This window comes from Populus nigra, chromosome 2 (assembly GCF_951802175.1).
Source record: "Populus nigra chromosome 2, ddPopNigr1.1, whole genome shotgun sequence".
NCBI classification, from domain to species: Eukaryota; Viridiplantae; Streptophyta; class Magnoliopsida; order Malpighiales; family Salicaceae; genus Populus; species Populus nigra.
Window position 1 is genome coordinate 38,037,937 of NC_084853.1, and position 125,071 is coordinate 38,163,007.

Consider the following 125,071-nt stretch of genomic DNA (forward strand, 5'->3'; position numbering starts at 1 on the left):
CTGTACTTTATATTTTATTAGTCAATTTGATATTGATGAATGATTCAAAACTATCTTGAACTATTAGTCGACAATGACTTAATTTCTCACATTTGAAATTTCTTATTTTGGCCCTTAATTTAATTTTTGATCCAAAAAAAACTCATCTATCTAAATTACGTAATATCTCAAAACCGATAAATTTATTATAAACATACATAATTGTACATTTATAAATTTGGATATATTTTGATTTACAAGATCAATTAATTCATCAAGATAAAGAAAAATAGAGCAAATGATATTAGCAAATAATTGTATTTTAGTAGATAATTATTGTACAAATTAAGAGTGGAAGTAAGATATTAAGAATGAGGGTGCCAAAATGAAATTTATAATTGTTTTTTTCTTTGTTCTCTTTTGAAAATGTAGATATTTTATGAAGTAAACCTAAAATTTAAGGGTATATTTAAAAAGTTTAGAAAAATTAGGACTAATATGAAACTTTTAAGAGAGCCACAGCCCGAATAGGCATAACATGGTTCTTCCCCTTTTCCCGAGGCCTTCTTTCTTTACCGGCAAGAACTAACATGGTCAGATTCGGATTATTAGATTAATGGGTCAAACTTTTTAAAACAAAATCGATCCTGAAAATTCATTCTTTGGTATTTTTAACTAGAGTTTATATATATATATATATATATATATATAGAGAGAGAGAGAGAGAGAGAGAGAGAGAATAAATATGATATTTATATAAATATGTTGAGAATCACAGTAAAACATTGCAAATACATTTATACAAGGGTTTTTAGAGCACCCAACAAAATTTGACAGCATTCCAACTTAGTTTATTATTCTTACAATTTTATGAATATTAATGTTTAATAAATAAATAAATAAAACTTCTTAAACCTGGAAATTTTTTAAATTATTTTAAAATAGTTAAAAAAATTATTAATATTGGTGAAAACCTGTAGCTTAAAATATGAAAGTTTTATGGTAAAAATGTGTTTTTTTTAAAATAAGTTCTTTTATGTTTTGTATTATTTTGATGTTCTGATATCAAAAATAAATTTTAAAAAATAATAAAAATACTATTTTAAAATATTTTGAAGTAAAAAAATATTTTTTAAAATAACTACTATCACAATACCAAACACTATAAACATTTACAAGTTAATTGTAGTTCCTAGCTCTTACCATGTATCAAGATAATTTCACTTTAAATTATAAATATTTTTATTTAGTATATTATGTATTGATATATTATGTGGATGAGTTAATAAATGTTTTTATAGACCAGTAAAATAAATTTAAAATTAAAGAAAGTTATAGAACAGTTACACTAGGTTTGCTTTTTAAAACTATAATAATTAGGTTTGCTTTTTAAAACTATAATAATAAAAAATTAAATTGAAATTAAATTTTTACATATAATTTTACAAGTAGTTTTTACTAAATCAACCATTGCATCGCAAAATGAATCGATAGATTTTTCAAAATTGTATTTTAAGCCTTGTTGCTCTTATTTCTGTTAATTTAATTATTTTCTTGTTTTTTTTAGATTCTATATTTTAATTCTATTTTTTTTTGTTTATTTACTTTATGTTTTTCAGATTCATAGCTAGTTGTTTCCTATTAAAGCTAGGGTTTTATAGCTTATTTAAGGACATTGTAAACCTTTCAAGAAGATAATTATTTAATATATATATTTTTTCCAAATAATAAAATTGTGAATTCAAGATTCACACCTATAATTTTCTTTCTAATTAAACTTTCTGTTTTTTTTTTAATTTTTTATGTTATCATTATTCTAGTTAGCTTTTGCTTGCATGGGTATAGAAAAAACATGATAAGAAATTCAATATTGAGTCAAATTATCAAAAACTTGCAATCGTTCAATATCAACTTAATAAATTTCATATTTCATTTGCACAAAAAAAAACCAATAAATCTATGCAACATGTGGGTAAACTATAGTTTTAAGACCTGACTCGGTTCAAAGCCCGGGTTTCAGGTTTTGACAGGGTCACCGGGTCGTTTAAATTAATTTTTTTAAATCAAAATGATGTTGTTTTAGTAAAAAAAAAAACAAAAGTCAACGGGTTGAAATCAGGATTTTGCAGAGTTAACCCGTCGGGTCACACCGAGTTTTTTCTTTCCTTGTTTTTTTTAACCCGGCTTAGTTCCAGTCCCGAATCGGTTGGGTTTCAGATCGACTTATCAGGTCGGGCCGGATTTTAAAACTATAGGATAAACAACTTAGTTAATTAATAGATGTATACCTGAAGGCATGAGGCTTGACCCATTGATGGACGCTTGACCAAGAGCACAAAACATAAAGCCAAAATAGCTGATTTGCATGTTGTGGATAGAGGAATCCCATATTTTCCTTTTGCAAACAGCCCTTTCAGAAATGGCCAGAAGCATAGGACCACCATTATGCTACACATGCAATATCCCTCCCAGCCCCGAGCCATCGTTCAGCATTCCTCGGAAGCCCATGATCAATGCCGTGAGTTGCAGCAGCAGAACGGCTGTCCCAGGCACAAAAATCAGTGAAGCATCGAAGGTGAACCTGCCTTCATCGCCATCATTATTTGAAGATTGGTCTTTCAGTACTGTAACTTTAAAAACTGTATCTGCTATTCTTAAAACCTTCAAGATTACACTTGCGACTCCAAATAACCATGCATTCATTGCATTTATTCTTGCCATCCTTTGGTTATTCCACCATGCATGGATTGACAATCCAGTTTCGAGGTACTCTATTAGAGTGTAGATGACATAACACAGGAAAAGGGCCACATAAACGTATATGGCAGGCTCATGGACCTGCATTCATCCATTTTCAAGTTTGGAAAAAGAACAAAGAATGAACATGCCAATCTATATATACACACGTGCGTAAAAACTTAAAAGAGTAATGATTTTTTTTGTTTGAGAATTCGGTAGATTTTAACTTGATAGATTGTACTTGAATAAAAAAAAGATTTAGTTTTATGTGCAAGCGAGATAAAATTATTGTAATCTTTTATTTTTTAATACATTTCATTGGATTTTTCTCTCATATCCGTTTCCGTCTATGCTCTCTCTCTTAATTGCTTCTTTGTTAACTTCTCTGCTTCTGATGTAACATATATAATCCCTCGAACCACAAATTAATTTTAAAGCACGTCCAGCAGTTGAACCAGCACAGACCAAGAACCCAAATAAATGAAACAAAGGCTCACTATTACTAGCCAAAACTATCCCTAAAATTAACCGCAGGCAAAGGTGCACAATAAACCTCAGCAGATTCTTTGTTGCATGTTATCAAGAAGGCAAAAATAGCAGTAAAAAATGGTGTGGTTGCCCCAATAACTTGATTAAAAAGACACAGACAAGTACCTTAATGAAGTATGTCAAGAACTTGGTCATTGGTGGTGGTTGACACGGGTGCCATCCATTATTCTTAGGTTGCTGATTCTCCTTGTTGCCCATGTTCGTGCCTCCACCATCCTCCTAGGCTTCAAGTGCAAAATGAGTTTTCACAAAAACTTCAATGATCCAGCTTGGTTGTTGGTGCGGTATCAGAGACCCATCAACCAGAGCATCACTGTTGAATCTTCTCAAGAGGTACAACTGTGTTGTTGCTATTTCTAGCTAATATTTACTTTATAAAGAGATCAAATATTCTGCAACAGAGAAGAAGAAGACAAGGAAGAAGAAGAAGAAGAGAGCATCGTTTTTCTTGAAGCAGATTGTGAAGTGAAAATGGGGATTTATCTAGCAAGGCATAAACAAGCGGAGGATTAACATACACTTGAATTTTCATCTTTTATTTAATTTGAATGACACAAAACAATAATAAAACATTCATGACTCTATATTTCATAGAGCATGAATGTATAGGGGTGACTTCTTCAATGACTTGAAAAATCCTAAGGGATATGTAGTTTGTTGCCATAAACGTTAAATATATGTCCACCAATTGACAGTGATCAACTGATCGTGCAAGAAAGAACAACTGTAAGAGTGAATTATTGAGAGAAGAAATCCGAAGAGCACGTAAAGGGACCATTTAGGTCTTTTAGCTCACCTTGGGCAGGAAACTCGAGCTGGTAATGATACAATAAGCTGGCAACACTGCGTAGCAAATCTCTGGAACAGAGCGTATCCCCAAGTAAAGATAAGATATACGTAACTTTGAAGGGTGTATTTTAACTAGTTAAATTTTAAATTTATTAATTAAAGTATTATAAATTTCAGAACCACTAAAAATTTATCTAATTATTAATTTTAGAATTTCAAGAGATTATTTATATGCATCCATAATTACAAAAAAAGAAGAAAAAAGAAAAATCTTATCTTAATATAGTTGCGAGTGAAATTGAGAAGATAAAAGAAAAAACAAATTCATAAAGTATGTTAATTAAAAAAAATAAGAAGAGAAAAGAAGAAAAGATAAAAAGACATACCTGAACGTGGAGGAAAAAAGAAGGAGTTGAGGAGATAAGAGAAGAGAAAGAAAGAAAGGGATGTTGGTGTTTTTTACATAAGGGGAAGAAGAAGAAGAGGCACGTCTGTTGTGAAATGATGAATTCTAGTCTTTTTATTGGGGTATTTTACCGACAGTTTTAGCTATGGATAATTAAATTTTAATATTTTTAATTATTATATTGGTGATTCCATCAGTAATATTTAATTTAAAATTTTAATTTAATAAAAATCATCAAATATCACTGATGACTTTTCATTCTGTTGGTAATTCTGTTTGTAATATTTAATTTAAATTTTCAATTTAATCAAAAATTTTTAGAAACCTGCCAAATAATATCGATGATTTTTCAATCCGTCGATGATTTTATCTGTAAAGAATAATAATTAACCGTGCAATTGAGAAGTGAACAGTTCCAGAGCTCTCTGAAAAATACCAATGAAATTAATTCATCGATGATTCCCTTTGTAATAGACATGATGAACAGTGTCAGGAAAAAGTGAACAATTTACCAACAAGTTCACGGACGGATTTTACCAACAATATTAATATTGTTGCTATAAATGACATGTCATTATACTTTTTGGCTTTGTTTTAATTTTTTCTTTTCCCACTGTAATTCCTTGGTATATTCCCTTGATATATACCGAGAGAATATTGTCGTTAGTATATATCGAGGGAAAATTGATGTCGGTAAAATTCACTGCAATTTATCAACAAAAATATTCTGTCAATGTTTTTGTTTGTATTTGTTAATTTTTTGATAGTGAGTTCCTTCGTTCTTTATCGAGCACTAGTCTCATTATCAGGAAGCTAATTCCTTCTTTTCAATTTATCCGAATGAATTAAAATTCTACATTGATAATTGTTTTACTTTTAAAAACATGATAAATAAAATAATTAAGGTGTTAAAAATCTATCTAATGTCAAAAATCTTATTGTGTCCCCCTGCTGCCGCATAGCTCCCAAGTCCTTTTATGTAGCAACAAGTATAAATGATTGTATTTCATTTCACCCTTACCAACTTAACAATTTAGTTTTTACATTACAAAAACCCTTAAGCAAAAATAAAAGTTAGTCAACCCTAATCAATCTATCTTGACCATTAAAAATATAGTTTCTTAATATAATTGTAACTAAAATTATAAAAATTCAGTTTTGGATATGACTTGTTTCTTATGAAAGCTAAGACTCCAAACTATATTTTTATTGAAGAAGAGAAAGCCTAGTTTGCCATTAACATGCCGAAACTACCCGTTATCATAATTTGTTGAAACTATTCATTATAATTTTTAGCTTAACTCATCTCAAATTTTGATCCATATATGGAGTTTTATAGCTTCAAATCAAGTAAGGTCAGTCTTGTTGAAAAGCTAACACCTCAGACTATAACTTCTATGAAGAAACCTATCCCAAGTGTTATCATTTTCATGCCCTAATATCCTTTGAATTTTAGTAGACGAGACTGTCTAGTTTATCTTTCTATGGCTTTACGATAAACCGAACATTCTTATTCAATTTCTCACCTTTCAAAACAATCCTTAGCATGCCATTTACATTATAACATCATTAAATACAACTTTATAAAACTTATCAACTTGACTCTCATTTATTTAAAATAATCAAAACTATTTCAAGAAAAAACAAGTTCATTATAGGAATTCATACCATGTTTACATTCCATGATATTAGCATAGTCATATATACTTTGAATTCATCAAAACAAATTATCATAATTCACACTAATAATAGTTTAATAAGATAAAAATGTATATTTTCCATTAATTTTCCTCTTATATATAAAATCAACCAATCACAATAATTCTCATCTCTAAGTTCTACGATCATTCTCAAGGTTTTGATTTACAAAGACATAATTGATTCAATTCATATTATATAATGTAACTAAACTTACCTAAAATCATCTTACACATAAAATTATGGATTGATAAATTACAATTCACTAAAAAAAACACATTTCCATCATACATCAATTAGCACCATTTGGCCAACCATGAATGCCTTTAGGATTACCATGTTTCTTCATTAATTCTCACTAATTTAACTCCCATTACAAATTATTCTAACCCAATTGAGTCCATTTATCATCAATTTATATTTTCCTCAAATTTCTACCATAAACCCTAACGTTAATTCTAAGATTTCTACCTTAATTGTTATTATTTTCGTATGAAATTGCTAAATTGGATTTAGAACACCTCACTGAAGGTTAATCTAATCTTCAAATCCTAACCTGTCAAGATTCCAAATTCCTCATTGCCGTGATAACCCTTCTAGTTTCTTTTCTTTTCCACCACTTTTCTCTTTTAATAAAGTGTTTGAAGGGTGGTAATTCACAATCCCACTATAATTTTGTTGGTTTTCTAATGGTTTTTACCTAAGAATTCTCTTTAATTTTGTTTGTTTTTCTCTCTTCTTTTTTCTTACTTCTAGCCTGCCATTAAAGAGTGTGAGAGAATTTTTTATAGTCAATTCCTTGACTTATTACACATTAACCCCATCTTTTCATTTAATTCTCATTTTGTCGCTATAAGTTTCTAATTGATTTCTCCTCTTATCATTTCATTTTAATTTTATCTTTGACATTAAGTTTTAATTCCATCAATTTTAATTTAACTCATTTTGTTTTCAAGTTAAAATTTTTAATATTTCATGAAGAATTTAGTCTGGACCTTACATAATGACTCCAATGAGGACATTTACATAATGACTCCAATGAGGACATTTTCTTATGTGGATCCATATTGCAAACACACCTGAGATAAAACTCGCCTTAATCAACATATATTATGGGGAGAGAAAAAAAAACTTCTCAAAGAATGAATAATTATTATTATGCATAAACTAGGAAATGGTGTTTACTATAGGAATGGTATAATCATTCATTTTTATAACTTTTTACTATAGTGATGAAAAATATTTATTTTTTTATAGAAAAAAGTTGATATATTTATCATTTTACACTTGATCTATTTATCACCATTGTTTTTTTATCTTTATTTTTTGTAATATTTTTTTAGTTTTTCCTTTTCTTTCTTTACACTTTTCTTTTGGGCAAAAAAATTATTATTTTTTTTTTGGAATATTTATCACTTTACACTTGATTTATTTATACTATTCTTTTTATTCTTATCTTAATTTTTTCTTTGCACGTTTTCTTTTGAAAACAATTATACAAAGACTACGAAAATGGTGTTTCACTGAAGTAATGACAATATTGTTATATTTTTCTACTACATTAAAAATTAGTTTGAGGTCTTACATGTTTTTATTAACGCATATAATCTTTATTTTATTTTATTATATGTAAGCATCAAATTTTTTATTCATAATTATATTTTTTTCGATGACAAAAAACACGTTAATAAAACCTATACATTAATTCTTTTATCTTAGAAAAAACATTATTTATCCTGTAACAAGGCAAGTTGAATAAACGCGTTAAGTTTTTTTTTGTATTTATTAGCATAAATAATTTTTTATCTATTTAATTAAATGCATTCATATAGTTTTTTATTTATTATTAGGATTTTTTTGTGTTAAAAAACACATTTGAAAAACTAGCATATTTATTTGTTTTGACAAAAACAATTATTTAACCCACAACGAAGCGCTAGTCAAATAGCTAGAACATATACTAAAAGGAAATTCATTTTCACTTTATAAATGACATGATTGAAAACTTTTCTAATTTTTTTACTATAGTGATGGTAAATCTGTAATTTTTTAGAAATGTTTTTTTCTAGATTTGTTTTACTTTTTTTTATACTTGGTTTATTTATCACCATTTTTTTTCATATCTTCATTCTTTTTTAATATTTTGTTTTAGTTTTTCCTTTTTTTCTTTACACTTTTTTTGAAAAAAATATTATTTTTTATTCTTTATATTTTGAATATTTATTACTCTACACTTGTCATATTTATACTATTTTTTGTTCTTATCTTTATTCTTTTTGTAATTTCTCTATTTTTTTCTTTACTCTATTTTTTTTGAAAAATTATTATATAAAACTAAAAGTAAAAGGTGTTTCATTGCAACTATCTTACACGTCTTTATTAAAATATATGATTTTCAATTTATTTTATTATACATAAGTATTGAATTTTTTATTCATAATTGTATTTTTTACTCGATGTAAAAAAAACAGTAAAAAAAACACGTTTATAATACATACACATTTATTTTTTTATTAACAATTCAAGTAGAAGCGTTGATACTTTTTTTTTCTATTTATGGGCACAGAAGGTTTTTGATTTAATTAAATGCATATGTGGACATTTTGATTTGTAATTAGGATTCTTTTTGTGAAAAAAATGCATTAAAAAGCTAGCATATTTATTTATTTGAAAACAAATTATCAAGTAAAATACATAGTATTATATATTTAGCAATTAAACCCTTCAATTTTTGTTCCCACTAACCTCTGTGCCCCAGCTAGTATCGATCGTCCTCGTAGCCACAAGCAGCAACTTGGGGTGCTGCCTCAAGTAAGTTTGGAAGATTTTTAGGACCAATATTTTCTGATAAAACTCCTTTGAATCGCCGAATATTCTTATTTGCTCCTTGTATGATAAACCACCTTGTTCATCAAAGAAGAAGAAAGGGTGTGATCGATCGATGATGGTTGCAAGAGAAGAGAAGGAACTGCTATATAATAAGGATTACCATGAACTGGAGTGAGACGTTTTGCTTGATTTCCGGTCATCGGGACATGAACCATAAATGGCTTTTCTTCTGTGAAAAACATCCTGTTCCTCCATAAAAAGGTCCTCGACAGAGTTTAACATGTTACTAGAAGTCAAGACAATGGCTAAGTAAGAGATAACATTTGTAAGATCGATAATTGCGGTTTCTAATTTTTATTTATTATAGAAAAGACATGATAAGAAAATTCATTTAAAAAGATGTTGAGTCAAATTATCACAAACTTGCAATCCTTCGACACCTTCCACTTGAGGTTGTTTGGTAATGTGGTTGCGGGTAAAATTCGTCTGTATCCATACATATCATTGTTTGGTTAAGAAAAAAAAAGTGATTTATAATAGTGGAGGATTCATCAATTTTACAGCTATACTGCAGGTTTTGTAGAAGCAGCATTTTGCTGCTTCTCGTGAGGGAGAATCACTGAACAGTGGAGCCATACTTCTCTGTCGCACTGTTCATTAAAGTAAATAGTTTTTTGTCTTAAAAAACCAGTGCAGTTAACTGATTTCACTCGCATTATTCACGTGAACGTCAACATCAAATTTTTTTTGTTTTTTTAAATTAGTTTAAGGTGAATTAAATTTAATTGTACTATAATTTCAATTTTATTCTTGATAATATTTTATCTAATTTTATTGCACGCTCAAAAAATCATGAAAACTGTAGTTCTTATCGGATATATTTCATATGTAATGGAATTATAGATAGTTTAATGGAACAATAAAAAATATTTTATATAAAGTATTATTTATTTCATGATATAATAACAATAATTAAATCTACAATATTTAAATTAAAAACTATTAATATTAATATATATTTTTTAAAATTATTTTATAACCTCAATTTCAAAAGCATTATTAATCAAATACATTAAAACTATTTTTTGCTTAACCTTAATTTCAACCACAGTTTTAACCAAACATATATTTTTCAGATCAATCTAATATTTTTTATAAAATAACTTTTTTTAAATCACAATCACAACATCAATCAGAGTAGCCAACACTTTTAATAAGTTCCACATTTCCTCCGCACATAAATCGATGCATCATGTGGGTAAACATCAGGCTTGACCCATTGATCATGCACGCTTGGCCAAGAGCACAAAACATAATGCCAGAAAAGCTGATTTGAATATTGTGGATAGAGGAATCCCATATTTTCCTTTTGCAAACAGGCCTTTCAGAAATGGCCAGAAGCATATGACCACCATTATGCTACACAATCTCTCTCCCAGCCCTGAGCCATCGTTAACTGATAGTTGCATGCCTCGGAATCCCATGATCAATGCCGTGAGTTGCAGCAGCAGAACGGTTGTCCCAGGCACAAAAATCAGCGAAGCATCGAAGGTGAACCTGCCTTCATCGCCATCATTACTTGAAGATTGGTCTTTTTGTGTAACTTCAAAAACTGTATCTGATATTCTTAAAACCTTCAAGATTACACTTATGAATCCAAATAACCATGCATTCATTGCATTTATTCTTGCCATCCTTTGGTTATTCCACCATGCACGGATTGACAATCCAGTTTCAAGGTACTCTATTAGAGTGTAGATGACGTAACTCAGGAAAAGGGCCATGTAAATATATATGGCTGGCTCATGCACCTGCATTCACCCATTTTCAAGTTTTAGAAGGAGTAATGCTAAATTGACATGTATATGAACTAAATATTAAAGTGGGAAAAGGGAACAAAGAATGAGGATAGCTATCTTTCTCTATATGTAGAACTTAAAAAGAATAATGATTTTGACGTCGTCATTGCTAGCCTCATTTTTTAACATGAAATTGTAGGGTGTTTTTTTTAAATATTTTTTAAATTAAAAATATATTGAAATAATATTTGAAATGCAAAATAATCCGAAAATATTTTAAAAAATTAATTTAAAGATATAAAATAAAATAAAAATTAACTTTTTTAAACAATATTTTTTTATTAGAGAATAATATAAATCATATCTTCAACCTTACCTAACAGTTTAAGCTATTGGGTTGAGTTGGTTCCTTGACTTAGTATTAGAGCCTTAATGACCAAGTAATTACGAATTTGAATCTCACCACCTTTATTTATTTGATAAAAATTAAGCTCAAGGTAATGTAAGTTTGTGTAAGTTTCAAGCCTGAAAGACTTTTACTTGAGGAAGTATATTAGAAAATAATATAAATCATATCTTAAATCTTATCTAACATTTTAAATTATTAGATTGAATTAATTTTTTAATATTTTTAAAACGTAAAATTATTAAACAGTGTCACTTATAATTGGCAAAGGAGGTAAAAATATTTATCTCGGTTGCTAATCTCAAATTTGGATATGACACCATGATCACCATCTATTTTTTATATGGTTAAGAATTTGTTTGGTATTATGATAATTATTATTTTTTAAAATTTATTTTATTTAAAAGTATATTAAAATAATATTTTTTAATTTTTTAAAAAATATATATTAAAATAAAATAGCTAAACATTAATTTAAAAACAAATATATTTTTTAAAATCATTTTTACAGGACAAACGATTACAAGCGATCGTACATTAGCTGTAAAAGATAGCGGTGACTACTTTAATGACATGAAAAGTCCTTGTTGCCATGTGCATACATGTCCATAAATTGACAGGTGTCAACCGAGAGTGCAAGAAAGAACAGCTGTAAAGTGATCACTTATGTTTTTTTGCTCACCTCGGGCAGGAAACTCGAGTCGGTGATGGTACAATAAGCTGGCAACACCGCGGAGCAAAGCTCAGGAATAGAGCGTAGCCCCCAAGTAAGCAACGAGAGATACGCCAAACACTGTCTAAACTGGAGTTTGGCAGTAAGTGTGGCAATAATGGGGCTTCTTCTGCTGATCAATATTTCAAGAAAACCTGTTGCCCACCTCTTTTGCTGGGTCATCAAGATCGGTCCGCCACGAGGGGCACACCCCAAAAAGGCACGAGGATCCGGCGTGCAAAGAAGGGACCTCCAGCCCCTAGCATGGATCATCAATCCAGTGAGGACGTCTTCTGTTGCGGATCCATATTGCCAACCCACATGAGATAAAACTTGCCACCAATACCAGTCAATCAATATAAATTAATGACCAATATTACTCTTCTTCGTAAAGTTGAGAGAGAGTTTTTGCAAATTTTTATGTATAGATACGATTTTGGACGCACTTACTTTGTGCCCAACCACGAACTGGTTCCCAAATGGATCATCCTTTAGTCCACCATAGAAATATTGTGGACACTGAACAAACCCGCTTTCCCTTTCATTCTTGGAACCAAGTAACAGACACATTGCCTGGAGAAAAATCTGTGGATTGTTGACGAACATATCGCAGTCCACGTTCAACATGAATGGAGCATTTGTTATCAATCCAGAGACTCTGGTCTGTTTATCATGAAAAAACAAACAAATAAATCCTGACCATAACGGCGAGTTAATTAACAATTATAGGCTGGGATTTAAATGTAAGATGTGGACTGCCAGTACACTGAATGCAAAAACTGTGATTTTTTTTAAAGAAAAAACTTACCAATACGTTCATGGCACCTGCTTTATAGCGATGTGGATGCTTTGGCCTCTTCTCTCTTGATATGTAAATTAAATGCGGCAACGCATCTGAAAGTCCAGCCTCATTCTCCCTTATAACCTACAAAAAATTTGTCAAAAATTAGCAAGGATTGCACGTTCAAGATTTGTGAAATTTAGAATAAAAACAAAAATCATCATCAACATATGCCTCGTAATGCGTCAACCTTGATTATAGTCGGGTGGTTTTTGCGCTCTATATTCGAGAAGATGGCAAAACCACCGATTTGATCCCACTCCATGGATTTTTCGACTGCATCTTTGATTTTGGAGGCAAGCTCCTCATACTCATCCTACCAAGCATGAAAACAAAACATTTTTGTACCATTTGTAGTTAGTCCAACCACTTACATTTTGTTCTATTATCTTATCGCCACTACACACACACACACACATATAAAAACACTATTTACACCCACAAGAATTTCTAAATGGCATTCCTAGGTGCAATGCATATTAAAATTAAGCTATATACAGAAATTGATTATTGATATAATTATTGTATTTATTTTTATATACACGACATTTTTATTCCCTAAAACATTCATGTCATCTATACTTCAGTACACTTTTCAATTTGTAAATGAAGCTCAATTAATGAAGTAGATAAAGTTATGCTGGGTGGTGGGTACTCTAGCAAAAAGAGAAACAAATACTGAGAGATGAGATTAATTAATTCCCAAGTTGAAAATTACCTTCATCTTGTTGTATTCTTGCTGGAATTCCAAGGAATTACAACTGCTGGTTAAAATGAGCTCACTGGAAAAGTATCTGAAAGGAGCTCTAGTTTGAATGTTGTACTTCTTGCAAAATGGAACCCAAATCTTAGCAAACTTGGATGCTTCAACAAGAGAATAGTAGGGTATAGGGGAGCAACCATCATCCGATACATAGCAAGCTAGTTTATCTGCTGGATAGTCAACTGCCAATAAGGATATGACTGTGTTTACAGTGAGTATTGACGGTTCTAGCACCGGGTCTGCACTTGTCACAAACATATCCACAGGAGGAAGATCTTGTGCCCTAGTAAATTTTCAAAGAGAAACAAAATGACAGCAATATAGTTTAGAACCTAAGGTTTTATATTATATGCGTATGCTTGAAAGAAAGGAGTAATTAGCATGGCATGATTATAATTATATATAAATGGCATGTTGCTATGAAAAAGAGTGTTACTTTTGTGAAAGTCGTTCTGGGTATGTTTTGTATTCCACTGGATTCCATTTGCAACTGACAGTGACAACCCAGATGAACGTAAAGCATGACTCACATAGGAGAGCGAGAACCCAAGCAAATCCATGGTTGCTGAGATAGAGAAGACGATAAACGAGGAGAGATAGGAGAAGGAAGAAGATGGTAATGTCGAAGGCTCTGTGTATAGGGTATTTAAGAACAACTTTCTGGAATAATTTTGGCGGAGAGATTGCATTGGCCATTGAAGATGGAACTGGAGTTGGGATTATGGACTTGTTACACTGTGGTTTGATGAACACAGTTACACGCACATAGAATCATTCACTTCTTGATTTGGGATAAACTTATATAGATAGGATTCAGCGCTATACTGCATCAATTTTATTTTTTTAATATAAAGCAAATATTTAGCAATTACAGTGTTTTTAAAAAGATAAAGAAAATTTTAAGTGATGGACAATGTAGGTGTGTTTATAACAATCTTTTCTTCCTGGATAGTGGCTAATTTGTTTTGATAGATGGTTGCCAGGTGTTTTTTTTTATGGTTTATTTGTTATTATTATCTATAATTTTAAAAAAATTATTAGATTATTTAATTTTGAATCATGTATTAGATTTTCTTTGTTTTTTTTAAAAAAATTATTATCATCTAAATATCTTTTTTTTTTTGCTCAAAAAAATTTAATTAGTCCACATTGTAGTGCATATTAGCAATCTAGTATGCTCTATTTCTCAACTTTCTAGGTTTAAACTTTAAAAGTCTATTTAATTTTGTATTTTAAAATCATTTTTGAAAAAAAAAATTATTTTGTTTTAAAATTATTTTTTTAATATTTTCAGATTATTTTAATTTGTTAATGTCAAAAATAATTTTTAAAAAATAAAAAAAATATTATTTTAATACTTTTATAAAAAAAACACTTTAAAAAATAATCATTATCAAATTTTCAAACAACCACTCAAATGACACCATTTAAATTTGTCCCACAAGCACATTAAATATTTGGGTAAGGATTTAAATTTTTTTCTGAGTAAAATAATTCAATTATTTGGTAATCTATTTCTGTATTGTTTGAACTAAAAATATTATTAAAAATATAAATTCAAGGTTTTGATTAAAAATTAAGATTAATTACCTGAAAACATGTAAAATACTTTGATAGTTAAAATCAAAACTCATGAGTAAAATAAGTAAAAAAAATGAGAGCCAAAATATTATATAATATTTTTAATTAATAGTAAAAGAGATTATATATTAAGATAAAACAGTAACATTGGTACTTTTATGATTTGGAACTATTTAATGTAATTTTTTAATTTTAAATGAAATAAGTAACCTTCTGCTTTGAAAAACAAATCACCTTTTGAAGTAAAAGTTAATATATCTTCGAAATTATCTATAAAAATGGTCTTTCACTTTTTAAATTTAAGTGTTTTTTAAAATTCTTATAAGATATTTTTTTGACATTTTGAATTACTGTACTTTAAAACCACAACTAAAGTGTTTTTTTTTTAATTTATTATTTTAAATCACAACTACAAAAAATATTATATTATCAAACATATTCTAAAACACAAATTATTTAAAAATACATTTTATTATCAAAATAAAAAATAAAAATAAAAATATTTGTCATGATTTTTTTTTTTAAAAAATCATGTGTCAGGCAAACACATCAATCTCATAATGTTGAAAGTGCAATAATTGATGGAGTGCTTTGCTTTAGTATATGTGTGAGGCAAACCACAAACTATTTAAATTTATTTTTTAAATTGAAATAAAAAAATATTTTTTTTAAATTACAACTACAAAAATTATTATAATATTAAACATATACTAAAACACAACTATTTAAAAATACCTTTTATTATCAAATTAAAAAATAAAAATAAAAATGATTGTCATGATTTTTTTTTTTTAAAAAAAAAAACGAAGAAGAATCATGTGTCAGGCAAACACATGTATCTCATACTGTTTAAAGTGCAATAATTGATCGAGTGCCCGTGCTAAAGCAAAGTGGGTGGCAGTGATACAGAAACAATGGACATGGCTTCTGAGTTCCGAGGTAGTATTTGTACCATGATAGTGTTTTTTTTTTAAATATTTATTATAATAATATTTTTATTTACTTTATGTTAGTATATTAAAATAATATAAAAACAGGACACACTTTTATAAGTTTTTCTTGTTTTTAGTTATTTTTTAAAAGTATTTTTGGTTTTAAAAATATTAAATTAATATAGCTTAAATTTTTTAATAGTTTTAATGTGCTGATATTTAAAATAAAAAAATCTAAAATAATTTATTTTAATATATTTTCAAAATAAAAAACTATTTAAAAAAAGACTATCTAAAATTTTAGCATTATCTTCATCACTTACTATTAAAAAAAAAGATCGTGTGACTTGTTCTGTCCCCGTCCCGGGTTCGACCCTCTATGTGTATGCCTGTCATCCCCGCGGTGCCTTACCTGCTTCTGGGCTTGCAGGATGTCTAGCGGGCCGTGGGGAATAGTCGTGGTGCGCGCAAACTGTCCCAGACACCCCACGTAAATAAAAAAAAAAAAAAAAAAGAAACCATTTTGCCATGATTAACTGGGAAAAAAAATATTTAAAAGGAGAAAATCTCTGCTATATTCATTATCATGTCTCTTGACTCTTGGCTACATTGCAACTGACTCCTTACCTCTCCATTTGAAAAAAAAAGAAAAGAAACAGGAATGATTTTCCTTACTTTTAGCAAACCGACACCGTCTTTAACACAGAAAAAAGGTCAGATTCATTAAAAAAAAAAAAAACCCAGCGGAGTGGAGAGTAATGATAAGAGGAGAGAATAATAATAAAGATTAAAGAGTATGTTATTGTTCACAGGCAGAGTGATCTCAGACTCATCATCATCAGCTTCCAGAATCTTCGCCGCCGCCAGTAGAAATCCCTTCTCCATCTCCGGTTCACGCTTTCAAGTTCGTGCAATGGCCGGATCTGCGTCTCAACCTTTCAAGAAAATCCAAATCCAGAGAGACGATACAGTCAGTTAGTCAGTCTTTGTTTTTTTTTTTTTAAATATAGATTTTGGCTGTCAATCTGTTATTTCATTACAAAATGGTTGGTATTTATTGTTTGATTGGGTGATCAGACATTTGATGCATATGTTGTCGGGAAAGAAGATGCTCCTGGTATTGTTGTACTTCAAGAGTGGTGGGGTGTCGATTTCGAGATCAAGAACCATGCTGTCAAAATCTCCCAACTTGGCCCTGGATTCAAGGCCCTTATTCCAGAGTATGTACCCATAGATAAATCTCTCTCTCTCTCTCTCTCTCTCTCGCTTTACAAATGCTAGTTGAATTCAAGGGATATATTATTTGTTCAGTTTGTATCGAGGAAAGGTCGGTTTGGACGTTGCTGAAGCTCAGCATTTGATGGATGGTCTTGATTGGCAAGGTGCTGTCATGGATATCCAGGCTTCGGTTAATTGGCTCAAGACAAATGGTTCAAGCAAGGTATTAATATCGTCGTCGTCGTCGTCGTCGTCTTCCTCCCAATTCCACTTCTTGCTACAACTTATCAAAACTGCCCTTTTGGATCATTCCTTCTTTTTTTACTCTGTACTAAAAAATTAGTGACTTGGTTAATGCCCATAAAATGTTTGGTTGAAATTTTTGTCAAATTGTTGGATATAGGGTAACGTGGTCTTTCAAAAGTACGCCTAAGCGTTATGTGGTCTTGTTCACTAGTGCTATTCATGGAATTAGGATTTGTGGGCAGCGTATGTTACCTGATGGTGTGGAGAGTCATTTTGTAAACCAGTGAAGCAGCTTGTGTTACTGATATGTCTGCATGTCTAATTGAGATGGAGGTGGTATTTATACAGGAAATGAATAGATGGGTGTGTGTATGTGTGTATAATTAGGAAACAAGTAGTTGCGACTTCTTTCTTTTATGAGTACAGCGTCGGTTGATTTTTACAGAAAGTTGGCTGTTTGAACATGCCATCAAAGCTCTTCATGGATTGACGGTTATGGAAATTTGCAGTTGGAATGAATGATTTTTTTCTTTTGCTAATAATTGTAGATAGAAACAAGCTCCAGACATGTTTGAGAGGATGAAAGAGGAAGGTGTGTGTCCACATGACATTACTTTTGTTGCTCTACTTGCCTTTTGTGTTCTCAACATGGTAGTAGAGATTGGTTTGGAGTTGTTTCAGTTAAATGTTGAGTGAGTTTGGGGTGATAGTAATATTGGAGGAATTATGGGGGCTATTGATCACTTGGCAGGACAGGATTACTGGTAGAAGTAAGTGAAATTACAAAAAGAATGCCTTTTGAGCCTGCCTGGGTTTTGTGGGTACTTTTAGGCGTTTGTAAGATTTATGGAGCAGTTGAGATGGGGAATGAAGTGGGGAGGAGGCTACTTCAATTGTAGCCACACCATTGTTCGGGATGCATGGTGTTATCAAATAGTAATGCGGGTGTGGGGAAATGGGGTCTTGGTGATCGTGTGAGGAAATTAATGGTAGAGGATGGATTAGGAAACCCCCTGCCAATGGTTTGATTAATTTTGCATGGAGATGTAAGTTTAATTTTGCATTTCAGTTTATATGTTGATAGATTTTAATGATGGCATGTTGGGAGATCAGTGATCAATGATGGCAAAGTTGAAAACATAAATTGCTGATCTTGACTCTCATTTAGTATCATAGTGTTTGACAGAGAATTTGGCCCAAAACATAACAGTATGGAGGCATATAACAATAGCACATTTAGCTTAGGATTGAGGGTATGTTGAGTTGAGTCCCTATATAGTAAGTGATCCCATGATTTAATAGTTTCTGCAATAGGTTTGTTCAAGGAAATAATACACGAACTCAGGTTGGTGTCTTGGTGGGCCTTTAAACTTTGGAGGGATACTGGGGGATTTGACTTGCTCCTTCAGCTGCTCCTGTAGACTATAGCTAGAGTGGCCTAGAGAATTGAAACTGTTACTTGCACTTAGAAGAAGCTGAAACCATCAATTTTGTATGTGGAATTGTTAACCATGTTGTCATGCTTCTTTAAGCCTGCCATCTAGTGGTTTGGTTCTTTCTCAAATCTATTCTACCTTGTATAGCTAAAGTATGAGAAAAGTTAATTGGTTTAGCAAGTTCTGAAGATTGAATTAAGATGCTTAATAATCTTGTGATTCTACAATAGGCTGGAGTAACTGGATTTTGCATGGGGGGTGCTCTCTCTATTGCAAGTTCTGTTCTGGTTCCTGAGGTTGATGCTGCTGTTGCATTCTATGGTGTTCCTTCATTGCAGCTCGCTGACCCTGCTCAGGCTAAGGCACCTGTTCAGGCTCATTTTGGAGAGCTTGATAATTTTGTTGGCTTTTCAGATGTTACGGTATGCCAATTTCTTTTGAGTTTGTCAATGCTAACTAATATCTGCTTCAGTTTTCCTTTAGAGTTATCAACTTGTCCTTGCCTGTGATGTTCTTGGGTAAAACTGCTCATGGTACTTGTTGTATTCCTCTTTGGATTTATAGATTTTCAGCTTTAAATTCCTCCATGAATGAGAGTTTACTTACAGGTTCTACGTGTGGGTTGTAATCACATTCTCAAACTGCAGCGCTTGAAGGTGCACTTCAAGTAGTTGAACACGTTTAAAAGTGGGAATTGTGTCTCGGATTATTAATATTAGTACGTTTGAACTGATACCTTCAACGAATTAGCTGTTATTAATCTTCATTCTTTAAATTTGAAGAGGAAAACAGAGACTCTTCTTCAAAATAAAATATGAGGAGATACACATTTACTGAGATAAATACAACATACGAACAATGAAAGCTTGCATCTGACTCCCTCGTAATTATAATAAAGTTTGCATCTGAAAGAGGGAGCTATATCTTGTCTTTCCCAATTTTTTTCCTTTGTATTCTTTTCCTCAAGAGTGCAGTCAGGCCAAGACAATATGTTGCCTTAAATCTTATTCAGGCAATTAACAAAATTTACAAGTCAACTGAAAAAGGAAATCTATAAGCAATGGACCTTGGTTGTGTGCCCATTTTGTTGCTTGCAGTTTGTCATTGTACTTAAAATAAAATCTGTCTGACACATCTGAAGTTATCTCCTGAGAAAATCTTAAAGCATGGCCTCTGCTCTTTTTTCTTGATTTGTTTCTCTTTCATTCCTTTCATTTTTTGTTTTTGGAAAACTCTATATGCGCATCTTACAAAATGGATCACAAAGTTATGAACTACCTTGTTTAATTATTTATTAGGTTCTTAGCTTGGAAAAAAAAAACTGTCTGAGATTTAGCCATATGTTCTTCTAATATCCCCACTGAGCTCAGAGGTTAGATATGTATATATGTGTAGTAGTATAGAAATGGTTTACTGCTGAATTTACATTGTTTACAGAGCTATTTTCCTTGAAACACTCTGTTAGCCTATGGATATTGCATGCAAGATGATAGATAGATCATTGATGTATATAAATTATTACACTGATTTTTAGAGCTACATTTGATCCAGGGTACCTCCAAGAATAAAATATAAATCTACTCATGCTGTTATTAATTTTGATATTTTAGGCTGCCAAGGCTCTGGAGGAAAAGCTGAAAGCATCAGGAATTCCATATGAGGTGCACATTTATCCAGGCAATGCACATGCTTTCATGAACAGGTCTCCAGAAGGTGTGAAGAGGAGGAAGGGCATGGGGCTGCCTGATGAGGATGAAGCTTCTGCTGAGTTGGCTTGGTCCCGATTCACAACATGGATGACTCGTTACTTATCTGCATAAGTGAGTGGTGGGTTTGATATATCCATCTTGCCTGCTTGCTATCTAGCGTAAATAGCAGCTTTGTATGTTACCTAGATGTAAGTTGGAAGGTCTGGGATAAATTATGTGTGCTCCCCTCCTGTGCAAGTCTGATAATGGCACAAGTGATGTTTGTAAAGTGATTGAGTTTGTTTTTAACAGCTGCTGTTGTGATTTGGCATGACATCTTTCGCTTTCCTGTTACCCTCGTTGTTTCTTGCCTGGAATTTAAGTTTTATGGATTTCTATGTCTCTAGATCTTTTTCTCTGAACTGGACTCCCAGTATGCTCCATGCAGCAATCCTGCTTAAATCTCTTTCCGTAAGCACTGTCTCCATAAAATCCCAGAGAACACGCGGTCTATAAATTTGGTTTGTCTGTTGGTTGATTGTCATCATCCCGCACAGATACATAGATTGCCTGGACGAATAATAAAGAGTGAAACATAATGATCTGAATGGTTCTTTTTCTTCTTATTGTTCATTTTCATCGAACACGAGCTTTCTGGGTGAGTAAAATAGAAAACTGTTTCATTTTATATCTTTTATAATAAAATCGTGGATTTTCTTAAAAAAAATTATGCCAATAACACTTTTGAAGAACTCTGAAGTTGTTTCTTTCTACTTTTTTGTCAAACGCAGAAAAAGAATTCTTCGACTCTTGAATAGAGTATTCAGGAGCAGCACAGAATAAACTTGAGCTCTTGGATGGACAAGCTCTTGGAAGAGTGGGTGAAGTTTTTTATGATATTAGATATTATATAAGTAGCTGACGTGTTTGGATGGTTGAAAACTTGAAAATACTTTAAAGGCAAGATGTGTTAAACGCAGAGAAACTTATTTTTTATATTAACATGTTAAAATGATATAAAAATATTTAAAAAAAAAAAAAATATTTCAAAATAATATAAAAATATTTTAAATAATAAAAAATAAAATTTAACCCACCACTACAATTTGAGAGTATTTAGCTCTGCGGTAGCTTTTTTATTTTCAAACTCAATAATATAGTGATTGGTTATAAGTAACAGCTGTGGTTTGGCTCATGGGACCAACTAAAATAAGATTTAACTACAGGTTTTGGTGAAGCAATTTTTTCATGTTTCTCATCCTATTGTGTTTTTGTTTAGTGGAGAGTGAAATTGCACTGTTCACGTGAATAGTGAAGTCACTTTCCACTGTTCCGGCCGGACCGGGTCCGATTCAAAGCTAAATGCATTGAACCGGGTCCAACCTAGTTAAAAAAATTAATTTTTATTTTTTTAATTGTGTTTTATTTGAAAAATTAGAATGAGATTGCTTGATGACATAACATTTACAGAATTTGATCGCAATTCCAATTTTGTTTTTGTCGGGTCCGACCCAGTTAAAAAAATACAATTTTTATTTTTTTAAAATTATGTTTTATTCAAAAAATTAGAAGGAGATCGCTTGATGACGTAGCATTTGCAGAATTTGATTGCAATCCCACTTTTGTTCTTACTGGGTCCGACCCAGTTAAAAAAAATTCAATTTTTATTTTTATTTTTAATTGTGTTTTATTCGAAAAACAAGAAGGAGATCGCTTGATGACGTAGCATTTGCAGACTTTGATCGCAATCCCAATTTTGTTCTTGATAATATTTTGCATGATGTTATTGCGCGTTTAAGAAACCATGAAAAATATAGTCATTGTTGGATAGATTTCGTACGTGATGAAATTTCACATAGTTTAATAGAACAATAAAAAATATTTGATATCAATATTATTTATTTCATGATGTAATAACAGTAGTTAAATCTACAATATTTTAATTAAAAACTATCAATATATATATATATATATATATATATATTATTTTATAACCTTAATTTGAAACATATTCTTTTAACTAAACATATTAAACTACTTTTTATTTAACTTTTTTAACGATAGTTTTAATCAAACATATATTTTTTCAAACCAATCTTAACTAAAAATACTTTTTATAAAATAATTTTTTACAAACTACAACCATAACAGCTATCACAATTCTGTACGTGTACACGCAAGGCTGCAGTGCAGTTACAAATAAAGGCTTATTTGAAACTCGCAGCACTCTTTCTGTTTTTTTGCTTTTGGAAACGGAAGCGCTTTTAATAATTAAAACAACGAAGAGGCTGGATTTGTGTGCTGCCTAACATTCTTAGAGCTAAAAAAAGTTTATGTCCTAAACCCCAGCTGGTAATTATAAATGCCAGGCAGGCAGATAGGCTTCAAGAAAGGGATGGATGTTGTAGAAGCGGAGAAATCTTCCACTGGACAGCATGCTAACTTTATCAAAAATGGTCCAGGCTCGACGTATTCTTCAAATCCAAACAAAATGGACCGCGTCTTTAGAAGAAGATCTAGCAAAGTTCCTCCATCTTGCTAGTAGCTTCCTAGCTAGCTAGCTAGCTAGGATACAAGAACGATCAAGGTGGGGCAAAACGAAAAGATACAAGTGCAGAATCTCCCTCTTTCACATGTCTCCTGTCCTGTTAGCTCCTTGTCAAAGAGACGAAGATATTGGAACCCAATCCTTTTGGGCTAAATATGCATTCACAATGACTGCTTTCAACTAGTCTGGTTTCACACGTAGATTGAAATAGATCTTTGGTGTGATAATTACTTGCTTTATTGCTTGTTGGTTACACCTATTTTTTTTTTTTTGGTATGTAAGAAAATCTTAGTGATCTTTTACTGCGTTGTGTTGTGTTGTGTTGTGATGTATAGTAGTTTATATTTTTTAAAAAAATCTTAGAGCCGGTTTTAATTTGAATTTTAAATTAAATTATGTAGAAATTATATCATCATGACTTTATCAATTTGGTAGGTCTCAAAAAAAGATTAATCTAAGCCGAGCTGTTTAGACATAACCCATAATCAAGCTGAAAAATACAGAAATCTTTTAACACTAGATTGATGGCTAGTCCTGTTTGTTTTTACATTCTAAAAATGCTTTCAAAAATAATTAATTTTTTTATTTTTTTATTTATTTCAAATTAATATTTTTTTGGTGTTTTCAGATCATTTTGATGCGCTGATATTAAAAATAGTTTTTTAAAAATAAAAAAATTATTATTTTGATATATTTCTAAATAAAAAATACTTTAAAAAACAACCCCAACCATAACCACAATTCTAAACACTCGTACCATTAACAATGGACTGCGATTAACTATTCATGTAAACAAAAAACTTTATTAAGTTCTTTTTAGTTTTGATACCCCTTTTTATTTTGTAATGATATAAAATATGCAATGAGTGTTTTATAATAAAAGTAATTCTCATTCAAAAAATATCAAATTAATATTTTATCCATTCAAACACACTCGTGATCAAACAGTGCTTAAATACATTATGGTGCCATGGAAAGCATGTGTGTGAAAAACCCTCTCTCGTTGCTTGCTGTGGGTCATATTTTACAGCTAACAATTAATAATACACTTTCTTTTCTTGTTGAATTTATATATGATTAAAAATAACTATACATTATGTATGATTAAAGTATTCTCTTTATATATATATATATTTCCGTAATAGTTTTTTTTTTAATTTCAATCAAGACAAGCACCCCTATGTTACCTCTGTTGTGAAGGATAATAATAATAACAAAGAAATTTATTATAAATCCACTCTGTTCTTAGGTGAAATTTCAATTTTTCAGAAGCACAACACCCGATTTTATAACTTTGTTTTTATCAATATTATTTTTAATGCATCACAACACAATATCCCCGTGAAAAGGAGTTGCCGACGCTTTTATTTTTATTTTTTGGGTTCTTTTAAATAAAATAACAAACAAGTAGGTGACTCCAGCAATGGATATTCTTAGAAATAATTAATATCAGATTAATTATGTTTAACGTGTTAATGGACCAGTTAATTAATTCTTAAAACTAGAGCTAGAGACTATTTAATTTACTCTTTATAAAACTAGAGAGATTAATTTATAGTTGGCTCAAAAAACAAAGATTGAAAGCATTTATATATTACTTTTTTTTTTAGATTAATGTGGGTATCCGAGCCAGTTTACACGCACCTCGACTAATCTTACGGGTCCTAAAGTTAACGAACATATAAGCCTCCAGTGGTCATCATCATATGAGCAATCACATTGTTCGAACCTGAAATCACATAGAAAACAAACCTCTTAATTCCAAGTTATTACTATTAGACCCCCTCGGTTATTTATATATTACTCTTGATCAAGAGGCTGCTGGCTTGCCGGTGCCTCTATGGACGCCCTCGATTTATCTCTGGCGGTCAGGCATGCCTCCATCATTTTGAACGATGAAGAAAAGGAGGGAGACGAGGGACAATGGCTACTAGGTTTAGGTTTCCTTCTCCTTCTTGTTCTTGTTTTGTAACCAAAGAAGAACTGTGAGAACAACAAAGATTTCTGCTAAATTGGGAAACATGTTTTTCATTTTATTTTCATACTTTCTTCTTTAATGTTCTTAAATTATTACATGCTCATCTGATCAGTAGCTTTCGTTTGAATCTTCAAGGAAACCAGTTTGAACTTTGACAACGAAAGGATCATTCATTATTGTTGACTCCCCTTTCTTAAAATACGGCATACTATACAATATAATTTATTTCTTTTAATTTCTCAATAATTTTTTTTTATTATTATTAAAACAGAAGGAGTGTTGAAGCTTGAAGGTTGGTTCCTCGTTTAGAACATGAGATTAAATGTGTGAAAAGCATCTTTGTCATCTCAGGCAGATCAATTACTCTGATCTAGCTAGGGCATCATTTAAATTTTAGTTCCAAGTTCAATGGTCTGCACAGCTCATATCCAGTGACGTCTTCTTTGGTTGTTATTGTTAATATTTAATTATCATGATTTTGTGTTTTCAAACTGAAGAGTTTTATTTAATCTTCTGAAAGATGATGAAAAGTGTTAATTATGGATTGATAAAAAAAATCTAAATTTTAACATTTTCTTAGATAGAAAAATATTCAAACGAACCTTTAAAATATCATTTCTAACCATAAAATATATTTTAATCAACTAAAAACTTAAAATCAAATTAAATAACAATAATTGTTATTGGTGGCCTATTGTCAATCTAGAGTTATTTTCTTCTTTTTCAAGTGACTTTTTCTTCTTCTTTTAGAAACAATTAGGGAATGAAATACAAAATAAATGAAGTTTCATGATTGAAATGTAAAAGTAATAAAGGATCATATATATATGCGCAAGTGTATGAAACTTAAGGGACCAAATTGAACTTTCCCATGTCTTTTGATTCTTCGAACAATGTAAGTGGGAAAGGTTTTTTAATATAATTTTTGGTCCTTGATGTTTCAATTTTCATTTTGAAAACAACATAAAATTGGTGTTTAATCTGACACTGAAATATCCAACAACACGACGTCGTGCACGCGAGAGCATGGAAACCAAAACAGACTCCAAGACATGAACCATGTTATTAACATGAAGGATGAAGTAAATAAATAATTAATGACCAAAAGATTATATATATATATATATATATATTCTTTTCAAAACAAAAATGATATTGCAAAGATATTTGAAATTATAGAGACATATGTGGGAAACAAAATGCACATAAAGTAAAATGATAGCAAATGTGTTGTATCGATATTGCTGACTTGTACATCCCATCCAATTAAAATCATACACATAAACTATTTAGATGGTGGTCAGTGGTAAGAGTTTAGGACCAAAAAGTTTGCTCCTTCTGTGGTCTTAGATTCGAGCTCTGTGATTGCTCATATGATGACCACTGGAGGCTTACATGGTTGTTAACTTCAGGGCCCGTGGAATTAATCGAGGTGCACACAAACTGGCCCGCACACCCACATTAAACTAAAAAATAAATTCTTACACATAAGATTAAAATAAATAGCAAGAATTATAGTTAAAACATTTTTTTATTTTGAAAAATAAATTCACATTTCTTATATAAATATAATTTTCCCTATATATTTATTTATAAATAATAATTAAATATTTTATAGTTTGAAGTAAAAATAAAAATTGTATAGGAGAGATATACACATGCAATTTAAAATTTTCATTAAAATTTCTACAGAGATTTATTTGGATTGGACTCCTAATAAATAAAGTATATTCATTTTGGTAAGATACATAAAACAATGTGTGTGATTTTTCAAAAGGATGACCAAAGGAATTAAAAAAGTAATTCATGAAAGGGACAAGATGAAGCGTGAGCATGGACGTCATGCAAAATGTGTGCCCCATTTGTTAAAATCATCAGCACGAGCAACATTTTCTAAGTCCTATCTCCAAACCCACCTATTCTTATTGGAATAAGTTATAACAATGTAATAACTCTATTAAGAAATTAAAAAAAAATATAAAGTTTTATTTTTAGTTAATTTAATATTAAAGCATCAAATAGAAAAATTAAAAAAAAATTAAAAAACAATCCTAATCAACTCGGGCTAACCTATCAAACCTGAGTCAAGACATCGAGATAACTCCATAGAAAGAAAATTAAAAAATATTTTAAAGTTTAATTCGCAATCAACACAATGTTGAAGGATGAAATTGAAAAAAAATCAATGAAAAAAGAACAAAAAAATACCCGAGTCAACATGATTAACTCGCAAAACTCGGTCGTCGAGTGATGGGAACATGAAAACCCCATTTAAAGTAAATAAACAAAAAAAACTATGATGAAGCTCAATTCTCAAACAACTTAGAGTTAAAGGATGAAGTCAAGAAATAATTAATTAAAAAAATGACAAAAAAATAACTCGAGTCAACTCAGGTTATGAGACCGAGAAACTCCATAGAAAGCAAACTGAAACAAATTATGAAGTTTAGTACCCATTAAACTTAATGTTGAAGGATAAAATTGAAAATAAAAAACTAAGTTTGAAATAATAAAAAAAGGACTTGGCTTTTCATTGCTATATGTTAGTATGCATGAGATCTTTGTTTATTCAAATACAACTTTAAATATTCTTTTATTTACTTGGTATGCATACAAGGTTTTTGTTTTTTTTTTTTAACTCTTTTGTAAGTTTATGCTATCTTACCTTCTTATAAAATTGCATGTAATCTACACTGAATCATTGCTACCACTAAAATATCACCAATAATCTTAAAACTAAAACTCGTTTTTTCATTTGCTTATGTTTTTTTTTTCATTTTTATTTGTCATATCAAAATATAATATCTAATTGTTTATCTAGTCTATTAGTTGATTTCTTATTTATCTTTTTACATATTGCATTTTTAAAAGCCAAGTTTTAATATATGAAATGTTTATCCTACCCTTAATATATATTACTATTAAACTTACATATTTAAAAAACTAATTAGATAGTATTATTTTTACTTGAATTTATATTGAGTGTTGAAAGTAATAATAATATAACAACTTTAGTTATGAACTTACATCTGTCTAATGTGTCGACAAAGACTTAACTGTCCCTAGGATTTGGCCTACTCGATACCTAAACTGGTTCTAGTTTAAAAAATAATATAGAAAATATTAATGCGACCTAACTCAATAAAAAACTCAGGTCAACCTGTAATATAGTCAATCCAATGTAAAAAAAGGTTTATATGCATATTGAATGAGGTGGAAGTTCAAAACCTTTTGCCTTGTGTTTCATAGGTGTTTTTATACGCATGAAACACACCAACTTTTTAGAACCCACGACATATACCTCTGATGACTATAAATATAGAATAGAGAAAAGGATATCTTACCGGTCCATTTAATTTTTTTTCAGATTAATATTTAAGAATATCGATCTTCTAGCTAGCTTATACGTTAACTTAGCCTAATTAAGCACTCTGAACTAGAAGGAACTAAGTGAAATCAAAACTTATCACAGCAGGTAGGTTTCTTTTGGATTGAAATTATACCCACTAAATTGAATCATGTTTTTTTTTTAACATGGGTGTTCAGATCAGCTTGCACGTATCTCGACTAATCCCACGAGCCCTGAAGTTAACGACCATGTAAGTCTCCAGTGGCCATCATATGAGTAACCACAGAGCTCGAAACTGGAACCACAGAAAAAACAAATTTCTTAGTTTCAAGCTTTTATCACTAGGACAACAATTAAATAGTTGAATCACGTTTTAATTAGTCCCGTTAATTAAGCACTATGAATCACAGCAGGTAGGTTTCTTGTGGATTGAAATTATACCCAATAAATTGAATCACGTTTTAATTAGTCCTGTTAATGTTCATGCTCTGAACGTTACTACTTCATGAATCTTTCCTCACATCCTTTTCACTGTATAATATTTATTTAATAATTTGATTATTTTGGACTTCACTCATGCATGCATATGCAGAAGCTCGCACCTTTTTCTTTGGACCCGATCGAGCTGTCTGTATCAAATTCTTGCCCCCTTCCCTCTCCACAACCTTCTTCCACGTCCAAACACGAAACAGGCAGACAGATTCATGAACATAAATCATCATTAACAGAAAGTCATGATAATTAATATGATGTTCAAAGAAAACAAGTGAGGACTTGTCGGTCACGTGTAAATTAACTAAACTAATTCATCTTGTCTTTGATTTGTTCTTTTGGGCTTAAAAGAGTTCAAAATGAAAGTGTTTGATTTTGAAAAAAACCATGCATCACAATCATAGTAGTTGACTCCTCAATCCTCATCTCTGTTTGTTTTAATTAATTACCTAACACACATTAAATGAGACAAGAACCCTAATAAAGGAAAGAAGCTGCCATTTCTTGATTTCTATGGCTATTAGGGATTCATGCCATGTCACCCGACTCACGTCTAGGGAGAGACCGCGTATGGACGTAACTAGAAAAAGAGATGGGCTTTGGGAGCTAGAAATAACATAAACTATAAGCGGGGGTCAAAAAAATTTTTTTTTTTGATAAAAAAAATTATTTACACATATTTTTTCAATTTATTTTTATAATTAAAAAATTAAAAGTAAAAATAAAAAAAATTAGGCATACATACAATCAAATAAATTGAGAACTATGTGTGTTATAAATAAAAAGAAAAATCATAAATAATAACTAAAATTAAATTTTAAAAAGTTAAGAGACAAGTGTAAATCAAGATATTTAATCTCGCAAGAAGAGATATTTACCCGGTTGTGTTTGCTAAATCTGTTCATTAAAATAATTTTTTTATTCAATCAAATGATAGTAGAAACACAAGCACATTAAATTGATTGAATAAAATAAAATGAAAAAAAATATTATGCAAACCTATACATATTAGAAATATTATATGAAAATAAAAACTTGTTATTTTAAAAAATAAAATTTATCTATATAAAAAATAAAAAAAATAAAGATGAATCAGAAAAATCTCTTTAAAAATTAAATAAATATAAAATAACTAAAAAATAATCGTCATTTAAAAAAGGATATATAAACGAAATAAAAAGAGAATGAGTATTAGTTTAAAAATAAAAAAATATTTTAAAAAAAACATAAAAAAAAGCATTAATTAAAACAAAATTAAAAAAAAAGGTCATTCGTTGTTGGGCTTGGTGAGCCAACCAGCTGTCTGACCCATTTTGTTAGGATCCACACTAAAGGTGAGCAAAACAAAAAATGAAAAATTGATTAAACAAAAAAATAAATAATTAAAAAAATTAAATCATAAAAAAAATTGATTAAAAAATTTTAAAAAATTTATGATTAAGTTTTGGTTCTATAGGATTGAAAAAAAAACACCATCCAAACTAATCCAGTAGGGGTACTAGAAATAGAAACAATATGCTAATCTAACCCTAGCTCCTGTTCATAGCTGCCGCCCACTCTCATAGCACTCCTAAGTCCCAACCTCCCACACACTATACCCAGAGGCCAGATCGTCATCTTCTTCAGGATTACCTGAGAAGTAGAGGAAAGTTTGTGAGAATAAAAACCTAGTTCTTTCTCTGGCATTGTTTTTGTTGTTGTTACTAAACTAATGATACTCCATAAAATCACATACTAATAACAAATAATTTCATTTACCAGTGAGGTTTATGACTTTATTGAGTTACAAGAATGAGATTTATTAATTTATTTTGAATGCAGAAGATGTCAAAATGTTGTCTCTTTTTATTCCTTGCTTGGCGATGTATACTTGTTGAAGAATAAACTATGCTGATATAGTGTAGCTTAGATTGATAAATTAGAACTGAAAATAAAAAAAATATTTAAATACAAATAAAAGAGGCTTTTCCTTTCTTTTTAAATTTTAGAACAAAAAAAAGCATTTCTATCGTTTTAAAAATGTTTTAATGAGAAAATCCTTGAAAATATGATTTGATTCCAATGTTGAATAATACCCAATGTTGAATTGAATAGTCGGTGGTGGTTGTGTGGTCGATTTTCTTTTATGCCTAGTAGTCAATCTGATATTATATTGGCTTCTTTCTTTTAATTTCTAATTCATGATGTAACTGAGATGTTTTGTTAATTTAAACTTCTTGCCGGTATCAAATTGTATTTTTAGATGAGAAATTATCATGAGAATTGTGATAAAATATAACAAAAATAAATTTTTATATCAAAATTAAATTAAAAAAATATTGAAGGGCCAAATATTTATAATTTTTATAGTGCGAGGACTAAATTAAATATTTTATATGAACTTTGAAGCCTTCATCTATTTATAATGTCACTCTTACTTTGGTTCCATATCTTTTAATTTTGTTCTTAATCAATAAATATAATTTAATTGCCATTGAATTTGATAATAAAAAAATACAGATGCGCGAGAAAAGAAGAAGACCGAGGACCAAAATCTTAAACAGTAAATCCATAATAAAAACAGGAGAGAAGAGAATGAACAGCAGGGAGTTCAACGCTTGCAGGGTGAAGAATTCCGAATTCCGAATTCCGAATTCCAAATTCCCAATTCCTCTTTTTTGACTCTCTCGTCAAATAATGCAGCCCACTTCACTGGCTCTTTATTTCCACTGTTTATTCCTGTGGCAAAGTCCAAATTACTAGCAGTCTTATTAATTATAAAATGCGCAAAAAGTTCGTTCCCTAGCAATCCTGGTTAGGAATTTTCCATTTTTCTATCTCTGCATTTTAGGTTTGTATCTTTGAATGTATGTCTATCACTCTTATGATGTTTTATTTGTTTACTAGACTTGTAAAATATTCAATAAATTTAAAATTAATCGTGGTATGTGTAAGATGATCCAGACACCTCAAGTTATATATAAAAAAAATTTATAAAATGGACCCTTTTTTTGGACATGCTAATGCAAGTGTTTTCTGGTCAGCAATCCAAATTAAGATGTGGGTTTTATTATTATTACTACTAGGTGGAGTCAGTCAATATTTAATAATGTATGGACAGTCTATAGCATAAAGTATAAGGGATTCGGTCTATTGGAGGAAGACGTGGTCAACCCGGTGGATCAATGGCCGGTTCGAACCGATCCATTCCCAGTGATAAATTGTTGACTAAGGCAACCCTTTTTCACAGGAGCAAGAGGCGCCGGGCCAATAGGGGCGGTGAATTCTTGGAACGCGTCAATCTCCTCTTCTAAACTCTAAAGTCCCACGCCTTTGACGAAACCCTAAAAGAAAAACACAAGATAAAAAAAAAAAAAAAAGCGCTCCAAATCGAAAAAAGAAAAGAAAATAGAGAGAACTTTTCTTCCACTGGTCCCACATTTTAGTCACGTGGGTCCCGCTTTCAGATGGTCCCACTGACACTTGTCTCTCTGACCAAAGCCATGACTTCACCGCTCGAGGGGAGGTTATTATCTGGTGTGGGCAAATCTCATATGACCCTACCCTTTCCTCCTCTCGTCACCACCAAAACATGTGACATATCATAAATAACAACATATTTTTCTTTTCTTTTCTTTTTTTCTTTTGGAGATACAGGGTATTTATACATAGTAAATACAATCCTTGCACCTAGAATAAAACTTGCGAAATAGAAGTTATTTCTTGCGGTCCATGAATATCAATATTAATTAATATTAGTGAAATTAAAGACTACATATAAAACATGCATATAAAATATATCTTTTGATTTTATTTACTTTACCAACTTCTAATGTGTTTGAAAGTGTGATTGCGGATGTTTTTCAATATACTTTTCATTTAAAAATATATTAAAATAATATATTTTTTTAAAAAAATTATTTTTGACATCAACGTATTAAAATGATCTAAAAATACCAAAAAAATATTAATTTGAAATAAAAAATAAAAAAATTTAAAATTTTTAAAAAACACTTTTAAAATCCAGAAACAAAAATAACTTCAGTTTCGACTGTGAACCCTTTTATCACCATTCTTTTTTATTATTATTTAAATTTAGTATTCTTCATTTATTATTTTCCTGATTATTCCACAACCAACAACTTGATTGCAATATTGCATATACAAACAAAATATATAAGAGTTTCATATAAATCACACATTCGATAAGATAAGATTTATAAATATTAAATTATGATTAAAAGCTACGAAGAATGAAGGTGCATGCATATCAATTCGTATGAAAATTTAACACAGATGGATTTTATACTTGCCAAGATCCAAATCTAAAAGGCAAACATTTAACACAAGAACCACACACTTAACTGCTACTGAACACTTGTATTCGGTCTTCTTCTAAAGTCTCTAACTCCCCCCCTTTTATTGCCGAGTCCATTGCAGCGTTTAGAGACTTACACACCCTCCTCTTTCTCTCCAGGGCATTCTCTCTCTTGATTTATGGCCAAAGGAAGGGGTGTGCTCTCCATTGATTCAGATCTAATAAGCACTACTAGTGCCTTCTTTCTACACAACCCAACTGTGCTCAATTCTTTCCCTGATCAAGAGAACATCGTGAATCCCAAGTGGAAACAACTTGCTACTACTGGTAGACAAACCATGGATGCCACATCTGCTAGGTCTCCTCCTACTACTATCCAATTCCCTGTCAAACTTATAAACACCAATGACGCCCGTGATGATGATGAAGATGATGATGATGATGATTCCTCTTTGCCATCTGATAATAGACGACGGACGGTCATCGACGAGATGGACTTTTTTGCTCGCAAGAAACATGATGATGGTTATCCCATCACCAACAATAGCACTGATGATTTGAAAGACTCTGGAAGTCCTACTGGATTGGAGCTAAACGTCAACGTACGTTACTTGTACCAGAGTTTATGTCTTTAACGTTTTCTCTTTTTGCCCCCTCTAACTGCATTTATCTTGGGTTATACAGACAGGTTTGAATCTTCTTACTACTAATACTAGCAGTGACCAGTCGATGGTGGATGATGGGATATCGTCGAACATGGAAGATAAAAGAGCTAAGAGTGAGGTAAGCCAACCCCATTAAATGATGTAAAAAATGAAACTTTATACATGAAAAGCTTTGAATTTTCTTTTTTGGGTATTTCTGGTGTTGAATGTTACTGTGTTGTTGATATTTGCAGCTAGCAGTTCTCCAAGCTGAGGTAGAACGAATGAAAGTGGAGAATCTACGGTTGAAAGACATGTTAAATCAGGTTACTAGTAATTACAATGCATTGCAGATGCATTTAGTAACACTTACGCAGGACCAAAAGTCTCATCACAAGAATGAAAAACATGATGGCAAAAATAAAAATAATGGGATGGTTCCAAGGCAGTTTATGGATCTTGGTCTAGTTGCTGCTGCTGCTGCTGCTGCTGGTGACACCGATGACCTTTCTCTATCTACATCAGAAGGAGGAAGGAGCCGTGATCGATCGAGATCACCTGGAAATAATGTAGAGAATAATAATGAAGATGGGGCACTAGTGTTTGATCAAGATAAGAAGGGGTTTGCTAGGGGAGCTGATCATAGAGAGGATAGCCCAGGTCAAGGCTGGGCCTCTAATAAGGTTGCTAGACTTAACTCGGCGAAAACTATTGATCAAACGGAGGCTACAATAAGGAAGGCCCGTGTGTCTGTTCGAGCTAGATCTGAGGATGCCATGGTACAGCCGATTTGATTCAATTAGTTGCAATATTTGTTGAATTTTGATTGGATTTTGTTTAATTCAATGGAAACTTGTGGTTTGTTTAGATATCGGATGGATGTCAATGGCGGAAGTATGGACAGAAGCTGGCAAAAGGAAATCCATGTCCTCGAGCTTATTATCGGTGCACCATGGCCGCTGGTTGCCCAGTTCGAAAACAGGCATGTTTCCTGTTGTTTTCCTTAATTATATTCGGTATAATGTTGTGTTTTTATTTTTCAGAGGATTTCTGCTGCATATATAGAAGCTAGAAGAGTTTGATTAGGCAATTTTGGAAAAACACTGCCACTAAATTACAAAAGTTGTTGTTTTGATCTAAGACTTTGATCAGATTATTGAATCTTGATTCTCATATCACTCGGTCATTTTCCTTTTCCTGGTATATGTTAATCTGAACTGGGACGCTTGAACAGGTACAAAGATGTGCAGAAGATCGAACCATCCTCATAACTACATACGAGGGCAATCACAACCACCCTTTGCCTCCGGCCGCTATGGCAATGGCATCAACCACATCATCAGCCGCAAGAATGTTGTTGTCAGGCTCCATGTCAAGTGCTGATGGACTATTGGACTCAAATTTCCTTACCAGAACTCTTCTCCCATGCTCCTCTAATCTTGCTACTATATCAGCTTCAGCCCCATTCCCTACAGTTACATTGGACCTAACCCAAAATCCCAACCCTCTACAGCTCCCAAAGCAACCAACTCAATTTCAATTCCCATTTCCAAACGCACCTCAAGATCCTGCCAATGCTTCAGCTACTGCATTGCTGCCTCAGATTTTTGGACAAGCACTTTACAATCAATCAAAGTTCTCCGGCCTACAAATGTCTCAAGACATGGAACCTAATCGATTGGGCCAACAATCACAACCTGCATCCCAGCAAAATCCATTGGCTGACAGTTTGGCCGCAGCAACTGCTGCCATTGCTGCTGATCCTAACTTCACAGCAGCGCTAGCAGCAGCAATTACCTCAATAATTGGTGGTGCTCACCAAAACAACGTTAATAGTACTAATAACGCTCAGACAACAACCAGCAACAGCAACGGCAACATAACTATCAGCAACAGCAATAGCTATGGGCACAATAAAACTAGCAATTCAAGTTTTCCTGGCAATTAAAATAAAGTCTTCTTCTTCTTCTTCTTCTTTCCATTTAATTTTCTTCACCGGACGAACACAATCGATTTTTTCATATTATCGTGCACAGGCTTTGGTATTCTTTCTTATTTGAATAATAATTTGTTTCAAACATTTTCCAATTGTATGTCAATACAAAGTAAGGAGAGAGAGAGGGAGAAAAGATATTATTCAAATAATATTAAATTATCTTCATATGGTTCCCGAAACAAAAGGAGCTGGTTTTGCTTCAATCTCTGGACTCTACTAGTCAAAGTGAAGCCAAACCCAGAAAGAGAGGAGATAAGGTTAGGTATTCATTCTTTCTTGAAGTTACCTGTCCAGATATGGCAGTCACGAAAGGGCAAAGAAAAGCGTCTCGTAGTGGCTGTAAAAGGATCTGCTTGACACGAAAAGGCAGGGAATAGAGAGGGACCTCTCCTTGTCACACATGAACTTACTAATCGTCTCTTCGCCATTGTAGCCCCACTTGACAAGGAGTTTGAAAGTAAAATATTAAATTAATATTTTTTTAATAATCTTACTCAGTTAATATGAAGAATAAAAATATCTAAAAAAATATCTTAATATATGTTAAAATATCAATCGTAGTACCAAGAACACACGTGATGGCAAAACAAGCAGGAGGGTGGATTGATAGGCTTTCTAGCAACTACGTTCATTCACGTCCAATCAATCTTCAACTTTCAAAGCTTCTTAGTTTGTATTTTGGTGAAATGTCAGCGTGCTGTGATAGTCTAGGCTAGTCGGAATATTTCTGAGAAACACAGTTAATATCGTGTTTTTTAAAAATAGTTATTTTTTTATTTTTTTATTTTTGAATTGTTGAATATAATAATATTAAAAATAATTCTAAAAAATTAAAAATTTATTTTAATATATTTTTTTAAAAAAATATTTTAAAAATCACTACGTGTATCACCTTTTTAATTGCTTTTTTCTTAGCTGCCATTCATGACAACTGTCCATGCATGCATGTGATGACAAAAAAGAAGAATAGATGGGCCAGCAGCAGCCCATTTAGATTTTACACATCAGTGCATGCGTTAGCCATCGTTTCTTTCCGTAGTTGATCCGTGTTTTTTTTTAAAAAAACAATTATTTTAATATATTATAATTATGTGGCTGAGCCTGCTTGTGTGCAGCGTGCCTTGCAATAACCTGTTTTTGAGGGATTTTCTAAATCCCAGGGATTAGCCACGACTTGGCTTCTTGTCGATGGGACCATTGTTCCATTCTGGTTGGGTGGAGGCAGCTCTTTATACGGGTCCAGGGCCTAATATTTGGGCCACTGAAAGGCCCATTACTTCCATTTCACACTTTCAAGTTTCCATCAAAAGTGTATGGGTATAGTTAGATATGTTATATAATTGTTTTTAAAATATTTTTATTTTTAAGATTTATTTTTAATATTAATATATTTAAACGATTTAAAAATAAATAATTTCTTTTAAAATACAAAAATTAAAATACAAAAATAAACACAGAAACACAACCAACTAGGCTTTCAATCTTGTTTATATTTTGGATGAACTTCTTTTCTACCCTACATATATATAAATATCTGGCTTCTGCTCCTTTATTTTAAAATATACCAATTTTACCCTTTTAATTTTCAAAAAGTGTTAATATTAGCCTAACCATTAAAAATTCAATTTTTATGATTTTATTTTGTGTGTGTGTGTGTGGATTTAAAAGGAAAATGAGAGAAAATAAAGAGTTAGGTTCTGTTCTGTATGATTTTCAAACTTTGATTTAATTTTTTTAACTTTTAACTCATAAAAAAGTTATAAATATGCTTGGTTAAAAATAAATTTTGATTTATATCAAAGATTAAAATTGTGTCAAGATTTTACTTTAATAAAAAGTTAAGATTTTTAATTTTTAAGTTATGAATTCTAACTTATACAACTTCCATTCCTCAAAACAATTATTTGAAATTATTTTTACCAAACAGCCTCAAACCCAAAAACTTAAATAATCATCCCTACTTACTCATAATCTCTTGTTTCTCTGTTTGAGCATACCTTTCTCTAACTCACAGTTTGATATGGGAGACGTATTGATTGGCACTGAAACAACCGGTAATTATACAGAGCTTCTTGCGTATGCTTATCATCTAGACTCGGGGGACATTTGCTTATTTTTACAGATTTGGCGTACGTGCTTGTACTGCCTGTGAGATGATGATTGTAGGGATGGAAAACCTCGGCTCAGGCGTAATGAGACTGGATAACATTCTGAATTACGTGAATGAGGGAAGTTTGCTTCATCTTCTTTTAGTTCTGTGGGGGAATGTGGCCTTGTGACAACTCATGCCAACGATTGCAATTGCAGCTCTGTGGCCGGCTGCCCAGTCCAAATGCAGAATCGGCAGTTGAATGTAGCAGCCTATCCTCCATGCCCAGTGTCTCATCTGAAAGTGGTGGTAAATTATCTGAACTGTCACCTGAGCAGGAATGGCAATTTTGTGTAGTATATTTATTATGTTCCAGCCATTGCTTTCAAAAAATTTCATATTTCATCTCATTTTACCTTAATTAGCTTAAAGGTAGTCAGTTAATTGCAAGTGTTGATTTGTCTGTCGAAACTTTTCTTGTCTCCGTCCTCCCTATTGAAATGTCTGTCAACCTACCTTGAGGAAATATACTGCCATGCATGTACATGATCTCTGGTTTCTGTAACAGTTCTGGATTTACATCGCCCTTGAATGGTTCAGAGTCCACTTTCCCCGGCATATGCATAGCAGGGAATACCTCCGGGTTTTGTCCTAAATGTGTCGGGGCTGTGACCTCAGGCACTTGTATGAGTATCGTGGCAACAACAATCAGATGCCATCGCACAGCTAAACGCACATTCTATGGCCAATTAAGCGGTTCTGTCAAATTACGACTATGGGATCAATCAATGACAGAGCTTGAATCACAGAGCATAGTTTATGCATAGCGCTAATGTTCCTATCATGGTTTTTGCATTTCTAAAATAAATATTTGATAAAACATAATTTTCATGTGATTTATTGTTATATAATTAAATAAAAATTAATTTTTAAGATAAAAAATTTATTGAATCTGCTAACATACATAACTTACGTCATGAGTTTGTTAACTCCGAGTTCATTTAGTTTTTTTTTTTATAAATAAATACTATTTTTTTATCAATTATGTACTTCAATATTGAATTAATTTAAAATTGAGTTTTTTAATTTTTTTTTAAGATTATCCTCTTAAATTTCACAGGTCAACTCAGGTAGATCAGATATCTTTCCTTATCAATATTAGATAAAAAAATCATTTAATCCATAATTAAAATTTATTTTTTTAAAAGACACTTCACCAATATTTAAATGTTTTTTTATGCTATAAATGTTTTTTGCTCTGACTTGAGGTGTTGCGCAAGCCAATAAACTAGTTACTTATAAGATTCTTCAATGTGTCCATTTAAATATTTATTCGATAAATACTTGACTCCATGCCTCCTAATGCATTTTCAAACATAAACCAAATTTTAATAATTTTGTTATAGAGAAAAATATTAATTTTTCAATAATTTGTGCATACATATATATAATTATATATAAAAAAAGTGATATGATTTATGATAACATTTGATGAAAATATAAAACTAATGCTATATTTTAATTAGTTTTATTGATTTTTAGAAATTATTTTGAGTTACTTATATGCATGTTAAAAAAAAACAGTAATAAAATATATTCTTCCAAACTTATAGTTCTATGAATCTATCAAGAGATGAACTTAGATGGTTAAAATAAATGCTCTCTCTTTTAACTTTTTATGTTTAAATTTTGTAGTCAATATTTAATAAAATTTATAAAGTTATTTATATAAGGTTAATATTTAGTAAAATCTTCTAGAAAAAATTATAGTCAGGATTGATATATAAATTAATTCAAATATATTTTTTTATTAATGAATAAAAATAAAAACATATTCTTCTCTGTGCCAAATCAATCGGGGGTGCAGGGGTCCTATAAACTAAAGTATATCCTAAAGAAATCTTAATAATAGACGTTCTTATAATCGCGTTCGACTGTTGCATCCCTGCGCGTATTTTTTGGATTGGCGTGGAGAACAACCGTGTTCGAGTGTGTACGGCGGAGAGAAGGGCGGCACCTTTAGTAGTTTCAAGTGATATCCCCACCGACCGCACGTTAGAGCGACCAAGGAGGTTATTTATTTATTATTAATATGAGTAGTCAGATGAATTTATATATATATATATGTTTTGAATAATTTTATAAAATCCTGAAATTAATAAGTTCTGAAATTAATAATTATATAAATCTTTAGTGATCAAAACTTAAAATTATAACTATTGAAAAGCAAATATAAATCTTGTTCAGTTAAATTACTGTATATATTCAACAAAGAAGGTCTTTTATTATTATTATTATTATTATTATTAATGTGGATGTTCGGGTTAATTTGTATGTATTTCGACTAATTTTATGATTCTAAAGCTAATAACCATGTAAGTTTCTAGTAATTTTAAAATTTATGAGATCCGAACTGATAATTTAAAAAAAACAAAACTAAAACTTAATCGGTTAAACTATACTTTTAAATTTTTTTTAAAAACAAAAAATTCTTAAAATGCTGGCTAATAAGAGCAACAACTTTTTCATGGGAGACATTTATTTACGTCACAGGAAAGGTTGTCAAATAATCCGGTGAATGAAGCCCTCTTAATTTGGACCACTCTACATTTCGGTGTGTACTTATATATTTATTTATTGGGCTAGCCTGAGTCGTGTCGACTTGGAGCATTTCTTACCATTGGTCCGGTAGGTAGAGTTGTCTTCAATTTATTTATTTAACCTCCATTTGTACATACCACGTCATAGACTCTCAATTCACAAATAATATATATATATATATATATATATATATATATATATATATATATATATATATATATATATATTAACAACTTGGTGATAAATGAAGATCTTTTCATGCTCACTTTAAAACATAATTTCCGGAGGACACATTTCTCACATGCATTTCAATGCACATAATTCTTAGATTTGTTAAATTTAAATCATTAAGTTCAAATTAAACATACACGATTCACCTGATTGAGATCATTGAATTCTTAAGCAATCATTAGATTTAGAACATGATTTGATCATGCTCTTGAGAAAACATATAATATCCAAATCCGAGATTTTAGATTTAAATTTTATTAATATTTTCTTATTAATACAATATATTTTTGTTTCACTAATTAATCTTATCCCATTAGGTATCTTAAATTATTATTTCTGTACAAATACAATAAAACTTAACAGTGCACTTATTCAAGATCTAAAGGTGTATTTCATTAATTAGTGCACAAGAGAGTTATGATAATATAATTGTTATTCATGAAATAAATTTAAAGGTATTATTGAAGTTGAAAAGAGATTTACTAATTTTAGGTTCAAATTTGTAACGTCGACGAAACCAATAGCGAGTTTAGATGGATGAAAGAATAAAAAAAAAATCAAAATAAATATGTTTTGAAATAAGAAAATGGTTCCAAAGATTTAGTGAAATGATTAATACCATCAATGCAAGGATTGAACAAGAAAAATTGGATTTTTTAGCGTAAAATCACCAACTCCCTAGTTTTACGCTATCGTGCATAACTCTCAATACGATTATTAAATCGGGCTGAAATTTTATGATGAGCTTCTTGATACATTATTCTATTTTAGGTTAGAAATTTAAGGAAGGTTGTACAAGAATGTCAAAAGTCGGACATAAAATGATACATAAGACTTATTAATGGCATTTTTTTGTAAATAAATGGATAAATTGGAAATTTCAGCTCCCTCTTCTCCTTATAACAATTGGTTTTGCCGTAAGGAAAACAAAGAGGAGACTTTCTTTCTTTCTTGTAATCTTTACACCAAAGACTCGAGAGAATTCAAAGTTTAAGGCTATAATAAGAGAGAGATATAAGTGCTTGAACCTATAAACCACAAGAATCAAGAGAAGTCAAGTGAGAGAAAAAGAGAATCCTAAAAAGAGAGAGAGGCACGTCAAGTTGGAGGGAAAAGGAATAGGAGTAGAAAATTTTCAATTGGTTAGCATTCGAAGCTCATTTTATTGTCGGGTATGAAGTTCTAAGCTTAAATATAAAAACTTATATGAAGACAAATATAATTGATACTTAAACTGATGAATTTTAGGTTAAGATTTTTTAAGAGATTTGAGGAAAATGCAAATCGAATGTTATTTGGGTCAATTGGGTTAGGGTAAATGGTAGTGGATGCAAAATTATGGCAGGAATTAAAATAAAACTTCGTATCAAAGAGATACTAAGAACCGACCACAATGATGGAAATTAGGAAAATTTATGGATTTTTATATGTGCATGTTTAATTGTGTTAAATTAATACTTGATGATGTACTAATGATGATTTAGAAGAAAAATCATACTGCTTTGTTATGTGTGCTTCGACCAACATTGGAAAAAAGAAATTAAATTGTTCTTCTAAATTGACATGAGAATTGTGTTAGGTTGTATTGTAAAAAACTTCTTGAGATTGATATGAATTGTACTTACATGCAAAATTCTAAAAACAAAACTATGGTTGATTAATGAAAATCTTGATCAAATAAGGAATTTTTGGGGAACTAATTAAAGGAGTATGAAAACTTGTTAAAAAGATGATTTTTATATAATTTTGCAATGCTATGGAATGAAGTTTAACAAAGAATCAAAAGAAAACATAGTGTTACTAATATAATTAGTGTCGGCCATTAAGGAAAAGAAGTTGGAAATCTAGAGATTTCATGAATTGCTTGTTTAATTATAAGTAAGTAGTATGTGTGGATGTATTAATGATGATTTAGAATTGAAAGAAACTCTAGCATTTGATTATGGTGGGGATTTTTGCTTGTCTTAGACTTTGACACCTTGGGATTAGAGTGAAAGTTAGGAGATAAAATGTGTTGTTTTAGATAAATATGTGTGATATATATTGACGAATAAATTAGGTAAAGATTTAGAAAGATGAACATAAGAAGAAAAAGCTTTGGGTTAGCATGCATAAATCTTTAGAAAAGTTAGATGATTGATGATAAATGTGTAGTTTTTTCTTAGATATGACTTTCAAAGTATAAGGGTAACTTTTGAATGAGAAATATGGAATAAATACCATAAAAGAATTAAACGAGTAATTTTGGGTTAAGAATAAATAAACGAGTTCAAACTAGTGTTGGATGTTTTCTTTTGATATGTCTGGGTTATGTTTGTGTCTTGATAAGACAATAATAAGTTGAAAATCCTGTTGACGCAAGAGAGATCATTGGAATTGGATAACAAGCAGGAGGCGATGGTCATACTCAGACAATAGGCAAGTATCCAACACTTTGACTCTCGAAAATTTTAAATATCATTTGAGTAGTTATTATTTCTTGTAGGATTATTTTTTGAATATTGAAATAATCATATTGTGAAAAGAATAAATTAATGAATTTTGAAAAATACATAGTGCATTGGTTGTGATATAAGATATTTGAATACAATACTTGCATATGTGTTTAATGTGAAAAGTCAGAACATGATGATAAATATTATAACTTAAAGGGTATAGATAAGGTATGTTAATGGAAAAGAAAAAGGTATCGATTTATATAATAAAAAATGTGTGCATACCTAATGAAGTGAGATTGTGTATTTGTAATATGGACATTGGATTTCAGGAGTGAAACTTTACACTTGGTAGTAAACCATTAGGCATTTCAAATGATTAGTATTACACTTGATTGTAGAAGTGAGTATACAGAGAATAATAGTTGTGTAGGGTATTCAAAATAGATAATAAAAATACAATATCATGCTTTATGTCTGTATTCAAAATAGATGAATTGTATAAGTTTAAATTACAAGGAGGTATTGAGTAAGGAATAGGGTGAGAATGTTAGGTTTTAGGGTAGGGTAACCTAGTGAAATCTGTAAGGTGTTAAGATGAATAAGAATTCGATCGAAATGAAATAATGTGTTAGGTATATTATCAAGAAGTGTGGAGAACTTGATATGGGAGGTTTTAAACGAAAGTTTGATTAGTTGGGCACTATGTAAAGACTAATGGCATCAATTGTTACTAATAACCAATATTGCTTGATTAGTCTACCATTGTATATAGACCAATGACATCGTTAATTGGTTACTGATGACCAATATTATTTGATAAGCTTGCCACTATATAAAGACTAATGGCATCAATGGTTATTGATGACTATTATATTTGATTAGTCTATCACTGTATGAAAACTAATGGTAACAATGGTTACTGTTTATTATCATTGTTTAATTAGTCTGTTACTGTATGAACAGTAATTGTATAAGTGATTATTGATGACCGATATATTTGATTAGTTTGTCATAGTGTGAAAACTAATGATAAATATTACCTAACATTGTTTGATTTAATTAACCATATGACTAAATGTAGATACGACGGGCTAATATTGGAGATTGTGAGCTCACAGGAACAAACGTGTGTCTAAAATGTATGAGTTGCCTCTACGTTTTGGTGACTTGTCCAAAAACTTTATTATTTGTAAATGATTTAAATATAAGATTTTAGATTAAAATTTTCTTGGTAATATAACATATTTTCATTTCTTTAATTCACCTAACTCAATTAGGTATCTTAAATCTTGGTTAGGATATAAATGCAATAAAAATTAACCGTGCACCTATCCATGCACTAAAAGTATATCTAGTTAATTAGCTCACGCGGGAGCTATAATAATATAGTTGTGATTCATTAAACAATTAATGCTATTGAATTGGAACCATCCTCGAGGAGTACATTAATATATATAAAACTAGCTCCTGTTTTTAAATAAAAAAAAAAACATGTTTTCTCATTAATTTTAACACACGTGCTGAGCAAACATCTTGCAGATACACATGGCTTATTTAATGCCCATATTGAATTAGAATAGACAAGCTTTGAAGTATTAAAATGGTTGTCAAGAAGATACACTTCTTTTATTAAATTTTAAAACTAATATTTAATAAATTTATAAGTACTATACTAGACTCATATAGAGGGTGTATTTTTAGGATCCTTTACTAAAAAATATATATTAAATCAACACAAAAATACCCCCCCCCCTCTCTCTCTCTCTCTCTCTCTCTCTCTCTCTCTATATATATATATATATATATATATATATATATATATATATCATGAAAAAAAGAATAATAATAAAAAGAAAAGCCTCTTCGTGAGTTGCTTGTGAGAAGAGCATCTTCGTGCGTGATCATGATATATATATATCTTAGAAGCCACGCATAAAATCAAGGATCCCAAGCCATATCCATCTACTGATTAGAAGCTAGCTACCGTTAAGTTGGTCCAACTAACAGAGTTAGTATTGACAAGAATCGGCTGGTGGGCATGGACAGTTAAGGGTGCGAGAGCGTGAGATGACAAACGATTATTGCCTATAATGCTGAGTTTGTTGGTAATGGCTGTCACTTTCGGAATATATATTAGTTGCCGTGTCCATTGCATTTTTGGTCAGCTCCCCGCCCCAGCTTGGTTAGTTAACCTCCTCCTCCTCCTCCTCCTCCTACTTTTAATGTGAAATATGATTACCAAAACTTGCTTATATATATGCTTATGTCATAATCATATCATATGATATGATGAGTAGCATACTTTCTACTTTTCTTTCTATATGCTAAATACTAATACGAAGAAGAAGTATAACACGTTGCAAATCCATATTTAGGTCCCGTGGATGATTAATTAGCACTTGTCAACGTCACTTCAAGTTGGACTAGCACGTTTTAACGCTATTGATTATTTTTTTCTATACTTTAAAAAGTATTAAGATAATAAAAATTTCTTTTAATAATATGATCAAATCCCATCTAGCAGTTTTATCTTAAAATTTATTAACTTGGTTTTGGTTTTTTATCAATATAACTCGAGTTTTAAATTATATTGCATGGAAACTATTCTAAGATGAATTATTTAATTTAATAGGTTCAATAAAAACAAGTTGGAAAATTAATAAAAATATAACATAACTTTTTAAAAAAACTTTTCAAGTTAAAATAAATTTATGAGTTGCATTCGATATTTAACTTAAAATAAATTTGGATGATCAATACAGTTTTATGATCACAATATTGACATCAAATACCATTATTTTCATGATTTGGTGAAAGGTAATTGAGTTTTGATCATCTAGATATTAATTTGTTGATATTTTCATAAAATCTTTTTAATTTGTTTCAAGCATGGAAAGGCATTCATTATATTGTAATCCTCATGATTTTCAAGTCATGGAAAGTTTTTAATTTTACAAATTTCTTTTCTGGGTTTTATGATTAATTTCGTTAAACCTCGTCAACAAGATGGAAGGTTTGACATCACGTCAAGAAAAGATGGGCGAAGCCGAATATTATTATTTGACTAATGATTCAAGTGCAAAAATAAACATATGTCTAGTTTCTAGCTAGAAATAAGCGTTTGACTTCTTACAAAACACAACTTAACTATCCATAGAATTGTACCTTTTCACACCCCCATTTGATAGAGTTCAACTTGGACACACCGATTAGTTGGATATACACTCAAAACACATCGAAAGGATTCCAAAATTCAACCATTTTGTGGGTGGTTCAACCCACCCCCTCCCCCCTTGCCATTTGCCAAGTCATCGCCGTCTAGGCGGCCAAAGCTGTCAACCCCGCAACTATTTTGACACGTTGTGCTCTCTTCTCGTTAAAGGGATTGTCCCAACTAACCTATGAAGCTACCCTTCAAATATCCATCCACCTCCTGTATATAAAGGGCACGCTGCTAGTTTGTGATCCCCTCAAAGAAGAAGGGGGGGAAATCATAGGCAAAGTGTCATTTAATTCTCAGCTTTGCGAGATGGACTGGACTAGAGGGCACACCATAGGCCGCGGCTCCACGGCTACAGTTTCCGTCGCCACCTCCATTCAATCTGGTGATGTTTTCGCGGTGAAGTCCGTCGAGCTATCTCAGTCTGGATTCTTGCAAAGGGAGCAAAAGATCCTCTCTTCTATAATCTCTCCTTTTATAGTTAGCTACAAGGGGTGCGACGTTACTAGAAAGAACAACAAAGTCATGTACAATCTCTTCTTGGAGTACATGCCCAACGGCTCGCTTAGCAGTGCGATTCATGCTCATGATGGAGGTCGGCTCGACGAATCATTGATCAGGATTTTCACGTATCAAATCTTGCAAGGTCTAGATTACTTACACTTGAACGGTTTGGTGCATTGTGACATTAAGAGCAGCAACATTTTAGTAGCTCAAAGTGGTGCCAAGATTGCGGACTTCGGGTGTGCAAAGCGTGTGGAACAACAGGGAACGATCGCTGGCACGCCAATGTTTATGGCACCGGAGGTGGCGCGTGGAGAGGAGCAGGGGTTTGCTGGCGATATATGGGCTTTAGGATGCACAATTATTGAAATGGCTAGCGGCGGTACACCTTGGCATAACGTCAGCGACCCGGTCTCCATCATTTACCGGGCAGGGTATTCGGGTCACTTGCCAGAGTTCCCCTGTTGTCTGTCGGAACAAGCAAGGGATTTCTTGGACAAGTGTCTAAGGAGGGACCCAAAAGAGAGGTGGACCGCTAGCCAACTTCTTGAGCATCCGTTTTTGGTTGGAGAATTTAACAAGCAAATTGAAGAATCTAATCCAAGCTCGACTTCTCCTACAAGCATTCTTGATCAAGGGATTTGGAATTCACTGGATGAATCAGAAAGTCTGGAGAGCCTGGTCTTGGTCCCTTCAGGTAGTGAAAGTTCAGCCGGTGAGAGGATCAGAGGGCTGTCCCTGCTTTCAGGGGCACCTAGTTGGGACTGTGATGATCAGAACTGGATCACGGCCAGGGAGGATGGCTGTGAGGAAGGTGATACAGTGACGGATGACATTGAATACAAAGATTAAATAGCTGGTTGGTAGCGAGGAGTTGTTAAATTTGTTAGATAGCAATAGAATTACTGATGATTTTTAGGTTCTTGTACATACAGGGAAGTCAGTTTTGTAAAACCTTATATGTCAAGATTAATTTTCTTTTTTTTCTCGAACTCTTGGACAGTCGGGTTTCATTTCCATTTTTCATTTTATTTTCTGGTACAGTAAGGAAAATAAAGAAAACTAGACCACTCTAGGGAAAGACGGCGTTCGAACCTCGATTTCTTATGAAAAAATGGGTGCACGAGTGGTCTAATTAAACTACAAAGCTCATTGGCGACGGTCAAGTTTTGTTGAACATGAAGAAGTCGGTGTGGAATTTGGGAGGTCAAACCCGATTCTGGGACTTTTTCCAAATGCCAGAACCAAATCTTATCTTCTGTTTCTGGGTTGATGAGTTCACATGGCATTAATGGCCAAAAGAAGCTGCCATATAGCGGATTTTGAAGGTGTTTTAGGATAGTGGTAGGTGGTGGTTGTTTTTTAACGTATTATTTTTGTTTGAAAATATATTATAATAATAATATTTTATTTTTTAAAATTTATTGTTAATATCAACAAATTAAAACGATCAAAAATAATTTAAAGCAAAAATAAATTTAAAATTGAATGAAAAGCACGTGGAAAAGGTTTTCTATTAATATTATTAAGATATTCTAGTTTTTTATTTAAAATGAATAATTTTTTTATAAAATAGTAGTTGAATTTTTAAAAAAATTTATATGAAAAATTGTAATAACGCTTGGTAAGTGAATAAAAAATAAATATTTGAGAAGCATTTCTATTCTATAATTATAGCGGTCTTGATCTTGAATGATTTTAATCTATAACAAACCCGTCGTCTTTCTCCGCCGGCAACGGCACGCTTCCATCGATACAAAGTCACCGAAGCCTCTCGCCCGTTTCTCTAAGTGGTAGATTATTATTTTGACCGACCCAGCAAAACAAGGTGCCAATTGGGCCACCTCCACTATAATTAAGGGCCAGCAGCACAGCACTGTCCCCTGCTTCAATGGGGTTTTAGGTCAAAAATACTTAATTCCTCTAACACTGTTGGCTGTCTATCTGGCCTCTTCCCACTGATCCGCCATGCCATCGGTCTCTGTTCTTTGTAAGTAAGCTTGGATTATAATAATGTCAGACGAGGTCTCTTAGAAAAGTCACCATTTTTGTTAGATGGATTTTGCTCACGTTGATTCAATTGCATCACATAGATTTCATTCGTCACTAATGATGCATGTTTGTTCTATCAATCAATCAATCCAACATTTTCAATCCTCATGATAGAATCTCGTCGGTGTATTTTTCTTAAATTTCTTTTTTAAATTCAATATGGTTGTATTTGTTTTAGCTTTTGTAATCAATATTAAGTACAATTTAATTATACATAAAGTTTGATCATAAAAATTAGTTTTTTTTTTATTTTATTTTTTCTAGTTCTTTTAGTGGTTTCATACATAAAACTGAACCACGAAAGCTAATTTTTTTTTTGTTTTTTTCTAGTTTTTTTTGGTGAATTCTATACACAAAACTTAATCTCGACTTTCAAAACCAACACAAGTTTCAATGTTGTCGATCGTTGTAGTTGTTTTTTAAAATATTTTTTATTTAAAAATTAAATAAAAATGATATATTTTTTTTATTTTTTTTAAATTTATTTTTGACATTAGTATATTAAAATAATAACAATATAAAAATTTAAAAAACATTATATTTTAAAATTCTTTTAAAATATATAAACAAAGGGAAGATGCGTGACACTTCCTTTGCCATGAAGATATTTCCATATTTACAACTTCTTACACGTAATAACAACATCATTAACTGATATATTGTATCACTGTTTTTTTTTATTATTATTTACTTGTACTTTTCTAATTATTTGTACTTTACGTAATGAGCTTTAACTGGAGGTATTATAGATAAACACATGACTTAATGTTCTTACCACACAATCATTTTAATTTAGACAAAAATAGAAAGTTAGAAAATCTCCGTGGAACGAGTAAATAATTTATTTATTTTTATCCAGATATTCTCGTATAATTTTTTAAAAAACAAGATTAGTTTTATTTAAAATTCATAACTATCCTTTATAATAAGTATATTTTTTAAAAATCAAATTTGTGTTATCATCTTTACAGGATTATATGACAGTGTTTTAACTACTAGATCAACATTTCATTGGTGAATGAGTGCATATTTAATACTAGTGTTATATATTTTAAGGTTAATAATTATTTATTAAAATTAACTAAATTATCAAATTACTAAGAAAAAGTTTAAAAAATCAAAATGATGAAGAGTTAAATAATGAGAAATATTATATTTACAAATGTTCGAAATGGAGTTGATAGAGACCTTAGTTTAAAAACTTGATAAATAAATTCGCTATTATATTTGACTCCAATTAATTGGAAATGGGTCTCTACCTTGCCTAGCTTGGGTTGCCCAAGCCGAGCATCAACACAATGAGTTCAGATTTTCCCTTTAACTAAAATTCAATACACAAACCTTAGGTTTTGAACTCAATAAGTTTGCTAATATCATTAGAAAATATTTGAGTAAAATTGGTTTTAATAAATGGAATTTTTTTTAATTTTAATTAATATAAATATCCGAAACAGCTTTCAATAAATAAAATGTTGAGCTTGAAAGAAAGGGTGCTTACTTTTTCTTCTTTATTTTCTTAAGAGATGTTTTTGGATAATCTTGATTCTTCTTTAACAAAATCAGCTCTTTTGTCTAATTCTTTGTAGACAGGCACAATTTAAGTACACCGAGAGGTGAAGGCCTGGTGCATGGGGCTCATCACCATCCCTGGGCTCAAATAGTATTACTTAGGGTACTTCCCATGAGGATTGGAACAAAATAATTTTCATTTTAAAAAATAATTTTTAGATACTAATTTTTTTTTTTGATATTGTTATTAAATTCAGTATAATAAGTCAAATTTAAAAATTTTTAACCTAGCATTTTGTTTAGTTTGAATTTTAAATTAAATCATGTAAGAATTGTCCTCACGTGATCTATTTCTTTTATTTATTGTTTTTTAACGAGTTTCTCTCCTCCTGCGAGCATTAAAAAAATAAAAAAGTTTTAAACCTAAAACAAAAAATAACAAGCTGCAAGGATAAAAAATAAAATATGTCAAACTTTGAAGGCAAAAAAATACCAAAAGGTGGTTTTCTTTGCCTCATTCTTAAGTTTGGTATTGAATTTTATTTTTTCTCAATCACTAAAATCAAAATATTTTTTAATAAAATTAAATATTAATTCAATATAGAAAGATTTCATGATATTATATAACCACATCTAAAATAAATTATAAAATTTAATATTCAATACCAAAATAATGTAGAATAAACACCATTACAATCCACCATTCACGTTAAAAACCCCTCACCTTTTTAGATTTCTTTTTAATTTTAATTTTAATATCCGTATTGTATTAAAGCTAATTTCTGATTCGGATATGTCCAAGTTTCATGGATGAAATTAAAGAAAATCATAATAATTTTTTATTAGAACACGATATGTGTAAAAATAAAAGCAAATTTTCGTTGTCCACCCATTTCTGCTTTGAAATATTTCTTGAGCACCACAATTCCAATTCCAATTCCTGCTTCCAAATGATAAATAGTTTTTTTTATAACGACAACAAACACACAGTTACTCTGGCTAGAGTAGCCACTTCTTCATCTTCAAAACTAAGAACAATGCCCCTTGAAGCCCTTACATCGACCGCCCCTTCCTTTCCCAGTTTTCGCCGCCAAAACCCCACCACTCTTTCCTGCCATGTTTCTTTTGACGGTGAGTCCAGAAGCCTTTGACCCATGTTTCTTCCAAAATTTTTGTTAATTTGTTATATGCAGTTTCAGGATTGAATACGAGGAGGAATCGGACGACGAAGGTTACGGCTGGTTCTAAAGTCGAGAGCTCGAGCTTCCCTTTGGAGAAAAAGAGGTTCTTGCTTTCCGGGTCTCTTTAAACTCCCGGGTTTTGATTTCCGGGTCTCTTTAAACGCATGGTTTTATTTGTTCTTTGCAGAAAAGTTGTGGAACACGTGTGTCTGCTCAAAGCAAAGAAGTTTTTGTCTGATGAGGATGAGAAAGATATGCTGGATTATCTGTATACTTCCCAATATCAAATGCGTGGAATTGTTGCAGTTTCTTTGGGTCATTTCCTTTTCATTATCCAATTGCAAATGTGCATTCTTTGTTTGAAAATTGAAACTTTGGCATACATTTCTTGTAACATCTTCTCTTACATATAATCATGTCGTGAATTTTCTTCTTATATAGGACGAATCTCCAACGACAATGTGGAGAATTATACTCATGCTGTTTTCATGCGTTTCCAAACAAAGGAAGATGTTACAAGGTTCTATGAGAACCCTTTCTATTTGAAAGTTTTGAAGGAGCATGTAATGCCTTATTGCCATGTACGACCTTGACATGTAAACACCATAACTCTTATTTTCTTTAAAATTCAGTAGTATTTCCTTTAACTGCTGGCTGATTCTGCCTAATTATAATCTTACTAGGTGTTTTTTATTGGACTTAATTTTGCTGCTTTTTTGCAGGATTTAGTTAATGTGGATTATGAATCGGAAGTTGAAGATGATATGATTCCTATATTTCGTAAAGGAGAGGTAACCCACATACTTGCAAACGTTTCTTGCGATTCTTATGAATTCCTTTGAGATTTATGTTCTTTTAATGAATAGAAAACCTGTTGGTGCTATCGTCAGCTGGCTTTGCATGCTGGTTTAGTATAAAAAAACCCGTATAAATGCTATAAAATTCTTATATATTGGGAAATGTTTCTCTTTGCCTGTTGGCATTTTAACTGTGCCTTGTCTGTCCATATGGAAGAGGCGCTCTCTTTTATTTTTTTTTGTTTCTGGTGTTGCAAATGGTTCTGTGGCTGGTTGCTGGCTTAAGCTGATAATTATTCCAGAAATGAAGTTGAAATATATCTCGCTGACAGGAGTTCAACTATGGTGTGGAGTTTGTGCATCTATTAGCATTTGATGACAGCGCATTAGGTGCACCTGTGGAAGATGCATTGGCATCTCTTGAAAAGTTGAAAAAAGAGTTTCCGTCCTTAATTGTCCAATCTACTCAAGGTGCGTTTGAAATGAGAATTGCATTTTAGGGTTTTGAAGTCAGTAATAAGCATGCTGTCTTGTTATCTTTCCTAAGCTTTGCGGTGGCTGATTAGGGAGTCAGTTGGACTAGTGATTCAGCTATGAATTAAATTCATTTTCAGTTAACCTTTCTACATGATACATTTTCTTGTAATATGGCTTAAAGGTTGTAAGTTTGTAATATTTCCTACTTGTGTATTTTCAGGTTCAAATTTTAATCTCAGCAGCAAAGAATATACACATGCTGTAGTGACAAGATTTCGATCATGTAGGTCCCTTTTCAAATTCCGTAATATCTGATTCTTTCCCACTTCCCCTTTTATGACTGCTGCTTGTTGGTATATTTTGCAGCTGAGGCCTTTGAGATATTCGTGGGTAGCACTGAATACAGAGATGTAAGAAGGCTACTCATACGTGCTGCATATTTTTATGTCTTCAGTTCACCTCTTAAAGTATAGCTATCAAATGGCTATGGATGCTTTTTTGTCCTATCTTGAATATTGGACTCTGAAATTTATACTTCAATTGTTTTCAATATCCTGCAGCTTTTTTTTTCCATAAAAAAAATCTCTTTTTTCTGATGTTATAGTTGAAGTTTTCAAAATGAAGTTTTGCAAACTGTTACTCCCGCTACCAAATATTGTTTGAACATGTAGATGCATGTTAATAATAGGATTTAATTTTAGAGCTTCTAAATTTGAATTGGCTTGAATATTACAATGGACATTTCTTGTCTTCATTCACTCAACATCTTTCAATTAGTCTCTATCTGTTGCACATATCTTTTGATGAAGAAATCAAACAGAAATAGACTGAACTTGGAAAGCAGGTGTGGAGGTCGAAATTCGAGCTGATCACCCGGAAAACACTTCCCATTCATTTCTCTGTTGATCCAGTGGGCAAGGAGGTTATGTAGTGTAGATCACTGTTTCTGTGATTTGTTTTCTTGCTCATAGATGCTGAGACATGAATGAAAGGGCATTTGTATATTGTATATAATTCTTGCAGAGGTCTAAAAGGGCTTTCCTACTCACTGTTTTGGTTTCTAGGAACAAGTATTCAGGTGATCCTTCTCATCATCATGATTTCACTTAACTTGTGCTTACTCGTTGCTCTTTCTGATTTCTTTTGATTATTCAGATTTTTATCAGCAGTCGCTTTAATTTCCCCGTCTCTGTTACTTCTAGTTAGTCGAAATATGGAACATTTATGTTTCTTATTTAGCAACTTAAATCTAATTAGGACTAGGAATGACTCAAGCCTATAATATATATATACGCTGGCAGTCTCAATTTCATGGTGTAGTAATTATTCAAGTAGTGTTTCCTTAAATCTACGAGTGTGAGGCTCGTAGTTTCTAACTTTCTTTATTTTCTCATACTTTTAGATCTGTTTTCAGTTTCGAAGTCCCTGAATTACCATGTTCAGCAGCCCAAACCCTGTAAACAACCATCTATAAGCTTTCCTTTGACTTGTCCTGCATCGTGTAACTTTTGGGCTAGAAATGTGATGGTTTGGATAAAGAGACTGGCTTCCTTGCCCCAGTCAAAATGTTGAATTTCTATATCTAGTGGCGGTTTCAGGCTGTCAAAATTCGTTTTCAGAGAGCAACACACCTGCGACCACTCAATCTTGGTCCGTCTGATAGGGTTGATGCCTCTCCGTTTTTCTCTGTTTTCATGTCATGCAGCAGTGAGTGATTGGCTTCACCTGTCTTCCTGTGGGTGCATGTCATCTGTCCAACTGTAGTATTAGACTTGTGCCCGCGAGCTGCTGCGGGTGATTTCTAGAATCTGTTTTTATTTAATTCTAAAATAATGAAAAATTATATTTTAAGGAATTTCAATGATCTTGTCAAATAATTATTTTGCCCACAATAAATATTTGTTAAAACTCCAATGATCTAGATTTTGAGAAAAAAAGTATTTCTCATATCTATCTTTTATGGCAGTGCGTGGTGACTATGTAGCTGCGACCCATTCTTCTTCTTCTTCTTCTCTTCTCTTTTTGTTTTTTTCTATCTCCTCTCAATGGTTTTCATGCCAAATTTCTTCTTCTCTTCCCTCCAAGCGCAGGATAGCACAAAAGGGTGTCATTTTTTTTTTAATGTCAAAGTTTAATCTCGTTATTTCAAACCATAATTGTAGTTTCTTTTCACTAAAAAATTATTCATAAAACATGATATGCCGCGGGCTGGAATATTTTTTTAACTGGTTAAAAAGAGATGCGCTGGCAATGCAAACATGTTTTAAAAAGCTTAAAAAAAAAAATACAACTTGGGGGCACAAACTTGATCGAGTAAAAAAGTAGGTGTAATTTGATCAGATAATAAAAAAACAAATAACAACAGTTGTTGCAACCTCACTCTTTACCTTATTTTTGAAAATCATTTCAAAAACCAAAAAAAAAATGTTTTTGATGTATTTACAATATTTCAACGTCTTTTCTTAGAATTTAAAATAAAAAACAGAGAGAAAAAAATAATATGTTTAGTAATTTAATTGTAATTGTGAAAGGAAAATAATCGATTTGAAAATGAGAGATTTTTTCACCAAACAATCTAATTTTTAATTAAACGATCCAGGATTAATTCTCTTAATGCAAGGATCAATTTTTCTTTGTTTTGTCTCCAAGTTATCAAATGAATGGTAAAGATTTATTCTTGAAATTTATTGGTTAGTTGAAGTGCGCATAAGTTGACCCGGACACTCACAGTTAAAAAAAAAAAAGAAGCTAGCCCAGCTACCACACCATCCAAGCTCGCCATCACTTATTCCTCATCAGCAGCTAACAACAAAAACAAAGTGTAGCTTAATTGGTCAGACCCTGAGTTTGTTCCCTAGAGGTCACTAGTTCGAGTGCGACAAACCTCAAGGCCATTGAAGGATTACCTGGTCGTTAACTTTAGGGTCTCGGGAGATTAGTCGAAGTGCACGTAAGCTGACCCGGACACCCATGGTTACCAAAAAAAAAGAAGTTAGCCCAGCCACCACACCATCCAAACTCGCCATCACTTATTCCTCACCAACAACTAACAACAAAACCAAACTCATGACTCATAGAGCCTCCTTTCTCATCATCTTTCCCAGCATTTAATCCAAAAATAAAGAAAAATAGAAGGACCCAACAGTTCTTTACCCTTTCGATCTCAACCTTCAACTAGCTACCAATCAATCTTTATTGCCCCCCTCCTCTCTCATCATCTTTCTCGGCATTTAATCCAAAAATAAAGAAAAATAGAAGGACCCAGTAGCTCTTTACCCTTTTGATCTCAGCCTTCAACCAGCCACCAACCAATCTTCATTCCCCCCCTACACACAAACCGAAATACACCCTTACACAGCTCCTTCTCTCTTTCAAACACCAAAACCAGCCTAGCTCTACCATATGAGTATTTTATATGAAGAGATTACATGTGTCTATGAAAAGACTCATGTGACAGTTGTGTAAGTGATTCTTATATTTGATAAGTTATCTTTATATAAAAAATGTTATGCTTTGATCCTAACTACACGTTATTCTAATCAAGGGTAACAAACAGGTAAATATTAGGTATAATATGAATTATATAAAGGTATTTAAGTGATTAAAAGAGAATTCATCACCCTAAGTAAATAAGAGAAAATATTCTACATGTTCTAAAATAGTATTGATTGTGAAATCATTGTGCAAGATAAAATAAAATTTAAAAAGAGTTTCAAGTCTTATTCAAACGATTAATGATTATAATGTTAAGAACAAACATGATTTGACATATCTAAATCGGAACATTCTTGATAAAATAATAATAATTACACTAAGAAGTTATTCAGTATAAGATTACGTCAAACCACTTATGACTTTTTTAATATTTAGGGAATCATGACATGTTTGTTAGAAGATGCACTTGAACTTCAAATACATCATTTCATTTTTTTAATCCTATTTAATTGAGGATTATGTTTTATATTTGTGTAATGTTATTAGAAAACCGATGAATCACGCACATTAAGAACCATTGGTCGGAAATTAAACTGGTATAATTAATCAAGTGTGACTTAATTTTAAATAAGTTTTAGAAATTAAGGACTATAATGTAATTTATACATGGAATTACAATTCTAGACCTAGAAAAATCAAATAAGAACTTGATTGCATAAATTTCTAAAACTATCCTGAAATAATATATGTAATATAGGGATATTAGGTTTTTCCTGTAAATAAAATGTTATACCTCATATTTTGTAATGAGAGTTGTATAGATGTTACATAACATACGTACAGAGATTTGAAACACAAAAAGAAAGAGTTAACACTCAAATGCATAAAAATTCATCTCTTCTTAGGAGATTTCTCACATATGATTCATATGAATTACAATTAGAGATTAAATACTTAAATGACTTATGTTTTCCAAGAACTCAGCCTTGAAGAAATTGATCAAACCTCAAAAGACGATATGATCTTCAAGTAATTTTCTATTGAAACGCTAAACAACCCTTGATTTTCTAACAGGATTCTTTGTTACTTTTAAAAAAAAATAAAATTTATCATTTAGACTCCGTGTATGTATTTCGAGAAACTCAAAAATCAAATCATCTTAATAACTAGAATGAAAATAATACATATATATATATATATATATATATATATATATATATAATTTCTCAAATAAGAATAATAATAATAATAATAACTAATGAATTGGACCTGTCTTTATACCGTACGATTCCTCAAGAATAGTATGAAAACACATGATGATAGTGAGACTTAAACTGTTAAGAGATTCTACATTGCCATTGTTATCAGTGTTATTAAACCCGGCCCGGCAGGTCGACTCGGGACCCGGTCGACCCGGTGGCTGGACCGGTCCGGGTTTACTAAAAGACCGGCTGGGGCAACAACTCGGTCAAACCCAGGCAACCTGGCGGGTCAACCCATGACCCGGGCGACCTGGTCGAACCCGGACGAGACCCTATTTTTTTTTTTTCAAATGTGGGATTTGAAACTCATTAGTATATAACTATATATACTCTATGTTCTCAAGAAAAAAAATCATGTTTTTTCAATGTGGGATAAAAAACCTTTTGGTTTAAATACTTCAACTTAAAAGGATAACATAGTATCTTTTCAATGTGGGATTTGAAGCCCTTTCATATATACACTCTATGTTTTCATGAAAAAAATTATGTTTTTTCAATGTGGGATTTGAAACCCATTAGTATATATACTCTATGTTTCCTTGAAAAAAATCATATTTTTTCAATGTGGGATAAAAAACCTTTTGGTTTAAATACTTCAACTTAAAAGGATAACAAGTATCTTTTCAATGTGGGATTTGAAGCCCTTTCGTATATATACTCTATGTTCCCATGAAAAAAGTTATGTTTTTTCAATGTGGAATTTGAAACTCATTAGTATATATACTCTATGTTTCCAAGAAAAAAATCATGTTTTTTCAATGTGGGATAAAAAAACCTTTTGGTTTAAATATTTCAACTTAAAAAGATAACATAGTATCTTTTCAATGTGGGATTTGAAGCCCTTTCATATATACACTCTATGTTTCCATGAAAAAAATTATGTTTTTTCAATGTGGGATTTGAAACCCATTAGTATATATACTCTATGTTTCCTTGAAAAAAATCATATTTTTTCAATGTGGGATAAAAAAACCTTTTGGTTTAAATACTTCAACTTAAAAGGATAACAAGTATCTTTTCAATGTGGGATTTGAAGCCCTTTCGTATATATACTCTATGTTCCCATGAAAAAAGTTATGTTTTTTCAATGTGGAATTTGAAACTCATTAGTATATATACTCTATGTTTCCAAGAAAAAAATCATGTTTTTTCAATGTGGGATAAAAAAACCTTTTGGTTTAAATATTTCAACTTAAAAAGATAACATAGTATCTTTTCAATGTGGGATTTGAAGCCCTTTCATATATACACTCTATGTTTCCATGAAAAAAATTATGTTTTTTCAATGTGGGATTTGAAACCCATTAGTATATATACTCTATGTTTCCTTGAAAAAAATCATATTTTTTCAATGTGGGATAAAAAACCTTTTAGTTTAAATACTTCAACTTAAAAGGATAACAAGTATCTTTTCAATGTGGGATTTGAAGCCCTTTCGTATATATACTCTATGTTCCCATGAAAAAAGTTATGTTTTTTCAATGTGGAATTTGAAACCCATTAGTATATATACTCTATGTTTCCAAGAAAAAAATCATATTTTTTCAATGTGGGATAAAAAACTTTTTGGTTTAAATACTTCAACTTAAAAGAATAATATAGTATCTTCTCAATGTGAGATTTGAAGTCCTTTCGTATATATACTCTATATTTCCATGAAAGAAGTTATGTTTTTTCAATGTGGAATTTGAAACCTATTAATATATATACTCTATGTTCTCATGAAAGAAGTTATGTTTTTTCGATGTGGGATAAAAAACTTTTTTTGTTTAAATACTTCAACTTAAAAACTTAACATAATATCTTTTTAATATGGGATAAAAGAAAATTTTTAAAATATTCTTTTAAACTTCATTGTTTACAATATATATAACCTATATTTACATGGATTTTTTCATATGAAATATTAAAATTTTAATTTTTTTAAAAATTTTCCGGGTTGATCCAAGTTGACCCATGAAACCCGAGACCCGGCTCCTTGGCCGGGTCAACCCTCACACCGGGTTTAATAACTATGATTGTTATTGCGGAGAGTTTTTAATTACTGTCCCATTTTGATTTTGTCAATAGCAACATAAAAAAATTTAATGCCCTAAGATTAAATTGGTTTCTAAAATTAATTAACGTATCATTATATAAGAATCCTAGAGCGTTTTGAGTGCACAAAAGTCAAAGTTATCGAAACAAATTGACAATAAAAAGCCCTAAAAGATGAAAAAATGCAAGTATTTGAAGGAGAAAAATGGCTTTTTCACACTCACGAGGCTGGAAATGAACTTCTTGAATGCAAAAACAATATGATCCACAATAGTTTTATCACTAGAGAAGATTTTAAAGAGTTAAAGCAAGTAAATTCTTTTTGTTGCCAAAAACAATGTCTTTCTGCATCTTTTCAATACTGTTTCAATCTTTTGTTGTTGCTGTTTAGAGTAGGATTATAGCATGTTCGAGACTATAATAAATGTTGTGTTAAAATATTTTTTTCTTGTAAATATATTAAAATAATAATTTTTAGTGTCTTTTTAAATACTTTGATGTATTAATATTAAAATTAAATTTTAAAAATTAAAAATATATTATTTCAATATATTTTTAAATAATTTTTTTAAAAAAACAAGCACCGCATAATATCAAATAAGCATAAATTAATTGTTGATAAGGATTGCTTAACTCTCTTGACACCAAACTATGCTTCCACCTACCATGGCAGGGGCTAGTAAGTGGCTGAAAGGGCCTTGATAGGCAACTTGATTTTGTCTCATGTGTGTGTTGTACACGTACATACATCTCCAGTATTCCATCCGGTCAAGCTACTCAAATATTTCAAAGCTCCTTAGGCAGTCGCCCACACTAGGCCAAGGCACCTACAAGTCACAGCAGGTTGTGCTGAGTAACCAAGTTCAGCAATCAATGGTGTTAACTGTTCAAGCCAGCGTATATGAATTAGCAAATGAGTTTAACACCAAACTATGCTTCCACAAATTAGCAAAACCCTTTCGGGCACTGCTAGTTTACAAAATTCAGAGCATTTTCTGCGATGTCTGTTCAGGAAAACTCAGTTTGAATTGTTACCATCAACAATTGTAACAAGTTTCCAGCTAAATGTAATGTTGTCATATAAAATGCAAGAATAGCAAGACTAATGATAATGGAGTGCAAAATTACCATATAAAGTTTTCTTCAGTACATCCAAGAAAATAAATGTTAAAGAAACTGGAGCAAGTACGAAAAATAAAGCAGCCATACCTACCACAGGCTCGTCTTTCTCCATCTTCTCCATGGCTACCACAAGAAACCGATTCCCAACGCCCACCTACTAGTCTCCCATTACTGATGGTTGTACTACAGCTTCTAAATCACCACATATCTCAAGTCAAGATCTCTCTCCCCTTTAATTTTTTTTTAAAAACAAAAGGTCTCTCCTTTACATCCCACAACCAAGAAAAACAGCAGAAACCCGCAGAAAGATACTGCTGCATCATAAATATTTTTATTCTAAGCAGTTGATACAGTCTACTTCACCATCGAAATGTTGCAAGTTGAGTCAGTAAAAGTAAATCAAGCATCTCAGATAATAGCGAATCGAGTCGGCAGAAGTAAATCAAGCATCCCAGATAGTTCACATACTTAAGTATAAATTTAAAACGGATTTTGGCATTCGACAGCACAGTCACACCTGCTTCACCATTCAAGCGCTGAATCAAGATTAGTACAAGCAAGGATCTCAGATATTTCAAATATTACAACTATAAATTAAAAACAGATTCTGGAACTCGACAGCACAGCTGCACAGGGAATGTTACACTCCAATGGAAATCAAGTTTAACCATATGGTGTAACATATGATAGTTTTCAAAAGTTTTTATATAAACCAACAACATACACAAGCTGAATATTTCCCTGCTTTCTAAACTGGATGAGATGTTATTTTAAACACCACCGACCACCACCTCCTCTCTAGATCTCCACTCTTTCTAAACCCAAGTCTAGAACAACCTTCACAGGCATTTAAAAGAAGGGAAATTTGCACCAGATGATTACTGCCTTACATATTCTTCTTGCCATCAGATGGTGACGAAGTTTGGTCTATTGAATCCAACTGGTTCCGCAGGCTTTGATTATCCTCAAGCAAGTGATCGTACTGTAGAAGTGACCCTTCAGATTGTTTTCTGAGAGCCTCTGCCTTGGCTTCCGCAGCCTCTGCCTCCTTTACTTTAGCCTCATATTCAGATTCTAGCCTTTTGACCTTACTCCTCAAAGTCTCAACCTCTTCTCCCAGACCTTTGCCCTCTCCATTTTTTCCATCTTCAAAACTTCGGTTTTGTTTCTTAGCAGCCTCCATTGCCTTCCTGAGTAAACGAAGTTCTCTAATGTAATGGTGTAACCTGTCTATCATCAATGCGAGGAATAGCAAGAAGCCTGCATGGAAATAACAATCATGTCAAAATCAAATTCTAACCTTTAACAATAATACCAGTCTGCACTTACTGAGAATCAGGCAAGCCAGCACTAAGGTTCTGAGCTTTATTAAGAGACCGGATCGGTTAAATATCACACCATTCCAACAAGATATAAGATTGTGGAAATAGCTTGCTATTGCACAGAACTCACAAGCAAATACTAACTCACACATGTACCATTTTCAGGACAAGCGAAATATCACACCATCCCAATAACATCTAAGATTGTAGAATAACTTGCCATTAAACTCACAAATTTACACTTTTTGGCGACTTGCATATATTATCAAGAAACATATTCTCTCTTCCAACAAAACTAACCTTCTTCTAGACTGTAACGAAGAGTGCAGTTACAACATTTACGCCACCTAATCAAAATAGAACCCACCACAACTGACTTTGCACATAAGTAGCTTGTAGTTGGCTTTGTCTAATTGCGGCCAAACTGAATTCCTACCGACACTGTAACACCTGATCCCAATGCCCAAAATACTGCAATGGATGATAAGGAAAGAGATAGTTGCTTCTCTGTTATCCAAACTCAATCTCATCACAATAACAAAGTAAAATTACTCAAGACTCTCTCATTCAATTGCTTCCCAAAAAAATCACCAAAAAAAAAACCCAAAATCCTCACTCCAAAAAAAAAGAAAATCTTAGTTTAGGTAAACTTGCATAGAGTACAAAATAACATTATCTTAGCACCCCATTTTACCAGAAATCAAATAGCCCTCTTTCTTTTCTTCCTTTCCAAGAAGTGAATAAGAAGAAAAAAAAAGACACGATACAAGCAAATCAAAGAAAAGGAAAGAAGAAAGGAAGAATACCCAGAAGAGAGGCTTGGAGCAATTGCATGGCCATGAGAACCTCCTCAGTTGGATTAAGAGCGCCGGCTTCCATCTTACGGTTCTGCATATTCCCAATAGAGTAAACATTAGACAAGAGAAGAACTACGATTGTCCCAGCAACAGTCTTGACGACGACGGGTCCCCTCCCTCGCTTGACTCGATCCAAACCCATGATCACGAACTTTCTTAACGGATTTCTGAATATCAGAGTTAAAATCACTCCCATCTCGGAAAAAATTGCGATGTACAACGGCTGAATCATCTTTCCCTGTCTTGCTCTGCTCCAGTCCACTGGGCTAGCAAAGAGTTTTAGCTGAGTCAGAGAGAGAGAGTGAAGGGGAAATGGTTGTTTTGAGTTTGCCCTTTTTTCTATCTTTGGGGGTCTTCTACGATGTGCTACTTTCTGCCTGCCAACTGCTGCCTTCTATTGACGTGTTTGATTTTGTATTTCAAAAGATATTTTTAAAAAAAATTAATTTTTTTTTAAATTAATATATTTATATTTCTAAATTGGTTTGATGTAAATAAATTTTAAAAATAAAAAAAAATTAATATATTTTTTCAGAATTTAATAAATTAAATTAGGTTATGCCCATCCATGCTCAAAAATCCAAATTCATTAATTTGGATCTTATGAGCTTAATCCATTAATTAATCCTGTGATTTTGTTAATAAGTTTTTGGTCAGATCCACCGTAAATTCTAATTATTTCAAGTGTAGTTAAAAAGATTAATATTTTTATTTTATTTTTTATTTTTGATATACTTCGGTTTTTATTAAAAAAAATAATCAAATCGATTTAAAAAAACCAAAACCGGTTCAAACCGACCAGTTTTGGTTCGATTTATTTTTTTGAACAAAAACCAGTTCAAACCGGTTTGACTTGATTTTTTCCGGTTTGGCTCGGTTTGGCTCTTTTTTTCTGGTTTTTTTCAATTTCGGTTTGTTTTTTTCAATTTCAATCTTATAAAACCGAAACAAAACCGGTTGGTTTTTTTAAAATTTTAATCGGTTTTTTTTCACGGTTCGGTTTTTTCGGTTATTTTTTTTCTAGTTTAATCGGTTTTTTAGTTTTTTTTCTCACTCCTATTTCTTTTTTCAAGAAAAAATGGTTACCAATCAAGTTTGTAGTTTTTCCCCTTTTAATTTATGTTGTTTAGGCATTAAATTTATTGATTTCAGCAATATTAACCTATTTCTATGTCTAACACAATTTTTAAAAAAAATAACCAGTTTTTTAATGAGTTTCTAAAGACTCTCTTGCTTGAAACCTTATTTATTTAATTTTATCAAAAAGTAAAATTGTTCGAATTTTAAAGTTAAATTTGGGTACCATGATGAAATTAGTTTTGGTAGTCTCGAAGGAAGGCATGGTGTGCTCTTTATACGATCTATAGCGTGATTTAATGCATATTTAAACTGAAAATGTTGGGTGTTCATACTCCATATGGAAAAAAGGGAGCACCATATAAATCAAGAAAAAAAAAAAAGTGTGTGATTGTGTTCAGCTAAAAAGAAAGAAAAGAGACGTTGGATGTATTTTTAGGGTTTGTGGCCACAAAAAACCAAAATACAAGAGGGAGAAAAAATCATGTGAAAAAAATAAAAAAAAAAAGGCAACTTGAACAATCTTCATTTAAGTTTTGATAAACAATTAATTTATCATTAGATGAAGCTAAAAATTTTATAACAAATTATTAACACATATATTCTCATTTTATATAATTTGATTGAAGATTAGAGATATTTGAATCAATTTATTCATCACAAAAACGTGATTTTTTATTTTAAGATTCTTTTCTATTCTTTCTCTTTAGTGATTATGTATTCCAATAATATGTTATTATTGATGATGCATGTTGTGTCTTTTAGTCTAAACTAAGAAATAACACTTATGTACCTATTATTGTTATTAATATTAGTTTTTAGATAAATTACGGTCGTGTAATTTTTTTCCACGTCAGGTTTTTCCATGTAAAATATCGATGTTGAGCTATTGTGATTTTTCACATGGTTTGTTAATTAGAAAAGATTATATTTGATTGTTTTGGTGTTTTTTATGCTTTCTTACTCCCAACAAGTGGTATCAAAACTTTAAATTAATTTGAGTTTGTTATCTTATGTAATTGATGGAGACTAATAAAAATAGATCGATTAATTTAAATGGTTTTAATTATTATATATGAAAGGTGAAAATGAAAGACCTTTTATAAGGCTATCAATGAATCGATATTTTTTTCTCAGTAAATCTAAAGGTAAAACTATATGCATCTTAATCCTTCTTAGATTTACATGTGTAAAATATGCAATCAATACTATCTATATATTCATTTTAGTAAACAATATTTTTTGAAAACAAAACTAATTTACTTTGCTAAATAATATTCCATTTGAATATCAATTTTAAGAAGGCATTACAAAAAAAACTTAGATTATATTTTCTAGTCAGGCCAAGATTATACAATGATAATAATATAATAAAAACGAAAGGTATTAGCTGTTAAGTTTGATTTGAAATTTGAAGTTAAGTTTCATTTTAAATTATTTTTTAAATTAATTCATATAAATTTGGATGACCTTTACCCTTACAAGTTAATATTATAAAAAAAAGCTAAATGGCAGGGTTTTTCACTTTAGCTCTAGATACAAATTAGTGAAATTTACATGAGTATGGTTTCTAATTAAAAAGATCATGGGGTGTTTTAGTATTTTCCTGTTGTCTTTTTTACTTTATTTTTTTGAAAAGTTGTTGGCGCGTGTTCCACACGTCATAGCAAGTGGATGGCGCCCGCGCTATTAAAGAGGTACATGAGACGCTTCCTAACGGACAAATATGGCCACTCGTTGTCTAGATAAATGCGTAGACGTGCCATCTTTCATATGGTGTGACGTTTGTAGATAGATCATCATGGTTGAATTGTCGCTGATAATCGATTGTTTGTGTTTTTTTCTCTTTCCTGACAATTAAAGTGCATAATTATTCTCTGTTTCTTTATTGTTTGCTTGGGTTTGGCAATTATGCTTGGTGTCAGACCCAGACGCGGGCTGATAGCCATGTTTGGTGCTAGACCTAGGCACGAGTTTGCCAACGTTTCAAAACCAAGCACGGGATTAGCATGGCCCCAGATCCAAAGTTTTAGGGTTTGGTATGGTTGTTAGATCCAGACCCGGGTCTGTCAAGGTTACTAAATCCAGACACGGGTCTGATATGACCCTAAACTCAAGTTTTAGATCTGACATGAACACCAGACCTAAAATTCTTGCATTTAGCATCACTGCAAAACCTAAAACAATTAAATATAAAAAGCTTAACATATTTTATATACTTTTTATATTTTTTAATATTTTTTAATTAACTCATTACCAGAAGAGGTGACCAATATACTAGTATAACTCTAAAGAAAACTAAAAAAAAATAAAAAATAAAAAATAAAGGAGTTCTAGCCGACACCCACGCTAATCGAGGTGCTCCTATCACAAAATTGATGACTCACCTCTCTTCTTTTATTTATGCTATATTTTAATATTCAAGTAAGAGCCAGTGCCGGTGGCTTCCAAAACATTCGATTCGATTAGGCTATAACTGTCCTTAACAGTACCAAAATGCCCTCGTTTATTTGATGGTTGCTATTGAAAGACAAATTTTCATTTGGAAACCGGTGTTTCATGAGATTTTTTTTTTAATTTATTATTTTTAATTATTTTAATATATTAATATTAAAAATTATTTTTAAAAATAAAAAATACTTTACAAAAGAATCTCTACAATATTTTTAAACACCGGGTCTATAGTTAAAATATTATTTTAATTTTTTTTAGTATTTTTAATTGTTTTAATATTAAAAATAAATTTTAAAAATAAAAAATATATATATTATTTTAATGTATTTAAAAAATATATATTTTAAAATACAAATTTAAAACCTCTTTCCGTTTCTTCACTTCACTGAGTTCACTCCTTTAATTCTTCTTCTCCTCCTCTCTCCCAGCAGCTTCTATATAGTATTTCTGCTCTAATTGCTTAATTTGTGTCTGTCTCTAATCCTATCACAAGGTAACGCTTAAAAAACAAAATTAAAATCATTCATGATTCTGCTGATTACTTATATTTAGCTGATTTCTTTAATTTTCATAGAGAAAGATAAAAGTGATTGGTTTGAGGCGTCGTTGTTGAAATGATCTGGGGAATTATTCGACGCAAACTCGCTTCGGTATTTATTAATTACTGCACTATTTTTTTAAAATTCTTTAATTTTATTTTAAACTAATCTCCTCAGTGTAAACAGTCTCAGTCAGTCTCGCGAATTAAGCATCCGGCGATAAGGCCGAGAGGTTACGGCCAAAACGAGGTACCTCTGCCTGCCTTTCTTTGAATAATCAATCCTCATTTTCCAATTACAAGTGAATTTGGGACATTGTTGGGTAAGAAATGTGGAGATTTAGTAATTTACATACGTACGTAAGTAATGAAGTAGAAGAATCTATCTGTGCAGCTTCTGAGCAATGGTAAGGGGTGTCGGCGTGCCGTCGGCAGCCTTAGTTATTGCACTACCTTAGGTAATATTGTTCTTATTATTATTTTTAACTTGCTTCTATTCTTTGCTTGATATTTTACAAGTTTTTATAACTTCACCTAAGCCCCTTTATTTCCTTATATTTTTTCTTTTAGGGAGCCAATGTTGTCGTGCATATTCGAATAAGCAGAGGAGGTTAGTGAGCTGACTGACTCTTTTATATCTGTGCTATTCCTGTTGGTATATTGGTTATATTTGGTTTCAGTTCTGAATTAATACAGGGAAATTACTGCAATGCTTCGACCAGAATATTTTATTCCATTGAGGAGTAGATCATTTTCTTCAGATACTGGTAATTTATAAGTTCATTTTTGTTTATTTATATTTAGAGTTTATGCTTCTGAATGGTGTTAATTGTTTTTCCCCTGATTGTGGGTTTGTAGGAGATCTGGTTGATGCAGTTGTCCCTTTCATGGGTGAATCTATTACTGATGGCACCTTGGCGAAATTCTTGAAAAGTATGCTTTTTTAACTTGTCATCCAACTGTTTGCATTTCAACAAATACTCAAAATAAATATGGCAATTGACATATTATGAGCAGATCCTGGTGACAGGGTTGAAGTTGATGAGCCCATTGCTCAGATTGAAACTGACAAGGTAATCCTTGAAAGATAGTAAGTGACTCTGAAGAATGTATATTGGTTGTTTCTGAAACTGGGTATGATTAACATGATTGAATTGTTTAATTACCACCAGGTGACAATTGATGTGGCTAGTCCTGAAGCCGGCACCATTCAAAAGGTGATATTTATGAACTATAGCAATATCAAACTTGTGACGTCTGATAATTTTTGTCTCATCTGTTCACAGTTATCAATGGATACGTGCTGCTGTTTTGACGCCCCCTTTATATTTAATTGCTAGTAGCTTGTAGCCAAGGAAGGTGAAACTGTGGAACCGGGTACCAAAATTGCTGTTATTTCAAAATCAGGTGAATGTGTACCACAAGCTGCTCCGCCCTCACAAGAAAAGACTGCTTCTCAGCCCCCGCCCCCAGCAGAAAAAGAGAGTGTAGGAAAAGGAACGACTAAGACTGAAACTTCCTCCCTCAAAGGAAAGGAAAAAACACTGTTTCCACCACAACCTGCAGCCAGAGCTCCTTCATCACCTCCTAAACCTTCAGAACCGCAACTTCCACCTAAGGAAAGAGAAAGAAGAGTGAGTTTTATGATGGTCTATTCATTTTTGTGTGAAAATGCATGATTACGTTTATTTTACTTTCTGCCATATTGGTAATGAATTTCTCTATCAAGTGTTTTCATACTTTCTCACTCTAGGTTCCCATGACAAGGCTGAGGAAACGGGTTGCAACACGGTTGAAAGATTCGCAAAATACATTTGCAATGCTGACCACATTCAATGAGGTTGATATGTGAGTTGAAATTCATCTTTTCTTTTTCCATCATCAATGGTTGAAAGCTGAAACATGTCTGTTTAAATGGATTTCATGTCTGAACTAAATACCCCAATTTTTTTTTCATGTTTTGATGAATTTCATTCTGCAATTGGTGTCTTTTCCATGTTTGATATATTGTTTCTACTGGAGAAAAAGGAAAGAAAGAGTCACTGGAATTATTATGCCTTTTGGACCGCAACTTAATTTTATCTTCATTTTTTGTCATTCCTTGGATGGCTAGCAAAGTGCAATTCCAACTCAGTTTATTTAACATGGTTTGCTGTGTAACGCAGGACTAATTTGATGAAGCTTCGTTCAGATTATAAGGATGCATTTGTTGAAAAACATGGAGTGAAGTTTGGATTTATGTCAGGATTTGTCAAGGTACATAAAATGCCAATTGTATAAAATACCAAATTCATGTATATTATGATGGATTGATGATGTTAGACTGCTACTGTATGATGTGTTTCTGACCGTTACTTTTACAGGCTGCTGTTAGTGCACTTCAGTATCAGCCAGTTGTCAATGCTGTAATTGATGGAGATGATATCATATACAGAGACTACATTGATATAAGCATTGCCGTTGGCACTCCGAAGGTACATAAATATTCGTTTGATCTATATTCAGTTATTGACTTTTGTTTATTTTATGTGGGCTTTTGATGGGGAAATAATCTGCTAAACCACGAGCTCATTAGCATTTTGTATGTTGCTGAAAGATGGGAAAAAAATTGAATGGTAAGTATCAACCTCTTCTATCAATGGTATTCCAGAGGTGACACCCTGTTTGCTCGGGTTTGGATTTCCAACTTGGAGGTCCAGGTTCAAATCTAACCCTCATTTGTGTAGCTCAAAATCTAACATACCTTCTAATGTACCAATAAAAAGCCCTATGATGCTTTCGATTTCTCAATTATACTGGTGGTTTTTGTTATTTCATTTTATATACTCGTTATCACTGTCAGAATCTAATGAATTCATCCTGGAATAGTTTAGGAATTTTATAGGTAATTGGATATGCAGATGATAGAAATGCTTTATAGGTAGCAATCTTAATATCATTTCAGCGATGGTAGGCAATAGGTAAGACTGTTGAAAATTTAAGACACTTTCAGATTTAGCAATTTGTCAACTTTGGAAAACTGAAAGAGGCCTGTCCTTGTGGCCATTAGACCTCGTATCTAATGCTGCCTTGCTGCGAGACAACAAAATAGTTTGATTGTTTTCTTAGATCTGTTGGAAATACATGCTGCTTTAGTTCTTGCTCTGCTTCTTCCATTGACTTAAATGTTGTGTTTTCTACTGCCTGGATTTAATGCATATATATCACGGCATCAATTTATTTGGTGATATCATTTGACAGGTGCACTTATTTTGTATAGAGCTTGACTGGATTGGATTATGACTTCATAGCTCTAAATAAAATTGTTAGAGAAGAAAAGTTCAAAATGAATTGATTAAAACATTAAAAAGAAGTGATTCAGGGTATTGAAATGCCAAGTTCTCACTGTTCTGGTTGAGTTTTTTTTTCTATTTTTTTTTTCAATGAGACTTGATAAGTTGTGTAGGCAAGTCCATTGCACAAGGCTTGCTCTTCTACCCATTAACAGCTTGCACCCATAATAAAGTTTTGCATCATTTAGTGAGATGAAATGGTCTCTTCAAATAATACAAATTAAGCATTATTATCTTGATTGATCACCTGCTTCGGGACAGCAGAAAATGAAAGAAACACCTAACCATATCTCACCTCCTCCCAAATGAAGGGCCTTGTTGTTCCTGTTATCCGCAATTCTGATCAAATGAACTTTGCTGAGATAGAGAAGAACATCAACACTCTAGCTAAGAAAGCAACTGCTGGTACCATATCAATTGACGAGATGGCTGGAGGTACTTTCACAATATCTAATGGCGGGGTTTATGGAAGCCTTTTGAGCATGCCAATTATCAACCCTCCTCAGGTATTGCTCCATACAAAGTACAAACAACACCTTTTGGTTTTGTTCCTTGATGGGGAAAAAAAATCCTCTTTAACTTGATTTCCCTCCTCCATGCAGTCTGCTATTTTGGGCATGCACTCCATAGTCACCCGGCCAATGGTTGTTGGGGGCAACATAGTCCCAAGGCCAATGATGTACATTGCATTGACATATGATCATCGACTGATAGATGGAAGGGAGGCTGTTTATTTCTTACGCCGCATCAAAGATGTTGTGGAGGACCCTCGTAGGCTTCTTCTTGATGTATGAGAAGCCGCATTTGGTATAGTTTTATTTTTTATATACGAATAAGTTTCTAAGATGGAACTTTATAGGGAGTCTACGGATCTGTCACTTCTGCAAGTTCTTTCTTTGTTTTTTGGTTTTTTGGCGTTACGCAAGTTCTTCAATTGCTGGATCCATACTGTGTCCCAACAAGAGGCCTTACTGCATTTACTTTTATTGGTGTGCGTGGTGGATAAATGCTACGTTGCTGGGAACTTTCTTCAGTATCTTGTGAAGCCTTTGAATTTTATAATTTATTGTAGAGATTGTTCTATAAATTTCGCGCGAACAGACACACTGAGGAGGAAAACACCCAATAAGGCATCTTATAATCTTTCCAGACCAGGTAGAATTTAGCCAAGAGCAGCTCAGTCTGCAGTATGCTTATCTAAAATTTTCACAATTCAAACCTCGTATACTGGAACAGTCAGCACTTGCTATAGATACCGCTCCGTGTTTTTGTAAAACTTCGATTTTTTTTCTTCGAATTAGTCTTTTTTTCTGTTCATCTTCCTGTGAAAGCAATTGTTTTGGAAACATTTATCATTCTATACCTGATATTTGTACATATTCTTTTATTATTATTATTGAAAATGGACATTCTGAACCCTTTAACTTTCGATATCATGAATTATAGCTCAACATTCTGAAACAGAAGCTGTTGAAGAGCTGTTATCCCATTAAAAGGGTTTCATACATCTGTCTTCTAAATCACAGCTGAACGTTCTGAAACATAAGCTGTTTGCTTGAACGGTGATTTTTTGTGGAAGCTCTAGCATAAATTCCTTGTACTCGGTGATTCTTGTGGATGATCTCTGGATCGTGAAATTTTGTTTTTTGGCGGTTTAGTGAGATCTAGGTGAGCTAGCGGCTTGGAGAGGTTCATCATCTTATGAACTCAGGCCTGGAGTTTATGAAACAGGAGACCAGGGAAGCAATCGTGCTTCATTTCGCTTGTGAACGCTGCTACAGTTAAATTTGTCAAATCGTTCAAAAACTGATCTAATTGTTCAACAAAAAAGAGAGAACAAGAAGTTCATCATCACCAGATCATGTGATTGTATAAAGGTTCTTCATGAGGACATTATACCTCTGTTGAATGCGCAGACAATAAAGACACAACGAGTTACAAATCAAGCCGGAAAGAAGGGGAGAATTCAATGCTACTAGTTTGATAATTTTGGTTTCAACTGTGTGGTTTGATTGTCAAGATTCAAACTCAAAATGGTTGTGAGTTATATTATGAGATGGATTGCCCATAGAAGGAGCATCTAAAGGTCATTTTGATGGGTGATGGTGTTGAAGAAGAAGAAATTGCACATGTTAGACCAATGCACATCTTGAATCGCTAAGTCGAGGGAAAAACCTAGCCTTACTGAAGAGAATTTGGTATGGCTTGAACCCTTGGAAGAACGTAGAATTGGGTGCTTTAAACACCATGACATGTCGAATATGAAAAGACTAGGGTATAGAGAAACAGAGATGAAAGACTAATATTGACGAATTGATAACATTAATAGTCTTGTCGGGTTGAGAAATCATACAAGTAATAACCCAAGAAATTCAGATCACTTACAATGGGGTTAGAAAGGAAAGCTTCATGACCAAGCAGAAGATGAAAGAACTGTTAAGGAAACTTGCAACATAGCTAGCAAGCTAGTGGTAGGGAGAGTCAGGTTCTATATCTTCAAGGATCTAACATAGACGTGATTTCTCTAAAGATACTTAGATTTAAGTAACTATAATTTTTTAATAGTAGAACCAAGTATGTTCTTAGAAAAGGTAAGAGTAATATACAAATAAAAAGAAGATTAGCACTCTATTTTTACTTAAAAATACATATAGGAGGAGGAGTTATCAAATATGACTGAGCAATATGGAAACTAGAGAACATATATTGTATAATGAACATATGAAAAATCGACAGGAGTACCTATAAGATTCAATGAAGTACTAACACATGAAGAATAAGATAAGAGGTGTGCCATAAGGTTGTTTGACATGACAAATACAATTAGAAAATTTGTTCACAATGATGCTCGTAGCAAAGATTGTTAAAGATATGTATAACTTGAAGTCTCTTATTATAATAACTCTAATTTTTACTCTTTTTTTTCACGATACATTAAAAATTTTCAGGTAAATTTTTTTTATATAAGTTCCACCAAAACCAAATTCTGATTGGGATGAGATTTTTAACAAAAATAGGAAAACATATTAATAGATTTCATGCAAAATTACATCCTGATTCGATGATTGAACTGAGAGCTCTGCTTTCTAATGTAAAATTGGTTAGTTCATGAATTTTCGTCAACAATCCAGATTTTTTTTTCAATCTTCACATAAAATCATATCAATTATTCTTCTAAACCTTTAAAGTCTTTTTATTATTTTGGAATATATTCATTTTAAAATTTTCATCATTATTTATTTATCGGACTTATTACCGTTTCAAAGTAACATCACTGATTTTTAATCGGTGCTTGCACCTTCGGTCCTGCCCTTTTCATTACACTATTTTTTATTACAATTTATTCTTTTTTACCTCACTTATTCCTTAGAAACATCTTATCATTTTCCTCATTATTTTATCCATCAAAACATATCACTAGTTTCTCTGTTCTTATGAATTCTAAATCAAAATTCATTTTATGAAGACTATTTCTTTCATTATATATCATTATTTATCTTTTATTTTTTATCTTGGTTTCTATCACTCATTAAAATCATACCACTTTCAGTCTTATGTTTCAATAAAAGTTTATATAACCGTATATTTAAATTATAGATTTCTTAAGTTTCACACTTATGCTCTCAATGAAGAAAATAGTGAAGATCTTTCCAATGTATTTAAGGATATAAAGATGATCTATTTCACAAAGACTTGGTTGAGGAGGTATGATCGCCTAGTAAAAAAAGATGAAAAAGACTTGCCCAAGATATGAGAAAAGAGGAGGAGCATGCAACGCCGTCATTGTCAACGAACAACGGTAAGAACAGAAGGATTTAGGTTTCAGATCCTATCCTAGTAAATATAATAGAGAGTCCGGGTTCAAAATTCAAAAAATAGAACATTTGAAGCAGAATTTGTATATAATGGCTTTGCCTTTTCTTTTGGAACCACCTCTTTTCAGCTTCTGTTAGTTTTCCCACAGCCTTTCAAGATTTGAATGCAGTTCTATCCTTAGGTGGCGAACAAAAATCGCAAATCTGCCTCCGTTAATTTTCCCAGGGCCTCTGAAGAACCTCCCACGGTCCTGCAAAAGGCATCATAAAGAAGATTTAGCTGCACAACAGGTGGAAACCTGTCAATTAGAGGGGGGATACAAGACAAATCAAACTCACCCTTCAAACACTAGCTCCTTCTTTTCTTGCAGCTGCAAAATCCTCTCCTCAACGGTATTCTCGATGACAAATCTCACAATCCTACAAGTGCAAAGACAATGTAAGCCCAATTAAGGGGAAATTATACAGATCAGTCGCCAGGTTCAGCTTAACCAACAACCTAAACTAGGGACAGGGTCATTCAGACATCAATTCGAAAAGATGATCAAAGGTTTAACTTCTACGTCACAATTGCGCCCCGATGGACTACCAATTTAATTATGGAACCTTCACATTCTACAAGATTATAGTTTCGTCAACCCAAAGTTAGTTAGAGACTCACTCCCACTAAAGATTTTTAGCACACAGTTGCGTCAAGCTCAACTACGTGTATTCTTTTTTGAGACTTGAACTGAACAAAAGGATCACCTAGAGTATAAAGTCCCCGCCATTTACCTTTAGCAGCTCACAACTTTGGCTTTGCAGTTCTTGTGGCAAAATTCATCGAGGTCAGAAGTGCTATCAAACATAGCCAAGTCAAGGAAAACATTACCCTACTAGGAAAGTCAGTCAATTCTTGACATACCACTTCGGGTATGGAAAAGATTTGTATACAAACATATTCTACAAAACTGATTGCAAAAAAATGTGAAAAGCATCTACAGAAACATTAATTGAATGGACTGGCCTGAGAGAACACTATCATTAGTTAATAGAAATTTTGTACATATCCAACTCATGGACTTGTAGCATTCTTGTGCCAGCTACCTTTTAAAAGAAGTGTCAGTGAGAAAGAGTCTGTTTGGCATGATTTGTGAAAAATAATTTCATGACATAATTGAAAAGTTGTTTTCATAAATTACTAGTGGCAAAATAAGTCAAGTTAAAAGTATGTTAGATAAAAAGTTAAAAATCTTGTCTCGATTAAAACAAAATCTTGTCTCGATTTTGTGAGAAAAAAATTACGAGTCAAAAGTTAAAAATAACTTATTTATGACTTTTCTTTGAGTATTATTTTTATATATATAAAAAAAAACTAAAATCAATTTGTAAAATCATACCAAACAGTACCTAAATACAATCTAATTTCCCCCCCACCAATAAGCCCGCTTTGACAAATAATTGCAGAGCCTGTTTTTGGCAACACATGAAAAAAATTACCCCGTCAGTTACTCTAAACAATTATGAATGTTATTGAAAGATAGAAAGATGAAACCCTAATGCATCCGCCCGAAGAGTTCGGAAAAACAAAAGAAAGAAGGCCATATAAATAGGGAACCTATAGATTTCAGCCCTTGAGTCTAATTTTTTCTGTTTAGAAAAAAACCCAGAAGCCTGAACTGGTTAGATGGCCAGTTCATTGTTACAACTAACCAACCTGACTGTTATAGCAATGATCTAGCATCTTATTATAGGATCTCAGAATAGTGGGTTAAAGTAGGACCTTATTGGTTTATACTGCCCAATACGATGGATTCTATCTTGTGCTTGCCGCTCCACTGCTGGGTTCCACCAAGGATCCATCAAGAAAACCTATACATTCCACCACGTGTAGGTATTGATCAATATATAAACAGACTAAACAAGAAGGTACATGCATTGAAAAAGGAATCAAATATATGCTGCCACAATAAAAATTGGAACAAGAAATAAAACTAAAAGACAAGGCTCGTGTGACAAGGACTTGCATTGACATGTAACAAAATTCTATCACAAACCTTAAGCATCTACTGCAAACCAAATACATCTGACTAAATTTTAGCCGCTAAGAAAGGCATGAACGAAATCACAAGTCACACCTTTCACATGCCTTGTGTTTTTATAAATTAGGTAACAAGCATCAGAGGAAATGGAATAACAAGAGAAAAGAGGAGAATCACTCACATGTGATGCAACTGTCAGATTGAGGGCAACACCTCCAGCTTTCAAACTCATCAAGAAAATCTTGCAATCAGGATCCTCCGCAAATCTTTTAATAGCAGCATCTCTGGCAGCCAAAGACATGCTTCCCACCAACTGAACACAGCTAATGCCAGACTGCATTAAGTTTGTCTCATTAAATAGTCCTTCTCTTTTCAAGTATAACTGAAGATAGAATTAAAAATCTTAATTTACCTTATGGAGAGAGTAATGTATGAGATCCAAAAACGAAGTGAACTGGCTGAAAACAATTCCTTTTGCAGAACCATCTCTTTCAGCCATAAATCTAATTTCTTCCCTCTATAACCATACAAACTACTCAGTATGACCAAACATATATTGGATAATTGCAGACAATAATCACATAAAATGTTAAAACATGCAAACAAAAACAAGCACACTTGGAGAGCTCAGTACAACTGACACAAAATTTAACCTACAAAATACTTTTTTTGTTTCCTGGATTAGGGAGCCTAACCAGCACATTAACTCTTATATAAAGATTTTTAACTCGATAATAGTTTTCTTCATTAGCCATTTTATTCTAGAAGTGTATCATAAATATATATAAATCCTTTCAAGCCATGGTGAATGGAGATATAATCCCCACACTAAAAAGCAGGTTCATCTATGATTATAAAGGATAGAAATAAATGTAGCAATTCCATAAGCACGTACCAAAGCTTCTATCTTTGTGCTTGTCTGAAAATCATCCAACTGTACTCTGTTCAGAATACTACCAGATCTAAACCCCTTAATGGTTGTTTTAGCAGTCTGATCTCCAGCATCCACATTTCCAGTGAAATCAACAGTGAGTGATTTGGAACAGACAGGGCAAGAGACTTCTCCAAAGGAAGCAGAGAAATCAAGCAAACAAGTCTTACAAAAACCATGGGCACATGAGGTAACCTGAAATGATAAGGATAACGTTACAGAAAGAAATTCAATTGAAGACCATATTGCAGATTCTATTTGTTAGATTCAGGCAAAACCAAGTGTTGCATAGATGCTATGAAGGTGTGGTCTTCTAGGAAACAAATGCATTTAAAAGGAGACTTGAATATGAAATCACCTTTTCTCCTTTACTGTATTGAGAATCAAAGAACAATATTTACCATTTTAAATGATCAACCTATTAACCATTAGCGGAGATCATCGAATGTTGGAAGCACAATGGAACTGGTAATTAATTCTTGAATGAGTAGGTAACTGAGGTGAACTATAGAAAATTGTCGAGGAAGTAAATATGAAGATTTAACAATCAAGCAGAGCAGAAATCCAGAGTGTAGGGATCATGAACAGCATATTCCAAATTCTACATTAAATTTTACATTCTCATGCATGTTAAATTTTCTTATATTCTAAATGACCAAGGACATGTCTATCATTTTAATATCTAGGTATCAGATCCATATAAAAAAACAAAAAACAAAAAAAAAAAACAAGGGAAGATTGACAATTGTTAACTCATAAATATTTAATTAATTTACCACCAAGAATGAATTTTATACATGTCATCAATATAGCATAAATAACAGGGAAATAGCTATTTCAGGGGGCCCTCACTTCATGATGGCAGGATCTTGTGCAAATAATACCAGTTCATGTTTTGCAGATGTGGGAAAATAGTTGCCGTGCTCTGCCTGAATGTTACTAGTGTTCTAAACTTGCAGAGGATTTCATATATTTGGCTTTTTAGGACAGTTCAAACTTATTATATATAGATGTTAATTTAGATCACACCAGCAAAAATTTGAGTTGACATAAACTACTAATGCACAAAACTGAAATGCATTTCTTTGCACTTTTAGAAAAGATAAATATCTGAAGAAAAGATGAGCACAAGAACAGAAAAGATAACTGACCACAGGATCTTCTGCTGGTTCATGACAAATACCACAAGCATTTTTGGCAGAATCAAGATCAACCATGTTTCCACCTTTTAGTGCTGAAGTTTTAGAATATACCACAAGGTAAGGATGATCAACTGCCTGTAATTTTGCAGACAAGAAACAAGAAAATCAGCAAAAAGAGTTTTCCTTCAGGGCTAACCGATCAGAAGACACAAGTTTTTATTTGTTAAAACCTAAAACAAGAATAACAGCAAGCAGAACGCATTTTTTGGATTTAATTCCTTGGTAAAACTGTCAGGAACTCTAAATATATAACTCAATATTGAATAACCAAATGAGAAAAATGATACCTCTGGAAATGTACTTCCAATACATAGTTTTAGAACTTCTAAAATCAAAAGCTAATCTTCTACAAGCAATGGAAAATGTAGAAGAAATCCAATGAATATATTAATCAAATTTGAATTAATAATTAAAAAATCCCATTCACAACACTCTTGACATGAAGGGTGAAAGTTCATCTATATGTTCTTTCAATACAATACAAATGATCGATATAACTCCTTGCAAGCACCCATTAGTTTAATATTTCAGCCATGCTGAGATAAAATCAAAATTCGAAAATGAAACTTCACGGGCTAAAATTAAGGTTTCTCTCTCTTTATATAAAACTGAGATTCGGAGAAATAAAATCCACTTTTCAAGCTGTAACTTAATACTTGTTTCATAACAGAAAGTAACTAGTTATGTTACTGCAGAGCATCGTTGAAACTCAAAATGACTGCTCGCAAGCACAAGTATTTCCAATATCCATTAAATAATATACTTGTACCATCTCATGAACAATTCAAAAAACTTTCACATAATATTTTAATTGCAGCAAACAATTCACAGGTAAATAGCACTTCATCACAGAAAGCCACGATACTGCAGTCAATGGATAAAATTTTCACAATGGTTAATGATTTTTTTACCTGCCGCAAGCGTGTCAGGAGGTCAAATATATGGGCATAATTATTCATCAGAGTTCCCGCCTCAACATATCTGTGAAGAACAGGAAAGGGGAAGTCGCATTGTGTAAGTATCTGTGATAACATATACACATTACATTTACATGTAATTCTATTAGCAACAGACAATTAAAAAAACCAAATAACTCAAAAGTAGTTGGGTAATGATATGAGGAGCATTCTAGAAGAAATTGCATTGATCATACAAAAATGAAAGCAGAAAAGGAAGAAGTCAACATACGTATTAAATTGTGCCTGACTTTCATTATACAATGATTCATAATAATCTTCTTCTCTAACATCCAGGATATCTCGCCTCAATATAACCTGGAGAAGAGAGGAAGCTAAGATTAATATCAAAGGTTTTTGATCAGTTAATAAAGTTGCTGTCTAGCAGTGTAGAAGGAAAACTCACAATTCTAGGAGGAAGAGCAAGATCAGAAGCCCTCCCTTTTTTTGTGCGTCTTAGCACTATGTTCTTCAAGACTTTGTGTTTGAGCAATATCATCGCTCTTCGTCCATAATCAGCATTTCCATGCTTTTGTATTGGGTTAGAAACATACTAAGAAAGAAAAGAAGTATATAAGAATAAAAAATTGCTTCAGTAATAGATACCCACAAAATATTATAATAAAAAAATTGACAAGTGATAGTCTGCAACACTCACTTTATTCCACCAACAAAAATGCCTCACAGAACTATGAGGGCAACTAGAACATTGTGTCGATGACCTACAAAGTGGTATTGGGTTTAGCAAAAAAAAAAAAAAACAATTAAGTGTCTCTAAATATTAATTACCCCAGAAAGGCTATAGATAGAAAAAATGTAAAAGTAAAATAGTGAGAGAACCTTGAATTGGTACAAGCAACTAACTTCACAACCAGTAATTCTAAGTAGAAATTTGTTGTCAAACAGAGAACAAAGAAGAGAAAAATATACATTGAGAAAAAAACACCTCTCCAGAAAGGCTTAAGAAGTTCTAGTACTAATTTTGCATTATCCATAAAAATAAATGATTAAAAAAAACTTAGGTTGCTCAATAGAAAGGAATACACCAAAAACTTATTTACCTTAATCATAAATAAGGTCAGTTAGATAACAAAAAAAACAAGCTTGAATCTTAAACCATACCCATAATCAAGAGTTCTGCAATCACAATCCTTACACAAGTAATATGAGTATGGAACTATTTGCAGGAAGCGTACCTGCAATGACAGAACTCCAAACGCATAAGATGACACAATTCTACATGATTAGAGTTATTTGGTTTGAAGTGCACGGTGAACTTACCAGAGAGTAAAGTTCACCAACGCGGTTTTGGAGGGGAGTGCCACTCAGAGCCCATTTGTATGAAGAGTCTAAGGCAAAAACAGCTTTTGCTGTATTACAACGTCTATCTTTTATAAAATGGGCCTATGTTGGGCATGAAGGGGAAAAGGTATGCTTCAGAAAGTAATAAGCGCACAAATGATGGAAATGAAAAACAAAATATTTAGAGAAAAACAAAAGTTGGTGAGGGCTGAGACATAGAAAGCATGTACTTTTTTTATTATTTCACAATAAAAATAATGAGACAATGCACATAAGAATGGAATTTATGGGAACAGCAAAGCAGAAAATAATGGGAAAGCGACATTTCATGCACTAAGGATAATTAAAAGTTTGTTGATTGTTTCACTCGAAGTAAAAGAACAAATTGTCATAGAAAGGGGGCTAAGGATAATTAACTTGTTGGGTAAGAAAAGATTTTCTTAGCAAAGTTTCAAATGAAATTCAAGAATCTACTTGAAACCCATAACAAACTGAAAACTCCTAAAGAAGCTTGAGGTCGTTAGTTTGGTACCCAAATTTGTTAAGAGAATGGCTCCAAAAGTAAAGGAAACTTAAATGGTTACCATCACACAAAGGAGAGATGAACAAGGACAAAGAAAGCTATGGAAAATGTCATAAAACCTGGTACAAATTGTCTGTCTCCCATGTTATTTTGGTCTTGAATTTACAATGCATCAAAGGGGGGCAAATTTATAAGGAAGCAGACATAATTACCCCCAGGCACATTTATGCACGCCAACTCACCTCATCCAAAATGATGCGCTCCCACTTCAACGAGTGCAAAAGTGATTTCTCTTTTTGCAATCCTAGTTCAACTTCTGAAAGCTCCATAGGATGACTCTTATCTTTATCAGATTCTGTTTTCTGCTTTGATGCTGATGGTACAGTTTTCAGCTTTTTCTTAGCTTGCTTAGATTGCTTTGCTGTTCTATTAGCATCAGGCCCACAAAAATATTTTAGGTGAACTGTAAGCTTCTTTTCATAAAAGGAGTTCCCACAATACACACATTTCTTCTTGGGAGGCATCATGTATTTTCTGAATTCAGACTCAATAATAGAGTATGTTGTTATGACAAAATCGTAATCATGGAACAGTTTAGAACTCTTTTCTCTATTAGCCCCATGATAAACCAGAACCTTGGTGCTTCCTTTTGTAGTATACCGGTCGATCTCATTTACCCACTGAGTTACAGCAACCACCGGACAGACTACAAGGGTGGCTTTGATTCCAGCCAAATCACTGGATGAGCCTGAAGATGGTGATGGACCATTGAATTCAAATAAATTTTGATGGAGTTCCCGTTTGGCAAGGACAAGAGCGATTGCTTGAATCGTCTTCCCCATTCCCATCTCATCTGCAAGAATTCCCCCTCTGGTGGACGACTCTTCCTGTTCCAAAGCCCAGGCTAACCATTCCTTTTGGAATCTTAACAGAGGCATAATCAAGTCAGATGGTGCCTCAGCAGTTTTAGCTTCCAATCCACGATTATGATCAAAATCAACATCTTCAGTCAAGTTCTCATTAATCCATTTGTCGTGACCTTCTTCCCAAACTTCCCACATCAACAATTCCCCTGACCTCTTTTTGCGCCTCTTGTTTGTCTTATAGTATTTCTTTTTTTGAGATGCTGTTGATTGCTCAGCTGGTTGTTGCTCATTAATGGGACCTGTTTCCATAGTACCCCTCTTAGCAGAAGGCAGTACATAATAAGGCACGGGAACACTACTAGCATTAATAAAAAAGAATAAAAAATGACTCTACCTTGCCAATCATGGACACCAATCGTAGCCTTTGCCTGATGATTTAAGAGCAAATCCCCCATGTCTTCAGTCATTTCACCTATTCATTCGCTGGGATGTCAGTGATGCAATCCAATCTCAACTTGTAAGCTTTGATTTCACATGCTTCATTCATTTCAAAGAAACATATAAGCTCCTTAAAAGAATTTTGCAGACTTTTTTTATTTTATAAGCATAAAATTTTTTTATGTATCAAAAATCCTAACCATCTCAATCAATTGTGGGAAATATCTTCCATTGAAACATATGAAAAAAAATATATAATTCACATTTTTTTCAAACAAGTACAAAACTTCAACTAGAGAACCTCAATAAGAAAATGAAAAAAAAAATCGAAAAAAGAAAAGACAAAAGATTGAAGAAGCAAGAGTTCTTTTTATACAGGAAAGTAAATTCATTACCAAAGCTATTATCATCAGAATCTGAAGATAGTACATAGAATTCGTCATCAGAACCATCACCGCCACCGCCACCGCCACCCCCTATGTAATTGTTTCCGTCTTCTTCGTTACAAGAACCGCTTTCCCCATGCTCACCATCGCCTGCATAAAACAAAAGTCATTAATTTTACAATCCTGGTAAAAATAACTCACCAACATTTAATTTATTCCTTAACAACAATCTAGAAATATTTTTTTCCAAAAAAGAAAACAAAAGAAAAACCACAAATCAAGGACTTCCTAAACACTAGCAACTTTCAAATTAAATGAAAATCAAAATCAAATCGAAACCTAATTGTCAAAATCTAGAAGAAATTTCCTTAAGTATCACTATCACGGTTAAAATGAAAAAAAAAAAGCACAAAACTTTAGAAAACCTAAAATTTATCAGTCGCTTCATTTCATCTTAGTCTATACCAAACAGCACCTCTAATCCTCATCATATACAGAAATTAAGAGCAGATGAAAAAAAAGATTAAGAAAACAACCGTTGATTGAGAGCCCGGAGAGCCTTCTACGAGAACGAAGCTCCATTGATTTTGGAATAGAGATGATGAGACGAAATGAAAAAGAAAGCGAGAGGTCTTTTCTTTTTACCCAAAAAGAAAGAAGGCGTTAAATGGAGTGTGGAGTGGGATATGTGACCATTGGGCGGCGGGAAATGCTATATATATAAAGGCCTAATCGGCGGGAAACAGAGTTAGTTACTGTGGTCTACCTACCTTCCTCACTCTTTCCTTCATCGTCCGTCTGAGCAAGACAATGTCCTATAAAATTTCTTGCGGTGATATGAAAAATAAATTAATTAATATCTATAAATAACATGAGTGTATTTGTCAAAGTATTAAAGAAGAAAAAGATAAAAAAAAAAATACACTCTAACTAATTTCTATTATTTTTATCTTATTTGTAAATATTAATTGATTGACTATATAATATAGCAATTCAAGACATATTATTTTGGCCCGTGCTGTTTTTTATTTTGTTTCTATAAACAATCTATTTATTAATGTAGTAACAATGTTTTTTAAAATATTTTTGCAAATTAATATAATAAAGTTAGTCATTCAAATCCTTGTACCTTGAAAATATATATATTCTTCGACAAAGTTAACAAAATTCTAGATGGCGTGCACAAGAAGTCCAACATGCAGGCACTTTGTTTAATTAATTAGTGGGAGTTTCTCGTCTGTCCACGAAGTCATTAGAGGGAGTTTCTCGTCTGTTGACAAAGTCTACCTGAGCTTCTCCAAAAATACTATCTTCTTTGCCTTTTAAAAGTAATTTTAAAAAAATTTAAAAATATATTTTTTATTTACTTTAAATTAGTATTTTTTTATATTTTTAAATCATTTTAATATGCTGATATCAAAAATAATTTTTAAAAAATATAAAAATATTATTTTAATACATTTTTAAGTGAAAAACACTTTAAAAAGCAATCACAATCACAATCACACTTCCAATCAAGCTAATATATATAAAACATAGTGTTAACAACATAATCACGCACAGTAATTTTGATAATGTTTGGTATTGTGATAATAATTATTTTTTAAAATATTTTTTTATTTAAAAATTTATTAAAATAATATTTTTGATATCGGCATATCGAACCGATCCGAAAATATAAAAAAATTAATTTAAAAAAAATATTTTTTAATTTTTTTTAAATTATAGTGCCACCACAAAGATAAACTCTATCCAATATATGTATGAGTACTGAGGTAAATTTAGATTTTTATAGAAGTAGAACTCATTTAAGCATAATTCACATTTCACATAAAACTAGAAATACATGTTTTTTTATTTTTTTTTATGGAAACCAGTAAAAAAAACATAAACTCACCTCATCACACTCTTAAATACACATTATGTAATTCATAGACCAGTCCCTAACTTTTCGAAAGTGTGCAAAAGTTTGCTCAACATGTGTAAATTGAGATTATGGTTTAATTTATATTAATTATAATATTAGCGCTATGTTATGGGCATATCAAGTTAATCGAAACATTAAAATAACACGAGGAAGTTATTTAATTTTTTATTGTGATAAAAAATCTCAAATGCACATTCAAAGCTTGGTCAATATTTAACAAAACAAGTTAATTATTATATGTATTAATAAATAAAAAAACAAAATTGTTAACAATAAACAAAGAATAAAAAAAAGAATTGTGACATGTCATGCTATTTAATATCTTTATTTAATCATGTGTCACTATCTTTTCAAAAAAAAAAATTGAAAAAAAAAAACTTGTTAGCACAATTCATGTGTTTTTTATTTATCCAAATTTACACCATGTTGTGATCCCTTGCAGGGTCAAGATTCCAACCTCGACTATGTTGAAGTTGGTTTTGGCATGGCCCGTGTTATAAGAAAGATAAAAAATGATTTAGTTGTTTTGTTCAAAACATAATTTGGGTCATAAAAAAAATTCAGTATGCTATTATTTTAACCATTATCCAACTAGATCAAACTCAACTATGAAACAATTAAACACTAAGAGGATTAAAAAACAAAAAGCCTATGAAATGAAATAAAGAGATGATGTCATATTGAATCAACCTCAGTCTATGTTAACATATAAGATTTCTAGTCTAGATCATGACATAATCAAAATGAGCTAGTCTAATATGTCGATCCATCTCATTTATTTGTGTCTCATTCTCTACCTAATTAAGTTTTATTAGGCTCGTGTAGGATGAAATTTTAGATTAATTTGAAAAGTCATCTAAGAAGGGGTTAATAAAATAAAAATAAAAATTTATGAAAGAATCAGAGACAAATAAAAAAAACTGGTTGATCATGGATCAAATTGAAAAAGTACCCCTGTCATATTCAATCAATGTGTTTCATCGGTGAGTTGACTATTAGTTGTCAATTTTTTGTTTTTCTTCTTTTTTTATTTTTTTTATCTCATCTTTTTTTCTCTCATTTGCTCTCTCGTAACATTTGCTAAGAAAATAAAAATAAAAATAAAAATAAAAATATGTTTGGTTAAAAAAACATAAATATAAAAATAAATTTGTTTTTAGAATAGATTTAGAGTGAAATTATATACTTTCAAAACAGGAGGTGCAAAGAAGAACATATTTTCAAAGATAATATTTTTATTTTTTATTTTTAAAATATCCTAAAATAAATTTATTATTTCATTGAAGATCAGATTATTATTCAAATACTTTTCAAGAAATATCAAAGTTTTTCTCTATTTCTTTACAGTTTTAGGCCGCATCAACAAATTATTTAAAAATGGCATTTTCTATTTTGAAGTATTTAATAAAGGGCATGTTTAACATATCAAATTTAACAAGTGATTTTATTTTCTGGTCCCAATTGAAAAATGATTATAATAAATTATTTCGATGAAAATAACGTAGACATATTCTATTTTATTAATATAAGATATTTATTTATCTTTAACAAATGTTTTTCCTTTTTCAATGTCTATTAAGAAATGAAAACGTGAAATTAGTGATGAAAAATATTAATGTGTTTGGGAATACAATGAAAACTATATTTTAAAAAATTTAAAAATATTTTTTTATTTAAAATTAAATTTTTATTTATGTTTTTAGAACATTTTAATTTACTGATACCATTAAACATTTTATTTTATGTATATTTAATTTTTTTATTATGTTTATTTTTAATGATGAGTCTTGTCACTAGAAATAAAAAACATAATAGTAAAAATATAAATTTATTATTTTTATTTTTATATTTTTAATATAATAAGTTATATTTATAAGAAACACATAAACAAAAGTAAAAACAAACACGGTAGAATTCTTCATGCACACAAGAAAAGACGGTAATTGTTATGGGCCAGGACAGAATTGAATTCCCTTAGATAATCGAAGGTGAAGCCTCTTCCATGGGAGAATCAACCGTGTACGTGAATATATTTGTTCAAATTGAGATTTTGGGCACGTAGTGAAAGTGAATTATTAACAAAATACTAAACGATTGGGCTAAATTAATATAGTTACATGAAAAATAAAAATAAAAACTGTTATTTATTAGAATAATATTTATGTTTTTTGCTTATTTTTTTCAACTTTATTCATGATCTATTCTTTTTTTTTATCATTTAATATTAAATTATTTTGAGAATTGTGATTCTTTTATTTTGTTATATATTATTTTTATGGATTTAAGATTTTTTTTTCTTTTAATTTCAATTTTTAATATTAGATTTGTTATTAGTGGGGTATTTTTTTAATTTTTTTATGAATTTATATTGATTTAATAACTCAAATAGCAGGTTTAACAGGTTAACTTGTGTTGACTCATGATTATTTTTTTGGGTTGTTTTTTCTATTTTTTTTTATTTTATCATTTAATGTTGGGTTAGTTGAAAATTGAGTTTTATAATTTTTTGTATTTGTTTTTTATAAGGCTATCCTGATCTTATAACATGGATCATGAGTTTGTTAGATTGTTCTAAATTGACTATGTTTATTTTTTGGTATTTTTTTAATAGAGCTTTATGATTTTTTTATTTATTTTCTATAAAGTTATTCATATTTCATGACTCAGGTCGCGAGCTAGTTTGACAAGTTGATATTGGTTGACTCGGTTTATTTTTTTGGATTTTTTTAATTGAATTTTTTTTCAATCTCACTATCCAATAACTTAATATTTTTTTTATTTATTTTATTACAATAGTAAGTTGTCTGGGAATCTTATGTCATATACATTCCATTCAGATTCAAGCTAATGAAGCTAGAAATGTTGATTCTTGTCATTGGACGTTGACTTATGCATGGTTAATATTGTGCTAATCATGTAAGAAAGCCATCAATTCTATTGTCCTCCTAGTGCCAAACCAAAAGCTTATCACAACAGCTGTGCTAGCTAGATTGCTGGCACGAAAAGTTGGGATTTGCCATCCAAATTGCTATGCTGCATTCTAGTTCACTACTGATCATGTTTTTTAAACCTGATATTATAAGTTTGATTGTTCTTCATTCATATGATCATATGCCTTCTGTTGTTTATAAATCTCACTGGCACGCTCAGAGCGAAACGCAATGTCTGGTATGCTCAGCTTAGTGTTTGAGCGCTGCTTCTTTCCAAGACTCCTCTGCTAACAATATATATTGCTCATAACGTGTCTTTCGGGTGCTAATTATTGTCATTTTTTATATTTTTTCTACTAAATCAAACCATCCTGCTCCTGATGAGAAGAGCAAGTGCAGATTCGTAGAAAATGAATCCTTTCAACTGTGCAGTTGCATGTTCATCAGTGGGCTGTTTTCTCTCTATTGGCATTATATTTCCAGATGTCAAAAAGCTTGGGTAGCCCTTTCAAGATCCACGGCACTCTGTAGCAAAAATTCAATGTAATCTTCAGATGCCTAGAGTGGGTCACCGCTTACAAGAGAGGACCTTTTCCAGGATAATGATGCTGCATGCCTGCTCGACTTGCTACCGAGACAAGTTACAATTATGTAATTATCGCCGGTGATTTTAAACGTGGTTTATATTAAAAACATGATCATTCAGGTCAGTGTTTTTTTAAAACCCGTGATTCTGAACGGAAATTAATAAAAAAACATTCTGAATGGTAATTTATATTAAAATTATTTTTTTAAAATTATTTTTAACATTAACGTATTAAAATGATTTAAAAATATAAAAAAAATAAATTTTAAATAAAAAAATTTAAATTTTAAAAAAAACACAGTTTTGTAACTAGTCAACTGTGGCAACCATACTTGAACGATGCATGCTCACTACCCTTCTCTACTTGAATTAACTGAGCATGGAGCATTTATCATCTGCACCAGTTAATTCTGAATTTGAGTGTGTAAAAATTCCACTGACTACAATAAATCATGTAACACCGAACTGGATTAAGCAATTCTTTGTCTGATACTACATCAGTACTGTCTAAAATGGAAAGGTCTTTGAAATATAATTCAAGGATCAATAAGATTAATTTTCACAGTTTAAGCCTAGTTAATGCACCTTCATTAAATTCAAATGAATGGAGATTGGGATCTCCTTATTTCTCACTCGATGAAATCTTTTTATATGCTTCAAACTTTATTCTTCCCCGACATAGACAAAAAACAGGGAGAAGGATTAATCTCTGAAGAAGCAAATTAGTACAGTCAATGTGTTCTGTTAAATCAACACTCAATGCATTAAGGTTGTAACCAAACAGAGGACCTGGCATATGCTTCCAGTTGCTGAAGCATGTGAAATGGATAGCAGGTCAATGGTCTTTGGGAAGGAAGTTAATGTCTGAACCATAAATGCATGCATTACAGCAGATATCTTACTTATTACCAGACAGGGCGATTGAAAGTTCAAAACCAGAGTTATGATCAGCAGTTCAACCTTTAGAAATTTCCATAACCAAGACAACCACTCAGGTTTCCCACATACAGTGAGGAAAGCTGATGAAGGGAAAGGAAATATCATACACTCATATTTATATATCTATAGAATGAACTCCAGGTTCTAATAGTGATTGAATCCAATGAAATTAAGTTAGGGATAAGTGACAATAAGAACAACAACATTAGGTAAAATTGGCTTAGGTGAAGCCTTTTGCATAACTCGTGGGAATCTGCTATCCTAGGAACAACAACATGAGGTAAAATTGGCTCGAGTCAAGCCTTTCGCATAACTCGTGATCTGCTATCCTAGATTAAATCTGACCTTGTCAGCCCTTTGTGACAAGTCTCTGCCAATCATGGTGCTCTATACAAGCCGAGTTCAAAGTCCTGCTGCCCGACCACAAAGAAGAGCATTTGTGGGGATTGGATATTCATCTCTCCACGAATTTGCTAGGGAATAGACTCGAAGATAGAATTGCTGTCCTAAGTACTGCCGTGCCCAGTTTTCAGACCTTACATTCCACATTCCGACATTGTCCAGAGGCATGTAAACTGCAGTCCATGACTCGGGATAGACCTGTATTTGATCAAAACATTGTAAATGACAAATGCTTCTTCCTTTTAGGATGAGAACTTCATAAATAAGGAGAGACCATCCAAGTGCATGCAGACTAGAGCATGGTGATGGGGTTGAGGAATTGTGAATTTTCACAACAAACATGTAATCTGAAACTCAGAAGATTGCTAAGAAAGTAGTGAATAAATTCGAAAAGAAGCTTCATGTTACTATCAAAAGGAAAAGGAGATGGTTTAGAAATAGTGTGCTGGTTTCCATTTTGAAATCATGTGGCCTTGTGCAAAATGCTGAGTAATTTAAATTCAGGGCTATTAAATATGTTGAAGGAAAAACTTTGCTTATTGAAACTTGATAACAGGAGAATTTAGTTTGTCCAATTACAGAACATGGCAAAATCTATATGACACTGGTAGGCTACACAGGAAATTGGCATCCCCAAAACTAAAATAAGAAATTTCCAGCTTTCTGAAAAGTTGTAATGTTACTAAAGATGCAATCAAACCTCTTATAATGCTACCGATCCAAATTAAAAGGAGACTGAATGAAAGCAATCTTATGATCCACAAATTTTCTGATATTAATAACAATTCTGTATGGTACCTGAACAGTGCAGCGAGAAATTGTGTCTCTCAAATTATAACTTAATCTGCTTGCAGGTGACCACTGTCCTCCATCCATCCTGCTCATCAGAAAGCATTGAGATTAACTAATCCAGTGGATAAAATGCATGGTGAAATTAGGTTATGATGAACTTACCCCACAACAAAGAAGTTGTGCCCATCAATGTGCCAAGACTGCACATTATCTTCTGGATTCTCAAAAACAATCTCAGCATAACCTCTGAAATCAGCAGCCATGACAGAAGTCTGGAGGTAAGCACCACCACCAGTGGGGCTGTCCGGGATGCTTCCAAGGGAGAAAACTCCAGGGATATTGTAGTGGTCCGCAAGTTTAAGTGGAGTATCAGCAGAGATGAAGGACACACTATTGACAGCATACCTTTGCTTGCCATTAATAATGGGAGCAGAGTTCTGAAGTCTAACTGTACGAGTTGTGTTGATCAATCCATAATGATAAGAGCCTTGAGGGTTAGGTCTTGGGCCACTTGCAGTTAGATTCCTCCTGATAAATATGAGGGACACAAATCAACAACAGAACTCCTGTAGTATGCAAAAGACACTCTCCTTGGCAAACTAAAAGCGAGACACTCTTCTTACCTTTATGCATCATATAACAACTATGGATATCATGTGTGTCGCAACAAACACAATAAGTGAATTTTACTGCTTTATGAAAAATAAATAGGACCAATGCTCAGAGTTCCAGAACCACTACATCTCGGGTAATTACAACACCACTAGGCAAATAAATGTCAAGCTATACCCTGTAGGAGCAAAGATCAGCATGAATGCTATAATTATTGCGCCTATGAGGAGCTCAACAACAGGAATTTGGAAGTACCTTAAGGATCGAGCTTGTTCAAGAGACCAATCAATCTGAATAGTTGGCCCACCAAGCGGAGTATCTGAAACACTTCCTGCTGAATTACTGTAATGAAGAATGGAGGTTGTAGTGAGCACCTGAGAGGTGAAGCGTGTTGAAACAACAATGAAGTAATCGTGTGCTGCTTGATCAGCTGTAACCAAAACAGAATAAGATTGTCCCGGGTGGATGTCTAGGGAATCATAAGTGTTTTGCAGTGAGTGAGTTCCTTCAACCTCCACCAGTAACATTTTATGCCCCTGGATTCTGAAATTGATGGAAGTGGTGAGCCCCACGTTTGATATCCGGAACCTGCAAGTCTTGCCTGGCCAACATACAACGCAAAATAATATTAATTTGAACACCGTCACTGTATGTTTGAATTCAAGATGGAGTAACTGCTGTTCATAATTGATTACCTTGATCAACAGTGAATGTGTAACCATTTGATCCACGACCATTGATAAGAAGCCCATCGGGAAAGGGAAGATCACTCCCACCATCTAAAATTGCTTTTAAATCCTGCAAGATACATAAGCCCATTGAAGAGTACATCTGGCACTATACATAGCTCTGTCTTTCACTTTTCCTAAAGTTCTGTGTATTTAGTAGTTAGAATTTGCTTCAAAACGATACTAACACTATGATTCTTCTTGAACCAATCACCAGCCAGGAATGTGAAATCTCCACTGGGAGGAGGGAATGGTACGGGAATGACAGAACGGCTTGCGATTTTGAAGCCACCAAAGCCTCCTGCAGCCTTGTGCATGCCAAGTGAAGGAAAATAGAAGTAGCTACCAATCTGGTCTTTCACCTGGAGCACGTAAGTGAAGTTCTGCCCAGGTGGGATGGGGCAGTTGGTACCATAGACTCCATCTTGCCATGAATTCCTTCTCTGCTGCACACCATTCCTAAGCAGGAAGTACATGACTTACGATTATTTACGAAATATCATCCGAAGCATTTCCTATCTTCCACACACAAAAGAAAAGGCATGATCAGAGTCAAATCCTACTTACTTACAGTTTGCGTTACACAGGTTAACTCATAGGATCTCCCTCCTCACACTTGCCTAATGGAAAGTAAGTACAATATTCAGAGTTCAGATCATATCCCAGCAAGGACATGAATTAATTTTCCTAAAATCCATTCTTAGAGATCCAGATAAGACACAAAATCCAGAGTGTATATTGATCTAGATCTGAGCAAGCCTACATGGTGAGATCTAAGTTTCATAACCACCAATTCAACAATCCAATCAAAAAGAACTTTTTGTCTGGATATCTATGATCAACGTTCTTTGTGATCCACATTATGTATGTCCTATACCACTAGAAGTGGAAGTTTTTCCTGTTAGCAGTGATAACTGGCACAGTGCTTGCCAAAGCAACCTTACTCCAGTCTTCCAGTTTGATCACAGGAAACCAAAGCAGCCATAAATCCTTGACTATCATTAGATTGTCCCAAACCAACGCCAAACGTGCCTACAAGTTCCAGTCAGTGTGTGTCTGTGTATAACCTTTAGCCTTACAGTTACATGCAGGGCATTAATGGTTGCAAACTGAACAAGAAAACGTGACATTCCAATAGTAGGAATTTATCAAAAAATGAAGTCATTTCCCCCACTTTTCTTTTAAACTTCGTTAACAGGATATTGAAAAGTCTGGATAAAAATACACACATATTTATAGATACTCAAGAAGTTTGTAAATATGATAAAGAGAAACAAACCAGGAGATGAGGAAAGGTTCATCCAAGCTATTGAAAACGCTGATAATCAAGTTATCATTAGTCACTGACTCAATCTGTGGGCCTGGAAATTGCCCATTTATCAAAATCCCCTGCGATTAATTACATCAAGACTCCATATAATCAACATCTTCGAAAATTAGAAATAAACTAAGCAAAAAAAAAGTTGGTCACCTCACCTGTTGCTTAACTCCAAGTGGATAGATATCACCATAAGTAACATTCCATGTATGGAACCTATAAGCGTCTTCCCCAGCAGTGCATGTCACTAACAACAACACCGCTAGCATGAAAGAGTACCGCATGTTCTTCCTATAGTGCTCACCCATTACCATCTCTCTCCAGAAGAATCCAAGTAGTGCGGTACTTTGTTATATTGAGAAGCAATAATGGAAGAAGGAGAAGAAGAAATCTTGCAACAGAGAACAACTCCCTTGTCGACTTTAAGCCTGTAAAGTCTTATCGAGAACTAGTCAAACTTTTTCTTTTCAGCTTTGGGAGCTTTAATTTATCTTCTTTGTTGGACAATGTCGGTGATTCAGATTCTTGATTTAGTTAATATCTCGTAGCAGGTAAGGTGATGGCTATGGCCCTCTCAGTCTTCACTGCTGAAATCAACGTGCAGTAATGAGCTGTCTTCACTGCTGGTTGCAGTATCCAAGGGACGAGCAATACTGTCCACCACCGTAGTTTCTTGAGTCGAGTGAAGTGAATTTGATTGGCATCAGCAAAATGGCGTATATTAATGCTTCAAATTACAGTTTTGGCCTCCTTTGCTATTTCTAAATATACCCGGGAGACCCGGATAGAATAAAACAAACGATACTTCAATTTAATACTGCAATGGATAGATACTAAGATACGTTTACTTCAGTTACGTCGTGTGTTCAATATTTTTTTTTTTACATAAAAATAATATTTAGATATCATATGCACGTTTTAAAGAATAAAAAATTTATGATAGGGATTATAGACTAGGTTAAATAAATAAATTTTATTTAAATTAAATAGTAAAAAAATAGCCAATGACACCGGATGTATTAAATTAAAAAATAATTATGATAGTCTAGAAAAAAACAATATAGCTCAATTCACTAAATATGAAAGACAAGATTGGATTAAAAAAAACAAATTGATTTAAATCAACTTGAGTTAGCATAACAAACTTGTAAACTAGATAATAAAAGTAAGATAAACCAAAAGAAAACAAATGAGAAAAGAATCACAAAGTCTAATATTCAACAAAGTAAATGTAGAATGATAAAATTAGAAAAAATTCAACAAAATAGATTTAAAAAAATAAATCAAAACGAGGTAAGGTAAGATGAACAAACTCCACAACCTGAATCATTCTAATTGTATAACATGATAAAAAGACAAAACAGAACAACGAAGATTAATTTAAAATAGAACCAAAATTTGAAGGACCAAACCAAAATTATATATATATTTTTTAAAAGCCACCTTAGAAAAAGATCCGAGCCAGCCTGAGTTAATTCGCTAAACTCGCGACCTAAGTCATGAGATTAAGATAACACGATAAAAAAGAAAGCGAAGAAAATCACAAAGCCTATTTAAAAAAAAATAATTTGAATGACGATGTCAAAAAAGAAAATAAGTAAAAAAATAATATTAACTCATGTTAACTTTTTAAACCCGTGATCTGAATCATTAGGCTGGGAGCTTCCTATCTAGAAAAATTATGAAATTTAATTTTCAACCAATCAATTATTGAAGGATAAAATTGAAAAAAAATTCAATTATATAAAAGGTAAAAAAAAATATCAATTAAAAGAATGAAGATCAAAATTAAAATAAAAAATAATTTAGAGGACAAGTAATAATTATTTATTGAATGTTGAAATTGAAAAGAAAAATCAACTTAGCAAAAGCACCTAAAAAAACAATAAAAAAAATAAGAATCAAATTAAAAAAAATAACATATCACAAATTTGGATTCAAGTATGAAATTAAAAACAAATCAAAATTTCACAAAAAAATAAAACAAGGACATGTAAAAACATGATTCTAGTGTTGAGTGGTTTTTTAAAGGAATTTGAAGGTCATTTAAACCAATATCATATTTAAACTTTGATTAAACTAAGAATTAGAAACAATCTTATGTATTGCAATCAATATTAATGAGCATATAGTTTATGGTGATTTTTAGTGTTAGGTTGCTATGAGTGTTTGGTTTGCCTCCAAAGTTATTGTTGTACCTATTTATCAAGGAAGTAATTGTTCATCTTTTTTGTTAGTTATTTTGAGATGGAATACATATACACACACACAACACTAAATGAGTTTTTCTTAATCTTCCATTTTTATTTTGTAAATTAGGTGGATTAGGCATTATGAATAATTTGTAAATAATGACAAGTGTTTTGTGAAAGTATGTTTATGATTGTAAAAGTGTTTTGGAGATTATTTTGAATATCGTTTTTTTTAACCCATTTGTCAATTGAATATGAATATGTATTTGATTGATTATGCTTTGAACTTATTCTTTATGAGTTATACATTGACACTTATAAATATGTTTATATTAGAATTTAATGCCTAGTTATAGGGCAAAATATGACTCATTATTACTATGGTTAAAGTAACTGTACACTTTGGATCCGACTTTGGGGGTTTATACATTGACATAAATAAATAAGTTTATTTAGAATTTGATGCATAGTCATAGAGCAAAACATTATCCATTGTTATTATGGTCAGAGTAATTGTAGTTTTTTTTATTTTGAATATGAGTGTGCAATCTATGTTTGTGTTTAAAATGATTTATTTAAATTGTTTAAGTTTGTAAATAATTTATAAATATACTTTTGGTTTTTTAAATCTTTGAAAGTATTGAAATCGTGATATAATAAATGAATTGATTGTATGTATTAATAAGTTTTGACATAATTAATCCAGCTATGAAGATGAAATGTTATTTACTGAGTTTGTGACACTCACCCTCTATCTAATTGATTATTTTTCAGATGATTTAGAATGTCAAGTGATTACTTTAAAAGCTTATAGTTGACTTCTAGACTTTAATATTTTAATAATTATATCAATTCATGATCTTGGACTTGTAATACATTTGGTTTTATTTGACTTTGAAGTTAGGTTATTTCATGTGAGATGATTTATATTGGATTTAATTAAATTATAATTCAATGTATTTTTTTTGGAATTAGATATTATTTTGAGATAAGATGTCTGCATGCGCATAAGACATACGACATTGTCATGCCAAAAGATTATTTTCAAGATTTTTTTTGTTCAGGGCTTGACACTGTGATAATGAGAATCTAAGAGTGTGTTTGATATTGTGATGTGTGAAGCTTTTTAAAAGTGCTTTTCAATTAAAAATGTATCAAAATGATGTATTTTCATAATTTTTTTATATTAGCAAATAAAAACTATTGAAAAAGACCTAAAAATAAATTAGTTTAATGTTTTTTTAATTGAAAAACACTTTAAAAAACAAAAGTTACAACAATATCAAATGTGATATAAAAAGAATAAAAGGTAGGTTATCCAAAAAATATTAGTAGAATAAGATGATTTCTAAGTGTCTGTCTGGAATTAAGGTTAAACCTGTTTTTTTGTTAAAATATAAATTTTTTTACTTTAAATTATATTTTTAAGTTTTTTATTGTTTTAATGTAAGTAAAAAAATAAATTAAAATAAATTAAAAATATATTAAAAAACAATTTTTATACTAATGTAAAACATCATACGGCGCCGTATGAGAAAGGGCTTTGTAGATTTCAGCATCTGAAGGCTATCTTTTTTGGAAGAATAATGGAGACTTGAGATTGGACAAAAGATAACGACTTTCTTTGGCTACATCTTAGAGCGAGTACTCGATTGTGAGTACCCACATTTCTTTCACATTCTTTACATCTTAGAGCGAGTACTCGATTGTGAGTACCCGCATTTCATGCACATTCTTTTCACTTTAATATGCCAGGTAAGCGTCTACATCAACCGTTGGTTTCAAGTCTAAAACATCTAATAAATTTTATATAAACAATTAATTAACACGAAAAATGATGTTGCAATTTAAAAAGGAAGTTTCTCATCGCTCGAATCCACAAGTAAATGATTGAGATAACAAGAATTTTTTTATTATTTTTTATGCTTTGGATCTTTTAATATAATATACTGATGTATAAAATGTAGCAAAAATAAATAATTTATTTTTTAGATTAACATGGATGTTCGGTTAGTTTGTGTGTATCTCGATTAATCCCACAAGTCTTAAAATTAATAATCATATAAATTTTTAATGATTCTAGAATTGGTAATTTATAAAAAACAAATTTAAATAACGACCAGTTTACTTTCACTATCAGCATTAAAAAAATAAATAAATAATAAGTAATATTACCGTACGATGAGATAGCACTAACCCGAACATAGCTACTTTTTGGAATCGATGCCCTGTACAATTGTCACTCTCCCTCATTGGTCGCCAACTGGCCACGAGGCCCTTACCATAAAGCACAAGCCTTATTTTAGCCATCACAGTATCGATTTGATTCCTATCGCCAGTCAAAACATTCAAAAATTAAAAATAAATGAAAAGATATTTATTTTTTTTATCATTCAAATCTCATTTATCAAATAATTATTACAGTCTTATATATAATAAATTAAAAAACCCGATTATTATTGAATAAAAAAAACAGAAAAACTATTCCTTTAAATAGGAAAACAAGAAAAGCCTAATATTGTAGAATTAACAAAATAAACAAATAGAAATTATAAACTGAAAAATAAGAAGCATAAATATTTATTTTATCAAAAAGCTCTTGTACCAGTTTTTCTGAGTTAGAAAATAGTTGTTTTCGAGTTTAAATTGTTTGTTGGGGTAAAACTTTCTCGGTTAAAAAATATCATGCACCATAAAAGCATCTAAAATAATATTTTTTAAGCAAAACTTTCTCAATAAAAAAATCAATGATACTTTTACGCGGGAGCTTCCGCATCACGTGTCTTTAGCATTTTTATATAAATCATTTTATCATTAGTTATATCACTAAGATTTTCAATAATAACACAATAATTAAATATTGAGAATTGTAAAACTCTGATATAAATGATGCATGTGAGAACGAATGTTAATGAAATTTTTTATAAGTTAAAATTCTTAAAGATTAAAAATACAATAACTTAGTGAGACTTCTAAAATATTTTATTTTTATTAATCTAAGTCTTACTTGGCAAAAAGGTTATTACAATCTTTTTTTATATATAGAAAAAAAACTAGAAAAATCTATTAATATTAAATAGATAAAATAAAAATAGAGAAAGATAAAATTACTCAATTGAAAAGGAAGAAAGAAAAATAATTAAAAAATATCTATTTTTTCAAAAAGCTACCGCATCAATTTTCGATTTTTAGGTTTCAAAACTTTTGATTTATCAAATTTTTCCTAGAATTCGAGGGGGAAAAAAGAGTAAAAAACTTCCTTTTAACCGCCATTAGACGTGGATGAATAAATAAATTATATTGTTTACTGTGAATTACATTTTGAAGTAAAATTGATAAAATCTAAAGATTTGGGGTTTAATTGATAATTGATAATAAGTTAAGGGTTAATTTGAGGTTTCTCCTAAAATGAGGTTGCCTTTATAAAATGTTAGTGGAAGGTTTGGTTGTAGCTAAATGGATGTTTAAAAATGAAGTTATAATAGTGTTTTTTATTTGAAAATATGTTGGAATAATATTTGTTTTATTTTTTAAAATTAGTAAATTAAAATAATTCGAAAATAAAAAAATTATTAATTTAAAATAAAAAAATAAAATAAAAATAAAATTTTAAACTTTTTTGAAAAGTAATTTTAAAACTCAAAAATAAAAACCCTAGCTAAATAATCAATTCTGTTTATTTTTTATATTAAACTTGATATTCCTTCCTTTTGCTGTCTTTTTCTATTTGATTTCAGAGTTCAGACCATACAGGAGGAACTAGGAAGATTAAATCAGAGAGAGAGAGAGAGAGAGAGAGAGAGAGAGAGAGAGCTCTTGTTCAGCTGGGTAGGTGGAGAGAAAACGAGAGAGAGATGGGAGCAGTCATGGGAGCCATAGTAGATGGAATCTTGACATGCATGTGGGTATTCAGCGTTCCTTTGCTGGGTGTTTTCTCCTCCATCATAGCAACATATGTGGGTGTTGAAGCCATGTCCATAGCAGGTCTTTTCATAACCATTAATGTAGCCGCTCTTTTTATGCTAACTTTCAGCTTGATAGGAGCTGCCTGTGGTGGTGCCAGTTTCAACCCTGCTACAACCATAACTCTCTACACAGCAGGCCTAAAGCCTGATGCATCTCTCATGTCCATGGCTTTGCGTTTTCCGGTTCAGGCAGCTGGTGGGGTTGCTGGTGCCATGGCAATTACGGAAGTGATGCCAAAACAGTACAGGTATGTGCTCAGAGGTGGTCCGTCGTTGAAGGTGGACTTGCATACAGGGGCAATCGCTGAGGGGGTGTTGACTTTTTTGATCTGTCTTGCTTTACATTTTGTTTTGCTCAAGGGTCCTAAAAACTTTGTGTTGAAGGTTTGGTTGCTGGCTGTGGCCACTGTGGGACTGGTTATGGCTGGAGGTAAGTATACCGGCCCTTCAATGAATCCTGCTAATGCTTATGGGTGGGCTTATTTGAACAATAGGCACACCACTTGGGATTTCTTTTATGTCTATTGGATTTGCCCCTTTATAGGAGCAACTTTAGCTGCTTTGATTTCTAAATTCCTTTTCAAGGCACCACCAATCAAGGACAAGAAAGCCTGAAGAGGGGGGATAGATCATAGATGTAGTACCAATCAATATTAGTATTTGATTTTCATCAATAATGTCGTGTGTTTTCGAGTGTTAGTGCCTCGATTATGAATATTTGAGATTATCTTTGCACCTTCAAGAATTGATCTGTTTAATTGAGGTGATTTGTTCTTCATGTTAACTACTTGTGGCTTCAGATGGGTTTGTGCAGACCCAGGATTTCAATGGAGAGTGAGGGTTTTATTGGGGCTTAAAACCTCGAAACAGTCGATGTTTGTAATTTGTATTGCTCACTGAATCTAAAGTCACTGTTGATGGGGTTTCATCCTCCATGTAAAAGTGGTAGGAACGCCAATTGCTTAATCATGAATCTGAAATACCCATATTCAATGCCCTTCTCATTGTTTTTGATTTAGACAATAACAACTAGCTGAATCCATGAGAGAGTGGAGGAGAGAAAAAGTAGAGGAAAAAGCTTAGTTCTTTGAGTTGCCAAAGCTCAAATGTCTTAGAAGCCTGCGTTGTCCCTGTCAAGCAGTCATTTTTGTTTTTGGCGCCGCCATGAATTATGCTTGTAGCTTGAAGTTGTGAGTTTTGAGCATTCATGGATTGTCCAGTCCACCCAAACCCAAAGCAAATGTCTTTGAAGCCTGCGTTGTCCCTGTCAAGCAGTCAGTTTTGTTTTTGGCGCTGCCATGAATTATGCATGTAGCTTGAAGTTGTGAGTTTTGAGCATTCATGGAGTGTCCAGTCCACCCAAACCCAAAGCAAATGTCTTAGAAGCCTGCGTTGTCCCTGTCAAGCAGTCAGTTTTGTTTTTGGCGCTGCCATGAATTATGCATGTAGCTTGAAGTTGTGAGTTTTGAGCATTCATGGATTGTCCAGTCCACCCAAACCCAAAGCCTAGTCATTTCATGTTTTGAGATAGAATTGGCAATAGGAGCTTTATTTCAGTCTTATGCTTCTTTTCCTTGCCTGGAAGAAAATTATTAGAAGCAAGCAACCAGTCAAAGCCCTAGTGGACGGACCATATAAAGAGTCGATAAGTCACAGCAGGGATGCAAGTTTCAGATAAGTAACGGGAGTAAATGATAACACCAATGGAATTTATATGAAATTGGGATCTTTTATCTTATGATTGTGAACGCAAAGCAAAATAAAAATACACAAATAGTGAACTCATAGATAGATTTTGGTACAAGTAATGGTATTATTAAAGAAGAAAATGTTTTCAGGCACCACACTCCATATTAGGTTTGGCTCAGCTACTACATTTAACAGCGAAGTTGATTTCTTCAAAAAAAAAAAAAAAAAAGAGGAAACAATGTAATGGATTGATAATACGGACTGCAATCCATGGTTGAGTATGAGGAAATCTGAAGTCTCAAAGGGGAACTCTTCAATCTCACCACAAATGCTAGAACACTGAATCTTTGTGAAGGACATCACCATGAAAGCAGTAGTAGGATGGATGTGCAGATTACTGACACTTTCCTGCTCCATGTTTTTGTTCTATGCTCTAGACTCGAGTTTCTCGCAAATGGATAAGTATGGATCTGAGCATGCTCATCACCATTGAAGCGAATTGACAAAAGCTAACTGTGAATCAATGTCCCTTTTCTCCGAGGAATATTTGATAGGCCTGGAGGCAGGGAAAATTACTGTAGTGGTAAAGCTCCTGGGCTGAAGTTTCTGCTTTGCATTTGCCTTGTGCTCACCATCTACCCTGAACTTCCCAATCTTGACCTTAGCACTCACCAGCTTAGCTGCCAACTCTACATATGAATCTTCCATGGCCTGTGAATTCAAAAAATGAAAAAGCAAAAAGAAAGAAATGAAACTTGGTTATGTGTAGGACTAATAATTAACAATTGCAATCAGCTAGAGGCTATTGATGAAATGAACTTTTACCTGGCAAAAGTGACGCCAAGGCTCAGATCTGTTCTCTAACGTGCCTAAAATTTCCATCCCAGCCCTGCTCAAAGAGGTCAAGTTTTGGGAGTTGAAAACATCAGCAATTGGGTCATTTACATTTGTAAAGGAAACAACTCCATTTATGTGCTCACTGATTTGCGCATCTTCAGATTCCATATTTCCTTTATGTAGTCCAGACTCCTTCAACTTGCCCTCCTCCCACAACCACCTCCCTTCTCTCTCATGCTGCCAGGGGAGGGCCGGTCCCGTGAAAGTCTCACAACCAGTTGAGACATATCCTAAAGCATGCAAACTATTAACAGGCACATTCATGGTTCGGAGGAAGTTCCATATAGCCTGGCCGCCCAAATTTGCCTCTGGGTTCCACTTCACGAGGCTGATGGTTCCACACCCAATTCCTTCAACTGAAGGGTGGTCAATTTGCAGAACACGAACACTAGCTCTAATGCCAGGAGACTGATCTTTTCTTTGGCCTGTGATCCAAGCACAAAGATCCTTAAGGGCCCTTCTAAGAGGTCTCACCTGTAGCACTTGACAGCATTCTTGGTGCATGTATTCAATGTCCATGCCGTAGTACTTCTCCATATCATCCAAGAGTTTGTCGGTCTGTGAGTTCAACCTCCCTGTGTCCAGGCCAAACACCCCCGATTGGAGTATCAAAGACACATCCTCAGCTCCACTGCATGATTTTAAATGCTGTGTTCAATTCATAATACTGAAAGGCATTGTGACAAAATCTCCACAACAGTACTTCCACCAAAGAACTAGACTGCACTGTCTCTCTTGAAGGTTCATTAATTCAAATGGAAGGGCTGGATATTTAGCATAAAAAACTGACCTCGTTTAAACCTAATTAATACCTAGACAACGACACTTTGTACAATTTATACACAGCTTGTCCCTTAATGCTATTCTTTTTTTCAGAATCTTGCCAAGGATTTCTCTACTCTTCGCGTTTTTCCATTCACATCGTTTTCTGTTAGAAGCGTGACTCTATAATAGCTGACGTTTGCATTAAGATATATATTCTAATGATCTTGTTAAGATCGCATTGTCGATCATTATTGGTTGCTTAATTAATCTGGCTGTCATGATAAATATATTTTTTAATCAGGAATCTCCCGTAGCTGTGAATCGTGAAAGCTGAAAGAAAAAGTTAAATAGAAAATAGAAAAGAATTTCAAAGAAGACAACCCAAAAGCATCGGCCACAACTGGGAGCTCTCTTAATTGTTTTGATGATCATCATCAACAAAATAATAGCTTACCAACAAAAAACTTTCCCTTTTGAAAAAAGATCAGGCTGCGATTGCTCTTTACCCTTTATTTTAACAAAAATATTTACTGAACCTAACATCTTCTTCTTTCATTCTCAACATTTAGAACTACATATACTTTAACTCCTGCTGCAACGACCCCACATGCCATTGTTAGGGTCAGTGCAGAATCTTTCACCAATGAAGTATATATGTTCCTTGTGCATGCATGTTTCTTTTTGAATTGGAATTCAGGCGACATCTTCTATATCTCCTGGATTTTTGACAATTTATCTAAATATCTACATTAAAAATATCCAACTAATTGAGAGATATGGGCATGGCATCAAAGTACCTGAAAGAAATGGCGCTGCCATCTATAAAATCTTGAAGGGGCTTGTTGATAATTGCTAGAGGAGAAGCTTTCTCAAGTTCTTTTGCCAGCTTGCCATAATCTTCTGTTACACCTTCAAGTTCAGCCTTCTCAGTTATCTCTGCAACAATTAGTTGAGCCTCAGGAACTACATGAAAACAGAAACTTTGATGATGAGGTACATGGGAAGAGCCAAACTGAATATTACAAAACTAAATATTAGTTCTACCTTTTGGTCTGAACATACCGAAAAAGAAGAAAAACACAAGGCAGTGACCTTTGATCTCATGGAAAGATATTGAACAGAAGAAGCTGGTAGTGAACCTCGACTGCCACAAGCGTCTGCAGCATGAAGGGTCATGATCATGAGAAAACATTGGAACTCTTTGTCCCTCTAAAAACAAGAAAACACAACGCAAAACTCATGCCCTTTCTCTAAAACCTCCGTGTCTTTGTCTTGCTGATAGCTGAAGAATATATATTCCAGGAAGAGAGCTTGAAAAGGCAGTGGGGTTTCAGGTTCATTGAACCTGGTCACTCCAGAGTCCACAGTTTACATAAAATCTCACTTGGCAGGAAAAACAAATCGGTAACCATACATATAGTACGTAACACATGGACTCCATGATGCCACCAACCTGCTCCTGTGTTTAGCTTTTTGGCTCATGGGTGATTAAATTCTTGTTTTTTATAATGTATTTTGTTTAAAAATATATTAAAATAATATATATATTTTTTTTAAGTATAGTTAAATAAAATAATGCGTTTTGAGGTCAGTGCTCTCTTTCATTTTTGGTGCCGTATTTATTTAGGTGTGGTATTTATTTGGGTATTAGTAACGTCCTATTTAAATATATGATTCGGTCTAAACAGTCAAAACATAAAAAATCTTGGACAAAGTTTGGTCCAAATGAAGTTAATGACTTCATATTTTAAACCAAGATGTCAATACTATATATTTTACCCTTAATTTTTTATTCTAGCATGCATGCTCATTATATATATATAACCTAATGAAGCTTGATTAAATCAAAAAAAATATAAATTAACATTAAGAATATAAGTCAAATTTAAAATTTATTTTTTAAAGGTTATTAGTTTGAGTCTTATAAATTTTAGGGTCATTAAAAGCTTATAAAATTGTTAATTTTAGGATCTGTAAGATTAGTTAAGGTACATGAAAGCTAATTGAAATATCCATGTTAATCTAAAAATAAATAAATGAAAAATAAAAATTCAAGAAGAAACTAAAAACGAAAAAGAAAAAAAATGATCTTCATTGGGCCTGAAGTTGATGTTGTGAGTGGGTCTTTGGAGGCTTGGGATCTTCCACCAATGAACCACAGATGTCCATCTGAAAACGCAAGCAAGAACACATTTGTGTGGAAGCAAAACAAAAGGAGGACATTTATCACTCTACTTCCCCTCCACAGACCCAAAAACTATGAATTATCCACAACCACTGCCTCCCTTCTTTGCCATTTCTCCTCCTCTCATTAGCCTAAACCCTCCCTTCAAGGAACCATGCTCATAAACTTCTCTTCCTCTCCTCTACCCCCTTCATCTTCTCTTCCAAGATTTTCCAACTCGAAGTCACCCGTTTTAGAACCATCCTCTTTAAAATCCAAAACCAACTTTCTTAAACCTCTTCCCTCTTCACCTTGCTATTCATCAAACCTTAGTTTTCACCCCAAGACTCACCTTTTCAGTAGATGCCCACATGGGAAAAGGTTGGACTTAAGGTCATGCGCTGTTTCTGGATTTGACTTGGGGAACTTTGAGTCTGTTTTAGAGGCAGCTGGAGTGTTGACAGCCATTATTGTTGTTCATGAAAGCGGTCACTTTCTTGCTGCTTATCTACAGGGTATCCATGTAAGTAAATTTGCTGTTGGGTTTGGTCCAGTTTTAGCTAAATTTAGTGCAAAAAACGTTGAGTACTCATTAAGAGCTTTTCCTCTGGGTGGGTTTGTGGGGTTTCCTGATAATGATCCAGAGAGTGATATACCTGTAGATGATGAGAATTTGCTTAAGAACAGACCGATATTGGATAGAACGATAGTGATATCAGCTGGTGTTATTGCTAATATTATCTTTGCTTATGCCATAATCTTTGTTCAAGTATTATCAGTTGGTTTGCCTGTGCAAGAGGCCTTTCCTGGGGTGCTTGTTCCAGAAGTTCGAGCCTTTTCCGCTGCTTCCCGAGATGGGTTGCTTCCCGGGGATGTAATTCTTGCTGTCAATGGAACTAACTTGCCTAAAATTGGGCCAAATGCGGTTTCCGAGGTTGTTGGTGTCATCAAGAGTAGTCCTAAAAAGAATGTGTTGCTTAAGGTTGAGAGGGGAAAGCAGGATTTTGAGATTGGCGTCACCCCGGATGAGAGTTTTGATGGAACAGGTAAAATTGGAGTTCAATTATCACCCAATGTAAAGATTACCAAGGTTGTAGCCAAGAACATCTTGGAGGCATTTAATTTTGCTGGAAAAGAATTTTTGGGTCTTTCATCCAATGTGGTGGATAGCTTGAAACAAACTTTTTTAAACTTCTCTCAATCAGCTAGTAAGGTTTCTGGTCCGGTTGCTATTATTGCTGTTGGTGCAGAAGTTGCAAGGTCGAATATTGATGGACTTTACCAATTTGCAGCCGTGCTCAATATTAATCTTGCAGTGATAAATCTCCTTCCATTACCTGCTTTGGATGGGGGTTCCTTGGCCTTGATTCTCATAGAAGCAGCGAGGGGTGGGAGAAAGCTCCCTTTAGAAATAGAGCAGCGGATAATGTCATCCGGGATCATGCTTGTTATTCTCCTTGGACTATTTCTTATTGTTCGGGACACCCTAAACCTTGATTTCATCAAAGATATGTTGTGATAATTTGTCAAGGCCTTCAAATAAAAAATGAGTTGGAGTGGTATATGGAGCTGGTTTCTTATCTGTTTGCATGATGATGATGTCTCAAGGGGGAGAATACGTAAGACTCTTTGTTCCTTTGTCGAAATCGGTTTTGGAGAAGGTATTCGTGACTTGTTTCCAATGGTATGACTATCATCTTATGTTGGATCTTTCTTGTAATTATGTGACTCACAGTTCTTAAATGATTATGGCAGCACTAAGAAGGGTTATACAGTTCCATACCCAAAATTCTGTAAAGATATCTAAAGAAAATTCATTCTTTCAGAGTTGCTCCTTGCTAATTTAGCTCATTTGGAATGAAACGGAAACTGCCCATTGAGTAATATCTTTTGTTGGTTGTACCAGGAAGAAGTCAAATATATAGATAGAAAACTTCTTGTTGGTATAATTTGTTTTGGTTCTCCAAGGATAAACAATGCTTATTCTGAAAACTCTACCACAAAAAAACGAGTTTTGATTCGGTTCTAACATCTCTGATAGACCCATCTGGGTGTTAAGTAGGAGTGTCCACCAGTAAGCATCAGCAGAATGAAGCAAGAGCATGTTGAATGAAACCTGAATCATAGTCTGTGTGTTTAGCTCATGCATCAGTGCGTGTATTCTACAAGTTGACAGATGAAGATCTTATGCATGTTTTATTCTCGTTTAATTTTAACTAGCAGGAACTTGTCAACACCTTGTTTTTTGTGCTTCAATTAAACTGCTGAAAACCATTCATCAGAGCACCTGCATCCACCACAGTTCGCAGCACCAGGGACTGATAACAAGGGGGCATGATATATCAACATGCAGATAAAGGCCCTTGATTTGAGATGTGCTAAAATGCAGATACATGCATGGGGGATCATCTTTTTTTAGAATACCTTGCTTGATGGATGATCAATTCTATTATCCATGTACTTGGTCCGTGAGGTTACTGAGCTTGTAAAGGTAGCATTTTGTTAAAAAAACTAAATCTGCATATTTCAGCTTCTGATAACCATTGCTGTTGGTGGAAGGATGGATGAAGAAGAATTAAGATTAAAGAAAAACTAAAAGATAATGAACGGTTGCAACCGTACCTATGCACTGTCTAGCTACCGGCACCGTTTTTAGCCCTTTTTACTCAAAACGATTTTACAAATAAATAGTGATTTTTTGTAAATTTGAATTTGGTCCTTGGTGTTTGAGGTTTGTATGGAATGGTCTGTACACTTTATTTGTGTTAAAATGAGGTCCTTGTATGTACAGAAGATTGAGGTTTGTATGGAATGGTCCCTAAACTTTATTTGTGTTAAAACTAAGTCCTTATATGTCGAGAAGAGAGAATCGATGAGAGAAAAGAGAGGAGAGAGAAATGTTCGTGTGTGTTATGTGTGTCAAAATATATATATATATATATATATATATATATATATATATAACACACTAAAACATGTTTTGAAGTTCAAAAATAATATTTAGATATTGTTGGGATGATTCTAGTGTGTTTGGAGCATAGTTTTGAAACCCGACCTGGTTATTAATCCGGTCAAATGATCGGGTCACGGGTCAGGTGAGTTGATCCGGGTTAACCCGGATCAACCCAAAAGGATAAGCTGATGCCAAACAACCCATCCCTTTCCTTCTCTCCCTCGAAAATCCTCCATTAATAGAACTCTCCAATCACTTCATACCCATTAAAAAATCCTTGATTCTCTTCTTCACCACCAAACCACCTTCTCCACCTAAGCCATAACAAAACCTTTTGATTCACACTCACCGAAACTTACTCCTCCAGCTTGCTAGTTTCAGTAGTTTCTTAACTGAAAATGAAAAGGATAAGCTGATGCCAAACAACCCATCCCTTTCCTTCTCTCCCTAAAAAATCTTTCATTAATGGAACTCTCCAATCACTTTATATCATTAAAAAATCCCCGATTCTCTTCTTCACCACCAAACCACCCTTCTCCACCAAAGCCCTAACAAAACCCTTTGACTCACACTCACCGAAACTCACTCCTCCAGCTCGCTCACTCCAACTCGAAACCCTTAAAGCCTTGGAATGGAGTTTCCTCTGTAACCAACTCACTCCCTTCACTTCAACTTCGATGGGCAAATCGATCACTCGAAACGCAAAAATCCCAATTGGCAAGACCAAAGAAGAGAGCCAGAAGCTTCTAGACCAGACTGCAGCTGCATTGGTTGTGATGGAATCTTTTGTTAATTAGATTTGCTTTGTGATCAATGTGTCCCCCAATTCTGCTTCGTTATTGTTCATCGTTTTGGCCTTTTAAAAGGTCGGCCAAAACGATGTCGTTTAATGTCTATTAATATATATAAAAAAAGAGATCGGGTCTCAACCGGGTTTGCCTGGGTCGGCCGGGTCCCGGGTCGACCCGGCGGGTCGACCGGGTTTCACCGGGCCAACGGGTTTTTGTCTCCACCCGGACCGGTCCTAGGCTCGGGTCGGCTGGGTCCCGGGTTGACCCGCTGGGCCGGTTCGGGTTTTAAAACTGTGGTTTGGAGGTAAAAATGATGTTGAAATTAGGAGAGATAAATGATTCTAATATTTATATCGGAACAAAGGAAAGGTTGCGATTTCCGGTTTTAAAATAGTTTTCATAGATAATATTATTTTTTATTTTTAAAATATATTTGTATAAAATTTTAAATTTTAAAATTATCTATACGTAAGAATAAAAAATTATTATTATCATAATTTTAAAATTTAATTCGGGGCAAAGCTCGGGTAATAAATCGAGTAGGTTACCAAGATTTTTTTTAATGATCAAAATGATATTGTTTTAACCCAAAAAAATTCATTGGGTTTTTTTATCCAGGATTTGATCAGGTTTTACCTCAGGTCGACTAAGTTGCGGGTCGATTAGGGTTTTTAACTGGGTAATGTTGGGTCAATCCTTCCTTTATTTTTTCTTAAACTCGGACTGATCCAGGTCTTGGGCCAACCAGGTTCCGGATTGACCTGTCAGGTCAGTCCGAGTTTTATAACTAAGATTGTTGTATTATTATTAATTTCAGCTTTTAATATAAATTAAAGTTGAGAAAACAATATCTACTACTTTTTAAAATATATAAGGGTAAAATAGATTTTTTATATTTTATTTTATCTTGTTTACCATCAACCAAATATAATATATAAACAATCACTTTATCTTGTATATCATTACTAAACACAATTATATTTGTCTTCTATTTCATTCTATCTTTTCTTTTTTTATTGTTTCTGTCTCTTATATTTCTTATATTTCGGGATAGTAAATAAATACTACTTAAATTTATGGAGTAGTTATACTATGTTGGGTTGTGAATCAAATTAATTGACTCTTATAGGTAGACCTTTTGTTTTGCTATTTGAATTAAAATAATCATAAACACACATAAATTTATCATAAGATTTTTAATTGCTAAGTTAATAAAAAAATTGACATTTATATTTAAAATTTAAAATGTCACATTAATTTCGTATAATTTTTATATCTATATTTATTAACTTATTTATATATTTCACATAAAAATATATGGTTGTCAATATTTGTGAAATATTGTAACAAATATCAAAATAAATATATGCTATCGAACAACTTTAGCTTAAAAAATTTCTTTTTTCCCCCTAAAACAAGCATCATTTTATCCTAAATTAAAAAAATTGTCATCTCAAAAAAATATCTTTCTATGTTTTTGAAGTGAGAATCTTGGCCTCTTAAAAAAAAAGAAACATTTCTTTTAATTTCCATGTCAATTCAGACTAAATCAATGTATTTCCTACTTGTACATTAAAAAAATAATAATAATTTTATCGAGTATTGACTCGAGGAATGAAACCAAAAAGGTTAAGAAATTGCAAACTTCCTTGACCATGAAGTCAACCTTCCTTTGCATTTATTTAAAGTAATTTAATAATTTTATTGTTTATTGACTTAAAATTTGACAAAAAGATTTAACCACGAAACAATTTATTAAAGATATAAATTACCATCTTGAATACAAGAGCAACAAATCCAAAAAGGGTTCCTCGCATCTAAAGTAAGAAACTCTAAAAAACAGACCACCGCTCGACGGCGCATTGACGGGTTTCCTCCGCCTGGATCAAAGAATTGAACACTTTCCCCGTGCTTTATGTGCCAGCTAATTCAACATTTTAATGTCTGGTGTGATTGGATTGCGATTATTATAGTTTGTTTAAAGTGATTTTTATTCTAAAATATATTAAAATAATATATATTTTTTATTTTTTAAAATTTATTTTTAATATATAAACTAAAAATAAAAAAAATATTAATTTGAAGTAAAGAAAAAAATAAAAAATTTTAAATTTCTTCAATAACGTTTTTAAAACGTGAAATAGGGTTGCTATTTCTTTTTTTTTTTTTTTTTATCATCAAAGTTTTTTTTTTAATTTTTTCCAGTTGCATTCTTCTTTTTTCCAAATTAATGATCAACTCCTTTGAAATTATTAAGCAAATTTAGAATTCAAAGAATTGAGGCCCGAAATGATAAATCAGGTGCGGAAACCGGAAAAAAAAGAGAAAAACTTAATTTTACAATAAATTTGTATCTGGAATTATTAATTTTTACTAATAATTAAATTTTTTATATGGATAAAAATTGAGTCAATTTACGTTTTTTTTATTTGGAAAAATAATAATATTCTATTCTTATTTTATTTTAATTTGAATAAATTTCTATTTTTTTTAATCTTATTTAACTTGATTAAATATGTCCCCATGATATATATAAGAAAATAAAACTTCTTCATATATAATGTCAATTAACAATTATATCAATATATATTTAACGAAATCTAACAGAAACACTTGATTATATAAAATTTAAGAATTTATATGATCAAATAAAAAGAAATTGCATACTAATTTAGTAAATATATAATAGTATTTAGTGAATACTATCAGTTAATATTTAAAAAAAAAGTATATTTTATTATTAAAACATTTTTCACCAAACAAACACAATTTAAGAAAAGGAGAGAAAACAGAGATTGAGTAAAGGGGGGGAAAGGGTCACAAATGACTTTTTCAAAAGAATAAAATAAAGGTATGACTTCCTAATCCCGTGGTTTGTTTTTTTGTTTTAATTTTTTGTAATATTTTTAAATTGTTTTGAATATTAAAAATAAATTTTAAAAAATAAAAAATATATTATTTTAATATATTTTAAAATAAAGAATACTTTAAAAAAATATATTGCCGCATTATAAAGCAAGCTCTCGGTGCAAGACATGGAATGCGTGTAATACAGCTAAGAAGCCAACGAATAAAAACGTGCGATCCCCCAAAACATTTTCATAAACGCTCGCACTTTCTCTCAACCTTCCCAAGAACCAATTTGATATTATCCAAACCCATAAAAAAACCCTCGCATCACATTCAGCTGATTTCACTCCTCACAAACTCTTTCCCCAGGTACTCTCTCTGAGATTCTTCTGTGTGTTTCAAGGGTTAGAGTTTCATTTAATGGTTTATGCCCTTCATTTCTCAATCTTTTCTGTTCTTCATGTGATCGACGTTTCATTTTTCATATATATATATATGAACTTTGTAATCATAGAGTGTCTGTCAGTCATGCTGTTTGGATGAACTCTTGTTAATTATACAAATTGTTTAAATTACTCATTTCCTTTTTTATGCTGTCGAATTAATAGTTTGTTCGTCTAGATTCATGATGCCTATAAGATTCTTGAATATATTTGTAACTGCATCTCTCTTAAAAATTGAATTCTTATCCTTGAATTGTGATTAAAATTGTTACAAATACTTATCAATATTGTTGTTCTCTATTGACACGCATGTACATATTTCATGTTTACACGATCTACGCAAAATAGAGAACTAAATCGCTGTTCTTTCTTCTTCTTCTTCTTCTTCTTTGATCATTTTGATGAATTACAGAATTCCATAGTTGGTTCAAGATTATATATTTAAGGTTTTTGGATCGGATCTGTTAATATTAAAAAAATAAAATTGAGAGATGGGATATTGGTTCTGTTCGTAAAGGGAATTGGGCTTTGCCAAAACATAAATTTAGGCTGGAGATGACTTCTGTATTGACTGGTAGATTTGGAGTTTCGTTGTGTTCATAATGTTATGGGTCTGGAAGCATACGATCCATGTCAGTTCTAAATGAAATGATACCGAGAGCATGATGTGCAGTGTCATGCAATTTACGTTACTACAGTTCCAGTTCATTCTTTTTTTTTCTTCTTCTTGGAATTAACTCCAGTTCTTTTTTATGATACAACTGCAGAAAATACAAGCATGGGAAGCAAGGCGCCAGGCTGGGCTGATCAGTGGGGTTCAGGAAGTTTCAACAAGGAAGACGATGAGAAATTCATGGCGAAAATAGGGCATAACAATGGTAACGCCAGCAAGAAGATGGCGGGGGTCAAGGCAGCAGCTTCAACAGGACTCGACAAGGCCAAGACAGCTGCTCAGAAGGTAAAGAGTGGAACTTCGGTGGGTATCAAATGGGTCAAGAACAAGTACCAGAAGAAGACTTCAACATAATTTGTAGAGCTCTGAAAAATGGCATACTGGAATAGGCTGGATGGTAACGGAGGGGTTAAAAAAAGACCTAGACAGGATGATCTACAAATCCATGGAGATACATTTATATACGATATTCCTTACTTTTTTCTGTTAAAATGAAAAATGAAAAATGTTCTTTTTTTTTAATCATTATGCGAAAGATCCCTTTCGAACTCTTCAAAATTCAATTAAGCCGATCTCGAATTATTTGGTCAAATGCCATCCTTGTCATTTGATTTCTTGGACTAGCCAACCAAACTTCCATGTCTTTGGGCCAGTTGGTGACAGTTTTCAGCAGAAACAGCACAAAGCAACGTCGTTTGGGTTGATTTGACAGAGTAAAAACTGTAAAAGAAAATCATCAGAACCAACAATTCCCGGCCTCGTTTATTAATTTATTCATTCTTTTTCTGAAGAGACCTTGTTCATGCATCAATGTAAAATAACCAGTAAGGCAAATAATCCAAAATCAACCAGAACACAGGGAGAACCGCAAGCCATGCACTCAGCGCAGAATTGACATAAACAGCCATGAACGCAAATTGGAGAAAAGTGATTTACTTAATATAGACAGCAAATTATCCAAAGATAAAAGGGAAAGTCAGAGACCAATGTTACTTGGAGACAGCAGCAAACAACCGAGGCAGTAAAGAATTTACAAGTAATCTAGATTCTTCCTTTTTTTTTTTTTTTTTGCATGGCTCGAACACACAGATGTGCCATTGTAGCATTTCAATAGACCCCAAATGTGTTCTCACCACTGTAGCTCATGTAAAGGAACCCATCTTCATCCTTGTTTTCCTCATATATTGCTGACATCATGGCAGCTGCAGCAATGCAACCAATTTTCACGTCACAAGGTCCGTAACACAGGCAATGTTCATAAATTTTTGAATCAAAATGCACTAAATGTTATCTCACCAGTTGGTGGTAGAATGTTCTTCACGAAGATGAAAATAGCCTTCTCTGGACTGAGCTTAATCCTTTTTCGGACCACGTACACGAATTGGCCAACAGTGAGATCAGCAGGAACCAAATATCTACTCATCCCAAAGTTACAAATTAATTTCCATTAAGACAAAAAACAAAGTAACGAAAATATGTGAAATATGCTAGTTAGCACACATCAATAAATCTACTAAGCACCTTCCAACCATGCAGCAATACCTAGAGTTTAAAGAGATTTATGTTTCTCATTACCATTTAGCTAGGATGTTAATACATGAGCACGTAAGCTTTGATCTCAGATAAATCGCATGCCATTTATGTAACCTAAGCATGATTTAGAACACACAACAACAAAATAGGAGCCAAAGGGTATAACGCCCCAAATCCGTAATGTTCACCGCATGTTTAACAAATTCAATTTCAGGGTCAATAAATGTAAGGGTGAAGGAGTAACATGTAGAAATTACACCATTCTATTCCTTCAGAACAGCAAATCAGACTCTGCATATGACCAATATACATGATATCTAAGTATACAGTCACAATTACTCACTTAACAGTAAAATAACTCTACAAAAAAGAAAATACTAACAGCTATAATTCATGGTAATAAAAAGTTTGGAGGGCTAACTTTTTCTTGTCAATGTCAGGGACATCACTCTTCTCAGCCCTTTCCACAATCACCTACAAAAATTAATCACTTATATTAACTTCAAACTAAAGGACATGCCGTCCGAACACACAATAAAGGGGTTAAAAACAAACATACAGGAATTCTATCAGGATATTTTTCTCTGATGCGAGCAGCTTCTGCCTGCCTCCTTTCTGTCATCCATCCATCCAACACAACACAATCTTTAAATAATTCCACACCGAAATCAAAATCTAAACCCTAGATGAATCGACTATTCAGGATTGAAACAGATCACAACAAAAAAAAACAAAAGTTAGGGTTTATCAGAGAATTATTTGAATACAAACCGAGAGGATGTTCCATCTTGAACGAGCTTTTAGCCATCGCGATGATCTGCAATTTCTTTTCTTTTTAAGAGGAAAAAACTTATTCCGGTCAATTTAAAAAATAAATTGTTCAAAGAAGAAAAGCAGAGTAAGATTATAACGTAACGTACCGAGATTGAGAAGAAGAATTCAGAATTCGGATCCGGAAGCAAGGAAGGAAGGGAGAGAGAGAAAAGGAAGGGGAAATAATAGTAAATAATAATAGGCTGCAAGCAAGGGAAACTTCTTCACTCTTATTATTTTGGTTGTCTATCCTTTACAGTCCTTTGTGTGGACCCCATGTGAATTAAAGATAGACGGTGTCGTTTATAATTATCTATTTACTTACGGCCTGGATCTGAAATAAATTGGTAGCTGCTAGTATTTACAGTAACTTGTGGTCTATGAAAGCTGCGCTATTAAGATATTTTGAAAAGACATTTTTTTTCTTCTGTGATTGTATCTAGAAGCGTGATTGTGGTGTATTTATTTAAAAATATATAAAAAATAATTTTAAATAAAAAAATTAAATTTTTCCCACGAATACACCATTGACTTTTAAGAATTGTTACAAGGATTACCGAAGAATTTAAAAATAATATTTAAAATTATTATTTTTAATATATTAATATTAAAAATAATTTTATAAAAATAAAAAATATTATTTTAATTAATTTTTAAACAAAAAAATATTTTAAAAAATAACCACCCACTACTTTTTCACAAGCCCATGTCTTCCAGTTTCACAAGCCCATCTGCTACTTTTTTTCGTTAGGAGTTGGTTGCATCAACCACAAAATGAAAGAATAGGAATCATTATTGCTGCATGGCTTAAAAGCTCCTAATCAAATCCACCATCTTTTGGCATTGCTAATCGACACACAGCAGAGTTTCTACAATGGATTCTGGGTAACAGAATACAGAACATTTCAAAATCGAATGAGAGCTGGAAAAGCCACTGCCAGGACTTGTGTTTATTGTTAGCTTCATTGCCCGTCGAATTGTAAACTTGCAAATCGGCTCTCCTGTGTATCAAAGAATTGTTTAGTGGTCTTGCCTCTTCTGGCCGCTTTTGCGGTCTCTCTCCTTCACTAAAATGGAGAAGTCCACGATGTAGGGCATCTGCTCCCTCACACACGTGTGAGCAAGGACGTGAATGTACATGCATTTTCTCTCCCTCTCTATTAGGCGTAATATGACATGGTTTCTATACTCACAAAAAAATACAGAAAAGACTCGAAACACCTGATTCTTCAGTGCATCATCTTCCTGAGGTTGGAAGAGCACTATCACCTAGAATGTTGCTCTCCACAAAGCCTTCTCACCTTCCCCACACCGCCGATGGACCTCCTTAATCCTATCAGCAGATCTGCAAATCCCACTGCAGCTCCAATCAAATGACGCAACGCAGATGTTGCCAGCCTGTGCCTTCCACTCGCAATCTGAGGAAACAAGAAGTGAAAAATAGTCAGAATTTGAAACATGCTATCTCAGTACTCGCACAATTCCATTCTGCTTTGGTCCTGGCAGAGACTAAGGTTTAGAGCACATGTGCTCGAGGATAACCCATGTGGAAATCTTGTTTGTTATAAATTTGCAAATAGCAACTAACAGGAGGAAACAGAAATAAATGTGTTTGAGAATAGCCATACGAGGCTACTGCACTTTCATTTGAATAGTGATCGTGGCAGTATGATAATTGTCACTATCATATTGAGAATTCCAAATTGTAAATCAGAAGCATCAATAGGCTGCATAGGATTTTCCATCATGAAATTATTGGTTTTTCTGGGAAAATCCTATTACTTCTATATCAACTTTCAAAAACACTATGCTGTACATGATAATTTCTCCAAACTTTACAAGAAATGGTAACAAATAATCACATCAATCCAATATTTAGTCAATTCAATCTGGTGCGTAGTGTATTCCTTCAGGGTGTAAATATTGATGTGACAGAGGCTCAACCCCCACTAATCATAACAAGGGAAAACTCATTATCTTCAGCAAGACAGTAATTGGTGGGTTTTATAAATTGTATTAAAGTCTAATTCAGTCCAAGAAAATCTCCTCTTCTTCTTTTTTAACTAAAGTTTTCCCATATTTCAAGTAAAATATAGCTTTACCAGGTGGAGTGCCACAACATAGCCTCCGATCATCAATGTGATCCACATCAAGTCCAATAAACCACGACCCCAGCGAAACATCCTCGTTGGCATACTTGTGCAGAACATGTCTGAGATAATTATTTGCACAAGAACCATCATTAATGTAAGGAAACTATGGGAAAAAGCTTGAAATTTAGATCCAGGCACGATACTCCATCATATCATGTTACAAATAAAGAGGAACTTACTGGTTTATTGATATATACGTAGCCAAATCTTTTGAAATGGCATACAGCTGCCCAGTAGCATGCCGGAAGTACTTATTCCCTGCCTCACCGAATTTCCAGTACTCGGGTTCATGGTACCTCACACCCCTGTTCAACAAAGTGACAAGTTAAGAATGTAGAAGATGATTCCTTTCCTAAAACTTTCTGACAGAATGAATCCAAGACAATTTCACTTACTTTTGATTAAGGACAGGACCAGATTTCATGCATCCAATATATACTCGTGGTTTCTTTCGGTGTCTGACTAGAGTTTCTCCAAGTGTTGCTGCACCAAGTAGCAAGAAAATGGACTTAACACAAATTATTAGAAAGTAGAAGCTATGAACAGCAATTTTCTCGCATGGATAAAACTGATGAGATAATTCATGTTAATTGTCGCATTGATCCTAGAGGATATGAAAGAACTTAAATTCTTCAGATGGTGGAATATATAAATTTTTATACGATTATAATAATCCGAAATCTTTTCCAGTTGATTTTTTATTTGGAAAGAGGGAAAAGAATATGTCATTAAACATCTTCAGATAATTATATACCACTAAGAATGGAGTCACTGCACATTTTATGTTGACCTACCTATATTTACATGGACATCATCATCAACTTTGACATAGAAATCTGCATCCCACGAAGCAACAGCAGTTGCAAAATATATCTTTGTCTTGGCTGACAATTCAAGATACCCTTCAACATGGTCCTGCTCATATTGTAGCAGAGCAAACATGTGAGTTCATAGATTTTTCTTTTCCTGAGTAGGCATGTACTTTTTCTTCAGAAGTGAGCAAGTGTTTCATTAAATAGGACAGCGCAATAGAATTGGAGACAAAAGCCTTACCAGTCTCAAGAAATCTCCATGCTTTCTGTCCTCTGCTTCAATGGCTCTGTCCAAAATGCCTCCTGATGTGGCACTAGACAATATAAAATAATTTTAAGTTAAATTAAATTCATGATCAAGCATTTTCAAAGCTATTGGCTGTCATGAATACATTCAGAGAGCACAGGTTTAATTCAGAAGTTTTGATTGTTTTCATCACCATAAATGTATATTCGAGAGCTGAAACTATATGCCCAGCCTACGTAACTACCTCTGAATAATTTCATTAACTTGTGAACATTGACTCGGAGAGATTGACATAGTAGAGTGACTCCCAGAAAATAAATTATGCTATATGATACCATAGACTGAGCATTTCGACTTATGTCAAAACAATGGGAGTACAAGTTACTACTGAAATTTTATTCTATGGGAATCCAAATGCACCCAAAACCCTTTGCAATTATTGCAATGTTGTAGCTTAGTCTTCGAGATTCTTTCAGTGCCTATAGCTGACATCAGGATAATATGGATTCTCAAGAGAGATGACATTAATTTGGTCACAGAAAACAAATGGAAGAGTTATGCAGCCTTAAATGATTGACAAAATATTGAATTGGTGCATATCAAAGAATCATCCCAACCTAAAAACTTAAGCTATTAGGTGAGATTCCAAGAATAATTTTATATTCCTCTCTAATAGGTGCATGGGTAGCCCTAATCATCGAACACATGAGGGGTGAGCAAAGATTCAAAATTAAGGCCAAAAACATACACTCAACAACTCGGACTAACATACACATACTCCATTGCAAATTACACTCACCCTTATCCATATCATTAAAGAGAAAAGAAGCCTGACTCACCTATGACCAATGACAAAGCGAACAATGATACCCTTCTCGTCTTCCAGTTTCTTCCTTTTTTCACCTATTTTGCATTAAGGGGAAAAAAAAAACTTAGTCAGCAATGAAATCTCACACAACAATTAAAACAGCATAAGAATAAGTATGGACACAATTCAATGAACCTTGTGGGAACCATGTGGCGCGAACTGAATCTCTTCTTTTGCGGCTGCTAAAAGCAGTATTAATTCCAACAACCATCAAATATCTTCTTTTCCCAGATGACCCAGTCCTCTTTAAGTCCTCTGACAAAGGAGAGCCACTGAGTATGGACTCCTGTGCTGCCCTTGCAGCAGCTAATTCCATCTCTAAATTTGAAATAGTTTTGTCTAATGTCCTATATTCAATTTACAATAGTAAGCTTGCTGTTCAGGATGCCTTCATACAAATCAACTATGATATGTAAGCAGAATGTAGAACAATTACTGGGCATAAGCTATACTTACTGAATGGCATTATGAGTTTTATAAACTTCCCCAATAATATCCTTAGAGTCACGCTTCACTTCTTTCTGATGCAACTAAAGGGACTCAAATCAGATTTCGAACAACAATAATTCAGATGAGTAACATAAAAGAATGACGAAAACAACTTGAAATGCTTGAGTCTAGCCACCAATTAAAAACATGAAAGGACAAAGAATTTATCATGTCATAAATAAAGATACCCACAATTTCATCACCACAACCCTCTGAAACTAACTTTAGACTTTCAGCTTCCATTGTAGTTGTACGAGTGATGCCTTTAGGCTCGGGAACTGTCCACATCCTGCCACCATTTTTCCTCGTTAACATTCCATCACAGATTAAGTGCCAACAAGTTACCTTGTTGAAGATTTTTGCAATTTCTTTAACCGATAAATAAAGATAACGATGCTAACAAAAATAGAATTTACTTGCAGAACCACAAATGTGCACAAAACTATCGAACATATAACAGAAACTTCGATGATTTCATTGCTATGAAATTACTTCTGGAGACATATCTAGACTGAAGAAAATAATCTATGTTTAGATTTGAAAAAGAAAGAGAATTTACAGTTAAAGAGTTTTCCTGGGAGATCATTGAAATGATCACTACAATGTCATGACGAGTGATGATAACATATACTTGAAAAGTATTGTTTCAACTGGAGGCAATTGGTTGTGTGCATCATGCCAACAACGAGTTTCTAGTCAACTATCTCCAACAAAAAAGAGCAGTCACTACTACCAGATACTAAAGAAGGATTTATGGCAATGACAGCAGATGTCGGTAGCCTTCCTTCCCCTGGTGCACAACCATGTGGGAGCAGGTTGCATAAATAAGTGGCGGTAGTTTTTAATGGTAGCACATGGATTTCCAACAAATAACCCACATTTAAAACCACGACCTTAAATAAAATCACATGAACAGTAATAACAAAGAAAAAATTAATTATTTATTGGATGATGGAGGTAATGGCAGAAGAGCATGAAAATTCTTGAAAAGGAATGAATTCACAAAGGCTTGAGAAAACAAAATTCTGATAGTAATAGCATTGAAGAAAAAGAGAAAGTCAATGCATCATTAGAAAGTCAATGCATCAAAATCCTAATTTGGATAATTAGATCTACCTCGCTTTAGCTAGAAAATAAAGCCAGAAATTGAATGGAAAATACAAACTTGAAAACTGGTGAAATATTAAGATTCAGATAATTTAAAGAATAATCAAACATTCTTAAAAAAAATGAAAATCAAAGCATATTTTTCCATTAAACCAGCCAAAACATGCCTACGATCTATACAAAAAAACAATCAACAAAAAAGAGATCTTAAAAAAAAACAGCTTGTACCCATTTCATAAAAATGAGAAACTTAATCAAATAACCTCTCCAGAGATTGCCACAGTAGGCAATTCACAAGAAAAACAAATGATTTTTTTTAAAAAAATAAGCATACCTATTGTTGAAGAACACTCCAGCACAAAAGCAAGCTAAGCAAAAGAACAGGGCCCATTTTTTTGATATAACATTTTTAGAAGACTGCTGGTCTCCTCTGCTCTTGAAAGACATTTCTTTTCCTTGTTATTTCTATCTGGGATTTCTAATTCTTCCCTTGTATTTCACAAACTGAAAGCTATCTCAACAAAAGCACACCCATATGCAAGAAAAACAGACAACAGCAACCAAATCAAAGAGACAGCTGAAACTGAAAGCTCCCTCAAGAAGTAGTTAGAATTTCTTGTAGGAGTACCAGAGCTGTGAAAGAAAGCTCTGTCCAAGATTTGAAGCTAAGAAATGTGAGAGAGAAGGAGTAGAACAAAGTGGGTGGTCTGGTTTTTTAACTTGTCCTTGTTTTTGTTCTTTACTTTATCCTCCCAGCTAAAGCTTTGCAGTTTGTAGTTGTTGTCGTTCTTTCTCTCTCTAGAAAGTATAGAAGTACTCTTCTCTGCTTTGCAGGCAATGGTAGACCTCCTAACTACCTCTCTTCTTATACCAAATTACCACACCACCATCTTCTACTCTACTGCTAGTTTTTCATTTTATTTAATCTTGTAATCCACTATCAGTATTTATTAATTTCCCTGAAATGGGATTATAATTGTTTGGTGATGTAATATTAGTTGATTTTTATTTAAAAATATATTGAAATAATATTTTTTATTTTTTAAATTTTATTTTTAATATCAATACTAAAATAAAAATAAATATTTAAAATAAAATTAAATAAATATTTTTAAAATATTTTTAAAACAAAATCTAAAAGTCTACATCAGAATCTAAAAATAAGAATTTTTTTTTCTATTAGAATAAAGTTTCTTTCTTTCTTTAAAAATGTTTGTGAGAATAAACTTTTGTGAAAAGGAAACTTCAACTTCTAAGCTGCCATTTATGGGTTCAGTTTTACTAGGAGTATATTTATGTATGTATCTCAAATAAATAAATAAATAAATATTTACAACATCAAATTTCTTAAATAAAAAAAATAAGGAATAAAGTTGTTTGTAGTTCACATCAATTATTCAAGTGCCCAAAATCCTCGTTGACCCGTATAAAATGTATACACATGTGTGTGTATATACACACATACACACATACATATATACATACATACATATATATATATATATATATATATATATATATATATATGTATACACACACACACATTAGGGATCTAATGGGACATGAAATGAAAAACCAATAATATCGCCAATTATATAGTGTAAATGTTTCATTTATTATATGCGAAAATGACATTCCCATGTCTCACCAGAAAAGGGGGAGAATCGAAGAACTAGCCGTCCATTTTATTTTTAAAAAGGCTATAATAGATGAGAGAGATTATATGGAAAAGGAGAAATTATGATACTAAAAAAGTGTTTGTTTTTACAGTCGTATCATGTTTTTGGAGAAAAATAATTTTTTTTTCTTCACGTTATTTTTTTTTAAAATGTTATTTGATTGCTTTGATCAAAAATAAATTTTAAAAAATTAAAAATTTTAATTTTTTAATATTTTTTTTAAAAAAACAACTATAATCACCCAATTAAACACCACTTGAGATTCAGTTAGCCGTGGTCCTCTAGATTGAAGAGCAGCACATGTACTCAAATTGACAAACCCACTGAACCTTTTTATTATCTTTCACCATCACATGGTCGAGATAAGGTTGCTTTCCTCTAGAAATGGAAATTAGAACCTGAAGATATATATATATATATATTAAAATTTGATTTCGATATAGATGTATTGAAAATCATATTAATACATAAAGACCTAAAAAATATATAATGCTTTTGACAAGATATTGTATGAATACATACAATATTATCAAATATAATTATCTAGTAGGTGACATGGTGTTAAGAGATTGAAATTAAAGGATTTGCTTTCCATGTAGTTTTAAATTTGAGTCATGTGGTCGCTAATATGATGGTCATTGGAGGTTTATATGGTCATTAATTTCAGGATCCGTAAGATTAATCAAAATACACATAAGCTGTCCCAGACACCCACATTAATAATAATAAAAATTAATGCTGTTGAAATTTTAAATATACATAATGCATTTGGACAGTCTCCTCATATTTTGCATGAACAATTCTATATAACGCAAGGCTTTAACGTACACGGTTGACCTAATATTTGGAACACCTCTCATGGAGAATCGATAAAATTTATAGATTAAATCTTTCTCTGCTCATAAATAAATAAATAAATAAATAAAAAGAAACCTTCTAACTCTACCATTGTCAAGTGGTTTCAATTAAATTTCACATCAAGTGAAAAAAGGGTTTTGCCTTTTGATGACGTCAAGCTTACAAAATATGTCATTTCGCTGCTAGAAAATTAGAAAAAAAAAAATAATAATTTAATAATTATGTTGGAATTGCAAATGAAAATTCCGCTGGTGGTTTTAAGATAAATTAAAACACACAATCTTCTCATCTCCTCATTTCTTCTTCTTCATTTTGTAACAGCTACCTCTCTCCCATTCATTAATTTCGCGTGCCCCCTCACAATTCCAGCCACCAAACCTGCCGACTCCAACACAGTATCTTTATTTTTTTTTTATCAAGCTTGACTTCATTAAGTAAACAAACTTATTTATTTATTTTTTAAGTTAATTTTTTAAGATTTGTTTGTAGTATTAGCTATAGTTTTGAAATCTAATCCGGCGGGTCGATTCGAGAACCGGCTGACCCAGGACTGGAATCGGGTAGGGTTGAAGAAAAAACAGGAGAAAGAAAAACCCGGTATAACTCGGATGATCAGGCGGGTTGACGTGGCTGACCCCGAGGCTGGAATCGGGCCAAGTTGAAGAAAAAATAGGGGAAGGAAAAACCCGATGTGACTCGGATGACCCGGTGGGTTGACCGGCCAACCCAGGGCTGGAATCGAGCCGGGTTGAAGAAAAAAACGGGGGAAGGAAAAACCCGGTGTGACTCGAATGACCCGGCGGGTTGACCTGGCAAAACCTGGTCAAGACCTGGTTGCAAACCCGTTGACTTTTGTTTTTTTTTACTGAAACGATGTCGTTTTGAACTGACCCGGTAACCCTGTCAAAACCCGGAACCCGGGCCTTGAACCGAGGCTGGTCTTAAAACCATGGTATTAGCAATTTGTTTGTATATTTAAGTATTTTATTTGTTTTATAATAATATTTTGTTATATATATTAATGTATTATTTGTATTTTAAAATTTGTTTGAAATTTGAATGAAATTGATTTAATTTATCATTTGATGAAACTGAGTGTAATATTATAACTTAAGTTTGTTAGAATTGAAGAAATAATTGGTATCATTTATTTTATATCAATTTTATGGTTAAGTTGAAAATTTAGAGAAAAATAATTTTATGTGGAATTTATAATAATTAAAGGTATTAATTTTATGGATATAAAGTTTGATTGGAGATTGTAGCATAAATAATAGTAGGATTATATTAGATGTACTATAATGGTGAAATTAGATGTACAAATAATGTTTCTGTTGTGGCGGTAGTCTGTAGGCATATTGTGAGTAATTGTTAGCTTGAGGATCATAGTAAATAAATAAAATCTAATAAAAAATTAAATTTTAAAAGATGAAATTAAAAAAATAAGTAAAATCTAAACAAAATATACAACAATTAAAAGATTAAAGACTAAATTTGATATAATCAACAAATCATAATATATTTTTAAATTTTTTTTAATTTATAAAAAGTGTTTCCTGCTCAAAATAAAAAAAAATCTGAAACCAAGCCAAATTTTTTTTTAACTAGGAAATATTTTTCCTCGACTGATATTTTTAAAGGTAAATAAACATGTAAAAATTTAAAAAATTATTTTTAAAAAGTAACTCTCCATGAAATTAAAGAGGTATACTTGTCCATATGTTTTCAAATCACTATTTATGTACTGCTAAAAATATTTTCCAAGCTCTTATCGGTGGTATTAATAGGGGTGGATCTACTTTAATTTCAGGGGTCCTTAATTAGTGATGATCTTTAGGAATCTAAAGGGGCAACATTCCTTAATTAGTGATGATGTTTAAGAATCTAATTAAAGAGACAAGAATAGTTGAGTTCGTTAGATAGGTCACCTACAATTTCAAGAGGTACTTTTCTTCTTTTACACTACAATGATTAAGTTAGTTATTAAATTTGCTGTCAAGAAGTTC

At 32.4% G+C, this 125,071-nt stretch overlaps 14 protein-coding genes and 1 long non-coding RNA gene across 27 annotated transcripts; 8 read left to right on the forward strand and 7 right to left on the reverse strand.

Annotated features, from left to right (window-relative positions):
• Positions 1-10,272: 10,272 nt before the first annotated feature.
• LOC133682956 (cellulose synthase-like protein H1) lies at positions 10,273-14,261 on the reverse strand. Its single transcript, XM_062106485.1, has 7 exons — positions 13,947-14,261; positions 13,466-13,793; positions 12,938-13,063; positions 12,715-12,831; positions 12,353-12,569; positions 11,877-12,238; positions 10,273-10,800 (listed from the first exon to the last, which is right to left on the reverse strand). Exons 1-7 carry the CDS (start codon positions 14,204-14,206, stop codon positions 10,273-10,275), a joined length of 1,938 nt encoding a protein of 645 aa, XP_061962469.1. The 5' UTR covers positions 14,207-14,261.
• A 2,405-nt stretch (positions 14,262-16,666) lies between these two features.
• Positions 16,667-21,017, forward strand: LOC133682697 (uncharacterized). The gene is made up of 5 exons (XM_062106177.1): positions 16,667-16,993; positions 17,101-17,243; positions 17,335-17,464; positions 19,154-19,345; positions 20,534-21,017. The coding sequence occupies exons 1-5, from the start codon at positions 16,820-16,822 to the stop codon at positions 20,741-20,743; spliced, it is 849 nt and encodes a 282-aa protein (XP_061962161.1). The 5' UTR covers positions 16,667-16,819; the 3' UTR covers positions 20,744-21,017.
• Positions 21,018-33,219: 12,202 nt separating this feature from the next.
• Positions 33,220-35,999, forward strand: LOC133681705 (probable WRKY transcription factor 31). Its single transcript, XM_062104813.1, has 5 exons — positions 33,220-33,877; positions 33,960-34,058; positions 34,174-34,698; positions 34,788-34,901; positions 35,154-35,999. The coding sequence occupies exons 1-5, from the start codon at positions 33,455-33,457 to the stop codon at positions 35,865-35,867; spliced, it is 1,875 nt and encodes a 624-aa protein (XP_061960797.1). The 5' UTR covers positions 33,220-33,454; the 3' UTR covers positions 35,868-35,999.
• A 10,451-nt stretch (positions 36,000-46,450) lies between these two features.
• On the forward strand, positions 46,451-47,990 carry LOC133682153 (mitogen-activated protein kinase kinase kinase 18-like). The gene has a single exon (XM_062105417.1). The coding sequence runs from the start codon at positions 46,804-46,806 to the stop codon at positions 47,848-47,850; it is 1,047 nt and encodes a 348-aa protein (XP_061961401.1). The 5' UTR covers positions 46,451-46,803; the 3' UTR covers positions 47,851-47,990.
• Positions 47,991-51,455: 3,465 nt separating this feature from the next.
• On the forward strand, positions 51,456-54,124 carry LOC133681895 (stress-response A/B barrel domain-containing protein UP3). Of its 2 annotated transcripts, none has more exons than XM_062105081.1 (9): positions 51,456-51,690; positions 51,753-51,843; positions 51,928-52,055; positions 52,182-52,321; positions 52,463-52,531; positions 52,870-53,008; positions 53,235-53,297; positions 53,381-53,424; positions 53,859-54,124. In XM_062105081.1, the coding sequence occupies exons 1-9, from the start codon at positions 51,510-51,512 to the stop codon at positions 53,943-53,945; spliced, it is 942 nt and encodes a 313-aa protein (XP_061961065.1). In that variant the 5' UTR covers positions 51,456-51,509; the 3' UTR covers positions 53,946-54,124. The 2 variants fall into 2 exon arrangements, with proteins under 2 accessions (XP_061961065.1, XP_061961066.1); XM_062105082.1 differs by having other exon boundaries at positions 51,759-51,843.
• Positions 54,125-61,417: 7,293 nt separating this feature from the next.
• On the reverse strand, positions 61,418-63,439 carry LOC133682760 (uncharacterized). Its single transcript, XM_062106274.1, has 2 exons — positions 62,999-63,439; positions 61,418-62,130 (listed from the first exon to the last, which is right to left on the reverse strand). Exons 1-2 carry the CDS (start codon positions 63,279-63,281, stop codon positions 61,757-61,759), a joined length of 657 nt encoding a protein of 218 aa, XP_061962258.1. The 5' UTR covers positions 63,282-63,439; the 3' UTR covers positions 61,418-61,756.
• Positions 63,440-66,939: 3,500 nt separating this feature from the next.
• LOC133681360 (dihydrolipoyllysine-residue succinyltransferase component of 2-oxoglutarate dehydrogenase complex 1, mitochondrial-like) lies at positions 66,940-71,537 on the forward strand. Of its 2 annotated transcripts, XM_062104394.1 has the most exons (15): positions 66,940-67,073; positions 67,155-67,230; positions 67,306-67,368; positions 67,513-67,576; positions 67,689-67,728; positions 67,815-67,885; positions 67,977-68,051; positions 68,136-68,191; positions 68,291-68,335; positions 68,462-68,752; positions 68,872-68,966; positions 69,284-69,374; positions 69,482-69,592; positions 70,762-70,956; positions 71,053-71,537. In XM_062104394.1, the coding sequence occupies exons 2-15, from the start codon at positions 67,195-67,197 to the stop codon at positions 71,242-71,244; spliced, it is 1,425 nt and encodes a 474-aa protein (XP_061960378.1). In that variant the 5' UTR covers positions 66,940-67,073; positions 67,155-67,194; the 3' UTR covers positions 71,245-71,537. The 2 variants fall into 2 exon arrangements, with proteins under 2 accessions (XP_061960378.1, XP_061960379.1); XM_062104395.1 differs by lacking the exons at positions 66,940-67,073; positions 67,155-67,230; positions 67,306-67,368 and having other exon boundaries at positions 67,799-67,885.
• Positions 71,538-74,201: 2,664 nt separating this feature from the next.
• Positions 74,202-83,740, reverse strand: LOC133682495 (DNA repair protein RAD16). 3 transcript variants are annotated; one of them, XR_009836693.1, is made up of 18 exons: positions 83,427-83,740; positions 82,900-83,040; positions 82,461-82,538; positions 81,443-82,365; positions 80,657-80,779; positions 80,498-80,571; positions 80,034-80,097; positions 79,782-79,928; positions 79,608-79,693; positions 79,331-79,400; positions 78,369-78,494; positions 77,182-77,412; positions 76,699-76,803; positions 76,468-76,620; positions 76,028-76,116; positions 75,040-75,102; positions 74,605-74,685; positions 74,404-74,516 (listed from the first exon to the last, which is right to left on the reverse strand). XR_009836693.1 is itself a non-coding variant. In XM_062105844.1 (17 exons), exons 1-17 carry the CDS (start codon positions 83,470-83,472, stop codon positions 74,444-74,446), a joined length of 2,589 nt encoding a protein of 862 aa, XP_061961828.1. In that variant the 5' UTR covers positions 83,473-83,739; the 3' UTR covers positions 74,202-74,443. The 3 variants fall into 3 exon arrangements, 2 of the variants coding, with proteins under 2 accessions (XP_061961828.1, XP_061961826.1); XM_062105844.1 differs by lacking the exon at positions 75,040-75,102 and having other exon boundaries at positions 74,202-74,516; positions 76,468-76,599; positions 83,427-83,739; XM_062105842.1 differs by lacking the exon at positions 75,040-75,102 and having other exon boundaries at positions 74,202-74,516; positions 83,427-83,739.
• Positions 83,741-89,371: 5,631 nt separating this feature from the next.
• On the reverse strand, positions 89,372-93,787 carry LOC133681581 (L-ascorbate oxidase homolog). Its single transcript, XM_062104665.1, has 8 exons — positions 93,283-93,787; positions 93,086-93,195; positions 91,995-92,265; positions 91,774-91,876; positions 91,334-91,679; positions 90,629-90,994; positions 90,473-90,551; positions 89,372-89,872 (listed from the first exon to the last, which is right to left on the reverse strand). Exons 1-8 carry the CDS (start codon positions 93,436-93,438, stop codon positions 89,675-89,677), a joined length of 1,629 nt encoding a protein of 542 aa, XP_061960649.1. The 5' UTR covers positions 93,439-93,787; the 3' UTR covers positions 89,372-89,674.
• A 5,242-nt stretch (positions 93,788-99,029) lies between these two features.
• LOC133682483 (aquaporin SIP1-1-like) lies at positions 99,030-100,247 on the forward strand. The gene has a single exon (XM_062105831.1). The coding sequence runs from the start codon at positions 99,171-99,173 to the stop codon at positions 99,894-99,896; it is 726 nt and encodes a 241-aa protein (XP_061961815.1). The 5' UTR covers positions 99,030-99,170; the 3' UTR covers positions 99,897-100,247.
• An 827-nt stretch (positions 100,248-101,074) lies between these two features.
• On the reverse strand, positions 101,075-104,013 carry LOC133682482 (5'-adenylylsulfate reductase 3, chloroplastic-like). 5 transcript variants are annotated; one of them, XM_062105830.1, is made up of 4 exons: positions 103,725-104,013; positions 103,430-103,568; positions 101,796-102,498; positions 101,075-101,681 (listed from the first exon to the last, which is right to left on the reverse strand). In XM_062105830.1, the coding sequence occupies exons 1-4, from the start codon at positions 103,822-103,824 to the stop codon at positions 101,454-101,456; spliced, it is 1,170 nt and encodes a 389-aa protein (XP_061961814.1). In that variant the 5' UTR covers positions 103,825-104,013; the 3' UTR covers positions 101,075-101,453. The 5 variants fall into 5 exon arrangements, with proteins under 5 accessions (XP_061961814.1, XP_061961811.1, XP_061961813.1 ...); XM_062105827.1 differs by having other exon boundaries at positions 103,430-103,595; positions 103,695-104,013; XM_062105829.1 differs by having other exon boundaries at positions 103,695-104,012.
• Positions 104,014-104,831: 818 nt separating this feature from the next.
• LOC133682882 (membrane metalloprotease ARASP, chloroplastic-like) lies at positions 104,832-107,336 on the forward strand. Of its 2 annotated transcripts, none has more exons than XM_062106429.1 (2): positions 104,832-106,480; positions 107,020-107,336. In XM_062106429.1, exon 1 carries the CDS (start codon positions 104,972-104,974, stop codon positions 106,313-106,315), a length of 1,344 nt encoding a protein of 447 aa, XP_061962413.1. In that variant the 5' UTR covers positions 104,832-104,971; the 3' UTR covers positions 106,316-106,480; positions 107,020-107,336. The 2 variants fall into 2 exon arrangements, with proteins under 2 accessions (XP_061962413.1, XP_061962414.1); XM_062106430.1 differs by having other exon boundaries at positions 107,079-107,336.
• Positions 107,337-111,583: 4,247 nt separating this feature from the next.
• LOC133681780 (uncharacterized) lies at positions 111,584-113,028 on the forward strand. Its single transcript, XR_009836559.1, has 2 exons — positions 111,584-111,759; positions 112,601-113,028. It is a non-coding gene; the product is annotated as an uncharacterized LOC133681780 (long non-coding RNA).
• A 395-nt stretch (positions 113,029-113,423) lies between these two features.
• LOC133681778 (autophagy-related protein 8C-like) lies at positions 113,424-115,108 on the reverse strand. 3 transcript variants are annotated; one of them, XM_062104913.1, is made up of 6 exons: positions 114,960-115,108; positions 114,811-114,870; positions 114,599-114,654; positions 114,461-114,513; positions 113,803-113,921; positions 113,424-113,708 (listed from the first exon to the last, which is right to left on the reverse strand). In XM_062104913.1, exons 2-6 carry the CDS (start codon positions 114,845-114,847, stop codon positions 113,614-113,616), a joined length of 360 nt encoding a protein of 119 aa, XP_061960897.1. In that variant the 5' UTR covers positions 114,848-114,870; positions 114,960-115,108; the 3' UTR covers positions 113,424-113,613. The 3 variants fall into 3 exon arrangements, with proteins under 3 accessions (XP_061960897.1, XP_061960898.1, XP_061960899.1); XM_062104914.1 differs by having other exon boundaries at positions 114,811-114,865; positions 114,960-115,084; XM_062104915.1 differs by having other exon boundaries at positions 114,811-114,856; positions 114,960-115,070.
• A 519-nt stretch (positions 115,109-115,627) lies between these two features.
• LOC133681777 (probable beta-1,3-galactosyltransferase 2) lies at positions 115,628-121,382 on the reverse strand. Of its 2 annotated transcripts, none has more exons than XM_062104912.1 (11): positions 120,863-121,382; positions 119,614-119,710; positions 119,389-119,453; positions 119,068-119,279; positions 118,904-118,967; positions 118,059-118,131; positions 117,800-117,920; positions 117,401-117,488; positions 117,185-117,310; positions 116,955-117,064; positions 115,628-116,270 (listed from the first exon to the last, which is right to left on the reverse strand). In XM_062104912.1, exons 1-11 carry the CDS (start codon positions 120,973-120,975, stop codon positions 116,122-116,124), a joined length of 1,218 nt encoding a protein of 405 aa, XP_061960896.1. In that variant the 5' UTR covers positions 120,976-121,382; the 3' UTR covers positions 115,628-116,121. The 2 variants fall into 2 exon arrangements, with proteins under 2 accessions (XP_061960896.1, XP_061960895.1); XM_062104911.1 differs by having other exon boundaries at positions 119,389-119,462; positions 120,863-121,381.
• Positions 121,383-125,071: the final 3,689 nt, after the last annotated feature.

Bases quoted from the DNA above. Each gene is read 5' to 3' on its own strand.
- LOC133682483 (XM_062105831.1), top strand. From the start codon at position 99,171: ATGGGAGCAGTCATGGGAGCCATAGTAGATGGAATCTTGACATGCATG.
- LOC133682956 (XM_062106485.1), bottom strand. From the start codon at position 14,206: ATGGCCAATGCAATCTCTCCGCCAAAATTATTCCAGAAAGTTGTTCTT. The intron at 13,794-13,946 runs GTAACACTCTTT...AAAATTTACTAG, and splicing joins CCAGAACGACTTTCACAAAA to GGCACAAGATCTTCCTCCTG. The intron at 12,570-12,714 runs GTAAGTTTTTTC...CATGATAAACAG, and splicing joins CAGGTGCCATGAACGTATTG to ACCAGAGTCTCTGGATTGAT.
- LOC133681705 (XM_062104813.1), top strand. From the start codon at position 33,455: ATGGCCAAAGGAAGGGGTGTGCTCTCCATTGATTCAGATCTAATAAGC. The intron at 34,699-34,787 runs GTACAGCCGATT...TGGTTTGTTTAG, and splicing joins CTAGATCTGAGGATGCCATG to ATATCGGATGGATGTCAATG. The intron at 34,902-35,153 runs GCATGTTTCCTG...ACGCTTGAACAG, and splicing joins GTTGCCCAGTTCGAAAACAG to GTACAAAGATGTGCAGAAGA.
- LOC133681895 (XM_062105081.1), top strand. From the start codon at position 51,510: ATGATAAATAGTTTTTTTTATAACGACAACAAACACACAGTTACTCTG. The intron at 51,844-51,927 runs GTTCTTGCTTTC...TGTTCTTTGCAG, and splicing joins TTCCCTTTGGAGAAAAAGAG to AAAAGTTGTGGAACACGTGT. The intron at 52,532-52,869 runs GTAACCCACATA...TCTCGCTGACAG, and splicing joins CTATATTTCGTAAAGGAGAG to GAGTTCAACTATGGTGTGGA.
- LOC133682882 (XM_062106429.1), top strand. From the start codon at position 104,972: ATGCTCATAAACTTCTCTTCCTCTCCTCTACCCCCTTCATCTTCTCTT.
- LOC133682482 (XM_062105826.1), bottom strand. From the start codon at position 103,814: ATGATCATGACCCTTCATGCTGCAGACGCTTGTGGCAGTCGAGGTTCA. The intron at 103,645-103,724 runs GTCACTGCCTTG...TGTAATATTCAG, and splicing joins ATCTTTCCATGAGATCAAAG to TTTGGCTCTTCCCATGTACC. The intron at 101,682-101,795 runs GTAAAAGTTCAT...TTGAATTCACAG, and splicing joins CTTGGCGTCACTTTTGCCAG to GCCATGGAAGATTCATATGT.
- LOC133681581 (XM_062104665.1), bottom strand. From the start codon at position 93,438: ATGGTAATGGGTGAGCACTATAGGAAGAACATGCGGTACTCTTTCATG. The intron at 93,196-93,282 runs GTGAGGTGACCA...AATTAATCGCAG, and splicing joins CACTTGGAGTTAAGCAACAG to GGGATTTTGATAAATGGGCA. The intron at 91,680-91,773 runs GTAATCAATTAT...TATGTTGGCCAG, and splicing joins CACATTCACTGTTGATCAAG to GCAAGACTTGCAGGTTCCGG.
- LOC133682495 (XM_062105842.1), bottom strand. From the start codon at position 83,472: ATGGAGCTTCGTTCTCGTAGAAGGCTCTCCGGGCTCTCAATCAACG. The intron at 82,366-82,460 runs GTAGAGTCATTT...CTATGGAAACAG, and splicing joins TGGTGTCCATGATTGGCAAG to GTCCCATTAATGAGCAACAA. The intron at 76,804-77,181 runs GTACGTGCTTAT...GTATGGTTATAG, and splicing joins GCACAAAGATAGAAGCTTTG to AGGGAAGAAATTAGATTTAT.
- LOC133682153 (XM_062105417.1), top strand. From the start codon at position 46,804: ATGGACTGGACTAGAGGGCACACCATAGGCCGCGGCTCCACGGCTACA.
- LOC133681360 (XM_062104394.1), top strand. From the start codon at position 67,195: ATGATCTGGGGAATTATTCGACGCAAACTCGCTTCG. The intron at 69,593-70,761 runs GTACATAAATAT...TCCCAAATGAAG, and splicing joins TTGCCGTTGGCACTCCGAAG to GGCCTTGTTGTTCCTGTTAT. The intron at 70,957-71,052 runs GTATTGCTCCAT...TCCTCCATGCAG, and splicing joins CAATTATCAACCCTCCTCAG to TCTGCTATTTTGGGCATGCA.
- LOC133682760 (XM_062106274.1), bottom strand. From the start codon at position 63,281: ATGATTCAGCCGTTGTACATCGCAATTTTTTCCGAGATGGGAGTGATT. The intron at 62,131-62,998 runs GTATTCTTCCTT...ATTTCCATGCAG, and splicing joins GCTCCAAGCCTCTCTTCTGG to GCTTCTTGCTATTCCTCGCA.
- LOC133681778 (XM_062104913.1), bottom strand. From the start codon at position 114,847: ATGGCTAAAAGCTCGTTCAAGATGGAACATCCTCTCG. The intron at 114,655-114,810 runs GTTTGTATTCAA...GATGGATGACAG, and splicing joins CAAGATGGAACATCCTCTCG to AAAGGAGGCAGGCAGAAGCT. The intron at 113,709-113,802 runs GTGAGATAACAT...GCATTGCTGCAG, and splicing joins GAACATTCTACCACCAACTG to CTGCCATGATGTCAGCAATA.
- LOC133681777 (XM_062104911.1), bottom strand. From the start codon at position 120,975: ATGTCTTTCAAGAGCAGAGGAGACCAGCAGTCTTCTAAAAATGTTATA. The intron at 118,968-119,067 runs GTTCATTGAATT...AATGCAAAATAG, and splicing joins CGCCACATGGTTCCCACAAG to GTGAAAAAAGGAAGAAACTG. The intron at 117,065-117,184 runs GTAAGTTCCTCT...TAATTATCTCAG, and splicing joins ACGTATATATCAATAAACCA to ACATGTTCTGCACAAGTATG.
- LOC133682697 (XM_062106177.1), top strand. From the start codon at position 16,820: ATGTTATTGTTCACAGGCAGAGTGATCTCAGACTCATCATCATCAGCT. The intron at 17,244-17,334 runs GTATGTACCCAT...TTATTTGTTCAG, and splicing joins TTCAAGGCCCTTATTCCAGA to TTTGTATCGAGGAAAGGTCG. The intron at 17,465-19,153 runs GTATTAATATCG...ATTCTACAATAG, and splicing joins AGACAAATGGTTCAAGCAAG to GCTGGAGTAACTGGATTTTG.